This window comes from Sarcophilus harrisii, chromosome 5, assembly GCF_902635505.1.
Source record: "Sarcophilus harrisii chromosome 5, mSarHar1.11, whole genome shotgun sequence".
NCBI classification, from domain to species: domain Eukaryota; kingdom Metazoa; phylum Chordata; class Mammalia; order Dasyuromorphia; family Dasyuridae; genus Sarcophilus; species Sarcophilus harrisii.
Genome location: NC_045430.1, coordinates 122,339,671 through 122,475,424, shown reverse-complemented (window position 1 = coordinate 122,475,424; position 135,754 = coordinate 122,339,671). Strand labels below are relative to the sequence as shown.

Below are 135,754 nucleotides of genomic sequence, written 5' to 3'. Positions count from 1 at the left end.
GGTGCTTCCCACTGTTTTCTTTTGTTCCAAATTCAAATCATGTTTTCTCTTGGCACTTGAAAGCATAGCTGCAGACAGTGAGTTAGGGATGAATATCAATTACTTGAAACCAAGGACATGGGGTAGAGCCATTTACTTTTGTCACAGCTTGGAGCATCTGATTTTGCAAGTTCCTTCTTCCAAATACCTTTTTCGAAAACAAGTAAATAAGCTGGCAAACAAAGCGGGCATTCATTCAGGCCATCACCCATCCTTGGGTCGAGTCAGTGAAGCACATTTATGCAATAGGGCCCAGATTTGCAATGATCCTGTGATTATGAAATAGCTCGTGCTTATGCCCCCAGTTAGAGCTCAATGGTGGACTGGGGTTTTAGCTTTCAACCCTGTACTAAGTAAGGCCCCTCTCTCCATTGGCTTCCAATGCTTTCCACACCTCTGGTGGCAAAGGACCCCAAGGGAGCTTAAAGGCACAGTCAGAGATGTTTATAAAATAGATATTAAGAATCTAGCAAATTTAGTCTTCTAATTAAAAGAAAAACACAAATAAACAGCAGGAGCAGAGCAAGGAACCACCTTTTCTTCATGCCAGTTTTTCTTTCAGTGTCCCTACTACAATGATGAGCTCTCAACCAACCCCACCACAGGCGCACACTTCCCCTTTGTTCCTCCCTTTCCTCAGTTTCCTCTGTTCCCAAACTACAAATCCCACACCTTATCTTCTGGTAGTTACATCCATCCCTCAAATGCAATCCTTCCTTAACTTGACTCATTCAGAATCCTTGTCTTCCTGCAAGAATCACCTCAAGATTCTCTGCTTTTTGAAGTATTGCCTAATCTTCCCAGATGCTACTAGTCTCTCAGTCTCAAAGTACTTTACATGATAACTTACCTATATATACATCATAGCTCAGTTCCTTGAAAGGAAGGGCTATCTGATTTTGGCTTTGTAACTCCAGTAGGTACCCCAGTGCCTTCAAAATGATAGGCACTACATAGAGGTTTCAAAAGTTATCAAATTGTGCATACCCTTTGATCCAGCAGTGTTACTACTGGGATTATATCCCAAAGAGATCTTCAAGGAGGGAAAGGGACCTGTATGTGCCAAAATGTTTGTGTCAGGTCTCTTTGTAATGGCAGGAAACTGGAAACTGAGTGAATGCCCATCTATTGGAGAATGGCTGAATAAATTATGGTATATGTATGTTATGGAATATTATTGTTCTATAAGAAATGACCAGCGGGATGATTTCAGAGAGGCCTGGAGAGACTTACATGAACTGATGCTAAGTGAAATGAGCAGAACCAGGAGATCATTATATACTTCAACAACAATACTATATGATGATCAATTCTGATGGATGTGGCTCTCTTCAACAATGAGAAGATTCAAACCAGTTCCACTTGTGCAGTGATGAAGAGAGCCATCTATACCCGGAAAGAGAACCATGGGAACAGAATATGGAACACAACATAGCATTGGCACTCTCTCTGTTGTTATTTGCTTGCATATTTTTTCTTCTCAGTTTTTCTTTTCCTTCCTTCTTGATTTGATTTTTCTTGTGCAGCAAGATAACTATAAATATGTAAATGTATATTGAATTTAACATCTATTTCAATATATGTAGCATGTATTGGACTACCTGCCAGCTAAGGGAGGGGGTGGGGGGAAAGTAGGGAAAATTTGGAACAAAAGGTTTTGCAAGGGTCAATGTCGGAAAAATTACCCATGCATATACTTTGTAAATAAATAAATAATAATTTTTTAAAAAATGATAGGCATTTAATAAATATTTGCTGAATTGAATTGAAGTTAAAATAGGAAAAGGCTAAGAATGGTTGTTCTGGGATTCCAGATATACAGTATTCCTCTTTTGGGCTTTTGAAAGTCTTCCCCATCTCTAAGCCTCTTTTCAAGTCTTATTACATATTTCTCCTTTCCATGTACATATATAACTATGGTCCAACCAAACTGTCTGCTATTTATCTGTTGTTATAACAACATTGTTGTTTACTGTTGCTTGCTGAAACTTACTATTTTTTGCTTCTTTGCTTCAATGTCCTGGCTACCATGCTGGGAATCTATTTCCTCCTCACCTCTTCCTCTATTGAATCCATAGTTTCCCCTAAAACCCAGATCAATCATGATCTTCTATGTGAGATGTTTCCTAGTTTCCCTCACCAAAATGACAATGCCTTCTCCCCTCCCCCTACTTTTATATGGGTTTTATATATGTCTATGTGCATTCTGTCTTCCACATTAAAATGTAAGGTCCTTGAATGCAGGCCACATTTCATTTTTGTCTTTGTATAACTAGCATATAGCACACTATCTGGCACATAGAAAGCATTTAGTGAATATTTTTGATTGATGCTATTTTTGTCTTTTTCTTGTCCCTAATGCCATAGTCTAATGCCTTTAACATTTTAGAAAATGTTTCAATATTTTAAATTTTATATTGCTTTTAATATTTTTATTTGGAGGGGGGCAGCTAGATGGTAGAGTAGATAGATCACTCATCCTGAAATCAGGAGGACCTGAGTTTGAATGTGACCTCAGATACTTAACACCTTCCCAGCTATATGACCCTGGGCAAGTCACTAAACCCCAATTAGCTAAAGAAAGAAAGAAAGAAAGAAAGAAAGAAAGAAAGAAAGAAAGAAAGAAAGAAAGAAATATGCATACATATGCCAATGATAAGACAAATTCTTGCCCTGTCCATGTCTCATTGGGCATTCTAAATCCAACACCTTTCTGTCAAGAGGGAGGTAGCCTGTTCCATCATCAGTTCTCTGAAAACAAATGGCTCTGAAAACAAGTGTGCTGATCAGAGTTTCAATAAATCAAAGTTATTTGTTTTTACACTACTGTTATCTTTAAAAATGCTCTTTTTGTTCTACTACCTTTACCTTGCATCAGTTATACAAGTTTTCCCAGGTTTTAGTAAAACTATTCCTTTTATCACTTTTAAAGGAAAAATAATATTCTGTTACATTTATATATCATACTTTATTCAGCCATCATTTATAAAATATGGATAACAATATCACCTACCTCCCAAGATTATTGTGAGAGTCTTAGTACAGGGCCTAGCATTATATAAATGATAGCTATATTATTAATTTATTTGTCTTTTTGGTTCATATAATGGAAGAGGGAACTAAACCAAAGGAGTTTATCCACAAAATCAGGAACAGTTATCCATTTAATCATCTTTATTTTAAAAGTTTTGGATAGTTTATTTTTATTTATTAGAACTTCAAGTTTTTTTCAATTCCAGATTCTCTCCCTTTTTCCAGCTCCTCTCCCACTCATTGAAAAGGCAAGCATATGATACCTATTATATATGTGAAATCATGCAAAACATATTTAATATTGCCATGTTGGAAAAAAAAGCCAGAAAGATAAGGTAGAAAACAATTGGGGTTAAGTAACTTGCCTAGTATAACACAGCCAGTAGGTGTATAAGGCTGAATTTGAATTCAGGTCCTCCTAACTACAGGTCCCAGGTCCCATAATCTATCTGCCTCCAAATTATTGCATCATTATCCAAAAAAGCAAGTTCACAGGGATCATCAAAGACTTGTTGACAAAGAACAATGCATTCAATGTTAGAGAGAAAAGGGTATAGATCTCTCCAGAATTGGCTTAAGACACAGACCTTTCCCTATCTATTCTCCACTGGACAGAAAGTACAGGTTTGGGTCTGGCAGATGGGAAGGGCTTCCCCGATTACTCACATCTACATGTCAGTGTTGTGAGCATCAAAAGAGATAATAAAAGGATAAAGGAAAATCAAAAGGAAGAAAAATCCATGGACACCTACCCTCTCCTTCTGGACCATTCTTGTCTTCCTTTTCCTGCAGGTCCTCCAGGAGGAGAATCTCCCCAATTCATTGGGTGTCTTCTCTGGCAGCATCAGTTAGAAGCTTGGGATGTCTGTCTGATTCCCCTCCCTCCCACAACATATCCAAGTTACCTCCTTTTCTGATGATACATTCCTTGATCAATGTTCCTCATACTACGCCTGGTATATATGACATTGTTGCAAAAAAAAAAAAACTATTAAATTACAGTGTCTTTATATTCACAGTGCATCTCTCCACTGCCACTGAAGTAAGCTGAAATTTTACTTCAGATTTTTTTTTCCAAGATGTATAACTTGACAGAAGAACATTAGTGCTAAAAAGATGGATTTTTTGTGGCAGGTGGCAGACTGGGGTTGTTAATTTCCCACAGAATGCCTGCTCCCTTTCTCCTCATTCAATTTTTGAACAGAAAACAAAATAAACTCTAAAAGAGAATTACTTAGTGACTGAAAAAGGTCACTAGATTATGGGGAAATCCTGAGTACTTTTGCTACAAGCAGATACTGAGCTGATAGTAAATAGTATATTTCTTCTACACCAAAAGAAACACTTAAATCACAGAACTCATAAGCATGAATTGACAAATAACTTAAAACTGAAACAGTAACCCACAACTCTTAAACAGGGTGAGGAGTTGGTTAAAAAAAAAAAGCATTTATTATTTGTTAAGGCACTGTGATAAGTGCTGAGGATATAAAGGAAAGTAGAAGACAATCTGAAGCTTTAAGCTCACAGTCTCATGGATAGACCAGTGGGCACCAATGACACTATTTCACATGACCGGGACCAGTTCAAATTTTGCAGGTACCAAAAGACAAAAGTTGCTTCTCAGAAGATCTTTATACAATGCTCACTAGTGGATCAGAGGTGTATAGTGAAAAGGATATTCTCTGCATCCAGAGAAAGAGCTGGTAAATAGAAATATGTGTAGATTTTTTTAATGCCATAAAGACAATTCTTTTTCTTTATTCCCAGATTCTTTTTAAAAAAATAGCTTTTTATTTTCAAAATACATGCAAATAGTTTTTAACATCACCTTTGTGAAACCTTATGTTCCAAAATTTTCTCCCTTCCTTCTCCCCACCCACTCCCCTAGACAGCAAGTAATATAGTATATGTTAAACAAGTGCAATTCTTCTGTATGAAATAATTTTAAAAACACACACACACATTTGTGTCTGACAGTAGCCATATCTAAGATGCAGCAGGGAGGAGGGAAGAAATAAAAAGAAAAAAAGCAACTTATATAACTTTATTATATATTTAAAAGAAATAGCAAGTTGTGTATAATACATTTGAAATTTCATGTGCAATCATCTTTTTTACTACACTGTGTTATGAAAATGCTTGTTCTATTCCATAAAATAAAAATTTTAAATGAAAAATTTTAAAGCACCCTCGAATAGAATAGATTGGATTCTAATTCTTATTCCTGATGCATTAGCTATGAAATTGCCCCGAGCTTCAGTGTTCTTATAGATGAGCTATAATATTACCTGCTTTATAGGTTACTATAAAAATTTTTAAATGTAAGTGTGAATTATTTGTCTAATACTATAAAACAATTTATAACAATAATTCATTTGTTAATTTATAGCAATATAACAATTTACTACATAACAAATATTTATAAAAATCCATCAATTGGGGAATGGTTGAACAAATTGTTGTATATGAATATCATGAAATACTATTGTTCCATAAGAAATGATTGCTAAAGTATGACCTTGAACAAGTCACTTAACACCAATTGCCTCATAAAAGAAAAAAAAAGATAAAAGAAATGAATGCTAAAAATTCTTTACATGTAAGAAAATTATGTGTAAAATATTAAACATTAGAAATAAAGATGTATGCCAAGAAAAAAAAAAACAATTATTATCTCTTTTGATCCTCATAACACTCTAACATGTAGATATTATTATCATCCCCATATTCAGGTGGGGCAACTGAGAAAACAGAAATTAGTGACTTGCCCTGGATATTACAATTAGTAAATTATCTGAGTATGGATTTGAGCTCAGGTCTTCCTGATTTCAGACACAGGGTTCTATCCACCTGCATCACCAAAACAGTTTTTCTTCCAAAAGGATATTCTGATCTCTTAGAAAATAGCTATCTCTTCCCACTTTTTGAGGACAATTCAAATTATAGATCTTGAAGTTGGGAAAACTTTTAATGTTTTCACAGTAAGTTTTTGGGCAACATACCAATATTCTCCCTCCCATCTATCTCACTCTGTACCTCTTAAGTCCAAAATAATCAAACTGAGCAGAGCCAAACTACCAACACATTTCAATAATGACTCAGATATAGGCTAAATAAAATCCTTTAACTCATTTCTTAAGAAAGCACCAGTCAAATGGTAAAAATGTGAAGTAGTCTCCCATTCTTTTCTTAGATATAAACCAATAATGTTGTTCAGTCATGTCCAATTTTCATGATTCCATTTGGGGTTTTCTTGGCAGAGATACTGGAGTGATTTGCCATTTCTTTCTCCAATTTATTTTACAGATGATTTACAGGCAATCAGATTTAGATGATTTGCCCAAGATCACAGTGGAGATGAGTATTCTTGACTCCAGGCCCTGCTCTCTATCCACTGTGCTAACTAACTGTCCCAATGGCCAAAAGGTACTTGGACCCTATCACCATTCCTGAAGAACATCATAAAAAGGTTACAGCTGAAGCTGACACCTTCACAATAAAAGAAAAATCCGTCATCAACTTTGGGTGGCCCAACTTCAATTTAAGATTTTCCACAATGAGTGTTATCATTAAGTAAAATTGAAGGTGTGGAAGAAGCATTTCTCAAATTAAGTAGAGTCTTGGTTCAAAGCCAGAATCTGGGAAGGCACTGCAGACAATTTGTTGTTGCCCAATAAAAACACTTATAAGCTCCTGTACTAGATGAGAAGTAGGAATAAGTATCTATATATATATACACATAAGTATCTGGCTTAGATTGAAGCAGACCTGAGTTTAAATCCACCCTCAGGTACTTACCAGGCATGATCCTGAAGAAGTCATTTAACTTCTGTCCACCTCAATTTCCTCACCAATAAAATGGAAAGAATAGTAGCATTTTCCTCCCAGGAGTGTGGTGAGACACAAAGGAGATAACATTTATAAATAACTATACAAACCTAAAAGTCCTATATAAAAACTATTGTTATTATTACCTGTATATACCCATAGTCATTTACTCCATCCTCTTCCATGACTTTAGAAGTTCCTTCCAAGAATTACATATGTTTAACATATATTGGATTACTTAACTGTCTACAGGACAGGGTGGGGGAAGGGAGTGAGAAAAAATCTGGAACAAAAGACTTTGCAAGAATTAATGCCGAAAACTATCTTAGCATGTACTTTGAAAACAAAAGGCTATTATTTTTTTAAATTCTTCTAATTATAGACTTCTACAGAATCCTAAGAATGAAAGAACTCACATAAAATCATTTTTCCTATAAGTAGGAAAGGCATCATTGTTCCAAAGCTGAAAAGGATTCAGAAACCATCTACTTCAATTTCTTTATTTTACAAATGAGGACAATGAAGGCCAGGGAGGTTTACAGGCTCATGGTCAAAGAGGTAGAAATCATTGGAGGTAGGATTTGAACCCAAGTCCTCTGATCCTAGAACACAGCTCTTTCCCATTGAACCATGCTTTTTCTGCAACATCACCGTGAAACTCTGCAGAGACCCTGCAGAGCATGAAAGAACCTAAATACATGTAAAATTCTGTTTTCTTATTTTGCTAGTACTTTTTTTAAATGACAGTTATTACTTTTTTCCCCTTACATTTGATGAAATAAAGAACCTCAAAGGGAAGTACAAGTTGTGTTTTTCCACTTTCGCTTCACATCCATAGGATCTGAAAGTTGGATCATTATTAGTCACTCAGATATGATGCAAAAAAAAAAGTCCTCAGGATACCTACACCAAAATATATACCATTTGCTGACTTTGATCCTCAAGCTTCATTACTGAATTTTTTTCACTTAATGGTATTTTTTCCAATCACATGTAAAAATAGTTTTCAACATTCATTTTAGTAAGATTTTGAGTTCCACTTTTTTTCGCCCTTCCTTCCTTTTCTACTCTCCCAATACAACAAGCCCTCTGATGTTTGTTATACATATACAATCATTTTGAGAGAATTATACATATACATTTTTTTACATATTTCCATGTGATAGAAAAATTTGAACAAAAAGGGGAAGACCATGAGAAAAAAAAAACAAGGAAAAAAAGTGAAAATTTTATGTTTTGATCTATATTCAGTCTTCTATAGTTTTTTTCTCTGTATGTGAATGACATCTTCCATCCAAAATTTATTGGGATTACTTTGGATCACTAAACCACTAAGAATAACCAAGTCTATCATAGTAGATCATTGCCATGTACAATCATTTTAAACATATTTCCATTTTAATTATGTTATAAAAGAAAAATCAGAACAAAAGGGGAAAACCATGAGGTAGAAAAAACAAAAATGAGAAAATACTATGTTTTGATCTGCATTCAGTCTCCACAGTTCTTTCTCTGGATGTGGATAGCATTTTACATCCCACGTCTATTGGAATTATCTTGGATTACTGCATTGCAGTCATGGCTGATAATCAAATAATGTTGCTTTCTGCTCACTTCACTCAGCATCAGTTCATATTACTGCATTTTCAAAATAAATTTTATGATGTTCTTTAAAATATTATCAAAATGACTCCCTGTATCCCCACTCCAACTATAAGATAGCTGTTCCATATAATGGATAATATTTTAAAGAACAAGAAACAGAGAAAAAGAGGCAGAGAGAAATAGAGAGAAGAGAAAAACAATCAGCAAAAAACAAAAAAAAATTACAAAAGCCTGAAAATATATGCACCTAGAGCTTGTGTTCTTCCCATTATACCACTCTTTCTCCAAGATAATTACACACCAAAGCCTCTAAAAAGTATGGAGAAACCAAAATAAATGTCAAGTTCATTTCTCTTATCCTGGCAGCACTTTTTTGATGACAATTTATTATTATCACATTTTTTTTCTCACATTTTCTGAGAAAAAGAATGGGTTGTTTGTCTTTTCATATGTCTTCCTCAATGCTTATTCAGTATAATTTTACATTAACTTTTATAATTTTGTGGTTGTTCTTTCTATTTACATTATTGTAGTCATTGTATAAAAATTGTTCTTTTATTCTACTTGGTTCCATTGTACTTATTACTTACAAGATTTCTTATGGCACTTTTAATATTTTATTTTATTCATTCACCACAGTTTTGCTTAGCCATTTCCCAAATGATGGGCATCCACTTTGTTTCCAATTCTTGGCTACCACAAAAAGTGCTGCTATAAATATTTTGGTGTATATAGGCCTTTCTTTTTATCAATGATATCCTTGTGGTATAAACCTAGTAATGGAATCACTGGGTCAAAGGTGTGTACATTTTAGTCACTTTATTTGCATAATTCCAAATTCCTTTCCAAAATGGTTGTGCCATTTCACAGCTCCACTAACAATGTAATACTGTGCCTATCTTTCCACAATTCTTCCAACACCATTTCTATCTTTTATCATATTTATCAATTTGTCAGGTATAGGGTAAAAACTCAGGTTTGTTTTGATTTGCATTTTTCTTAATATCAGCGATTTGGAGCATTTTTTTTCATTGCTATTATGTTGTTTTGTTGTTTCAGTCATGTCTGATTCTTCATGATTCCATTTGAGGTTTTCTTGACAAAGATATTGGAATGGTTTACCATTTTCTTCTCCAGATCAATTTATATATGAAGAACTGAGACTAATTGGGTTAAGTGACTTGTTCAAGATGACAAAGCTACTAAGTGTCTAAAGCCAAACTTGAACTTAGGAAGATGAGTCTTCCTGATTCCAAGCTTGGCACTTTATCCACTACTGTCCTGTGTTTTTTAAACAACTGTTAATAATTTGCAATTCTTCTTTTGAGAATATTTTGTCCATATTCTTTGCCCACTTATCAACTGCCTTTGATCTTATATATGTGTTCCAAAAGTCTTTAGTACAGTTTTTTTTTAAATAGTTTTTTATTTACATGTTATATGCATGGGTAATTTTACAGCATTGACAATTGCCAAACCTTTTGTTCCAGTTTTCCCCTCCTTTCCCTCCCCCCCTCCCTTAGATAGCAGGTTGACCAATACATATTAAATACGTTAAATTATAAATTAAATACAATATAAACATACATGTCCTAACAGTTATTTTGCTAGTACAGGTTTTTTAAGCTTTAAAGATAAAACCACCCTAAGATTTTTGAGATACTATATATACTCTGTATAGATATTATATATGTATACAAAGACATACATACATGTATATGTATATGTACATGTGTGTGTATATACCAAATTCTTACCCGAGAAATTTTATAGAAAGTTCTTCCCCCATTTAATTGTTTCTCTTCTTATCCCAGGGGCCTTTTATTTTGTTAATACAGAAGTTTTTCAGCTTCATGTAATCACTTATCTATTGTAAAACAATGAAAACTGCTTTGCCTGGTATGACCCTAGGCCCCTAGGATGTGTTATGCCAAAGCTAATAAGCTCAAAAACTAGATAGTAGCACCACCCCCCAGATTCTCAATGAACTAGCATAGCTGGAGTTAATTCCCCTAAATCTCTGACCCTCATTCCTTATGTTAGGTAAGTCAGAAAACTTCATTTCACTAGCACTAATTATATATTATTATCTTCTATGAATGATAGGCTTGTCTCTTATTTATATTAGGTGACTCTTTTGTCTAAAGCTCTATATCAAATTGGAACATGATAAGTCCTGGGCCTCTGCCTAACGTGTGAAAGCCATTTCACAATTTCACATTCAAACCATACCACATTGGTCAGGGACAATGAAAGCTACAAGACAAGAAATTCCTGTTGGTATCTGTTCTCTTACTCCCCTTATGAGAAGTAATAACATTTTATTAACTGCTATCCCTGAGTGCCTCTAACATTTTTCGTTCAAATTCTTCTGTATGAATTGGCTCAAAAAGGAAATAACATATTTACTCAATAGGGGTATAGAAATCTATCTTACCCTGCAGGAAAATAGGAAGGGAATGGATTTGAAAAGGGGGGTGGGTAATAAAAAAAAAAAAAGAGGTTATATTGGGGGAGTGGTCAGTAGCAAAACATTTTTGGAGGAAAGGGTCAAAGAAGAAAGAATAAATGAGGGAAAATGCTAATTGCATTAGTGATTGTAAAAAAAAAATTGTAGCAAATTTCTCTGATGGAATATTATTGTTCTCTGGAAAATGATAGGTAGGATGCTCTCAGAGAAAAAAAAAAAAACTTGGAAAGTCCTCCATGAATAAATTGAAATATACTGTATACAAAGTAATCGCAATGTTCTGGGATGATCGGCTGTAAATTACTTTGTTATTCTCAGAAGTAAAATCATACACAATACTCTGAAGAACTTGTAATGAATAATCCTATCCATATCCAGAGAAGGAACTGATCGAATCTGAATATAGATCTAAGCATTCTCTATTACTCTCTCTCTATATATATTTTAACTTAATCTTTCTTGAGGGTTTTTATTTTCATTAGGGTGGGAGATCTATGTTTTCTTTCACAACTTGACTGTTATGGAAATGTTTTACATAATTGCACATGTGGTTTCTTAATTGTGTGTAGGGATAAGGGAGAGAACCTAAAACTCAAAAATCTTAAAAACAAATGTAAAAAAATTGTTTTGAATGTAACTGGGGGAAAATATTTTTAAAAGAAGTTAAAAAAGAAAAATAAACGACAAAAACAAATTCTCCTATACTACCATCTATTTTATCTTTTGTAATTGTTTCTATCTTTTGGATAAGAATATATCTCCTATTCAGAGAACATTGCATACAGTAACAGCAATATTGTATTAAGGATGATTTTGAAAGTAGTTTTGGCTATTAAAAAGATACAAATTAAAAATAAAGAACATATGAAGAGACTATCTGCATTTAAAGAAAGAAGTGATAAATAGAATTATGAACAGAATAATTTTACATATTACATATGTATACATACATACCTATTTATGTATATGTGTCTATTTTGCATATGTATATATACATACAATATATACATTTATCTATATGTGTCCATCTCTGGAGGTCAGGAAAAAAAGAAAGAAAAGACATTTACACAATTTTGTTGTATATTTGGAGAGAATAGCAAGTAGACTTGCAGTTTCATATGCAATCTTTTTTATTATACTGTTATAGAAATTCTGTGAATTGAAGATGAAGTAAATTTATTAAAAAAAGATATATATGAGGTCCTCTTCTAATCTTTAATAATATGACCTTTAATATTAAGATTACATATCCATTTTGAATATATTGTAGACTATACCATAAGACAGTGGTCTAAACTTAGTTCCTGTCAGAAACGTTTTCCAGTATTCCTAGTGTTTTTTTCCAAAATAGGGAGTTCTTTCCTTAAGTAATTAATCTTTAACAATTTATCAGATACTTAGTTGTCTCTGAGTTCCATTGTTTTTGATTCACCCTGATTTACTGATTTCCTTCTTAATTTCTTAACCAATACCAAAAGGTTTTATGACTATTAAATTATGATGTGGAATAAGGCCTAGAAGTGTTCTTCTTTGCTATTTTTTCCATTATTTTACATGAGTCTAGATTTTTGCTTCTCCAAATGAATTTTATTTTGATTTTGTAAGATCTTGTAAACTATCTCTTCAATAATTTGATAGGTACAGGATTAAAGCTGTAAACTTACTTGGTAGTGTTGTCATTTATATTATTGCCATTGTCCAACCATGAGCAGTGAATATTCCTCCAGCTATTTAAATTGTTTCATATTTCTATAAGGAGCCCTTTATAATTTTGTTTTTCAGTCAATTTCACTCAATTCCAATTCTTTGTGCCCTCATTTGAGGTTTTCTTGGCACAGATAGTTCATTTTGCAAATGAAAATACTGAGACAAATAGGGTTAAATGGCTTGCCTAGTCATATAACTACTAAGTGTCTAAGCCAAATTGGTATGTGAGTCTTTGTGACTCCAGTACACTCTATTTACCATTCCATCTACCTGCCCATATTTTGACAATGAATCTATAAAAATAGATTTTGCTTTGGTTGTAATTATTTAACTTTTTGTCATTTTTTGTAATTATTTTAAATGGTACCCCTTTATGTTACTGCCTCTTTTCTTTTATTATTATTATTACATAGAAATGATGTTGATTTTGTAGCCTGAAACTTAGCACAAGTTATTGCCTCAATGAGAATCATTGCTGATTCTCTAGGACTTTTTTTTTTTTGCTGAGGCAATTGGGGAAATGTTAGAAAATGTTGTGTCTGAGGCCACATTTAAACTCAGGTTCTCCTGACTTCAGGGCACTCTAGGACTTTCTAAGTAAACCATCATATCAACAAATAGTTTGGTTTTATATCTTCTTCTTTCAGTTTTTTTTCTCTCATCTTATTTCTATAACTAATATTTCCAGAATTATATCTGACAATAGTGGAGAGAGTGGGCATCTTTGCTTTACTCCTTTACTTAATAGAAAAACTCTAGTATATACCCATTGCATATGTTTGTTTTTTGTTTTAGATAGATACTTTTTATATAAAAAAGTCCTCTTATATCTATATGTTTTTAGGGTTTTTAGTATAAATAAATGTTTTCTGACTATTGAATTAGATAATCGTGAGGTTTGGGATGTCTGTTTTTAATATGATCATGATACTTGTTAAACCATCCTTGCATCCCTAATGTAAATCTAACTTAATTACAATGAATAATTCCTTGAATGAATTTGCTATAGTGTATTTGACAGATTTTATTTGAAAATTTTAAATGATAATTAATGATATGGGTATAGTTCTCCTCCTAAGTCTTATTCTTCCCAGTTTAGGTATTAGAATTGCATTCTACATAATATAAGTTTGGTAAAGTGTTTTCTTTCTCAAATTTTAATACAAATTTTTATAATATTGTTATTAACTGTTCTTTAAAAGTTAAATAGCATTCTCCATTAAATCCATCTAGACTAGTAAGTTTTTTTTCTTTTGATAGTTTTATTTCTTTTACTAGATTAAGATGTCAATTTGTTTGCTCTCTGAATTTGGCTATTTATATTATTGAAGGTACTCTCTAATTCTTTTGTGTTCCCAGTTTTGTTAGTATATAACTGTGCCTTTTATCATTTCTTCTAATTTTCTTATGATTTCACCTTGCTCATTAGCTATTTTGTTGTTCTGATTTCTGCTCTTCTTTTAGTCAGGTTAGCTAAAGATTTACCACTTTTGTTAAGTAGTAAAGAACCAATTTTTAGTTTTGTTTTACCATTTCTATAAAACTTTTTGGTTTCTTGTTTATTGATAATCTCCATTACCTTCACTGTTAGTAGTCTCACATTTAAAGTATAAAAAAGAAAACACAAAACTTTAAAAAAAAAAATTCTTGTTCTTTTTTCTTCCCAGTTTTTCAGCTAGCCATATAAAGAGTTACAAGGATACCACATACAGAACCCATACACAAATACCATTTACAGAATTAAATCACATAGATACTTACCAGATATAGAATCTATGCAACAATGACACAAAATCTGGAAATAACCTGCATCAAATGAATGAAATAAATACATCCTACAAGGCTCTAGGGATGAGGATGAAGAGTTAATTGGTATAGTTTTTCTTAGCCTATGGTTCATGCTTCATTGATTCTTTTATGGCACAGCCGTTTTTCCTGACCTATCTATGATTAAACCAGCTGCTATTCTTGGAAGTACAGTGTGCTCATCGCTACAATGCATGTCACGCAGTTCTATTCTATCTCCTGGGGACAAAAAAAAAAAAAAAACAGGTTTTATACTAACTCTTTTAGAAATTATAAAATACTTAAATGATAATGTTTTGTGTGCCTTTTTCACTTTATTTATTTTATAGATTTTTTTGTGTTTTATAGATAAATTTTGTCTTTACTTCATGATCATTTCTAGGGCTAGTGGAAAGACCTTTCTCCGTTCTTAATCAAACTCTCAATTAAGTGAAATATATCATGCATAAACCATCCTGCCCCAATAATTCAATATTTATTTCCTCATATTTACTTTGTTTTATGCAATAATAATAATAATAATAGCTATCACTTATATAGTGTTTTAAGCCTTAGAAAGCACTTTGCTTGCTATCTCATTTGATGCTCATTAACCTCAATAAAAACCTGAAAAGAAGGTACTATTATTATCCCCATTTAACAGATGAGAAAATTGAGGACGAGAGGTCAACTTGGAAAAGTCCAAGGAAGAATATTGTCTCATTTCCTGACTCTCAGTGCAAAACTCCATCCACAATGCTATCTAGTTCAAATATGAATATATAGTCTTTCCTAACTGAAAGTAAGTTCCTTATGACGAATGTGAAAATATGTTTAGAAGACTTGCACACATTTAACCTATGTTAGATTGCTTGATGTCTTGGAGAGCAAAGATGTGGGGAGGAAGGCAAAAAAAAAAAAAAAAAAAAAAAAAAAAAGGTTTTACAAAGGTGAATCTTGAAAACTATCTTTCCATGTATCTGGAAAAATAAAATGCCATTAAAAAAAAGTAAGCTCTTTAAGAAAAGTGCTATTTTTGGCTTTTGCCTTTCTGTCCTCAATATTGTGTCTATCACATAAGCTCAATATGTACTTGTTCACTTATCTGTCTCTTGGGTTTCTTTGAAGGTTTTCTCCCCCATCTTTGGTTTTGGGGGGATTACTCAGCATTTTATTTCTTTTTATTGATATTGTGTGACATTTGTAAATTACAAGATTTTCCAAAATTCTTTTAGGTACCCAAACTTAGTTTCCAGTTTTTTAGTATCACAAAGAGCTCTGCTATGATCACTGGTCTTGTCATACCAGAGGGGCTTGGATAACTCAATGAACCCATGAGCTATGCTGTGTAGGCTTACACAAAATAGGTTGACAGCCAGTGGAGAAAAAGTTGGCAAACTACTCTAGTATCTTTAATAACAACAACAAAAACAAAAATCCCATGAATAGTAAAAGAAAGGCCTGGGGTACTTTGGTCCATGGGATCATGAAGAGTAAAACACAACTGAACAGTTAAACAATGATAAATGAGTATTTAGGACCTTAGTTTATTTTTGATGTTCTGGGGGCATACGCCCAATAATAAATAGAATCTCTGGGTGAAGGAATATGAACAATTTAGGCATTTTTCTTGCATAATTTCACATTGATATTAAGAAAGATTGGATGAATTTATGCCTGGCAACAATACATTATCATGCTTATCTTCACATGGCTCCTTGAACATTGACTATTCACATGTTTTGTCAACTCTACCAATGTACATAACATGAGGCAAAAGAGAAGGAAATAAGCATTTATAAAACACCTACTATGTGCTAGGCACTTTATTGTAATGTTCTGGTTTTGCTTTCTAGGGGTCTCTGGACCAGCCTTCATTTCAGCTAATAACCACCATGAAAATAGCCAGGGATAAAGTCCAAATTCTATATTGTCTCCTTCACAGTCTGCCTCCTTGCCTGGGGCTTGACTAACTTTCTGGAGGCCCTTCAGATAAACGTAGGTCTCAGTGGGGGAAGCAGGAAGACAGGCCAGCCACTATAAGGCTGATGAAGATGGAATGTCTCTCTGAGTCTGTTCAAGTCCCCCTTAAATATTCATAATTAAATCCATTCATCATACTGAGTATAAGCCAGTCATTATATCACTAGGGAACCATTATTTGTTGTAAGATTAAATCAACCATACTTGAACTAGAGAATTATTAATCACCATGCTAAACTAAATAACCATTGTCTTATCAATTCCACTGAGTTAACACCTTATTGTAGGACTAAATCAATCATACAAAGTTTCAGCCTTCTACATCTCCCCCTTTCTTTTGTTTTAGAACATAGGTGGTCACCCTCCCTGACTTCACAGGAAGAGGGTGAAAACACCAAAAAAGGAGATGATCACACCCTCCCTGAGTTGTCAGGAAGGGAGATAAAAATACCCAAGGAAAATGGGAAATCAAGCCAGATTAGAGGGTTTCTGAAGGGTCTCACTTGAAACAGATATACATAATTCCATCAACATAGGAGGTGTTAGAAGCCTTACAAAGTGTTAAGTCACCTAGCTATTTTAACATGGTACTTAGCAAGTTCTCTAGCTCACTAATGTATTTAAGTACTCATTGGAGTTCAAACTTTGCGAGATTCACAAGTCAGGATTCAGTATGAGATTCACAAGTTCAGTGGAGGAGATTCACAAGTCAGGAACCCACAATCCCACTCTCTCAGAAGAGAGGTCAACCTTTGAGTTCACACCCCTAAAGAGCATATAAAAGGATGAACCTCAATCAGGAGTCAGTTTTGGGAGATTCAGAGAGAGCTGGAGGCTGAAGCTGACAGAGGCAAAGGACAAGCTGCAAAAGCTCTTGGAACCAAGGAGGGAGACAGACCTCTAAGAAAACTAACCGGGATATTTTGAAAGAGACAATAAAGGACTGAACTTTTAACAGCTGGTTGCATTTGAGGTGATTATTACACAGAACTAAAACTAAGGCTGCTTCCAGAAGTCTCCCAAGAAACCTACTCCCAGGGAATAATCATATTTTAGAGAAAAGAACACTACAGGAGGTATTACACAGGCACATAATAACACAGACTAGTAGTGATATAACAAACAACATGAATCAACATGAGAAATTATACATGTCCATAAGTCCTAGAAATAGTCCAAAAGGAATCTATCGTCCATTAGTTCATGTGCCAGGAATCCAATAATTCCTGCAAGTTTTGAAGTCCTGTATCAGTCTTATCATGTCTCGAGGAATCCAAAGATTCCTGCTGTTTTCGAAGTTCTGCAACAGTCTTATCAACAATTTTTTATCTCAAGGAATCCAAAGATTCCTGCTGGTTTTAAAGTCCTGTAACAATCTCATTATCAGCCATGTTCTTTCAGTGTCAGATGTTTTTTAGATCTTCTCCTTTGTTTTGAGGTTTTTCTCTTTTTCTGTCTCTCTCTGATGGACAAGCAAATATGACTTGTTGGGATCTTTCCTCATCACCTGGAGATTACATTGAAGCTGATCGCACTGGACACTGTCCTTCTGTCAGGTTAAAAAACCTGTATTCTCCCCAGTTGTAATCCCCGTCTCCCATCTGATTGCTTTTTGGCTGATTGATCATATCAGAGTCTTGAACTCTGAATTTCTAAAGACTCTCTGGGTGTAACCTTGGCTGCCATCATGCACCACCTGTTTTTTTTTTTCCTGAGATCTTGGAGATGGGCCCCACCTCTCATTTCCCTGGGTCAATCTACATTCTGAGGCCCAGTAGAAGCGCTTATTGCATGGGGTTTTGGATCTTCTTCTCCTACCCTGTTTTCTCACTCTGTCTCTATGCCAACCTTGAGCTTTCAGTTGCACTACTTTCCCACACTGAAAGCATTGTTGAGTCTCTCTGGAAGTCCCTTGCCACGAGGGATCTTGTCTTTCCATGTTCTGCATCATAGCCTGGGTATAAAAGGCATTTGTGCCTACTGTGGCACAGCATCTTATGATCTCCTCTAAAGGAGCATCCTGTGTAGTCCCAGAATAATTCTTCTACAAACCTCATTAGCATTTTCTCTAGCATTTTGTTTGATTATTATTCCTGTTGCTGTATTTTCACCAAGAGTTTATATGCAGCTGTTTGCAAACATCCCACAAAATCAGCAAAGGATTCATTTGGACCTTGCTCTATTTTCATGAAGGCTTCCCCTTCATCTTTTCCTGGGAGGGAGCCCCATACTTTGAGAGCAGCAGCAGAAACAATTTGCTCATATACTATCGAAGGGTAATTAATCTGTGCTAAATTGTCTGCATAAGGACTCATACCTACTAGTTGATCAAAGATGATTAGTATATTAACTCCAGTTTGCCTATTTCATTGGGCTTGTATTCTACAACAAGTTTTGTCCAGGTTCTAAACATGTCCTTGCTATAGATTTCCAATCATGAGGTGTTAAAATTTCACAAGCCTTATCTTAACATAAGACGATGGACCCCATAAAGAGTGCAACCCTTTTTTAGATCTTTGATAATTTTCAGATCATGAGGAGTATATCTTCTCCTTTGTTGACCTGAAGAGTCAAACTCTTGAATAACAAGGTATGCTTTATACTTTAATATATTTAACATGTATTGGTCTATCTGCCATCTAGGGGAGAAGATGGGGGGAAAGCAGGGAAAAATTGGAACAGAAGATTTTGCAAGGGTCAATGCTGAAAAATTACCTATGCATATATATTGTAAATAAAAAGCTATAATTTTTTTAAAAAACAGGGTATGCCTTTATTTTTAAATTAGATATATCTTATCCTTCTTTTTTAACTTTAACCAGTGCCTTTTGTAATCTTGTCATAGGGGTGGACAAAGCTGCTTCATGAGTGGTGCTGATTGTGTCACTGCCCCTTCCCCTCCTCCTTCTCTCTCCACCCATGAAGGGTTAATTGAGGGGGGTAGGTCAGGGGATGGGAAATGCCCTTGTGGCTCCTGTTGTGAAGCACCACATTCCTTAATTTCATCAGTATTGTACTTAACTCCTTTCTTGTCTAATTCTTCATGTTTTTCAACTGTTTTATCAGTACCCTCTTCATCCTGCACTTTCTTCTTTTTCCTTATTCTAATACTTATGTAATTCCTTAAAGCCAATTGTATCAAGTTATATGTATAGAAGGTTTCTTTAGGAATTGAATTAGTATCATTATCACTGTAATATTCAATTAATGTTCTCCTACTAGTTTCCACTTGTCTGGCTCTAATTCTTCCTTAGAGAACTAAGGAGATATGTATTTTAACATTTTGAAGAGTTCAATGATCTGCTTCCAAGTTACAATCAAAACTTGGCTTTTTATTTGTCTAACTATGCTTTCTACACACTTTCCTTGCAATGAAGAAGGCTGTTTTCTAAATATTTGTCCCATTTCAGCTGAAACACTAGTTTAATCCTTAACAAAATTTCCTTCTTGTCTATTTTTGTGCTCACCCTTATTTCTGGCTCACAGAGACTGTTCCACTGAACTCAGGATCAGTCTGGACTGCTGAGTATAAATTCTTACTCCCACATTCAGGAGGCAAAATATAATGTTCTGGTTTAGCTTCCTAGAGGACTTTAGACCAGCCTTTGTTTCAGCAGAGAATCACCATGAGAATAGCCAGGAATAAAGCCCAAATTCTTTATTGTGTCCTTCACAGTCTGCCTCCTTGCTTGGGGCTTGGCAGCTATCTAGAGGCCCTTCAGATGGGTGTTGGTCTCAGTGGGGGGAGCCTGGCAGAGGACAGGCCAGCCACCATGAGGCTGATGAAAATGGAATGTCTCTCTGACTCTGACCTTTTAAATACTCTATTACAATTGAATCCATTCATCATACTGAGCATAAGCCAATCGTTATATCACTAGGGAACCATTATTTGTCATACTGAAGTATTGTTAATCACCAGTAATTATTAATCACCATGCTAAACTAGATAACCACCATCTTATCAATTCCACTAAGTTAACATCTTGTTGTAGGACTAAATCAATCATACAGAGTTTCAGCTCTCTACACTTTACAATTATCTCATTTGATCCTTAAAACAACCTGCAAGACAGGTATTGTTAATTCCACTTTATAGTTGAGTAAACAGAAGTAAACAGATTAAGTGACTTGTTTAAGGTCACGTAGCTAAATTCTGAATTAGCTTAGCTGAAAGTTCAGCTAAGCAGCTGAATTTGAACAATTCTTTTTGACTCTAAACCTACTAACCTCTACTAATATTCTACTATACCACTTAGCTATCTCAAAGTAATTTAGATTTGCCTATGCTTTCAAATGGTGATATGTAATTTACAATTGTTCTTTAGTAAAGTGTTTGTTCATATTCTTTGACCATTTACTTAAAGAATGTTATATAAATTTAAATCAATTCATTGTCAGTCTTGCAGAGTGAACTTTTATCACAAATATTAGATGCAAATATGTTTCCCTATGAGTATCATATTTATCTTCATTAATTTCCTCAGGTCAAAAAAGAGTTTAATTTTATGCAATCAAAATAGTCTTAGTGATTTTTATGGTCTCCTCTATCCTTTATTTGGCTAAGAACTTTCCCTTTCAGCATTGTTGCAAAAGGTATTTCTATCTGTTCTATTTCTTTAAAAGATATGACCTTTTATATCCAAGCCATGTACCTACTATTTTTTTGTAGGATATGATTTAAGATATTGATCTAAACCTTACTTCTTCCAAACTGTTTTCTAACTTTCCACAAAATTCTTGTCTAAAAGACTAACTCTTTTCTTCCTCATAATTTTTTTTTATTCTTAGTGCCCCATATTCATGGGCTAGGACTTGAAAGATGAAAAGATAGATATGAGTCTGAAGAAGAACTTAAAAGTGGAAAACAACACAGCTATAATATCCCCTAAGAAAACTCAGAATTGTGGCCACCCTCCGTAATGTTCTTTCTCTGAAATATATTCTCTGAGAGCAGGTTTCCTGGGGGGCTTCTGGGAGCAGCCTTTTTGTTTCAGATTCAGCCAGGAGTTAAAATCCAAATCCTTTATTGTCACCTTCAAAGTCTTGTCTCCTTCCTGGGGCCCAGTTAGCTTTCTTAGAGGCCTCTCTGGTCTTGTAGTGTTCTCCACAGAACAGCCTGCCACCACTTCTGTCTTCCTTAGTTCTCCTGGCTCCAAGAGCTTCTCCCTAATATGCCCCACACTGAGTATACACCAATCATTATATCACTAGGAAACCTTTATTTATTGTAGGATTAAATCAATGCTAAACTAGGTTTAACCACTGTCTCCTCAATTCCCACTTACTTAGCACCTTGTAAGGATCCTAACAACCCTCAAATGACATAATTATGCAAAGTTTGTAAAGTAATTGTTATATAAACAGATCTATGGGATGACAGCTCATTTTCATAAAATGTTAAGTCTCAATGGTGTGTATAGCCTCAAAGTGCCTCTACTTACTCCTCTGTGGTAGGAGGGATTGTCTTCCTGAGACTTTCAAATGGTTATATTTCACCTCCTTGTGATGAGATTAGGAAAAGGAAGGGGTGCCATCATTAAGTTTTTCTAGGGTTAACAGGATGTCCCATGAAAGGCAACATCATATAGCAAGCAGATAGAGCTTTAGTTTCAGCAAACAAGAACTGGGTTCAGATTCTTCCTGTGATACTAGCTGCACATTTAGGCTCACCACCTGTTTCTCCATATGTGAAATGGGAATAATAACAATACTTTATAACCTCACAGGTAATATCTATAATATGTTCTTCACAGATTGTTGCTATAACCAAATGACATAATGTATATAAAGCTGTTGGCAAAGCTTAAAGTATAATTTATATAAAATGTAAGCTGAAAAAGTCATCAAGTCACCAAGTATTTAATAAATACCAGGCACTGTGTTAAAATGCTTGAGACAAAAAGAGGGGAAGGGGAGGGAAGGATAGTCCCTCCTCCAAGAAGCTCATAATTTCATGTGGGTAAGAGGGAGACAATATGAAACATCTATGTATAAGCAAGCTATACGCCAGGTAAATTGGAAATAATCTCAGAAGGCAGGCATTTACAAGAAGTGGGAACCAAGTATCTTGCAGAAAATGGGATTTTAGGCAGGAAGAAAGCCAGAATCCAAGAGATTCTGGATAAAGGGGATAAGGAGATAAGGAGGGATAGCATTGTCAGCATGGGGAATAGACAGTGAAAAAACTCAAAAGAGTTGTTAAGGGGATAAACTAGAAGCCCTCCCAATAAGATCAGAGGTGAAACAAGGATGCCCATTATCACTGCCATTACCCAATATGGTACTAGAAATGCTAGCGATAGCAAAAAGAAAAAGAAATTGAAGGAATTAGAGTAGACAATGAGGAAACAAAACTATCATTCTACAGATGATATGATGGTATAGAGAATCCTAGAGAATCAACTGAAAAACAAGCTGAAATAATTAAGAAGTTGCAGGATAAAAAATAAACATGAGTATTTCTATATATTATTGACAAAGTCCAGGAACAAGAGATAAGAAGACAAATTTCACTTAAAATAACTGTATACAATATAAAATTCTTGGGAATCTACCTGCCAAGACAGGTCCATAAATTATATGAACATAATTACAAAACACTTTTAACACAAATATCTCTAAACAATTCAGAAATTATTTGTTCCTGGGTAGGCTAAGCCAACATAGTAAAAATGCAAATTCTACCAAAATTATTTTTTCAGCACTGTATCAATCACTTATGAGCTATACATCTCCTGAAGTCTGAAAGCAGACAAAAGCACTTTTTTTTTCAACTTTATTTTGAACTGGGGAGGTGGAAGGTTGTTCCATAATGTTTAAAAATTGTCTTTTCAAAGATTCAGGAGAGAAAGGAAAAGAGAATTTAGAACTCAAAATTTTTTTAAAAGTTAAAAAAAATTTTTTACATATAATTGGGGGGAAATTAAATATATATTTTTTTAATTTAAGAAACTTAAAACATTATAGGGAAAACTATGAATGGGCAGATTTAGAATTGAAATACTGCCTAAAGAGGTAGTGCTAAAGAACTTATTACATATTCTTCCTCAGGAAGGATAGTGGATAGAAAATGTATATAAGCAGATAATAGGCTTTTTATAAGGAGAAATTTCCAAACTATTAGAGCTCCCTCAGGAAGGAGTGGGTTCTTACTTGTCAAACGTCTTCAATGTGATTTGGGGGAATAGTGTAAAATACATCTTTGTTCAAGTATGGATTAGACTAATTGGCCTCTGGGCTCCCTGCTAACTCAAAGATCTAAATTTAAAAAAAAAAAAAACGTTATTCAGTCATATCCAATTCATGACCTCATTTGGGGTTTTCTTGGCAACAATACCGGAATTCCCTTCTCCAGTTTATTTTACAAATGGGAAAACTGAGGCAAATAGAGCTAATGACTTGTCCAGGGTCACATAGTTAGTGTTTGAAACCAAATTTGAAATCCTGTTTTTTCCCCGACTCCAGGCCCAGACCTCTATCCACTGTACCACCTAGCTTCCCAGTGCTCCATTTATACCAGTAAGTTGTCTCTGGTATGAATATTATTTTATAGATTAGATTATAATAATATAGATTATTAAATTAATTATAGATATGATTATTAATTATAGATTTTATAGATTCCTTTGCAAACCCAGGAAGTCAACAATATGATTTGGGGCCAAAATTTGCAGTTTGAATTAAACAGTCTGAGGTTCTGTGATATAAGTAACTCTTAGCATTCAGAGGGGATGCTAGTCTACTCAATTACTGGTCCGTAAGATTGTCAGCAAGCATTTATTAAGCCCTTACAATATGTCAGGCATTGGGCTAAGGGAATACAAATACAAGTTAGTCCATTGCTTTAGGGAGCTTACATTCTAACAGATAATACATAAAAGAGTGAGGCATGAAACTGGTATTGGCTGAGTGACCACTTCTAGCACAAGACTTAAATTTTTAAATGTTTTTTTCTAAATGTTTTTTTTTCCATTTTAGAGGAGAAAAGGATATGAAACTTATTTTGGTTCTGTAAAATAGACAAATTCGGCTACTTGAATCTCTTCCAACTTGTGCCCCCATTCCCTAGCTGCAGCCCCCTCAAATTACCTTGTATTTTTAACTGATTTATCAGTAACCTCTTCATCCTGCACTTTCTTCTTTTTCCTTATTCTAATACTTATGTAATTTCTTAAAGCCAATTGTATCAAGTTATATGTATAGAATGTTTCTTTAGGAATTGAATTAGGACCATTATCATTGTAATATTCAATTACCTTTTCTCCTACTAGTTTCCATTTGTCTGGCTCTCAATTCTTCTTCCTTAGAGAACTAAGGAGATGTGTATTTTAACATTTTGAAGAGTTCAATGATCTGCTTCCAAGTTACAATCAAACCTTGGTTTTTTATTTGTCTAATGTGCGTAATTCTACACACTTTCCTTGCAGTGAAGAAGGCTGTTTTCTAAACATTTGTCCCATTTCAAAACAAAATTTCCTTCTTGTCTATTTTTGTGCTCACCCTAATTTCTGGCTCAGACTTTTCCACTGAACTCAGGATCAGTCTGAACTGCTGAGCATAAATCCTTAGTCCCACATTCAGGAGCCAAAATATAATGTTCTTTATAACAAGGATCTGGATCTGAAGAACTTCCTGTACTAAAAAATTGCCACCTTCTTTGGAATTAAAATTTTTAATTTGTTTAAAATCTAAAAGACTTGCCCATAGGTTAAGTGATATCCAGGGAGCTACACCCAGAGAGAGGACTGTGGGAATTGAGTACGGATTCACAACATTTTCATCTCTTGTGGTTTGAATTTTCTTTTTTCCTTTTTGATATGATTCTTCTTATTAAGCAAGATAATTACATAAATACTAGCCTATATTGGCTGTATACATATTTTTACCATATATATGTATATATTGTATATATTATATGTATATATATTTGTTACCATGTTTACCATCTGGGAGAGGGGGTAGGAGTAAGGTGGGGAAAACACAAAATTTTGCAAGGGTCAATGGTGAAAAATTGTTCTTGAATCTATTTTGATTTAAAAAATGTGATACCAGAGTCACACAGCTAATAAACATGAAAAGTGATGTTTGAATATGGATCTTCCTGTGTCCAGGTGTAGATTGAGTTCTTTGAAAGCATTCCTTGAATGCTTAGCAGTGTCACACAAGTGTTCACAGACTAACCCTGTATTCACTATTTCACCCAGAGTACTATGAATGAAAATATAATGCTGACTCTACGGGTAGCAAAAAATCTGCATGTATAATATGTGAAATGTGACAGAATGCATTACTATATCATATGCAATTGAGGAAATCAGAAATGTGGAGGCACACAATAGTGATAATAGCTAAGTTTACATCCCAGGTTAACTGCAAATTTGAGCCTCACAACACTGAGAGATAATGCATTATCTACATTTTACCCTCACACGCCCTTGTGACCTAACCTGTGCCCCGGGAACAAGGCCAGCCATTCCAGAGCATCTTCAGTGAGAAGCTGGTCTCACCTGCCCAGTCTCAGCACTCAGGGGGCCAGAAGCCCCCTGGCAAACAAACTGACCGTCTGGATTTTACTGTGTACAAGATGGGGATAGAAGAGCCATATTGGAAAATGACTTGTGTGCAAAACCATTGTTTTTCCTCTCTAGATTTACACTTGTATTAAGATTCTAACCAATGAGACATTGTCCTAGAGATACTTTTCATTCTAGAACAGGAAATAATCTAACATTATCTCTAATTGGGAATCATTTATGGATGTTTCATGAGGATGATTCATGAAGAGGTTATAATGTTCGGGTGGTCCTACTAACTTGAGATGATTGTATTGAGGAAAGGATGATAAAGTCTTCTGTTATCAAGCACTGATCAGCTTAGTTCCAGTTCATAGATTATAGCTTTTTCTTCCTTCCAAGAGTTCTCATTCTAGACATTTAATTGTTCTAAATTAGCACAATAGCCTAGGGACTAGCTCCCACACCAAGTCCACACTTAAACCTTGCTTCAAGAAATTAACTTTCATTACCTCCATTTTCCAGCAACTGATTTCCAGATTTCTAGTCTCTGTTTAAAGGTAAGGAGGCAAGAAAAATAATTTTGATCACAAAATGAAAATGAAGTGGTGGCGGAAAATTCATTTGACCTCAGGGCAGTGGAATCGCCCTATATATAGTTTGTCTACTCGGCCCAGAACTACGTCACAATTGTGACCATCTGTAGGAAATCTGTAGGAACTTTGAAATCATGTTGAATAAATGGCATATTCTTCCCCAAATTTGGGCATTTAGCTATTTCTGTAGCATTACTGATGTTTCTAATTAGTGACTAAGCCCCAGAGGGGTTTAAAGTCAAATCTGGTATTCCGGTGCAGCATTAAGTAGCACTAGTGCTAGTTTGATTAAAATAAATCAATATTCCACAATATACTTTAACAAGATATTTTATTTGTCTAGCAACTGCAAAATATACAAATTTCTGAAAGGCATACCCTGTTTACAAGCTAGCAGAGTTTTATCCCAGGTGATTAAAGACAAACATAAAGCACACCTACTAAATCACAAGTTTAGGAAAAACGCTCCCAACCCACTCACTCTCACACACCTGGCACCATCATACACATTAAATAAATAAATAGCATTTGCTATCAAAATAATATTAAAAAAATAAATTTCAAGTATTACAAATAAAAACAGTATCATGGATGTGGTTCAGTTTCTCCCCTTTCTCAATTCTTAGAGTTCTGCTACCCTCAGGATATTGGGGGGGGGGGGGGAGAGAAAGAGTTGTCCCCCCCAAACATACAAAGTTCAGAAAACTGGTTCCAGAGGAACATGGTAAATAAAAATCAGTAGTCCCAAGCAAAGACTCCCACTGTGCATGAAGCCTCCTCAATGAAATGCTTCAGTGTAGTTCAGGCTACTACTAATACTACTATTACTTGCTTCATCTCTAGGATCTCTGGATCCTCCTCACTCTTCCCAAATTAAAATCCTCATTAGGTAATGCTGGCTTGTAATTTTAAAAAAAAGAGCAAACATCCTAGAGATCCTCACCATGATTCTTGGCCACCTTCTGTTGATTAGAAACAGAAATGAGTACAAGAAAGCAGATTACAGCAAATCTATCAAAGAACAAAGGGAGTTCAAAACTGTACAGTTCACACATAAACATGCACTTGTGCCTGAGTGTGCACAAAATGGGTGACAAGATGGTTTAAAAAAAGAGGATCTTAGGCTTATGTTTATGACAATCTGACTTGTCACTGGCCTGCCAATAAATGTCAATAAATGTTCTAGAATGAGGCACTGTGGTCTGTCTCTTCCTCCCTGAACCAAAACACTTGCCCGAAGGGCTTCTCTGTGGAGCCGTGATATGGCACCTGAAGGCCATCTGGGTGCTATGGAAATCTCCCCTACCCCTGCATTACCCTACAGGGATGAGCACCTGGACCAATGCTAGAGACAGCAGATGCTCAATATTGAACTGAAAGCAGGCAGTCTTGGTACTGGCTATTCTGTACAGTCTGAGAAGAGAATCCTGGAGGATTTCCTCTTGCCTCAGCCCTCCGGGGATAGTCGCTAACTACGCGGCTTGGTCTTTACTTTCTAAAGTAAAGTGGAGGCTTTGTACAAGCCAGTTTCAACTGGGAAACAAACTTTGCTCTGCAGATGTTTCCTACCCTGCCAATATTTCCAGCTCATAACCTGACCCATCTATCCATGTCCCAACATTCAAGTTCTGTGGATGGTATGGATTTTTCATCCTATTTCTTCCACAGAAGGTGCAAAAACAAGCAGTTCAAAGAGAATGGTGTCTTCCCATTGGTACCCATTCTCACATTCTGCTTAGAAAGAACAGACTCTGAATAAAAACATAAAGGAGAGTAATTCTTTGCTTTAGTCAAATAGCAAGATTTCTGACTCATGAATTCCTGAAGAGGTCTACTATTGTTTGCACATCATATGCTGGTTCTACTCCTAATGAAGTATCTTCAGAGGACAAAACAAAAAGTTGGCCAGCCATCTTGAATTTTCCTGTAAGAAATTATGACCTGCCATCCTGAGACATCTAAGGTGGAAGGGTAGAAAAGAAGCAGAGACATTCTCTTCTCAGCCAATTCTCCCCTTCTCACACTTTCAAAGCCTTTCCAGAGAGGGTGCCAGACATCCATTGAGAATAGAATGGGATGAGAAAAAGTAAAATGAAAAATGAAAAAATTCTTTACAGGAGGGCTATAATATAAGAGGGAATAATCCCACCCTCTCACCAAGAGTTCGGTCAGTTTTATGGAAGCAGCAGCTATGATTATCAGGGCCCCAGATTAAATGGAGGGGCATAAGCCAAGCTTCAGAAATGGCAATGGAATGCAGTTTCAGAGTTCCAGGAAGAGTCAAAATTGATTTGATGAATTATTCAGGTTCTGTTTTGAAGGAAGAAAAAAAAAAAGAGTTTATTTCTATTCAAGCCCCCACAACAATAGACTAATTATCATGCAGGTGAGACCCTCCTCCTCCTAGTCCCCAATCTAAGGAGCACCGCCTTTTGAAGCATCCGTTGGCAACACTGGCCCCAAGAGAACCACTGTCAATTTACTATCAAAACCATAACCTCAAAAGAAATAGTTATTCATGGATACATACAATTTAAAAAGCAACCTCCTAAAACACATAATGAGAAAGTTATGCAAGTTTTAAGGGGGAGAAAAAAATTTAAAAACAGGCTGATTGCTCCAAAGGAAAACTTCCCCTAGTGTCATTTAGCAGTGGGTGCACATGGTTTTCCCTTTCCAAAGCTATCCTGACAATTTGGTTAGGAGTACTAAAACATGCATAAGAATCTGTTACTCCTGTGAGTACAGGACAAAATTCTACAAATTTTGATGGAAGCCATCTCTCCTGGGTGGGGGAAGAGGGAGGAAATGTCCTGAAAGTTGGCACCAAGAAATAGATGGACTTGACCAGAGGCATTCCAGGTAGGATCCAGGTGTATGTGAGGGCAGAAGGTGATTTCACATATAGATCATCTTCCAATCTAGTAGTCCAACTTTGTACTTTACTGTCCTCGGATTTCACTATCTTCAACCCTAAGGCACAAACCTGCACTGGATGGACCCCAGAGCTCCTTTCAGCAAGGTGAACCAGAGAAGCCTTGCATAAATTCTGGGGCCAACTCTGGGGCCAAATCTCTCGTGTCTCCATCCAAGAGCCTAAATTAGGATTTAGACAACTCAAAACTCCCAATTTCAGGTTGCAACCTTAGTCTGTCCCTGTCTTCTATCGTGGGGGATGAGTGCCATCATCTTGGGGGTTGGGTCAAAGCACTTTTCCAGGATCATGTAGATGTCTCCCAAAGTGACAAGGGCAATGGTCTGGATATGGATCTCACACACACACACACACACACACACACACACACACACACACACACATACACACACACACACATACACACCCACCCTCATCATTTACCACCACAGAACACGTTGAGACAGGGACAGAAGGACAGGAAAGAAACTCTGTTGGACTTCCTGTCCTTCTGTCCCTAAGTCCAACAGATGCATTCCTTGGGACAGCTAGCCCTTACACAAGCCACTTTTAAGGGGAAGGAGGGAGGATTATGCACCGAGTCTTTTTCCCTATTCAAAATTCTCATTTTTTGTCATATGTAATAGCGGATGTATAGGGGGGGTATTTGAAAAATTTTATTTTTATATTATTTTACATAAATACCAGTAGAAATCAGATCTGAAATACCATCTGAAATCAGAAATATCATCTGAAATATTAATATAAAATATTATATTATAAAAACACTATATTATAAAAACACTATATTATACACTATATTATAAAAAACACTAAAACACTATATTATAAAAACACTATACAAAAAAACAATACAAGCACCAAAAAAAAGTACAAATAAAAATAACTATATGCTAAAGTATAAACTAAAGTATCAAGTTTATAACTATGGTAGCCATGTTCCTTTTAAAAGGAAAAGGAAATGAACAGTAATTCAGGCAGAAATCTTAATCCCTTTCTAATTTTGTATACTGAACAAGATGACCATTAAAGAAACAGGGAAGAGTGATTAGGCTACCAATATTCAAATAAAGGACCTGCTACTAGAACTTCCCTGACAGAAAGTCAAGAAAGAGGCTAATCCAAAAGATGTCCATGGACTTCCTTGTCCACGGAAGTGGTTACCTTCAGAACTTGTGCTTGATAAACACTTATGGGAAAAAATGACTTGACTACTAACACCTGAGACCCAAGGTAGCATTCAATTGTATCACCAATTGAAAAAACCCTCAGAGACTTAAGTAGGAAAGGAAAGATCAAGCAACAGAAAAGCAATGGCAGTAATGGAGGCATCTTTGATAAAATAAAATCATAAATAAAAACAAAGATTTTTCCAAAAATGCTCCCCCCCATATCCCACAATAAAAGGAGGCAAAGGGGAATTGGGTAAGGGGTTATAAATAGCTCAGAGAATACTTACAAACAGGCTTTCCCTAGTAAAGGCTGCAGAGAGAAGAAAAAGTGCAAAGAGGGGGGGTCAGTAGGAAAAGTGAAAAGTGAAAAGTGAAAGACAAAAATGGCATTAAGGAATTAAGTCTTTATCATGGCAAACCCTATTGAACCCATGTTAGCCTCAAGTCTACCCTGCCAAGACCAGATGCGGCAGCTGAGGTGAGCCCCCTCACCCAGGGCTATCAAGTTTCTTCATTTCAAAGCCCACAAAACAAGTTTTACACAGCAACAGTGAACTGGCCCCTTATTTGAGGTCCCCTGGCTTACACAATAATTGATAGCCAGGCTACTACTACATCAATGTAGTCGACAATGTAGTTTGACAATTTTGACAATACTAATATTACTATTACTAACTGGTACTGGAATGTGACAAAATGGGCAAACTTCACCTATACTTTATAACATACTAACACACTATATATAGCTGCCCACTATAGGGCATTTTCTTAATCCCAAATTAAGGCTTTTTTTTAAGTACAAACAACAGGCAACAGAACAGCTTGCTGAGACCGATCATCACAAAATTCAATTCAAAATCCAAAATGAATATAAACCTTGTTCTCAATCAGATTTAGAAAACCTTTAGAAATTTTTAAATACTGTCAATTTACATGTCAAAACATTACAATGTCAAAACATTTACTTGGTATTAAGACTTCAGAACAGAAATGCTTAGAAGGGAAAAAAATGGCGAGATTAAGAAGTGAAGAAAGTCTTTTCAGCACCATGCATTAAAAAAACCCTTAATTCCAAACATTCAACCACCAGTAACCAACCATCAGAAGCCCGATTCACCAGCAACAGGGGCTTCTGTTACCATAAATGCAGTCCATCACTCACTAGTGCCCTGCAGAGGTGGCCTGGGTCAGTGATTCCAAATGCTTTCCTCCAACAGATGGAGGCACCCAGGCCAGGAGAGCACAAGTTACCTTTTGGCCTAAGGCCCTACTGGAAGTGTTCCACGTTTCAGCCAAGATTCCACTCACTGGCCACCATGTGAGCCTAAGCCTCCAGTGTAGAGAGTACACTCTTGATTTTTTTCTTGCTCTGCCCAATTCTGCCAAGTAGGGAGCCTCCAGGGAGGTTCTATCTATACAGTTGATAGGCTTCAGGTGAGATGATTCCAGAGGATCACACGAAGACTTAAAAGGGATTGTAGAAAGGCAGAACCACTGAACCTTAAAAGGATTATCTTCTCTACTTAGAAGTGACAGGAGAAAATAGTCAACTAACTTGTGTGGGCACCTCCCGGGGCAGGCAGCTGGGCAGGGCAGCAGAAGTGGAAGCCATATGCTCCTCAAAGCTGTTGATTCGAGGCTTTTTGGTGGGCTCAGGGCTGGCTAGTGGGGTAACACTATTGCGTCTCATGAGCGGGTTAGGTCCCCTCTTTGCTTCCTAATTGAGACAAAGAAAGATAAGGTGATAGTTATAAAGGGGGAAAAAAATCAAAGGGAGAAAAGGGTAGGGGTGAGGAAGGAAACAATAGCAAAAGGTTTCTTCTGATGACAAGCTAATATTTATATAGTGCTTACTACCTGCCAGGCACTGGGCCAAGTAAGTGTTCTAAGTAATCGCAGGTCTATATTCTATCCCCCTATTATCCAGCAAGTAACCAAGAAATGAGCTCAGATAAGGGTCAACAAAAAAGACATGGACTTCTCCCTTACCTTCCCATGTATTTTCTCAGATTATACCGAAACACACACAAACATGCAAAAGTAGGGATAAGGGCAGCCAGTAAAAGGAGGAATCAATTTTCCCTTTTCAGAGGGAAGCCGTTTCAAATCTATCATCCTCATCTTCCCTCTAGTTTCCAAAAACTGAGGGAAGGAGATAGAAATGGAAATGGAGAGCAGAGGGGAAGCCAAATACACATTGGCTTAAAAAAAAAAAAAGCTAACTTTCATAGCGGGGGATTGGGGAAGGAGAATAACTTAACAATGGTTAACTCAATTCTATTGAGTGAATAGTTATTGAATAACTTATAGAATAACTAGAATCCGGGTCAATAAGCATCAAGAAACCTTAATGAAAATGACCCATCTTTGATTTGTCAATCATTTGGTCAACTGGCCAAGACTAACAGGGAAAGTTCTAATTGTTCTAATTGGCCGAGTAATTCCCAAGAGAAAGTTAGATTCTATTTGGGATGATTTAGGTTCTAGCTAGGGAGAGTCAATCTCCCCAGAGCCCCAAACCCAACTGTATCTAGAAAAAGCCAATAGGAACCTGATTTAAATGCTTTTTTCTTTTTCCCTCCCCACTCAATTATGGTGCAGGCCAAGCATCAGACCCAGCTAGGTTTAATTCGCTACTGTAGGCCAGGAAGTGCAGGAAGAGCCGACACTCCCTCATCTCATCCCTCATCAACGTAATGCCAGACTTTTTGTTGCCCTTTTGGGAAAGGGGAACCTGAATCATACCCCTGGGAAAAGGTCTGGAGAACTCCAGGAAATGCAACAACTTCTACCAGTGAAGGGCATCATCTTTGCAGCTTAAGAGAGCTGCAGACCCCTATAGACAGTATTTGTTAACCCAAATACTGCACTCCCTTCTAAATGGATAAAGTTAACTTACTTTCAGGTCATTACCAATAAGTTTTGTCAGATCCATCTAATCCGTTTCAAATCTCAGTGCAAAGAGAAAAGGTAGGTCCACAGTACAAAATCTTGGGCACTAATAATTTTGGAAAAGTTTTCTGGTCATTCTACATCCTAATCCAAATTGTAATTACTAATGTTGATTCAACTAATAGCATTCGAGATATATCTGAACGAAGAGGAAAAAAAATGGCAAGAGTTATTTATAATATATAGTATGCTTATTTTCATCTTCCACTCAATTTTCAGGTCAGGTGAAAATCTGGGAGGTGAAAATACAATTGTGCAAAGACTTGAGATCACAATGCAGATTGTGGTGGGATTGCCTCAGGTGCTATGTCAAACAAAAAGTGATCATAAGAACCAACATATTAGCATATTAGCATTGAATACACAAAACAATGAGAACTTTATTTGGAGGTATTTAATATTGACTAGCCCCTTTTCACTCCACAGATGCCTCCAGAGTCCATTGCAGAGGTATCAGGATGGATACTCACCTCAGACCTTTCCCGGTGTGTGTTTACTGCTTCCACATTCAAATAAATGGACTCCACTCGGCAACCTAAGTAGTAAATAAATGTTTTTAAAAATGTGTCCCCTGGGAATGCAACCCCCCACACCTGCCCCCAAATCTAAGATACTGGGCGCCATCTTTGACCATTGCAAAGCTACTTACCATAGGCCACAGGTGTCAGTTTCAACACTGTGTGGAGGGGACATTTCAAATAGGGCATTTCATCTAAGGAAGGGAAAGACATGATGTCCATCAGGAGTCATCCACAAGTGCTTCAGAACAAGACATTTTCAAGAAGTAATGTCCCCACAGCAGAAAAGTCAAGGACTATGGAAGATTTAGCCCAAGTGCAATAATACCTATTCAGATGTCTCAATAAGTAATAAGCTTATTTAAGAGTTGCTTGTTCCTGAAGTCAGCTTGATCAACCAAAGACAGAAAAAAAAAATACTAAATACTGCAAAAATACTAAATATACAGCTTCCAAGAGTTTCTAACAGGAGAGGAGCCAAGTCCAGAGTTGGAAGTTGGGACAGTGGGATTCTGGTTTCCATAAACATGTCAAGCTGAATGCCAATGTAACACACACAGACACACACACACACACACACACACACACACACATACACACACCACACACGCAAGTACCTGCACTCTTGTCTAGAAAATAGGCCAAAAGGCAGCGCATGACAGCTTGATGGCAGATGACTAATACATTTTCCTGTCTCTCCAATTCCATGATCACTGGCTCCAAGCGCTGAACTAGGTCTTGATAAGACTACAAGACAAGATGGGTATTTCCAGAAGCATTATCTAACTGCATCTATAAATTAGGGGACTAAATCATACCCATTGAGGTTAGGGGACTAAATCATACCCATTGAGGATAAAGTATGAATGAACACTTGACAGGCGGATGTGGAAGTATCAAGGACTAGTCTGTGCCTTCCACAAGGGAAAAAATACCTTTCCAAATTTTAAGTTTAAAAAATGGTTTTAGAGACAGCTAGGTGGCACAGTGGATAGAACACCGGTCAAGGGGACTCAAATTGAGTAGCTATCATGTTTGTTTAGCCCATTTGTTAAGAAGCTGTCACTTCCAGGACAAGACACTGGGCTGATGTCCAATCCAATATCTGTAGCACTAAGTGAGGCAGAAGTAGTCACTTCTTAGTCAGCAAGATAGGAAATTTGTAAGTTCTCTCCACAGAGAAAATAGGTGAAATGTGAAAATTACAGCAATGTGACCTTAGGGGTTCTAGTCATTTTTAAATCGGTCATTTTCTCCCAGATACTGTCATTTGTTTGGCTCTACTGTTGAGGGGAAAATGCCCAGAAATTTTTCCCAAAAGTCATCCGAGACTTTGGAAGAGGGAGGGGAGTGGAACTTAGATTTCATTAATAAACAGTGAAAGCTCCCTTCCAAGATACAGATCTATAATGTTTTAGAGATGCTACATGGAAAATTGTTCAATCAAAATACCCACTGAAGCTTTCTTCCTAGCCATTCAAAGGACACAAGGTTAGGAGAACTCATCTGCCTTCCCTTGTTCCCTTGTTTTAATACAGCTTCCTTGTATTAAAAGCACAGACCATATCAGAGCCTGAACCAAGCCCACTGAGCACTTACACAGAACTACTGCATACAATAGCATTGAATAAATGTTTGGTGTAGGAGGGGGGACATACAGATAGAGAAAAAAAAGGTAATACCTCTCCAGTAGGGTAGCGATAATAATATTTGTCCTGATCACGAAGAGCATATTCCTCAGGATAATTGTCCTTGATCTCATCATAGGTCATCTCTTCACAGACTCCCTGGAGAAGAACCACCAGATATCACATACATATACAAGGTACTACTATTAAACTATCGGGGCTAAGTCTATAGGCCATAGCCAAGAATACTTGTTAGGCCTTTGAGATGGCTTTCATTCCTTCCTTGCTCTTTCTAACCTACTCTTCACACAAAATATGTATACTTACAGCATCAATTTCATTGAGGGCCTTCCACTGTTCATAAGGTAGTTTGAGGGCTTCTGCTGTCTGGATGGTCCTTTTAAGCTGACTGGTCCATACTTTAAGGTCTTTCAAATTCTGCTCCTCAAGAAACTTGCACAAGGTGACGGAGAACTGTCAAGGACAATAGAGTTTGGATATTTTCCAGCTTCTTGGAAAGCATAGCATTTTCCTTTCATAGTCTACCATCCAGCTGCCCTCATCGTATGGCTACACATGACCAGAGCCCCAGCCATCAGGACATCCCCAGCACACATACTTTATGACCTTCAGCCCCAAAAATCCCCCATATCACATGGAACACCACTCTGATCTTTGCTCCTACCTTCTTCCCCCGGGTGGACAAGCCAGAGTCTCCACCGATTCTCCCTAGGATGTTGTACTCGCTCTCCCCATGGCGACATAAGTAGATGGTCCGGGGCTGGACATGGATGTTCATCAGGTAATAAACTATTCTGCTCTGGATATAATCTTGGACTCTGTTTACCAGGAATCGGCGGCCAACATCAAGCACCTTGATCAGTGACAGATTCCTGTACAGAAACCCCAAATACAGTGAAAATGAGCCACAACAGGATTACGCATCTCTATCTCCTGTAAATTTATTTGGTGTGACTGTTCTGTGAGAGGGTTTTTTTCCCCATGGCAGAGAAACTGGGAGCTATACCATTTTTTTTTTAAAGGGGTGGTAGATACACCCATACAATATACACTAATTTACATTTTAAATTTAAAATGTAAGGAAAACTATGAACAATGAATAGAGCATTTTGTTAAAGGTCATTAAGGGTAAGACAAGTTTCAATGATGTTTTGGCAAATAAGCCCCCCTCAATGCTGTAGTTGGCAGCAGGTTTGGAGGACACTGCTGTTCCAAGATTCTTGGGTTCAGTCATCGGCTGTATCTCGGGATAGCTAGTTCCCTGTTCTTTTCATGGCTATCTTGCTTTACTTTGGCTAGCTTGCCTGCCCAATGTAATTTATCCCAAATAGATTTTAGGGAAAATAAAAACTTCAGGAACAAGGGATCAGGAAAAAGGAACACCTGGGACTGTGTGTGTGTGTGTGTGTGTGTGTGTGTGTGTATAGAAGTAAATATCAAAATAAAGCCATTTCAGGGAGAAATGGGTTTGCTTGAGTTACCTATCATAGTTATCTGGGTCAAGAGGTTGGTAGGTGGCTTGATAGCAATTAATTCTTTTCATGAAGTCCTCCACGGCTTCTGTTGAGCCGCAATCTTTATAATCAGGGCTGGAGAGTTTAACTTCCTGCAACAACACAAAAAGGCAGCTGATGAGTCATACAGAAAGGCTTTCGGTTCAGATTAATCAGGATTTGGGGCTCTCAATAGGGGGAACATGCAGAAGGCCTCGGATAAAAAAGATTATCCTAATACCCAGTGTTGAAAAAAATTGGGTAGAGTGAGAAGCTGAATATAAAAAGGTTGAGGGTAGGATGGACAGATTGCTGGAAAGCACATCTTCCACAGTCCTTACTTAAGATAGGAAAAGGCATCCAGAGATTCAGTAATGATGTAATTACAGGTGCTAATTCTTCAAGTCAACAAGTTTTAAGTCAGCGGGCCCCCCCTTTTTAAGGGAGGGGGCTTTTCCTTCCGCAAGTAAAAAGGTCGACTTGTCCAGGGTCATACAGCTGTCTGGGGTCAGATCTGAACTTGGGAGACGCACTCCTGATCTTGTGAGCCAGAGAGGGGATTGTGAGAACCGAGTGGGGATCATAAAATATTTTCACTTTGTTATTTGCTTGCACTTGTTTTCTCATTTCTTTTTGATCTAATTTTTCTTGTGCAGCAAAATAATTGTATAAATATTGGGTTTAACCACAAATTTTTAACATGTTATTGGATAGTAATCCAATACTGATGCCATCTAGACAAGGAAGTGAGAGGGAAGAGGGGAAACAAGGTTTTTGGAACAAGGTTTTGCAATCAGGAATGTCTAGTCCCCATCTTTTGTAAAGATACAAACACATGCTAGATGACTGATTTAATGAACCAAGAAATTACTGAAGAATTACTGAATTTCTTCTGTTCCTACCTGAGAAACTCTGAATTATTATGCCATAATTTCCCTAGCTTTCTACTCTCCTTTTTAGGTTAGAACCTTCCTTGTTAGGTTAGATTACTTGCAGTCTTGGGGAGGAGATCTAGGAAGAGAGGGAGAACACTTGGAATATAAATAAAAATATAAAATACATATATATATATAATATATATAAAATATAAAATATATATTACAAAAGAAACCAAATGTATAGAAGAGTACAAACCAAATGTATAGAAGAGTACATCACCCATCAAAATAGATCATCCATCAAAAAGGAAGTTTTCACTAGTCTGCAGTAGTACTTTTCTCCAAGTATAAAGTGTTTTACTATGTATGTTCTCCTATTGTATTAATTTGTTGCTGTTCAGTCATGTCCTGTAGGGACATGTTTACAGAATCCTGCCCTAGAGATTTGAACTACTCTTCTCCGCCAGGGCTCTTTTAACACTGACTACTGCTTCTTAGATAAAAGTATGCTGGGCTGAAACCAAAGAATCCCACTTACCATAATGTTGGAGGCAACTACAGAAGGATCATCACATACAGACTCGATGAAAAATACCTAGAGATAAGGCAGAAAAACCTCAATGTAAAATCTAACATCACGGAATGTTATCAGCAATTATTAGTACCTGAAATGCCAGGTACTATGTGTTAGATGGTATAGATACAAGACAGCAACCTGTCCTGCTTTCATGGAAACATGAACATACATGCATACAGAAAATTGTGTTTTTTGTGTCTGTGTATAGTCATTTGTTGGAAGGAAGTCACTGGGGGAGTAGGGGAGAGGATTAAAGATATTCCATAGAAAGTGGTATTTCAGTTGGACCTTCCCTTTTCTCCATCCAACTCCCATACAGGATGGCGATTTCAAGAGGAAATAGTAGGTCTGGGTAGATAGTTAAACTTGGTTTAGACCCAACAATTGAGCCCCCTGGCTTTCACTCCATGCTCTGCACCAAAACCCATTTTCCAGATGAGATTTGGGGTTTTACCTTAAAGTCATTTTCTTTTGCAAATTCAAGGATCATATCTCTTCTCTCTTTTGTTGTATTGGTAGCATCAAAAACCTGTGTGTATATTTGAAGGAGAGAAATTTTTAATCATTTCACTAAATATATATATTATATATATATACCCTTTTATTTACTTTACTAGACAAAATCTAATGACGGGCAGCTTCATCCTCTGGATTTCATTCAAATATAAAAATAATAAAAAATAAAAGCCGATCTGAATCAGAGTCAAATAAGAATCCAACAAAGATTACCTATGCTCAAAGACAGTTCTGAAAGCAAATATGCTTGGGAAAAGGCTAATATGGAAGCAGGTGAAGCGATTATTTAGCTTCTCTTGGGATTCAACTTTTGCTCATATTTAAATCGCAGGTATAAATGCCAACATCAAGGGGAAGGGAATAAATTTTTCTTGTTTGCTGAGCAACGAGTACATAACTACTTGCCTGCTACTCCATCCTCAAACCCACCCAAGCATGGGATCAGAGATGCTACTATCTTAACTTACTGCAATCTGACCACCTTCCTCTTTTAGATACAACTGGACATCTCTCAAAGCAGCCAAGGCACATTGTCTGCAATAAAGAACACAAAAGAAAAATCAAGAAAAAGTCTTGCCCAGGTATTCCTAAACATCTCTCCTTACTCCTATTCCTAAAAGGATAGTCTCAGTTAATAGTCTTGATTTTCCCTTAAAAGAATATTGCTTTCACACTTGTAAAGCACTTCTCTTGTAAAGCATTTCTCATTTGATCTACATTAAGATATTACTCCATTTTACAGCAAAGAAAAGGTTAAGTAGCATTTATGCTTTTAAGTAGCTTTTCCCAGCTAGTAAATGTCTAGGCTAGGTTTCAACTGGGGTATTGACTCCAGTGTTCAGTCCAGTGTTCTACTCACCTAGCTGCCTAACTATGCCTATGGAATGGGAAAAAATACAGAATGCAGTGGAATATTGCTGAAGCATACAAATCTAGGAATATGATGACTACAGAGAAGCATACTGATGTAAAATGATACAGGAATGGATCAGTATTTCTAAAGCTCCTAAAAATTTTAAGGAGTATGACAAAATGTAGCATCTAAATCAACTGAAGGAGATCAGCTAATGTAATGGCCTTTCATATAAGGGAAGACCCCTGCAAATTTGACTATCGCCTCGTTTTATATTTGGCAAAATAAAGGAGGCAATACTCCTTCCTGCATTGGTTTTTTTTAATAAGAATTTTTTTAATAAGAATTTCTGCTCAATCATGCAAGGTGCATGAAGAGAAGGAAATCTAGGTATAGGTACTAGGAGTGACCCAAAGAAGGCTGCATGATTTAACGACCACCACATTGCCACAACTCAGATGCAAAGAGTAATCACTTTTTGTGATTAAAAAATGAGACCCAGTATAGCTGGAAGAACTGCCAAAAGAAACCCACATGAAGAAAAAACATTTTAACTTACTTCCGAACTCTCATGGCTTCTTCATTATCAGGATGGAAGAAATTATAAGAACTGAATTCCTTCACCGCTTCCCTGCGGTACTCACCAACATTGAAAACTATAAAAAAGCAGAGAAAGCTCCAATACGTACAGGAGACTGGGTCCCAGCTTTTTTTATCAAAAGCTCATCCTTGGATCATTTGAATTGAAAGGTTCCCTCCAAATCTACATCCATTCCTGTGAAAAGATCCTCCAAACCAGATGCCTACTACCATTTTATCTAGTCAACCCAGACTGTACATTAGGGTAGAAGGCTATGGGTATTAGGGTAGAAGATATGGAAGAGCCTAAGAAATAGGAGATGTACATTGGAGTCTCATCTGTGACATGCTGACAGTGTGATCCTAGGAGATCCAATGCATCTCTTCCAGGAAATTTTTTTGATGTTGCAGAACAGGAATCTCTAAGATAAACATGCCCCAGGCCCTTTGACTAAATAAACCTGCCACTTCCCATTCCCCTAGCTGGGAGCATACTCTCCTACTTTAGACAACTATGTTGGATCCCCCAAGAATTTAAGCTCACGAGGGCAGGGCCTCCCCGTATTATTTCCGTATCTTTAAAACATTTTAGTTTGGGGGGGGGGGAGCAACATGATGCTCCCTTTATGGAGGAAAGAAAGTGGTGGGATAATAAGGACCTAAGACTCTTATCCCATCTATTCCCCCAGTTGCCTGTAGCTTGGACCTCTCCACCCCAAGTTAAAACATACAAGCAGGAGCCTTACCTTTTGTGGGCACACCAATCCAATTGAGGTAGCGTGTCAACTTCTTGGACATATAAGTCTTTCCCCTGGCTGGGAGTCCAACCATGACAATCACCGTAGGTGAATTGGTCAGCTGAGGTCCACAGGCTGGAAAAGGAAGACCATAAATCCACACCTGCATCTCCACACCACAGTTGCAGTTCTACACCTGTGCCCATCTTGACTCATCCAACTAGCATTTATATTTACCCTGTGATAATCACTCTCCAAGAGAAAGACTAGACAGTGGGAAAGCTACTAGTGTAATGGACCATGAACTTGGGGACAAAAAGGAACTGTCTTTACTTTGTGTAGGTGTGCATGTGTGTGTCCTGAGCTTTCCAGTGTCTGGCATATAACAGGCAAATAACCCAAGCAATGAGATCTGTAACAATCTAGAGATAACACCCAAAGCTTCTTGTCAAATACATGACAGCCCCAAAAACCAGATCTAATCTCAGCTTCCATGCCTAATCTCAGCTGCATTCATTCAACATTCACAATATTCATTCATCCTCCAAAGAGGTACAAGCAATCTTCCCCTCTCATCACTCCATCCCAAGGCAATTGTGAATACACAGTATCAGATTTAAACTGATCCTTTGGATTTTAAGGAGTTTAGATAAGAAGGTAGGGCTAACTTATCAATTAAACTCACATTCAGTACACCAAATCAGGTCACCTCCCCTCATAGGTGCTTAATTAATGCTTGATTACTGATAACCTTCCCCATTTTCCCTCTACCTTACTACTTTCTAATTTTACACCAATGGAACATCAAGCACCTCAATGTGCCAGACACATTACTAAGCAATAAGGATACATGAGACAAGGGACCATTTCTGCCCTCAAGGAGCTTTAGAAAAATAATAAAACTAGAGAAACCAGAAACCCCACATTTACCAAGTTAGAGACCAGTAAATAATCCAACTAGATGGCTTAATTACCTTTTATAATTTTTATTATAAAATATCCATTATAAAATAATATGGCTGTCCATCCAACGTTTGGGTACCTGAAACCCACCATCTTTCAAGGCTTTCAATCAAAATGAGATCAATTATGCAGACTTTTCCTGGCAACTGATAGGTTGCAATAAAGGCTGTTTAGCTTCCTTCTTCCAAGATCTTACTACTCATCCAGATGGACATGTATTTACAATGACTTTAATACGCAGTTCCACAGCATCCAAGTGGCAGAATTGGGGGATTGGGGGAGCGGAATTCTACACAAAGACCTAACAGGCACCTTGCTCCCGGGTCAAGAAAAGGAGCATCCCAACATAAGCAGTGCTTGTCCTTTTACTAGTTTTACTTGTTTTACTAAACAAGTGTCAGATACACAAGTTTTGGTCACTAGTAACTACAACTTCATATAGTAAAATGAAGCAACTTGGTTGAGGTCTTGGCCAAATCCATTGTCCTCAACCCCAGGCCCTGGTTCCAAACACAACAATGCTTTAACTGGACATGCACAGAATTATCTCCTCCATTTAAGGGCAGTAGAAATAAAGAGACAGACTCTCTACTATTATTCACTAATCTCAAAAATAAATCTCCGATATTCAGACCTTCCAGAGGGAAAAACACTGATTTCAAACTCAGACACCTTGTCAGCGCTAATGCTCAAGGCAACTTTCCATGACCACAAATATGTTTTCCATCTAAGAATAGGCTTGTTACTTCTTTGAAGGAAAGTTTTTAAGCTATACAGATACGGTAATGCAAACTACTTACTATGGGCCAGGCACTGTGCCAAATGCTTTACTCATTTGAGTAAAACGGGGGAAACTGGGCTGTTATTTCCCCATCTTCTACATCCCTCTCCAGTGCCATCACTGTACATTTAAATTGGGTTCTCAAAAATTCTCCCCTTTTTCATTTTCCCTTTTTCATCATTCTTTAATGGACCACCTTCTTTACCCCCCCAATCTCTTTTCCCTCCTTAGGGAGCTCTGAGAAATTGAACTGAGGACAGGTTGTATCAAAAGAAAAATGCTATCATTCCATCTTTCTTCTTTCTACACCCTCACCGAATACCTCTTCCTTCTCCCACTAGGAATTTAGGTCTGGTGACCATTTATAGTCTCAATAGACTATAAACACCTTTCCTTCCAGATAAATGGCTGTGAGATAGATAACCAGGGCTCACACGGGGCCCCATGCCATAGTAAGCAGAAAAGGCAGATCATCCTCTTCTCTTATCAAGACCACAGTAAAGGAGGAGAAACAGTTCAACACTAGGGAGTGGCAAGAATGAAGGCCAAAAGAACCTACCCGTTTTTCACTTTTTGTAATCGCCTCCATCTCAATAATGGAAATGTTAAACAGATGCCTCCATTGCAATAATGGAAATGTTAAACAGATATGTCTCCTGGCTTGGCCCTCCTCAGAATGGAATGCAGCAAACACCAGGTAAGAACAGCCAAATAGCAATAAACAGGTGATGAATAGATGTTACTGTTGGGCAGCTGGATTTCATGGTATCAAATGCATAAGCAGCAAAATATCCTAGAGCAGATCAGGCATGGGATCAAGTCTAGCCTTGGAGAGAACCTCAGATTACCCAGACTAAAACCTGGAGTCACAATTTTCTCCTTTGTCAATATCTACTTTGCTTGCACAATACCAATGTGATATGGTACATCAAGGCATTCCTGGGTCCTCCAGAGCAGGTGCTCTAGCCCCAGTGCCCCAAGGTTTTCTAAAAACCTTTCTTTTAAGGGAATGATATGGCAGCTGTCCTTCACCCTGAAGGTGGTTTCAAACAGTCCTTTTCTTTATAATAGTTGTTGCTGGTCAGTCGTGTCCACTTATTTGGAGTTTCCTTGGCAGTTTATTCTACACATAAGGAAACTGGTATACTGCCAACATGTGAACTCAGCAAGACTACTGGATTCCAGTCCTGCTTGGAACACCAAATCTCAAAAAATCCTGTGTTTCCCTATTGGATGCATACTATCAGTATCCCTCACCAGAAACCAGAACCGAAGTGACTTATGGTCATAATAATGAAGGCAGCATTTGAATCTTGACCTCCTGACTCCAGAACCAACAGGTACCCACCCATCACTACCTCCTGTGATGTTGAATAAGCTTAAGAATAGGGCTGGAGCTAAAATTGAATATAATGAGGCATTTGCTACTCTGGGGGGAAAAAGACTTGCTTTACTATATATTCAACTGTAAATTACAGTTATACTACTCAGACTTGGGAGGAGACTAGACCATAGCCCCTTATTCAAAAGAAATAAGCAAAGTACAGCAATGATGAGATGGGGAGAAAGTAAAACTGTAAACCGACCACAAGCCTGACAGAGAGATCAAATTAGTCACAAGGGATTTGAATCACCTATATCTAACAAATTCTCCAATTTCCTTTCGATAGTTGCAGTAAAGCGGCCAATACTATTATTCTGAATCTGATTGAAACTGTAGTTACAAATAACTGGAAGCTTGAACACTCCCCATCATGGAATTTGTGACAGAGAAGAGAAGCTGAGAGTAGTTTAACATCCACCCTTGATTTTGGGAAAGTAAAGAGTTAAGAAGAAGGTTAAGTAGGATCACATTCCAAAGATATTGTCCCAAGAGGAATAAGAAAGCTGTCAACAATGAAATTCTGAAGAGGGAAAAAGTGTGATAAGTATGCATATCAAAAAACCAAAGTGGAAACCAACAAATATGTTTTTTAAAATGTGGAAGCAAGGTAATAGATAAAATGTGGAAGCAAGGTAATAACACAAAAAGATTTGATCCTTTTTATATAAAAAAGGCTGGTGAGGAAACTAGACCCAGTTCAATTCCCAAAAGGTACTGTTGTGAATTACTTGTAGTCATTGATCTTATTTCCCAATTTTCTTGGCAAAGACATTGGACAAGTTCTCCAGTTCACTTTACAGGTGAGGAAACTGAAGCAAAAAAAAAAATGACTCAAATCACAAAGCTAGCAAGTGTGAGGTCACATTTGAACGAGGAATTTGCGTCTTCTTGGCCTCCAGACCCAGTACACCTAGTTGTCTTGTAAAAGTTCTAAGCTCCAAGAAACTCCCAAGATTCTTAAATTATGCAAAGAAATTTATCAATTTCCAAATTAATTCAAAATTTGAATTTTGAATTTTGAAAAATCTTTGAGATTTAAGAGTAAGAGTAAAAGTTTAAGAGTAAATGAGATGATTCCTGATAAAAGATAAAAGCATTCAATTCCTACCAAGAGGAAAAAGTTCTATAACAGCATAAGAAATAGTTAATAATAGTTAGTAAAAAGTTGATATTCAAGATAAGGTCCAAGTTCTAGTCAACTAGAACCAATGAAATATTTTAAATGCTGAGAAGTCAGAAAAGACCCTCAACAGAAGAGGTAAACAAGAGTATCCAATTTTTAAAATATATTTTGTATATTCATTAAAATATTAAATTCAATATTAAAATATTAAAATTTTTTGTATATTCAAACAGTGAACCTCTAATTAAGTCCTGACCAAATAACTGGAATTCAGACAGTATAACACCTAAATAAGGTAGCAATCTGAAAACCAGCCAGAAGTCAAGCCTAACATAAGATTCTCTTATGACAAGCAAACCCCAAAAGCAATCAAGCCTGAAGTCACAAAATATTCACACTCATTAAACACCAGCCCCAAGTCTGACATTAATATGGTGAGCAAGTGAATACAGAATAGGATTGGCCCAAACAGCTCCTATACTTGCAGAGTCAGCAAGAAAGACTTTTCTAAAAATAAAAGCAAAGTTACACAAAGCGCCAGTATATTCCCCCTATCACTTAATGGGCAGGTTGATCTACCATTATGAAGATTTCTGCAAAAGTTTCTATTTAGGTTACAGGCTGGGGCAAGAAGCAACTCTGGTTGGCCAATTGTTCCAGAAGGGTTTCTTGCTCATCAATGGAATGCCCTGGATCAAACTCCCAATTTGGGAAGCAAAAAAAAAATCTATGTTCCAATTTGCCAAGTGTCCTCCCCCCTTTGTCCTGTCATTTCCAGATGGACCAGATATACTGATACAAATTGCTACTTGTGTAATCATCCCAAACTTGGCATGATTACAAACTTACAAACTTTCATGACCTTACTTGGCAATTTTCTTGGCAAAGATAGTGGAATGGTTTGCAATTTCCTTTTCCAGTTCATGAAGAAACTGAGGCAAACAGGAAGAAGTGATTTGTACCAACTTGAACTCTTCCTACCGGGCCACCTAGTTTTCTCAAACATTTCAAAGTTTTTTGGGGGAGCACTTTTTCAGGAAGCACTTGTTCCTGGCAGACTGTTTCTCTGTAATTGTGAGTTAATTACTACTGTCTAAATTTTCCCCTTGTATTTCTGCTATTTGTGCACATCTGACATTTCCAATCTCGGAACTTTTGAAATCAATTATGCCAAAATCTGGCAATAATGTTGGTTCCTTCAGACATTCAATAAATGTCTATGTCAATAAATGAGAATGGGAAACTAATCAGCATTTATTAAAGTCACTATGCTAAGTGTTGGGATGAAAAAAGATTGTAAACTCCTTAAGACAAGGACTATCTAAAATGGGAGACAAGAAGCAAACTATTGCAAAGCAAACTATAAACAAGGAAGACACTGGAAATTTGATTGGGAAAGGCTTCCTTTTAGGTGAAAATTTAGCCAGTGTATGGGAAGAGGAGAGTTCCAGGCTGGACAGTTAGGCGTGACAGCTATGAGAAAGAACCATTCAGCAGAATTGTAGGGTGGGAGAGCCAGGTTAGGTTGTAAAGCTTCTTAAAAGCCAAAATGGGGAAGGACATCATGGAACAGTAATTTCTCCTTCTGTGTCTAACAAAGACAAAGACAAGGTTCCAACAGATAATTCTCAATCTAAATCTGAAGCTGCACACTCCAGAGGTTTCAAAGGAAAGGGAAAAATCCCTGCTTTTCTGAATACCCCTCCCTTCCCTCAGTGCTCTGAATGGCTAAGAATGCAATTGAGCTTTAAGAGATATTTTCTCTTCGTGCGAGACGTGCAGGAGCACGGAAGTGTAATGGTGACCCACATTAAAAGATCCCTTATACTCTCCCAATAGTCAAATTCGTTATTTGGTCAAAGCTGAAGGGAGCCCTTAGAATTCCGTCATGACCCCAAAATTAACCGATCCGTCTTTCCAGAGAAAGAATTTCAAATGCCCCATTGTCAATGAGAATTAAAAACGGCAATTTTATTCTTGAAATAATCATTTCCCAGCTCAGAGCTTTATTTGGAATAGAGAAAATGCATTCCAAATTACACTGGAAAGTTTCCACAGACACCCAATTACATCAAGCACTAAGACCAGGTTCTTTCCAGCCCAAACAGAGCAGAGTCTAAATTTACAATTCTAATTTACAACCTAAATCCTATCATCTAACTACAGAATGTAAATGCCACCTCAAGGCAGAAGAGAAGTCTCAAGGCGGGTAGCACCTGCTGCAGCTTCACCAGCTAGGAAAGCTGGAGGGAAAGTGATTGTAGAACTGTATCTAGCACCTTCCCCCACTACGTTAGAATACATTGCCAAGAATTAAATCCCTTAGGGCGAGTATAAAGGCAAGGCCAAGTTTCCGTCTCCACGTCGGTCAGTTACTAAGCGCAAGGCATAAATACACGAGAACCCGGCCAGTTTCACAATGACTAATCTCAGCAAAAAAAGGATTACTGGCAAGTGCATCATCTTATCACCTACAACTTTATTGCCATCTTTCCTCAAGACCCTGCCTGGATATACCTGGACATCTAATCTGACAGGAATCGAGCTCCCAAATTCAAATGCCTGGTACCCCATTAAAGGCCAGAAGCCACTGGAAAGCTTTTACAATTACAGGGCAGATGAGGAAGGTGTTCCGAGACTAAATCAGCTTTCGTTGGGGATGCAAGGCTAGCTAATACTGTAACTCACAAGGCTAATACCCTAGCAGTTCCTGACCCGTGAGAGGAAATTAGGTGTCTTTCAACTAACCTGGGAAAGGTGAAGGATATTATATATTATATTATAAATATAATACTGTAAACAAGGCTTTTGAAAGAGACAGACTCTGTGGGTGGCCCGTCCCCACGCAGCTGAGCGCGCTCCCCAGCGCCTCGGCTCGGGATTTCGGTTTCCTCTCCCAGTCCGCAGGCCCGCCCCCCAGCAGTCAGCACGGCTGCCCCGCTCCTCCAGTGGCCCGCAGCGCTCGCGTGATGCTCCTTGCATCAGCTACCAGCTGAGCCACCGAGGAGTGGGGAGGCGGGCGGGAGCCGGAGCCCTACAAGTCACGAGACGCTCCCTGGGCCCCAGCTGTACAATCAAATTCAAAGCCGGGCCAGCCTAAATCAGGCCCAGGGGAGGGGAAAAGTGCGAGCAAGCGGCGGCAGCGGCGGCGGCACTGGCTGGGCACACCGCGCTCCGGCTACCCCGCACCCGCCCACCAGCCCCGGCAGAGGCAGGGCCCGCTTCTGCAACTTGCGAGAGATCCAGCTCTCCGGGTTTTCCTCTGCCCTCGCTTTCCTGAATGAGCCGGCGGACTGGGCACGCCCGTGAAGCCCCCTTCCCAGATCGCAAAGCACGTGGAGAGAGCTAGCTTTAACCCCCACCCCCTCTGTCCCCCGGCTACCTCCCCTCCTCCCACAGGAATTTCCTCCGCCCTCTCGCAACCTACACACGCTCGGACAGTGGAGAGGCCCGGCTCTCACCGAGGAATGAGGGCCCGGGCGGTGTCAGGTTGCACCAATCCTCTCCGCCCCCTCCATAACCCCCTATGGAAAAGGGGAGGAGCAGCTCTGCCCCGATGCTGCTACGAACCAAACTCCAGCCGCTTCCCCGCGAGCGAGGCCCCCCGACTCCCCACTTCCTCAGTCCAGCTAGCCAAGCACGCCTCCTCTCCATCCTTGCCAAGTACCCAGGACCAAAGCTATCCGATGGCTCGGGGAGTCAGAAAGGAACGTGACCACCTGCCTCTCCGAAACCAGGGGAACCCCTCCCCCCAAACCCTCCGGCAACGCCTTCCACGATCCAACTCCCCACCCGCAACAGATCCCGGGACCACCCGAGCGGCCCGCCTTCACAAAAGCGCTTCTCCCTTCGCAGCTACACAATAGCTCTTTCGGAAGGATTCACGTTCAAACGAACCAAGACACAAAGGCTCGAGCAAAGGCGAGAGTTCCTCCCATCCCCCTGGGGGCTAGAATTCCCGCACCTCGGTACCTACATCTTGGCAACGAAGGACGGTGATCGATAGGAATCCATATCTTTTGCATCCGACTCTGAGTCAACTCCAAGGGCATCTTCACTGCGAGGTTTCGGGGCTGTATCGCCCTTTCCTTGCCCAAACTCACTAAATTTGCAAATGAAATTTGGAATCAAAAGACCTCCCGAGACAAAGCGAGAGGTGAGGAAGGAAGGGAAACGATGCGTACGGTAGGTATAATAGTACGACCTTTAAAAAGCAACCAAAAAAAAAAAGCCTAGCAAAAAAAAAAACAAATGAAACCAAGCCTTGCAACGTGAAGCAAAGGCTCTGAAGCCGAGCTTTCTTCCCAGTTCTCGGCTTAAAATGGCAACGATGAGTTACGGGACTACCCTGTGGCTCCGGTGACGGATGCTACAAGGCTTCTCGAGGCTCCCAGACGACTGCGAGCAAACCAGCTGTCCCCACCCGACCTTTCTGCCCGAAGAAGCCCGCTTGCAAGCGAGCTCTCAATGCCAAAGGCTGTCGGCTTTCAGGTCCCTCCTTTTCGATTCTCTCTCTGCTAATGTACAGAAGCCTCGCCGACTGAGGCTATTTCTAAGACTTGACGACGCCGGCCGGCATCCACGCCCACCGACCGCCCCTGGGCGGAGAGAACATTCTTTCAGTACTGGCTAGGGAGGAGAGAAAAAAAGGATAATGAAGGAGGGAGGAGTGTGTTCAGCTGCTGCCCCCTCCCGGCTGCCCAGTTACTCTCCAGGCCTGTTTCACATCCATTCACAGTTTTATTAAATAGAAAATAAAATAAAGTGTCCCATAAGAGCATTCCTACCGCAACTGCTATCGGAAAGGTACACAATCTACCCATCTCTTTTTGTCAGTTCTCATTTACTCCCCAAATAGCAACTGACATCTCTCATTTTCCTAGCCTATCAGTAACTAAGATTAGTAGGGAGAGGCTTTAGCAGTTTAAATAGATTGATTTCAATAATGTGAGTCATGGATGGGAGAATATAGGATGAAATAGATCATCTCCTTGCGGAGGGTTGGAGGTGTTTTTTATATTACGCCAAAATGTGATGATTTAAGGGGAACACGAAAAGAAATCACTCCTCTTCCCCACATACTCCGTCCCCCAAGAAACCATTTAATTACTTTCCTGCCAAACTCTGGGGCTCTATTTTGAGTTTTTTATTCCGCACGTTACCTACGCCCCGCACCAGAAATCCTCTTGGGAAGGTACCAGACTAAAGCAAATCACTAAGATCCTCAATCCTATCTTCCTATTCCTTATCCCTTTCGCTTCCTGGATTCTAGCCTCTGGGAAAGTACCCTCCCGGACCTGTCACAATGACACTGGAATCTTGGCAAAGAATTCACAAAATAGATTAGGGGGGCGGTTACTGAGCAGATAGGAAAGTGACAAGATTACTCTAAATGTATTAATGAAACAAGAATTAGGAACACAGCATTGGCATTTCGTGTCACATGAAATTAATTCGTTACCATTATACTGATAAACTTAATTTCAAATGTTATCAATACTTTTCATAATTTTATATAAAATTTCAAAAAAAATGGATATATCGACGTGGATGTAAAGTGAAACAACCCGATATCCAACAAAACTGCTTAGATCAATCAAATAGGGAGGGTAAAGAATCATAGAAACTGCTTTACGAAACTGAAATTTCAGACAGAGGTATCCTCTGCTGCTTCCACACGTCTGACACGTCCCGCATGCCTCCCTAGGCTTGCCAGTTTCTCTCCAGCGCCCCATCTGCCGCTGGAGGCATCACCCGGTCCAGATGCTTTTCTAGCGCCTGCTCCGCCAGGCTTTACTTCCTTATATCCCTCCTCCCCGAGCTCCCCACTTTCCTCTCTGAAAGTAGAAGCCACCTGGGTGGCTAGCCACTGAACCTCTTCTCCAATCGCTGTACCCCGTTCTGCCAACTACACACCTATCTGACATTCGCAAGTCTCCCAAGGTTTCTCCTCTATATTGCTTTGCTGACCGCAGACTAGGTTGTTTTTTTTTGTGGTGGTTTGCTTTTTTTTTTTTAATAGCCGCAGCTGTACAGAAATCTGTATCCAAAATTACACTTGTTTTTAATGCATTTCAAATAATACTGCTGAATTTACCCCGGGACCTTAGTGGAAAGTCCCACTTCAAAGGAGACTGATTGGGGAAGGGTGCAGAGGAAAACACAAAGGAAGCTTTTATATTTTATTGAATTAGATAATTTGCAGGGAGTGGGATGGGGTGGGGATTATTGATTGAGAGGATGAGGGATTTAATTGCCTCTGAATAGCTCAAAGTAGATGTAAAGTAGCTACAGAAGTACTTTATCTGAGTAGCCTCAGAACAGCTAAAACTAGATGACTTGGAGTAAACAAGATCTGAGTTCAAATCGTATTTACTGGCTGTGGGTTGCTGGCCAAGTCATTTAAGCTCTCTGCCTCAGTTTCCTTATCTGTAACTCCATTATGCTATGATCTCCATAATTACAGAAGAGGAAACAGACCAACAAAAGTAAAATGACTTTCCTAACATCACCTCATTAGATTCATGGCAGAATCAGGTCCAGAGCAAGTTCATAGCACTAACGTTAAAAGGGACCTCCAAAGGTCATCTAAGTACAATCTCATTTTTTATCTAAGAAAACTGAGTAGAAAGTGATTTCCCCGAAAAAGCCGCTAGGTGGTGTACTGGTTAGTTGGCCTGAAGTCAGAAGAATTGAAATCTAAACCTACCTTGGTTATGTGACCCTAAACAAGTTACATAACCTGTCCGCCTCACTTTCCTAACTGTAAAATTGAGGATACAGCATTGTTTTATCAAGTCAAATGATGTTTGTAAGTCTCATGGCACATAGTAGGCACTACATTTGTGTTTCTTCCCTTCTAGATTATGCAGGGAAAAAGAGATAGAATATGAACCCAGAGCTTTTGACTCAGAAAAACAATGCTCTTTCCACTATATGATCTAGCCCCTGCTGTTACTACAACTGTGTTAAAAATTAATTTTGTGTGAAATCTAGCCATACTGAAATTATTCTTTATGTAATTTGCTAGTGTCTCAGGGAAAATTAACCAATGATATTCCTCTTCCATATGAACTTTTTAAACATAAAGATGAAAGATAAAATTAAAGTGTATGATGTCTTTTTTTCCTACAAATTTGAACAGCACTACAACAGAAGATACATCAACACAACTAGCTATAATAATCAGTAAGTGCACAGAAATTGGTAAAATAAAATGCACATGTATGTCTAGGGTGGAGGCAAAGGGATCTTTATGTAAAAAAAGGTTAAGTGGAGGGAGAATGGGGAAAATCAAGGTCTCTCCCGGCTCTTAATCTATGACCTTATGTCTATCCTGAAGACATACAGAGGCAATGTGAATGACATTACAAGGCAGGGCGGATAAAAAGGAGTAGCTTCTGGGAATTATTGAGGATTGAAACCAAGTCTATGAATAAATATTTTGACCATTATCTAAAATATGAAAATAGAGAAAGGTGAGAATACAGTTCGAAAAATGTATAAGGAGACTTTTTGCAACAGTCCAAAAAGATGGTAATGAAGGTCTGAACTAGTACTGGCAATGGCAATAGAATATAAGGGGATGTAAGCAACGGTACTAGGCTGAGAAACAATTCATCTAGATTCTCCAATGTGCTCCCTACCTATAAAACTCCCTGTCTAGAATTATTATTGTTATTATTACTAGTTATTATTAGCATGTATTTTTCATAAATTTAATAATTAGCAAAAACAACATTCTAATAATATAATTTTTATACCTTAAGAGAATCTCTGAGATCATTTAATTCATTTCTCATCTTATGATGGGGAAGAGGAGTCATATTTATAGAATTGGAAGCAAACTTAGAGGAACCTCCTAAAATTGTAGATGAAGAAACTGAAATCCAAATTGATTAAATGCCTTAGAGGCCAAGGTCAAGTAAGTGCTAAGCCTAAAATCCAGGTGCCCTGGGTTTCCAGAGCTAGGATTTTTCTCACTAAACCTCATTGGTTTGCCCAAAATCATATAGTAAATTAGTAAAAGTTCAGGCTTTCTAAATCCCAACCTAGTTCTCTTTTCAGAATATTATGCCTGGGCAAATCTAGGGAAATGGGAGTGAATTGAACTCCTACCCCATTACAAATATCTTCCCTCTTTCAACATCTAAATGATTTTTACCCAATTCTCATTTGGAAAGAAAGAAAGGAAGGAAGGAAGAGAGGGAGGGAGGGAGGGAGAGAGGGAGGGAGGAAGGAAAGAGGAAGAAAAGAAACAAAAAAGAAAAGAAAAGAAAAGAAACAGAAATATACAGAATCTAAATGCCACACAGTTAGGAAGTAACAAATCAACGGTCCTCATCAGTACAACCCATAGGACCATAGGGTTTACAACTGAAGGAATCTTAGAAGTCATATGGTTCAACAGGTCTCATATGTATTGAAGTCACAGAACTGGGAAATATAAAGAGGTTCATTGACTCCAATGGATTACTGGAACATCATCCTACTATCGAAAGATTTTCCTACCTCAAATCCATTCTTCACAAAGCCACTGGGGTAATTTTCCTTATGCACAGGCCTGACCATATTGCAGCATTATTTAAAATCCACTGTTAGCTCCATATTGTCCACTAGAGTGGCTTGGTAGAAAGATTATTAGACTCTACTATTTACAATTATATTATCTTGGGCAAGTCATTTTTCTCTCTAGGCCTCAGTTTCTTTATCCATAAAATAAATGTATTATTCTAGACAGCCCATTAGTTCTCAAAGTATGGTCTGAGGAACTTTGAGGTTCCTGAAAATCTTTGCACATTATCCTTTCAGTAAAAAATATTTTCATAATAATACTAAGATAACAAAACTATTTTCATCATAATATTAAGACACTATTTGCTAATTAAAATACTTTTTCTTTTCCAACAATATATCTGTATGAGGCTGAAACTTCTCCATAAATTCCGATCAAAACACTATATTGAAACAAACTGAATGTAAAAGATAAGAGGATCCAATTGTCTTCTATTGTTAGACAATAAAAGTATTTACAAAAATATATAAAACAATGACATTCCACACTCCTGGGAATTTGGGAAAAGTTATTTTTTCTTAAATATGTTATTTATTATTAGCATGTAATGGGTTTGGTTTTTTTATTATTTTGATGATGCCAAAAATCTTATCAGTTATAATTTCAATACTATTATCTATTTTAATAGATAATTAAATCTATTTTAATTTAATTTTGTTAAAAATTCTTTGAGATCCTCTATAATTTTTAAGAGTAAAAAGAGAGTTCTAGGACCAAAAATCACTGACCCAAACAATCTCTAAGATCCCTTTACAGCTTTTTACCATAAAGTCCACACTCACGTTAGGCATACACATCATTCCATAGTATAGCTCTTAACTTCTCTTTCTAGTCAGCTTTATTTCATATTATTCACTTTCATAGAGTCTATGTTTTAGTTAGAAGGATTCTCTAAATGCCTTTTTCTATCTCTCTGAATTTGCCTACAATGTCTGTATTCTAGATTCTTGGAGTGCCCTTCCTCTTTCTGTCTCTCCCTGTTGAAACCTGTCCATTATTTAAAGTCCAGCTCAATTTCCAATTCCTCTGGGAAGAATTCTGCAGCCAACTAACAATAATCAATATCTTTGTACCTGTCTTTTATCATGTTCTAGATCGGATGACAGTTATTGGTGGATTTTATCCACCTTATGAGGTTGTTGGCTTTTAGACAGTGATCAGCTAAGCACAGTAGCTAGAGTATTATACCAGGAGTCAGATAGACAAGTTCAAATTCTTAGCTCGAATACCTTTCTTATACCAGGCAAATCAACCTTCTGTGCCTCAGTTTTCCCTGTAAAACAGAATTAAGAAGAGTACTGATCTCAGAGAGTATTTGTGAGGGACAAAAGAAACAGCATATTTAAGACACCCTGCAGACCATAAAGTGCTGTCATACTGGATATTATTCTTTTTCATATTAGTATTTCTCTCAGCATCCTGCACAGTCCCTTGCTTGTTTAAGAAAATTGACAAAAGATTGCAGAATGTTAGTTTTTAAATGTCTTATTACTCATGATATGATAGCTTCATATTATTAGAAATTCATATTAAAAGAAATTAGAATCCAATTAACAGAAACCTGTTCTATGTTTATTAAGAAATAAAAGGGAGGGAATAGGATATGGATGGAGATATGTATAAATTAATGGCAATATCATTAGCTGACAGTTTGTCATATTTAGTATAAGTATACACTTAGAGTGAGGCTTCTTATTAAAGATGGTAGGTAAATAGTAAAGTAAATAGAGCACTGGGCTTGGAATCAGGACCTTGGGCAAGCTACTTAACCATGTTTGATCAGTTTCCTCATCTGTCAAATGAGTTGAAGAAGTTAATAGCAAATCACTCCAGTATCTTTGCCAAGAAAATCTCAAATAAGTCAGACATGATTAAAACAAATTTTAAAACCCTCATATTTCAAGTAATCTTAATAGTTTCACAGATCTAGTTAGGTCATCATGGCTTTTTATCTCCTAAAAGAGATGACAAAGGGCTTATTTCAGAAATGCTAACTCTGCCATTTTCTTCTTGGATTATATTCATGTTATAATCCTTCAATCTCTGGTTAATTTGCAGGGTATGTTTAAGACATTAGTCCATTTTGTGAAGGTTAGTTTGGTTAAAACTTGTAATCCCTACTTAAACAGACACGTGCAAAGTAAATAATGAGTGGTGAGACATTATCAAGATTTTTGCATTTTTTCCTTCAGATGTGACCAGCCATTTGACACAGAGATTACAGGAGGTATCAGAATTGATTTATATATTAAACGAGTAATTTATTTATTATTTTGATTTTTTAAAATAGATACATGTAGAAATTCTACTATTTTCTTCCTTCACTCCAATGGATCATCTTGTGGTACTCTCCCCCGATTCCTCTTCAAACATATCCTTTGGAGACCACTCTTCTAGAGGAACAAAGTGATTATTTAAGATATAAATATTCCTTGGTAGGTACATCTGATGGATCATCTTTCCAATTAGAATGGAAATTTAATTTTATGTAAAATTTATGTAAAAACAGAAACACTGGAAGAAACATTGGATTTGGGATCCAATCAACAGGGTTTGAAATTCTAGTTCTGCTATTTATTATCTATGTGACTTTGGACAGTGAACTTAATTTCTCAATTGTCCATCTATAAAATAAGTGGTTGGATTAAATAGCTGTAATTTTTTCTTTTGGCAGCATGGCATAGGAGATATAGTCTTGGACTTGCAATCAGGAAGACCAGGATACAAAGCCCACTTCTGATGCCTATTATCAGCATGGACTTCCACAATCTTTCACTTCTCAGTATCCTCCTCATCTGTAAAATTAGAGGGTTATACTAAATGGTCTCTAAAATCCCTTATACTTTTAAATTTATGGCCATATCAACAGTCTGTGGATGTGATTTCAAAGTTGCCTGGGCAGTGAGTCTGAAAAACAAATCAATTTAGGAAATGCCCTGTGCTTTTAAGTCAATATTTAACCCACGCAGGATGTCTTAAAAGTTTCAGACAGACCAGAGGAAAGAATTTTTTAATAGTAATATTGAGAAACTTTTAAACTCATATACCACTTTTTCCACAAATAAGGTAAAGGTAGTAGTTGCACAATTAATCCCTAACTTAAAAACAAGGACAAGGTATCATTTATAGCTCACAACATATGTTCTATATATGTACTTAAAGATCATTTAAGTATTTACAGTTCTTCCTAGTACAGACAAACCATAAGCAACCTATAAATGCCATTCCTGCAAATAGTTTAGAGGTTTGGAAAACTGTCAACATTAAGTCCCAAAAGAAAAATCAACAGGCTTCACAGAGTGCACAAAAAAAGGACCACACAAAGTGGCTAAGATAAAAGGGAAATTTGGAAAAGGCAGGGAGCAGATGTCAGATGTTTATGGAGACAGAAATGATGACAAGGGGTCAGCAAACAGTCTGTTGATAAACTGAAAAACTATATTTTGGGGGAAGAAAATGTAGGCACTTTGTTTACATGAATTATGAAAGAAATTAGAATCCAATGAACAGAAGCCTGTTCTATATTTATTAAGAAATAAAAGGGAGGGAATAGGATATGGGTGGAGATATGTATAAATTAATGGCAATATAATTTATATATATATATTTCTTCATATATGTTCTCTCTTGAAGTGGAAATTTATTGTTTCATATCTTGAATCTTACATTCTTTTGTATACATGACAATTTTTTCCTTTTCTATTTTGTATTTAAGTTTTAAATAAATAAAAACATTTAAAAAAGAAAAAGAAATACTCAGAACACTGTTTTTAATCTTTTTCTGTAACTGATTCCTTGGGCAATCTGGACATCCTCTCAGAATGTTTTAAAATGACTAAAGGAAATGCCAAATTTTTAGTTAGAATTCCGTGAAAATAAAAACAATTATTTTTTCCATTCAATTCCACAGATCCTATAGAAAAAATGAGGGTTTTATGAACCAGGAACAGCTGACAGTAGGCAACAAAAAAGTAGAGGCTCTGGGCAAATCTGCACAGTGACCTGGGTTTTTTGTGGTGGTGGTGGTGGTGGTACTTGTTGCTTTAAAGCTACTAGTAAATGTTGTATCTATAAAAACCAAGCTGATAAGGATCCATACATCTTCTGCCCAATGGCCACTAGACAGCCTAAGTTTTCATGATAACAGCACCAAGTGAGTATCTATCCATCAAGGTTCTGCTTATCTACAGTACCAGGTGCCCATGCCCTGTATAAAGATCATGGGTTCAGTGTCTCTAGAGAAAAAGGTACCTGTGACCAGAAGAACTTTGTCCTTCTGAAGCAGCTGCTTTGGGTGGGAATTATGCTTCAGCTGCAAATGTGATGATGGTCAGTTAATTTTATTTCTCTGTTTTGTGGCTGGTGAATATGTTCCCGCTCATTAAATCCCTTCAACTTAATACAAAGCTTCACTTTCTCCTCTGGAACCATCTGGGTCCAGTGCCCTGCTATAGATCAGGCCTGAAGATGGCTTGAATATAGTGGGAGACCCTGGCCTTTAAGTCAAGGTCTTTAACAGTTTTCAGTTTGAGGCAACCACCCAATTCATGATTAACTCAAGGTAAAAAGAAAAGAGGCAAAGAACAAGCTTTTTGACCTAGTCAAAAAAAAAAAAAAAAAAAAAAAAAGCAATATGGGAGGGGAAGGTCCTCAGGGATTTTGGCCAAAACTACAGTGAGGCAATCTGGGGCAAGACAAAGACCAAGTGGGCTTGGCCTGGCGCCTTTTATTTGCTAATCAATGAGAGTAAAAATGATTTAGGTTTAAGGCATGGCTCTTAAAAAGGAAATCTAGCTTGAAATCCCAAGAGAAGGAAAAATGGAGGGAGAAAGAGGAGAAAGAGAGGGAGGAAGGGAGGGAGGAAGAAAGGGAAAGAGGGAGGAAGGGAGGGAGGAAGGGAGGGAGGGAGGAAGGGAGGCAGGAAGGGAGGAAGGAAGTCAAGAGTTTAATAATCTATTGTTTCCTTTGTATGTTTCAATTCAAACTATCCATGTTATAAACATATAACCTGAAGATGTTAGCCAATGTGACAGGTAATTGTAAGGTTTGTAAATAAAGCAGTGTATGCTAAAGTCCTGATGACCCTCAAGCCAGCTATCTTAACTCTCCTTACACCTGAATCTTTTTATCAAGATTTTCATTAGTATCAACTATCAACTGAAAATGAATTTGTGTATCTAAATTAAAGTTCTTATCTAAGCCTCTTCCTTCATTTTTGAATATTAACCTCAACAAAAAAAATGTGAAAATAATCATTAGTATTTGTTGATGCTTAACTTCACAATAGGACAAAGACAAAAATGGGAACTGTGATTTCTTTGGTATAGAGTAGAGGTGACAAACCCTTGGCTTCCCAGTAGAGCCAGAACCAAATTTAAATGTAATTGGAAAATATTTAATAAAATAAATAAAAACACAATAGAACATAACTAATGTTAACATATGCTTTTAAAAGTCAATATGCAGCCTGGAGAGATCTTTATGAATATTTTATACCCTCAATTTCTGAGTTTGATAAGAGTACCATAGAGAATCCCACTTACTTCTAGATGCTTAAAGAAAGGGTGTCCAACTCAAATAGAAATGACTCCCTGCAGTACACATAACTGACTTAGAAACCTACAAATCAACATTATTGTATTGTATTGTATTTTTTTTTTATTTTGAGCAGCGTTTCTCAATTACATTTTAATTTAGTTTTGTGGGACCCTTTATGATTCAGTCCCAAATCAACAAAGCCTAAATCTTGTGTGAAAAAAAAAAAAAAGCAAAAAACAAAAACAAAGAAAATCTTCATAATTTGAGCCAAACTTTTCTCTCAAGTTTTTTTTCAAACTGTCATATCCTGGGCTGTGGGTCAGGACCTTCCTTTTCAGGGATGGTAGGAAAGTCCCTTGGTAGTAGAGATTCTTCTTACTAGAAGTCACTCTGAGGGAAAAAATTTCAGATGACTCAGTCATGAGCTGGGAAGGGTAAACATTCTACTGGGCTCCACAGGGAGATGTGGGGAGGTAGTTGGACAAAGGAGAAAAGGAGAGGGAGGGGAAAAGGAAGATACAGAAAGAGTTAGATGCAGAGGGGAGAATGGAGGAGGGGAAAGGGAAAAGGGAATGGCAGAGAGAATTTGTTAAGTCTTTACTATATAGTCAACTGCATGTTGAATGGTGTTAGGGATGCAACTACAAGCCCAGTACACACACACAAATACCAGACATTTCCTACCCTCAAGAGTTTATATTCTAAATTTTTTTTTTAAAGTAAAATCTATTCAAAAAAGGATTTTAGAAAATAAGGACTAACCAATTAGCAAGATGTAGAAAAAACCAAAAAGTGTCCTAGGAGGCTGCTTCTGATCCAGGTAAGGTGAAAGTTTCCCTTTTAGAACTGGGGACCCAGGTGTGGAGGCCAAGGATGCAGGTAGTATATAGTTTTTTAACTACTTGTAATGTATAGGTCTAGGTTCAGGGCAAATAAACTAGAAAGGTAGATGAGAGAGACTTTAATTTTTTTTCCTATTCCAGCTAAATCAGATGCTTCTATTGTTCATCCTTAAATACTGTCACAACAAAACAGCCCCAAGTTAGAACCCTATGATAGCTGATTTAATATAAGCTCTGTTAATACTTCATCTGCTCCCAGCTCATCAGGATGTAAACAAACCTTCAATCAGTGGATTAGAGAACAATCAGGAGATATCTTTTCATTAGGGCCAAATAATTATTTGATCTACCAAACTTACCCAGATAAGGTGATTTAGCCCTTCCTCCAGACAGAAATGAATTCCTCTATTCCTCTACCAGTTCCCAAACAAAATAATGATTTACATACATATATATATATTTAAAGAAATAATGATCTCAGAGGAGAATGACTACTATTCTCTTGGATCCAACTATTTAGAGGGGAAAAAAAAGGAAAGTTGGTTGAATCGTTCTTGTATAAATCTTTTTTAATGACAAAAGCTGAAATATACAGTTGTTAATAGAAAGTAAAAATCACAGACAATCCATGGATAAAAGGACCCCAAAAAGTGACCCAAAGTCTATCAAATTCTCTCAGAAGACACATCATCTGATGCCCTATGCCCCAGTTCTGTTCTTTCATCTGAGTCAGCAGCTGTCCTGTTGAGCTTCTTGTTTTAAAAGGACATCTTTATGTTCTCATAAAGTGCTCAGTTTCACATTCCTGATCTAACCTCAAAAGAGGCTAATCATCTGAATTGATTGTTACCATCCCCACCCTGCTCTCTATCTTATTAGCCACCAGAAATACGACTTTTTTTTTTACTTCTGTGGCACATTTTTGCTGCTTTTCTGATAAAGTAGTCAGTATTCTGCTCTCCCAAACTTGTTAATAGATTGATTTAGGACCAAAGAGAAGAGAATGAGGAACAAGAAAGTCTGCCTACAACTAGGGGATAACTTTTATGTGTTCCCAATACCTTTGCTGCCTGCAAACTCATACAACCCAAATCTGTACCGGATTCAAACCTATGGGAACAATGAAGCTCACATTGAGTCTTTCTTGGAAGCTGGCTATGAAACAGTGTGCTCAGGACAAAATGAAAAAAGAAACTCTAGGCTCCAGTTTCAGTATCCTGCTATGGCAAGCTTTTGCCATTGTCTTTTTCTGCCCTAGTGAGAAGGGGAAAGGGCAAGAAAAGGACCTACTTGTCAGTTTTCTGAGAGTTGTTCTCAGATGGGCAAGAGCAGAAGTACCCATGCTCTCCTGAGAAGTATCATAGGTTTTCGAGAACTCCCAGAGAAGCTAATGGTCCTCTGATTTTTGTGTTCATGTAGTCTAAAGGGAAAATCAACTATCAATAAGCAAGATGGTGTGACCTGGGATCAAGGACTGACTCCTAGCTAATTAGGTGACCTTAAATGGATTATTTCACTTCTCTGATCAACCATTTCTTTGATACTGGTATAAGATACAGGGGCTGGATATTTTCCTTGGAAAAATGATCCAAGGAAAACAGCAAGCAATTTGCAAAAGAAACACAAAAATAACCATTGCAGGGCAGGAAAGGATTTGTACCCTAATCATCAGAGAAAATAGGAAAATTAAAACAAATTCTGAGCATAACACAAATTGGGGGAAATGGATTCATGGACTTCAGGTTAAGAATCTCATTCCTAAAGGATGATATTTAAAAAGAGAAAAAAAACACAATTTAAAGGAATATAATCCACTTATTGAGCACACAGGGAGAATAGGATTTTGTAATTTCTACTGTATTTTCCTCTGGAACATACGGACACACCTACTGACATCTAGTTGAAAAAATTTAGTTGTCTTATTTGGTATCATAGAATAAAGAAGATTCATTGGCTAGTCACCGAGTAGATGAGGCTTAAGAAGATGGTGTCAATCTTCTGAGGTGCCAGGGCACTTGTCCACACCCTCCAAAGGAAAATATAACAAAGGCTGACTCATTAAAGGCTCCTCTGAACAACATGTACAAAAATATTCATAGCTGTTTTATTTGTAACAGCAATCAACTCTCTATCAGTAAAAATCAGGGAATGGCTGGATATACAATGGTGTCTCAATATTATAATAGAATACTGTTGTGTAAGAAAAAAAGGCAAATGTGGAAAATGCAGACATACTAAATGATGCAAAGGGAGGATAACAGAATTAGAATAACATCCACCTTAACAATGACTCTATAAAGATAGTATCAAGAAACAGGTGATGTCAGACTAACTTTATTTCCTTTTTCACATGACTACTTAGCTAATAAATCAGAAGAATGTCACTGACATAATTTGTCTAGGCTTTAGCCAACTTTATTGTTTGTTTGTTTGTTTTTTAATGAGGCATTTCATAGCATTCTTGTGGAAGATATGTAAAAATATAAATGAAAAAGTGATACATTTGAGTGGATTCAGAAATGACATCCAGGTTCAAAACAGCAGTCACTAACAGTGCATGTATGGCAGAAAATTTCCAGTGCTGTACTCCAGAGATCTACAGCTGGCCCTATGCATTATTCACTTTTTTTAAAAATTAAATGATTCAACTCAGATATGCCATGCTAATCAAATTTTCAGACACAAAGCTGAGAAGAATGTCTAACACAAAGAATCATAGAATCAGGATCCAAAAAGATCTTGAAAGATGAGAACATTGGGCTAAATCCAATATGATAAAATTCAGTAGGGAGAAAAATGTAAATTTTTATACTTGGCTACAAAAAAATCAACTTCAGTACTACAAGATGAAGAATGTATTGGGAGATAGTAGTTCTGAAAAAGAGCTGGAGGTTTTAGTAGAATGCAAGCTTAATGTGAGTCAGTAGTATATTATATGGCAGCCAAAAAAAAAAAAGATAATCTGTTTCTATTATTTGTCCATTTAACAAAGCTTTTCCTCAAACAAGATCCTACATGAACATATTCGTTATAAACTAGACAAGAGGCAATAGTGTTAATTCTTCAACAATAAGCTAAGAAGTATAATCAAGGAAAGCATTGAGATATGCTTACTATATTAGATTTAACATATATTGGACTACTTGCCATCTGGGGGAGGGAACAGCCCTGAAGTCAGGAGAACCTGAGTTCAAACCTGGCCTCAGATACTTAACATTTCCCAGCTTTGTGACCCTGGGCAAGTCACTTAATTCTAATTGCCTCAGGGGAAAAAAAATGAACTGGAGAAGAAAATGACAAAACACTCCAGTAACCTTGCCCAAAAAAATCCAAATGGGATTACATAGAGACATGACTGAAAAAAAATTAGACTAAACAACAACAAATAAGTGCATATTTCTAAAATAAGATACTTATATGTAAAATATATAATACATAGATATCTACAATATATAAAATATAAGACATGCTATATTTGTAATCCATATATGTATTAATATATATACCTATGTGTGTGTATATATATATATATATATATATATATATATATATATATATATATATATATAATTTGTGTGTGTGTGTATGTGTGTATATAATCAGAAGAAGGCTTCCAGTGGGTTAGGTGTGTAAATATTCTACCTAACAGTAGTAATCTGAAGCAGTGGAATAAATATACATATTGAAGTGATTAGAGGTCTTGTGGTATAGTATTTGCTTATATAAAAATAAAGGTAATAAAAATAGGACAGAATGGAAACTAGATTCCTTGATAGCAAACTGTAAGCTTTAGTGTCAAAAATCCTAATGTTTAGAAAAGTTAATAAAGAGGAGCAGTTTGGGGAAGTCAGGTTGAGATGCCATTGCTATCCCCTGACAGAAAAAGTGTATCTGCTGTAATTTTTCATAGACACAGATACAAAATAAGTAGAAAGAACTACCAACAGAAAAGAGACCAAGTACCAAGAAATCAAGCATCAGCTGGTATAAACCAAGCAGAGGCTCATTCAGGCTTTGGGAGCTCCCAATCCCCTCTCAATATGAGGTGCAAAGGTGCCCACACTCACTGGCACAGGAGATCAGAAGCAGAAAAGGGATTTTTCCAGGGACATCAGCACTGGGTCAGAGAGCAGCTAAGCTCTACGATGGTCGTGCAATACTGAGAAGTCAGGCATTTGCTGGCTGGAATCCCTGGGGCAGCTTAGGCTGCTGGATAGAACACTACCAACTTGGCCAACAGTCACCATGAGCAAAGGACTGGAGAAGCAGAAGCAGGCCAGTAACCCACTTGGACATGTGTCCTCTCTCCAAAGTCATGAGTGACCTAGACTATGTATGGGGAAGCCAATTGTAGGAAGGAGATGGATGACCTAGGCTTAGAGTCTAATCTAAAGTATAAACTGTAAAGCTTTATAGATTAACTATACCTAAATCTGCCTGACTTCATGCAGTTCAAAAAGGGAAAAAAGTGGAATTGTTCTAATCCCAGCCTGGCACTTAACTATGACCCTACCCGAATAACCTCTCTGAACTAAACTTATCTATAAAAAAAAAAGAGACAGATGATCTCTGAAGCAGTAGAGTCTACTGGAGAACCTCCTGGATTTAGTCAGATTCAAACAATAACCTGATATAATAAATTCCTAGAGCCTCAGTTTCCTCATCTGTAATACAATGTAAATAATATTTCTACCACATAGCTCATAGAATTGTTGTGAGGTAATTTATTTCATTGTATATAGGCTCAAATGGATGTACCTAGTAAGTGCTTCATCTTTGTATCTGTCTCTAAGGATTAACAGTAAGCCTTGCTTACACTTAGTAAGGGCTTAATAAATGCTTGTGATTTGATTAATCAATCATTAAAACTCTTAAAAACTTTAGTTGTTGGGGCAACTGGGTGGGGCAGTGGGTAGAGCACCAGCCCTTAAGTCAGGAGGATCTGAATTCAAATCTAGTCTCAGACACTTAACACTGCCTAGCTGTGTGACCCTGGGCAAGTCACTTAACCCCAATTGCCTCAGGGAAAAAAAAAGAAAAGAAAACCCAAAACACTTTGTCATTTAGTAGCATTGCTAGGAATAGTAGTCACATTGATATTATTTCATTATACTCTGAAATTTGTTTTATTTAAATTTATATATTATATATATATTAAATTTAAATTAAATCAATTATACTTGATTTTGAATGACCCCACATGAATATGAAAAGGACTTAGATAAATTGCATTCAGTTATACAGCCTCCCAAAGGGTACTACATAACACTGACAAGAACCTGTATCTGTCAAGAATAGTGTTGTTTGTTTTTTAAATAGTTTTACTGACATATTGTATTTTTACAATCACCTGCATTTCACAATCTTTTTCCCCTTCTCCTTCAGGGAGTTAACTCATATAACAAAAAATTTGAAAGAGGGGGGGCAGGGAAAAGGCAAGGGGGAAAGATGAGGAAAGTGCAATAAAACTAGTCAAAATGTTGAAAAAGTTTGACATGTTACATAATGTTCCAAATTCATAGTCTTCTACTGCTGCAGTGAAACAAAAGGAGGCATCTTCTCGGTCATTACAATTTTTCAGCATTCATTTCAATGATGTTGTTCTTTCCATTTCTATCACTGTAATAATTTTATATATTTTCCTAGTTCTGCATATTTACATTATAACAGTTCATATATGTCTTCCTCATGCTTCTTTCTCTTAATCCTGTTTATTATTTACTATGGAATAGTAACATTTCATTATCATTACCCCAAAAATGCTACTAAAAACATTTTGCTTTATATGAAAATCTCTGTCATTGATCTTGTTGGGATATACTTCATAGTCAAATTTGAATCAAAGGGAATGAATATGTTGTCACTTCAGTTTTTTCATTTTTTGTTGTGTCTTTTTTAGTCGTGTCCAACTCTTTGTGGCTCCATTTAGGATTTTCTTGGCAAAAGATATTGGAATGGTTTTCCATTTCCTTCTTTAGCTCATTTTATAGATGAGGGAACTGAGGCAAACAAGGCTAAGTGAGTTGCAGAGGGTCACAGAGTGAGTTAGTATTTGAAACCAGATTAGAACTCAGGAAGACAAATCTTGTTGACCCCAAGTCTGGCAACTTTATCCACTCTGCCAGATAGCTGCACAAGTCATTTTTTTATTCAACTTCAAAATGCCTCCTTGAGTAGTTACATCAGTTCACTATTCCACTAATAATGCATTAGTTGTGTTTCTCTTTCTACAACCCCAGTAGCATTGAGTATTACCATTTTTTGTCATTTTTGTCAGTTTGAGGGATGTGATGCAACCTTAAGGTTGTCTTAATTTGCATTTCTCTTACTACTGGCAATTTAAAAGATTCTTTTTTTATAAATAATTGGCAATTTTACGAGAACTCTCCTTTGACCTCTTAACTGCTGAGGAATGGCTTTTGCTCTTATAAGTTCTGTTAGTTGTCTATATATCTTGTAATTAGACTATTAATAGAGATATATAATTTAATGGTCACTTCCTAGTCCACCACTTTTTTCATATCCTATTCTCATTGTGTTTATGTAGAAGCTTCTTAAGTTCATTTCATCAAAATGATCTTTTTTATTTTTTGCAATTACCTCTACCCCTTATTTCATTCAGTAAAGTGTTAATCTTAGAGTCAAGACAATCTAAGTTCAAGTCCTGCCTCAGAAACTTACTAAGTTACTTAGAAGTTATTCAATCTCTTTCAGTCTCAGTTTTCTCATTTAAAGAAGGAGATTTGACTCATTAGTATCCAGGGTCCCATCCTCCTATCATCCAAATACATGAACACCACAGTTGCCCATCTCTAAATTGATGATTATATGATCTTTTATGGTTAAAAATTCACCCCATATATGTAGGAAAACGGAGACACTAAATTGTTGGTGGAGTTGTGAAATGATCCACCCATTCTGGGGAACAATCTGGAACTAGAACCAAAGAGTTATCAAACTGTGCCCCTCTTCGATGCAGCAGTGTTACTACTGGGCCTGTATCCCAAAAAGATCTTAAAGAAGGGAAAGGGACCCACATGTGCAAAAATGTTTGTGGCAGCCCTTTTTGTAGTGGCAAGAAACTGGAAACTGAGTGGATGCCCATCAGTTGGAGAATGGCTGAATAAGTTATGGTATATGAATGATATGGAAAATTATTGTTTTTTAAAAAATGATGAGCAGGATGATTTCAGAAATCATGGAAAGAATTACATGAATTGACGCTGAGTGAAAAAAGCAGAACCAAGAAAACATTGCAAACAGCAACAGCCAGAGTGTGCGTTTATCAACTATGACAAACTTCAGTTCAGTGACCCAAGGCAATCCTAATAAATTTTGGATGGAAAATGCCAACCACATTAAGAGAGAGAATTATGGAGACAATGTAAATCAACAAATGCTATGTTCACTTTTTTCTCTTAGGGTTTTTTTTTTTTCCCCTGATGGCTTTTCTATTTTGTTCTGATTTTTCTCTTCCAACATGATTCACAGGGAAATATGTAAGCAATTAATGTACATGTATAACTTCCCAAAAAAAAAAAAAAAAAAAAAAGTTGTTTTACATGTAATTGGGAAAAAGAAAAAAAGAAAAGAATTCATTCCCTAGCCATAATTGTTAAAGGTTCAAGACCAGCTTCTCAATTTTTCATTGTTATTGTTACTGTTATTATTTGTTTTTAGCAAGGCAATCAGGGCTAAATAACTTGTCCGGGTCACAAAGATACTATACAGTATCAAGTGTTTGAGGTCAAATTTGAACTCTGGTCTTCCTGACTCCAGAGCTACTGCACCACCTAGCTGCTCCGGCTTCTTTATTTTTTTATTAATTTCATTAAATATTTTCTAGTTCCAATTATCCAATGTATAAAAATTTTAAAATTTGTTTTTTTTAAATTTTGAGTTCCAAATTCTCTCCCTACCTCCTGCTCCTCTATTCCATAAAAAGGCAAAGCAATATGACAGTGATTATACATGAAGTCCTACAAAACACATTCTTCATACTAGCCATGCTGCAAAAGAAAGCACACACATAATACAAAAAAAAAAAAAAAGAAAAAGAAAGAAGGTTTAAAAAGCACACTTTAATCCGTACTCAGAGTTTATAGTATTGGACTAGTTTCTTAAGAGTTCCTTTAGAACCAGTGACAGAAAGGTCTGGTACAGAAATTTCTAATTGAGAAATACTTTTTTTATTGTTGATTTCCTATAATCCAGGCCATTCTACATCTCAGTTTTCTTACCCAATAAGACTACAACTTGCCATTTCCCGAGAGTCAGGGACAAAGACGACCTACTGGAAATTAATGGGTCAAGGTTATGGTGAGGACAGGGAAGTGTTAATTAATTCTGGTTTTTTTGAGTTCAAAATGTTACTGTCTGCTAAATATAGGAAAAGGCCTATCAATTGAGAAAGTGGGGAAGAGGCCCTATGTTGCAAGACTTGATTATGAGATAAATGTGACTGACATTCTGTGGTGTAATTTTCTGATGAACCACAAGAATTGACAAATGTCCTCTCTCTCTCTCTCTCTCTCTCTCTCTCTCTCTCTCTCTCTCTCTGTGTGTGTGAAAGTAGGGCAAAAATAACAAAAAAAAAAATCTAGTACTATTCACATATATTCCTAAAGAGAGGACTCTTTTTAAAGGAAAGCTCTAACAGAAAACAGTGTTATCCTTTCATTAAAAGAAAAAGTCTTTGAAAGGTCTAATGTGGCTACTTTAAAAAAAAAAAAAAAAAAAAAAAAAAAAAAAAAAAGCTGATGCAGTCTCAGGTTCTGCATTAACGGAAGTATTAGTGTCCAAATGATGGGAAATGAAATAGCTCTCATTCTCTTTGCTGATTCAGATCCTATTTAGAACATATTTTAATCTTTAAAATTAAAGTTAAAATTCTAAAAAATTAGAGTTCTTTCTTCTAGTAGAGGGGATGAACCATCAGGATGGTAGGCACTATGAAAAATATGTCATAAGAGGAATTTTACAAAGCTGGATATTGGGTAGAAAAGAGTAGAAGTTTTCTGTCTCCTGAAAATGTACATTCTCTCGATGCCTTTCTTCATGCTGTTCCCTAAATTTAGTTAAGATGCCTTGGCGGATTTTCCTCCCAATAGTGCTCTCAGTACTGCCTGAGACTTCAAAATTCATCTTAACTCCTACTTCCTCACTAAAGACTATGCTGATCCCTCCAACCAGCTTCTGTTCCTCTGACCCTCCTAACTGCTGCGTCAGTCTTTGTTATGGCATGAACATACTATATAACACAACATAATAAATGTATTCTAATTATTTGTATACTTGTCTTATTCCTCTTACTAGAATGTCATCACCCTGAAGAGAGAGGCTATAACTATTCTTCTTTGTGCCCCTAGAAGTGCCTAGGCAGCAACAAAATAAATATTTGTTTAATTATTTCAGAGAACAGATATGGGACAAATGGGAGGATGTTGCAGGGCAGCAAACCGAGGATGTGATCTTGGGGCTATTCAATAATTGACCGGAAAGCTAGTACTGCTGGGGACCTTAAAGATTTGGCCAACCCCCTCATTTTATAGATGAGAACTTTGAGGATGAAAGAAGCAAAGTGGATTAGTGGGAAAGAGTATTAAAATGGAAATCAAATTGCTTCATTTTAAATCTTAGTTTGGGGGCAAGTTATTTTATCTCTTAAGGTCCAAGATAATTTTTTCTGGTTTGGCTCTATTGCCACTATTTGTTTGAGGCAGCATTATATTACCAGCTAAAGCATGCTTAATTAGCTGAGCCATCAAATTTTAGTACTAGTGATTAATTGATTAGTGATAAAAGAATTTCTCGTTCATCTTTATTACCTCTCTTTATTTAAAATGAGCCCATCAAGTAACTAGTTATAACTCTGGTGTTAAAGATTAGTCTGTAAATTCCAGTTATATCCATAGTATTTGCTGGTCAGTTTATTATTTCACTTGATGAAGATCTTCCCTTTTTTCTTTTTTGATGGGTAAATCTTTGCCTTCCCCTTCCACACTGTCAAATTCCACTGTGCCCATCAGATTTCTGAAACGACTTGCTGCTGTGAGCCTACTGTTTTTTTGTATATCATGGGTGTTTACTTTTAGCATATAACAAACCAATTATTAATTTCAATAAGTATGATTGATATTAGTATCTATCAATAAATCCTTATAAAAAATTTTATGATACCAGTTTCTTCACCTATAACAAAGGGATTAAAATAAATTGCTTTTAAGTTCGCTTTCAAGCCTGTAATCTTATGATGATATCAATGGTCCAAGAAGCTAATTAAGGACAGTTCAGAAATTAAAACTCCTTAGACTACTAAGACTCTATCCATTACAGTAGTAGTAAGTTACATCACTGAATTATTCAGGCAGAAACTAAAAGTCTACCGGTGTAGAAGTTCTTTCAAGAAGAGAATTTCCAGAGGTCCCCTCCCCCCTCACCAAACACAGACTTTTACAAGGAGTTAATCAGATTTACCTTTAGGATTTCATCTCCTGTCACCTGCCTGCTGCACCCTAACATTCCTTTAACAAAAATAAAACCTTTAATTCCACAATAAAAAACAAAAAGACTTAGAAAACAAAAGCTAGAAGAAAATAAACTCTAAGTAATCTCCACTAAAATATAATCACTTAGTCATCAAATGCAAAGATAGTTATCACTCCCTTTCCTGTTTTTGGTGGGGGGAGGATGCTGTTGGGAAGGAAGACTTAAGAACAAAGGATCAACAATCCCTAAAAAAGGGGAGGAGGTGGGAGGAAGGAGGAGGAGGCATTGATGCTAAGGAAAAAATGAAAAGGGGAAAACAGAGTTTGGAAATGTTAAGCTCACTGTCATAGTGAAGCTTATGGTAGATGAATGATTTTCTTTGTGCTATTGCACTGATATCTACAAAATATTCACTAAAGAAAAGATCTACAATTCCCCTTTAAAGGAAATCCTAGATCAGGGAAATTAATATATTTCCAACAGACAGAAGTCAATTGATTTGTCTAGAGTCAAACAGTAAGGATAACCACAATGCCTCAATAGCTGCAAAACATTGAAAATATGAGTCATGAAGACCTGTGTTCAAATCCCGTCTCAGACACTGGCTGGGTGACCCTGAATATGTCACTTACTCACCATCTACCCCAGTTTCCTCATCTGTAAAATAGGATCATAATAGCACTTTCTCCTCCTCATCTCCCTCCTTGTGAGGATCAAATGAGATAATATCTGGAAGGTGTTTTGCAAACCTTAAATTGACAACAGACCATATGTACAATGTTATAATTTACAAAAACATTTTACACCATCATCATCATCACCACAGTTCACATTGGCTCAGAAAATTTTTCCACCATATTGGTGGATTCTTTGTGGAGAACTTCCAGAAAGATAAACAAGAATTACCCAAGAATGAGAAGGAATAAACACTCTGACAAAAGTGATGGAAGGAAGGAATAAATATTTATTAAATATTGTGCTAAGTGTTTTTACAAATATTATTTCATTTGATAAGCAATGTGGTCCAGTGAAAAATGTACCAAAACTGGAGTCAGGAGAGGCGTACTATAATTTTTTTCACTTAATAATATTTTATTTTTTCCAATTACATGTAAAGATAATTTTCAATATTCATTTTTGTATAAGATTTTGTGTTCTAAATATTTTCTCCCTCTCTCACTTACTTCTTTCTTCCCCAAGATAGCAAAAAAATCTCATATAGGTTTTACATGTACAATCACTTTAAACAAATTTCCATATTATTCATGTTTTTTGACTTAATAGTTCTTTGTTTTTTCCAATTACATATAAAGACAGTTTTCAACATTCATTTTTGTAAGATTTTGAGAGAGATGATTTTTGAATTCCACTTCTGATACAATCTGTAAAAACATGAACAATTCCCAACCTATCTGAAGCCTCAATGTCCTCACATTATTTAGGAATAATGGTTCCTTATTATTGTTCTATAAGAAGCCATCAGCAGGATGATTTCAGAGAGGCCTGGAGAAACTTAGATGAACTGATGTTAAGTGAAGTAAATAGAACCAGGAGATCATTGTACATGGCAACAGCAAGACCATACAAAGATCAAATTTGATGGACGTGGCTCTCTTCAACAATGAGATGATTCAAATCAATTCTAATGGTCTTGTGTTGGAGAGAGCCATATACACCCAGAGAGAAAATTGTGAGAACTGATTGTGCATCACAACATAAGATTTTTTCTCCTTTTGTTGTTTGCTTGCATTTTGTTTTCTTTCTCATTTTTCCATTTTCAATCTGATTTTTCTTGTGCAACATAATTGTGTGTGTGTGTGTGTATATATATATATATATATATTGGATTTAACATATTTTTTAATACATTTAACATATATTGGATTACTTGCCATCTAAGGGATGGAGTAAGGAGAAGAAAGGAAATTTTGTAACACAAGGTTTTGCAAGAAGTAATGTTGAAAATTATCCATGCATATGTTTTGAAAATAAAAAGGTTTAATAAAAAAAGGAATAATAATTCCTGAGATTTGTCATGAGGATCAAGAGAGATCATACATATAAAGTGATGTGTAAGGGAATTATATTTTATTACTTAGAATAAAATGATCTGGGATAATACCTCCAGCTGGCCACTTACTATCTGTGAGATTTTGTGCAACTTACTCCTTTGTAATTCTTAGTTGTCCTCATTTGTAAAAGAAAAAGAATTAGATTAGATAGATATTGAGTTTGAAAATCCTATAAACTCTTCTTTAGGGAGTATTTATTAATCTAGGTATTGCTCTATATCAGGTCACAAGCTATGGCATTTCAGCCAAGTATGAATGGAGTAGTATGGTATGCTGGATAAAAAGCTGGCATCCAAACTAGAACAAGACCAAGTTCCTCCTCAGACCTTCCTCAGAAGGGCTGGGGAACATGAGGTAAATCATTTTTAATTTTTCCACTCCCTAGGCAAAGTTACAAACGAGCCGCCAATCTTCATTGGTGGAAGTGTTTTCCGCTGGAAGTGCTTCCTATGTGGTGAGTAGTCCATGAGGAGAAAAGCAGCACACTTTGGAGGCCCACATCTACCCCAGTCTCCCCTTCTTACTTCCTTGCTGTTCCCTGATATTTAACATGAACCCTGGGCCAGTATCTGCCTGTCGCTCCCTCTCCGTTCCTAGCCAGTCAGTAACCTAACCTGAATCTGTCTCTTTTCACTATCTATCCAAAGACCACCCTAGTGCAGGTCTTCAGCTACCTTCCCTGGATTAGCAATCACTTTCCCTGCTTCTTATCCCATCCTCTCTCTAACGCATCCTCGCCACACCTGCCACACATTGGTTGGCTCATCTCTCTCCTAAGAAGCTTCCTCTTACTCTAGGATAAAATACAACTTATTAGCATCTTACTCTCTTCACCACCTTCCTAGGTTTGCTGCCTACAAACTCTCCTTTATGCAGCCAGACTATCGTTTGTGCTGTTCTCTTACTTGACATTCAGTCTCCCATAGCCTCCCCACCAACTCCATACCTTGGACGGACTCCTTCCTCACCTTTGTCTCATCCTTCTAGATTCAAAGTTCAAGTCAAGGAGCATCTTCCGCAGAAAGCTTATCTTGCATTCTCAAGTTACTTGTGCCCCTCTCTAAACTCTTTTATAGAACAATCATATTCCACAATATTCATATACTATAATTTATTCAGCCATTCTCCAACTGACGGGCATCCATTCAATTTCCAGTTTCTAGCCACTACTAAAAGGGCTGCCACAAACATTTTTGTACATGTGGGTCCTTTTCACTTTTTTATTATGTTTAGGATACAGACCCAGGAGTGAGACTGGTAGAGCAGAAGCTAGACACATTTTTATAGCTTTTGAGGATAATTTCTGCTGCTGCCTTTTTAAATAATATATTTCAGTGGAACATTTTTCTTCGGAGAGATTTGGGGACAGAGAAAGTGTCAGGGAATACATGATCATCCACTCTACCTCCTGGAAGGAAATGTGAAGATGTCAAGATGCCAGTTTATTTGGAAAGGGCTAGTAAAAACACTTCTAACCCCTTTAGTCTAATCCAATTAAAAACAAATGTATCAAAACAACAACAGCAACAGTAACAATCACAAAAACAACTTAAAATATCTACTGTTGATGCCCCAAGTTTTCTGCAATTACAGATAAATATAAATACCATCAAAGCAGTTCCTGCTTTGTAATGAAATAAAACGCCCCTTTCCATTAGCCTTATAAATTATCATATAAATCACATCATAATATATTACATGTGATTTATTATAAGTTATTTTACAGAAATCAAAAGATAAGGTCTTTTTATAAAATTTGTTCTGAAGGATTCCAGAATATAAACATAAAGCCCAATGTTCAGACTACTTTTCTTCCCACCAAGTTAAAGCTCAGATTTCAGATAAAGTAGGAACATGAGTAAAAGAAAAATCCCCTTAACTTGTGAGCCTTTCCCAACCCAAGTTACCTATACTCAACAACCAGTTTCCTGTAATAATGCCATGTCCCCAGTCCCATATCATAAGCACTTGTCCAAAGAAAGCAAGCTAAGAGAAACATCCAGGACACAGTTTCCTATTTCCAAACACTCATGCTTTTTTGGCTACATGACTTGGGGTGGCCCTAAGCCAGCAGCTCCAGTAAATCACTTAGGAATGGTAATCCTAACCCCTACAACTTGATCTAGGGCTGAATGTTCTCTGCTTTTATGATCTGTTGTTGGGAGGGTCATGGACCAGAGAACTTAGAATTGGGTTTATTATTAGAATTTTTTTTTTTCTAAGAACCAATAAACAACATAAAAAACCTAGATGCTAGATGACTTATTTGGCTGTTTGGGAGAGAGAGAAGGAACTGATCCAAGTTTTTCTAGTAAACATGATTACCACATACTAGGCCCTCTGCTAAATGCTTTACAATTATCTTATTTGATCCTCACAATAATCCACAAGGTAGGTGCTACAATTAGCTCCATTTTACAGTTCAGGAAACAAGGTAAATGTTTAAAGTACTTTGGTATTATTTTGTTGTCCATAAATCCAAGTGTTGCCAATACTACAATAAGATATCAATATGACACAGACTCAAGAGAATCTTCACTCTGGGAACACATCCTTATTTAGATGGTTTACATTTTTGCTACCCATTTTATAAGGCCAAGTTTTCCTCTGAGTCTCATTAAAGTTGTAGTAGTCTAGTTCAAACTTCTTAAACTGTGAGTTGAGATCCCATATCAGATTATGTAACTGAATGTGGAGCTTGCAAAATTATGGTTTATTATCAGTAAATGTTTGACTTGTATGTATCTATTTTATATATCTATATGCTTAGGGTCACGTAAAAATTTCTTGGGCAAAAAGGAATCTTGAGTGGAAAATGTATAAGAATAATAAGAAATCCTAGTCTGGCTGAGGAAATGAAAGATCTGCCATATGATGGGGCACACCAACAAAACTAAATTCTACCAGAGAGTAAACACATATTCAACTACCTGGAGACACCTTTTTTTTTTTCTGGAGTGTCGAGTAGGAAGCAAGAACACTGCTCTAGCTTTTCCTCACATTTAATCTCACCCTTCTTCCCTATGGAACAGCACACTACAAATTTAGTAGACTCAACAACTGGCTACCATGCTACCAGAGACTACTTTGAACCTTGTTGAGGGTTCTCTGGGAGACTGGGGTCTCCACGTGCTATACATGTTCTGTGCCCAACAGATGGACTAAGCAACAATCCCTAGACATATCAATGCCACAAAGTTCAGTCTGCCACGGGAGTTTCCATGGTCTTCTGGGTGAAATTCAGCACTCAGCACTAATCCATCTAGAAAGCAGTCTAGAAATAGAACCTTTTATTTTTTTCTTCAGGGAAGAAGAAGGTGTGAATCTGAACTGAGAAAGGATGCTCAGGTCCTTGTGTATCTGAGGATTATTAACAATCAAGGAACCCAAAACAAACTGTAATTTAAAATAATTTTAAAATATATATATATATTTTTTGCATCACTTTAAAAACCATTTTCTTCAAAACATAATGATGTAAGGTGATAATATTATAATTCTTAGCCTTTTCTTATCATTGCCACTTAGGCAGTCTACTAAAGTCACTACACCCCTTCTTAGATTAATGTTTTTAAATGTATAAAATAAATAGAACTACAAATGAAACCAATTATATTAAAAGTTATTAATATTATATATATATATATATTTTTTTTTTAATTCACCAACCCCAGCTTACTGAGAACACAATGCAATATGTAAATAAAAAAAGAAACTATGATTTCATTCTTGTGGAAATTCCCAGATCCCACACTGATTTCAGATCACAATCAGCAACTTTTCTGTAGTCCACCATCCTAGAGACCTCTGAGCAGTTGTGATTTATTTGTTCATTGTCCCTAATATGTGAGAAGTGAAATTTGAACTCAGGTCTTCCAGGCTTTAAGTTCATACACCCTAGCCCACTAAATGTTAAGAAAAAGTCACTAGGAACCAGAGGCATTAGGGAAGGCCTCAAGTAACAACAGGTGATACTTCGGCCGTTTTGAAGAAAGCTAAGGATTTTCAGATGATCTATTTTGCACATAAGTGGTAGAAGTAACGTGTCCAGGTCACCATGGCCATAGTAGTAGGAACTAGACCCAGATCTTCTGTCTTTCTCCAAACTACTTCCTTCTGGCACTAAACTACCTCCTGGTCTAGGATGTCAATAAACAGTAAGTAACAAGGGAAACGCTTTTTCTTTAAGCTTCTCTGACGACATCCAAGCATTTTGCTTCTCCTTGTTGGCTCTACCAAGCTCTAACAACCTCTCAGAAGAAAGCTGTGGGAGCATTTGGACTAAAAAACATGTATAAGATGCATATAACTTGACTGAGTAAGAAAAAACCCTGGCATCTTTCTCTAATGAGCCCATAACAAGAACTTCCCTGCTAGCTCCAGGATAATGCTGGGGTATTCCTAGAGAGAATCCCACATCTTTTCTTATCACCCTGCTGGTCTTCTATTTTTCTCTCTTATGACTAAGCCTCTGAATGTAATCCAGAGACAAAAAAAGGAGGAAAATCATAACCACTTGCCTTATCTTACCATCAGCCATGGTACGGAAGGAAAAAATGACTGATCTGGAGTCAGAGAATTACTTTTCTGTCCATTATCTTTCTTTTCTGGTTAAAATTTCCAGACTCACTCAGTAATGATGTACTAAAAACCCAGATAGGGAGAAGGCAGTGTACCCAGGAGATCAAAGAATCTTTATTTAAAATACATTTTACTGATCTGTTTTATTTTTATATCATCTAAATTTCCTAATATATCCCTCACTCCTCCCATTCCTATAGGATTGTTCTTTTGGGGGAAAGAATTTAAAAACAGAGAGAAAAAGTTTAGCAAAAATTTATATATATATAAATTATAATTTATATATAATTTATATAATTTATAATTTATATATAATTATAATTATATGTAGTGTTCCTCACCCAAGGTCCTCCATTTCTACACAGAAGTAAAGGAGATTACCTAATTCAAGGGCATTCACTGCTAGTAATTAAATCTCAAGTATCCTAGATCTGCTATTTACAATATGTGATATCTGTAAAATCTATATATTAAATGATTAAGATAATTTTTAATAAAAGGTACCTTCTCTGGATGAGCCTAGGGCTTCGGCTTCTCTGAAACAGGATAGGCCAAGACCTGTTATTTTGACTTTCCAGGTAGATGGAAAATTCAGAGAAGAAAGTCTTAGAATCAGAGAATTAAGAATCTAAAGGATTCTTAGAAGCCATCCAGTCAACAGAAATAGAATGGTCTTAGACCTAAGTTATGTGTTGGTTGGTTGGTTGGTTGGTTGAAATTTTTTTGTTATAAAGGATGGTTCACTGAGGTCATATAAAGGATATATTCAGAAATAAAAGTGATATAAAAACAGAAACTTTAAATAAAAAAAACTTAATTTTAAAATAAGTTATTAAAGGAATCCCATCCAAAAGGCTATTGGATAGAGCTCTAGATGTGGAGTCAGGAAGGTACAAATTCAAATCCTATTTCAGACTTCTTAGTTTTCTGATTTTAGGCAAGGCACATAAACTCTATTTGCCTCAGTTTCCTCAACTGTAAAAAAGGAATAATAACAGCTCCAAACTCCCAAGATTGTTAGGATGAAGTGAGATAATATTTGTAAAGCACTTGGCATTGTAGCTGGAACATAGTGCTATAAAAATGTTGTTATTATTATTGGGTTAAATGACTTGAACACACTGCTGATGAGTAGTAGAATCAGAATTCAAATATAAGGACTTTGAATGTTCTGCTCTTTCTCTAGGCTGTCTTTAACCTAAGAACATAGTTTCTTTTGTAGAAATAACGCAGTCTTATCATAAAGAAAATTTCCTTTCCAATTTGCAACTTGAGAACTCCCCCAAATGAAAAGCTTCAAATCTCTCAAAATTTCCTGAATATATAATGAATTCTGCCATTGAATCACTAGCATAAGATCCTCATTAATTCAGAACAACAATGTTGAGAGGTTACTCACTCTTAAAGAAATGTTTAAATTAAAAGAATTTAGTTTTGTTAGTTTCAAGAAGTGTATTTTCTACTAAGATTTTTTTTTTTAATTTTTAGCCAAGATCAGTCAATTATAAACCATTATAATTGGATTTAATGAGAAGAATCTAGGCTCAACAGTTGCTACTATGTTCCTGAATTTCTCTGCTGGTCTCACTTTTTCCATATGGAAAATGGAGATACATTTGCCAATGTGTAGAGCATAAAAATCATCCTTGCATATTCCACACCAAATTTCAATCAAGATCATTTTACTTTTCTGCTAAGCAATTCTAAGAACACAAAAACACACAGTGTGATTAAGGTTAGACACTTGTAATATTCCTCTCATTTCCTCCAGAAGAATATAATGGACTTCCTAAATTCCTAACATGAAGTGCAATAGGGGAGAGAGAAAAGAAGAATATTTATTTTCTATGAGTTTCCTCACATTTGCACACTCTGTTGACTCTTAGGTCAATCACTTCTGTCTCTAAAATAGAGATTACATTTTCTGGAGACCCTGGTTGCTCCTCTGTCTCCATTTCCCCATTTGCAACATTAATTGCATAATATTGCTCAAGATTTTTATTTTACTGACCTAAGCCTTTTAGATTAAATAAAAAGTGTTATTAAAATAAAAAGAAACAGATAAGATACTGTCATGGGTATCTATTAGATAGCTCTAGTACTAACAATTGTATAGCCCTACTATCCCATAGCTATATCTCCTAATAAGCAGGATTTATACATTTAAACAAATCTCTTAAGTCTATAAGAACAGACAGATTACAGAATTCTATCAGAAGCCCATTTAGGCTTTTTTTTTTTTTTTTTTTTAGGATTTCCTCCTTTTACTCACTGCCAGTTTTGCCCACCTCAGCAACTTTTCTGACTGAAACAGACTGACATCCCTCAACAGTCATCTGCCAAAAGTATGGCTAGAGAGAAAATAGGGAACCAGGGAAGAAATTAAAATTTTTCATGTAGTCCAAACCCAATCTAATAATGTCATGAAAGGATTTGGAGTTGAAAGGGAAGTCATGTGCAATAACATAGACTAAGTTAAAACTTCTCCCTCTAGACAGCTTGATGATTTGCCACAGGTGATGTAGTTATAATTATAACTCAGGTTTCCTCCCCTCCCCCATCTCTTAAAAAGTCTCCACATGAAGACTTCCAGTATAGCTTCTCCTCAAATAAGAGTGGTAAAGAGAAAAGAATGAGAGAAGAAATGAGAATTTTACAAGAAAATTATGAAAAGGATTAACAGTTTGATATAAGTACAAAACCTCACTGAATAAAATAACTCCTTAAAAATCAGAATGGCCAAGAAACCAATGACAAAAAATAATAAAACAAAGTCAAAAGATTGAAAAATAGAAGTTCTGAACTATCTCATAAGAAACAACTGACCTAGAAAATATATATCAAGGTGAGATTATTAAGAATTGCTGGATTAACTGCAAATTATGAACAAAAAAGGAGCTTACATAATATTGGTCATTGTTTAGGTTCTGATTGACTCAGCTTGGATGTAAATAGTCTTTTCTGCTTTGACCAGAAACTGAGGGTCTTCCCCTCCCAGATTCATTCATTCAATCATTTCTTTAGATTTTTTTTTTTTTTTGATTAGGTAAAAGAGGCTATTATTTGCCTCAGTTGTTACCTAGTCTTAATCACTGAATGGCTACAACCTCAGTCAAAGTGATACCCGTTGAAGACCTTAACTAAAGGCCTCCCTTTTTATCCAGGGCAATCTCCAGTTGTCCTGACTGGACCCAGGTGGCTCTGGAGGGGGAAAGTGAAGGAGGTAACTTTGGACAGCCCTTCCTCACTTAAATTCACTTTACTTGCATGGCAGGGCATCACCTCCCTCATGGTTATGGTCATGGTCATGGTCGTGGTTCTCTTCAAGAATGATGGACAAAGTATAACAACTGGAACCAAAGGCATACTGTCTCTTACAGGAAAAGCAACCTGAAGCTGTCTTCAAGTAAAGAAGTGCTGGAGATGAGGCTGTATCAATTCAAACAAATCTCAAGTTTCTCTGAATAATTCAGTCATTATTTTTTATAGGACAAAAAAAAATTCATAGGAATTTGAAATTCCTCTTATTTTAATATTTATCAGAGTAAAAATTTTAAGAGCAGGAGATACACAAACATATGCATATATACACATATGTGTGTTATGTACATACAGATTTTTTTATACTGATATACTCACCACAAATAATATAATTGGATTCAGGCCTACAATAATCCTGAGTGGATAAGGGGAAAGACAGATTGGTTTTGTGATCAGTTCTATCAACACAATTTCTTCCCTTCAAAGCTTTAGTTCTAAACAAATAAAAACACCCCTGAGCATTTTATCTCTAAACAATCATCTATTCCCCATGGTGAATGAAACTACTTAGAGACAAGTATGGGCAGTCCCAGGTGCTTGGCTCTATTTGATGACAGAAATAGATCAAGGTGAGTCCATTAACATCATTTCAATGAATGGTCCAGGTCAATCACCTTCACTGTCCCTCTCAGTTGTGCTTCTGACTGCCCTAGCTGCAGCCTCTACCTGGAACTTCCTTCAGGACCTTAGTTCTCCAGCCCTTGGAACATCCTTCACCTGTGCCAGGCCCAAGTCCCCTAAGTGGGTTCCCTGCTGGTTCCTCCATTTGGGGTTAGAGTCCAGGATAACCAAACTTCATTCACCTCCTGGCTGTGCTTTTTTGACCTAGTCTTTAGTAAGCACCACCTTGGCCAGGGTCACAAAGATGGAATTAGATCTGTGATTTAATCAATATAGGGAAGTCCTTATGAGCTACTAATGCAGTTCACAGTACCTTCCCTGCAACCCATTACTCTGGAATGGGTGTCAGGAAGCCATAATTGGTCTGGCCTGGATGGACCAAGCATAAAGTCTCTATTACCCTAGAAATCAGGGTATTTCTGAGCCTGTAGAATCTTGGAAATAAAGATGTTTATTCATTTCAAAGTTCCCTCCACTGTAGGAAGAATTGTTTCTATTACACTAAGAGAGGAAGTGGAATATTCTAGCTCTAAGTCTTGTGCTAAGGGAGAGAGAGGGAGAGGAGGAAAGCATTTATTAAGTAACTATTATATTCTAATCCCTTCACTAGGTGCTTTACAATTATTGCCTGGTTTGATGGTCACAACCTTGGGGTAGTAGCTTTTATCAGTATCCGCATCTTATTGTTGAGGAAACAAGCCTATAAAGGGTCAGTGTTCATACAACTTACAGTATCTGAGATCTTCCTGACTCTGTACCCATCACTATCCACTGTGCTACCCAGGTGCCTAAGATATGTAGTTAAGTGTCCCAGGGGTCCTCAAACTTTTTAAATAGGGGGCCAGTTCACTGTCTCCCAGACTGTTGGAGGGTCGGACTATAGTAAAAACAAAAACTTTGTTTTGTGGGCCTTTAAATAAAGAAACTTTATGAGGGGGATAAACATCCTCAGCTTTGGCATCTGAGGACCCAATCACTGACAGGACTGTATGACTCCCCTAAAATTTCCAGGCTAAATACTAATCCCTCCTCAAATGAACCATAAGCTTTAAGTGCATCCTCAGTGGTGAAAATTTTAAGGGCCTCTCCTATGGTGATATTTAAGAGGATTTACATAAACATACCTAAATATCGTGTATGGTGCATTATGTCTGCACCAAACTTTTTTTTTTTTTTTTTTTTTTTTTTTTTAACAATTAAATTCCTTGAATGAAAAGGGTAAGAGGAGAGAAGAATTTGAAGAGGGAAAAAAAAGAATTATGCCATTTACTTTCTAATAGATATGGTATTCTCTTATAGCAAAAGCTACTAGAGGTTGTCTTCAAGTAAAGTGGCCCAGTGGATACACAGAGTGCTGTATCAGTTCAAACAAGCCTTCTCAAGTTTCTTTGAATAATTCAGCCATTTCTTATAGGACAAAATAGTCCGTTACATTCATTTGCTAAAATTTGTTCAGTCTTTCTTCAGCCCACTGGATGGGCACCCGTTTTTTATTTTTTGTAGTTCTTTGCAATATATGGGTTTTTTTCTTGTCTTTGACCTCCTGGAGGTCAGGGCATGTACAGTTTAATGACTCTTTTAGAAGACCTACAACCAGTTAGAAGGTTCTCACAGTGGACTTGGGAGTCAGGAAAATCCGAATTCAAACCTTGTCTTAGACTCTTCTGAAATGTATCACAAGTCACCTAAAATCTGATTCCATTTCCTCATCTGTGAAACGAAAAAAATAGTATCTCCTTCACGGGGCTGTTGTGAGGATCCAGCGAGGCAATACACGCAAAGCGCTATATGCAAGTCAGCAACCCCCGATTGTTTCTCATGGGACATGACCGATTGGGCTTCACCAACACAGCTTTATTAATTAGTGCACCAACCTTCCTGTAGCCTTTCCCCTAATGCATTATCCTCCCTATCCTTCCTTATCTCTGCCAATCAGAGTGGGAGCTTGTTTTAATTTACATTTCCTTTACTAGCGACTCTGTGCACTCTTTTTTTCATTTCTTCTTTTGTCACATTTTTCTTGGGTCGCACAACGACTGGGAAATGACTTTTCCTTGTATCTGCAGGGATCAGACTTTTCTCAGAGGTAATGCTGCAATTCTTTGAAGATTTCACAATTTCACAAGCTTCCAAAAACAATGTGATGACCCTTGCGTGTCTGTCTGTCTGTCTCTTTCCCTGCTCCCTCCCTCCCCCTCCCTTTCCTCTCTCCCTCTCTTTCCTCCTCCAGCCTCCCCTCACCCAGCTAAGTAGCTCCACCCCGTCGCCAGCTAAACCACCTGCGTCTGGCCCGTTTCCCCGGCTCCGTGTAAGCTACTACGGGGACTTCTCGGAAGATAAAAACAAAACCACCGCCTCCGCGCGCCCTCCCTCCCCGCTCTGCAAAGCCGGCCAGAAGCTGCCGAGCCACGCCCCGCTCTCCTGCAGGAGCCCGCTCGGCCCCCACGGTCCCAAAAGGAGGGCGGGGACTGCGGAGGGCGGGGCTGCTGGGGGGAGGGGCTGGGAACTCGCACGCCGGCGGCCGCGGCGGCTCCTCCCACTTAGCTCCGCCCAGCCCGCGTGAACGCGGCGTGGCCCGGCTGCGGGCCGCGGCCCGGCGAGCTCGTGCTGCGCAGCCAGCGACCAATCCGCAAGCGGCGCGGCCGGCCTCCCGGCCTCGAAGCTCCCGCGTGCTTCTCCCGCTACCCCTCCGTGCCCCCTCAAGGAAAACACTCGGTTGTTCCTTCTTCCACATAAACACGGTCACGAGAACGCGGGTGGGGGCGGGGTAGCGCCCCGGGCTAAATAAAGAAAACTCGGCGTTATCTTCTAGCCCAGGGAGTGAAAAACCCCCAGCATCCCACAGAGAACATCAACAAGGCTTCAAGGTCGGCTAAGCTTATGTATGTCATCGGAACGCCGGCTTCTGGAAGACTTGTGGCCCCTCTAGTGAATGAGAAGCGTTTTTGCACAGAGTAAGCGCTTAAATAGAAGGCTTAACTCATTCATGTGTCGTGTTATTTCTCACATTATAATATTATATATACATATATACATATTCATACATATATACATGTTTAAGGCTTAACTCATTCATGTGTCGTGTTATTTCTCACATTATAATATTATATATACATATATACATATTCATACATATATACATGTTTAAGGCTTAACTCATTCATGTGTCGTGTTATTTCTCACATTATAATATTATATATACATATATACATATTCATACATATATACATGTTTAAGGCTTAACTCATTCATGTGTCGTGTTATTTCTCACATTATAATATTATATATACATATATACATATTCATACATATATACCATGTTTAAGGCTTAACTCATTCATGTGTCGTGTTATTTCTCACATTATAATATTATATATACATATATACATATTCATACATATATACATGTTTAAGGCTTAACTCATTCATGTGTCGTGTTATTTCTCACATTATAATATATATACATACATATTCATACATATATACATGTTTAAGGCTTAACTCATTCATTTGTCGTGTTATTTCTCACATTATAATATATATACATATATACATATTCATATATATTACATTTAATATGCATAATACAAACTGCAATGTATATAATATATACATTTAGATTGTATAATTATACAACTGCAATGTATACATTTATATAATTTACATGCATTTATAATGTATATAAATACATTATAATATGTATTAATATATGTATTATAAATATGATAATTACAGAATTCCCATTTCATAAATAAGGAAATTGAGGCTTGGAAAAGTTAAGTCAATGTGATGTTATGTGATTTTATAACCCTGGAGGAGGGTAGCGCCACGAGCTAAATAAAGAAAACTCATCGTTATCTTCATCTAGCCCAGGGAGTGGAAAAAAAAAAAAAAAAAAACCCAGAATCCCACAGAACATCAACAACGCTTCAAGGTCGGCTAACCATATTTCATTAGAACGCCAGCTTCTTGAAGACTTCTTGCCCCTCTAGTGAATGAGAAGTGTTTTTGCACAGAGTAAGCGTTTAATAGAAGGCTTAACTCATTCACAGGTCATGTTATTTCTCACATTATAATATTATATACAATATACTATGCAATATGTATAATATACATATTATATATACTCATATATATATTACATGTAATATATTATGCATGATATATACTATGTAATATATGTAATATATATACTTAGATTGTATAATTATATAAATGTAATGTATACATTTATATGCATTTATAAAGTATGTAAATACATTATAATATGCATTTATATATATTATAAACATAATAATTCCCATTTCATAAATAAGGAAATTGAGGCTGGGAAAAGTTAAGTCAATGAGATGTAATGTGATTTTGTGATCCCTTGGCTGGGCCCGGCTTCTGTTCTAATGGGTCTTCTGGCTTTGGAATCTAAAATCCAATCTGTCTGATTCTAAGTCTAACTTAAGTCAGATAGCTTCTGGCCTCAGGAAACTCCCACAGATCAAACTCCTGAGTGAATGAGACCACTCCAATTCCTTGCTGATGGGTAATCTTGTCAGTAATAATCTGGTCCAGCAAGAACCACTCCTTCCAGAGACCCTTCCAGTCTACTAGGAGCCATAGAATTAGCATATCTATGATTGAAAGCTGGATAAAAGGATCTTCTTGCTTTTGTTTTACTGAATTCCTTAGAATTCAGTCCCCTTTGTAATAGCATCACCTTTATTTTCAGTAAACTTTTACCCCTTCACCAGGATTTGGGTGCGAGCCTGCAAATTCTTTTGAGACAACTCTTGACACCAGTCTGGGACTTTTGGGGTCTCCCCTTCTCAATCTCAACAAGTGGACCAGAATCCCACAACTACTAACTATATATAGGTGGGTAAATTTGATCCCAATATCAGTTCTGTACCCACAGTACCAACTTTTTACATCACCCCAATATCAGTTCTGTATCCACAGTACCAACTTTTTACATCAGGTGAAATAAAAGGCAATAATCATGTTATACATTGAATATCTTTGAGGTAAAGGACCCTGCTACCTACCCATATTGAAGGGACCCACCTGGATTCAGGAAAACTCATCTTTAACAGTTCAAATCTGGACTCTGACACTAATTAGCTGTGTCACTTGGGCAAGTCACTTAACCCTGTTTACCTCAGTTTCCTCATCTGTAAAATAAGCAGGAGAAGAAAATGGCAGTATCTTTGCCAGGAAAAGCCCAAAGGGTGGAAAAATGTCAAATGCTCTTGGATAGGTCAAGTGAATATAATAAAGATGACAATGCTCCCTAAACTAACCTATTTATTTAGTGCTATACCAATCAAACTCCCAAGAAACTATTTTACTGACCTAGAAAAAATAACAAAATTCATCCAGAAGGACAAAAGGTCAAGAATTTCAAAGGAATTAATGAAGAGAAAAGCAAATGAAGGTGGCCTAGCTGTACCAGATCTAAAACTATATTATAAAGCAACGGTCATTAAAACCATTTGGTACTGGCTAAGAAATAGAGAAGTTGATCAGTGGAATAGGTTGGGTTCACAGAACAAAATACCCAATGATTATAACAGTCTAGTATTTGACAAACCCAAAGGCCCCAGTTTTGGGGATAAGAATTCACTATTTAACAAAAACTACTGGGAAAATTGGAAACCATTATGGCACAAACTAGGCATTGATCCACACTTAACACCATACACCAAGAAAAGGATGAATTGAGTTCATGATCTAGACATAAAGAATGATATTATAATCAAATTAGAAGAGCATAGGATAGTTTGTCTCTCAGATCTGTGGAGGAGGAAGGGATTTGTGACTAAAGAACTAGAGATCATTATTGATCACAAAGTAAATAATTTTGATTATATTAAGTTTTTGTACAAACAAAACTAATGCAGACAAGATTAGAAGGGAAGCAATAAACAGAGAATACATTTTTACATTCAAAGGATCTGATAAAGACCTCATTTCTAAAATATATAAAAATTGACTCAAATTTATAATAGTTCAAGCCATTCTCCAATTGATAAATGGTCAAAGGAAATGAACAGACAATTTTCAGAGGATGAAATTGAAACTATTTCTACTCATATGAAAGGGTGTTCCAAATCACTATTGATCAGAGAAATGCAAATTAAGACAACTCTGAGATACCACTTCACACCTGTCAGATTGGCTAAGATGACAGGAAAAGATAATGCTGAATGTTGGAGAGGATGTGGGAAAACTTGGGACACTGATACATTGTTGGTGGAGTTGTGAATGAATCCAACCATTCTGGAGAGCAGTTTGGAGCTATGATCCAGCAATTTTTCTACTGGGTTTATATCCCAAAGAAATCTTAAAGAAGAGAAAGGGACCCGTATATGCAAAAATGTTTATGGCAGCCCCTCTTTGTGGTGGCAAGAAACTGGAAACTGAGTGGATGCCCATCAGGTGAGGAATGGCTGAATAAATTGTAGTATATGAATGTTATGGAATATTATTGTTCTGTAAGAAACGACCAGCAGGATGAATACAGAAAGGCCTGAAGAGACTACATGAACTGATGCTGAGTGAAATGAGCAGGACCAGGAGATTATAATACATGGCAACAATAAGATTATACAATGACCAATTCTGATGGATGTGACTTTTTTCAACAGTGAGATGATTCAAATCAGTTCTAATGATCTTGTGATGAAGAGAACATCTACACCCAGAGAGAGAACCATGGAAACCGAATGTGGTTCACAACATAGCATTCTCATTCTCTCTGTTATTTGTTTGCATTTTGTTTCTTTCTCAGTTTTTCTTTTTCTTCTTTCTTGATCTGATTTTTCTTGTGCAGCAAGATAACTGCATAAATATTTTTACATATATTAGATTTAACATGTATTTCAACATATTTAACATGTATTGGACTACCTGCCATCTAGGGGAAGGGATGGAGGAAAGGAGGGGAAAATTTGAAACAAAAGGTTATGCAAGGATCAATGTTGGAAAAATTACCCATGCATATGCTTTGTAAATTAAAAAAAAAAAACAATTGCATGTTTACCATATTGGATTACTTGCCATCTGGGGGAAGAAGAAGGGAAAAAAAATTTTGGAACACAAGGTTTGGCAAAGGTGAATTTTGAAAATTATCTATTCATATGATTTGAAAATAAGCAGCTTTAATTAAAAAAAAAAAAAAAAAAAAAGGCCAAATGGGGTCATGGAGGCAGACATGACTAAAAATAACTGAACAACTATCCATACAGAGAGCCAACTTCCCCTTCCTCCTGCTCTTAGCATCCTGTAGTAGGGTGCAGCTCTGTTTCCTGCCTTGTGGGTAGTGTTGTGGCCCCAACTTCGAGGCAAATTGATAATGCAATAATCCCAGGCTCTTATTCTCCTTCAGGGAGCACCCTTATTGTCCTAAGGGAATGGAGGTTATTTGAATTATTACCAGGATCATAAACTGCCCATTTTCTTTAAAGTCAAGAGCTTTGAGGTTACCCCTTCATGTTTGCATTTAGTCTCTGTTGCCTTACCTTATCCAACTTCCTTAAGATAGAAATCTCTTGTTGATGGTATGAATACCTGCAAGCAACTAATGCCTTCTGTATTGTTGCTCAATTATAGGATTTCCATGATGAGGTTAAATGTCCCAGTAAGAAAAAAACCAAAACAAACAAAAAATTCCAAACCCTCCAGAATGCTAAGTACTTTACAAATATTTTCTCATTTAACCCTGTGAAGTAGATGCTACTATTACCATGCCCATTTTACATCTGAGGAAATTAAGGCACAGAGGATAGATAAGTTATTTGACCCAAGTCAGGAAAGCATTTTTGAACTTGACCATAGCCAAAGGTACCACCTAACTGCCTCCAACATAATGTTTTATTTACCTCTCCCTGTATGCTAATTTCCTTGGCAGAACTGAATAGTTGTTTTTATTTTTTTTTTTATGAACTTTGTGCAATTTCTGAGGTCAAATGAATTGGTCATTTGTACTATTGCATGGTTAGTTTTGTCCACTCTTAAATAACTAATCTTTCCTCTGGGTTTTTAAGACACTGCTCTTTTAAGTTTGCCTCTTTGTTCCAATCTCCTTTGCTGCTTCATCATCTATAGAATACCTAATAATTGTGGATCTTCCCCAAAGCTCTGTCCTGGATCCTTTTCTCTTCTTTCTCATTCAGCAGTCTCAACCATTCTCATGGGTTTAATATTATCTTACTTCATATGAGGAACAGCCAGGAGGCACAGTGGATTGAGAACCTGGAGTCAGAAGAACCTGACTTCAAATCTGGACCCAGACATTTCCTAGCTTTGAGACTCTAGGCCAGTCACTTAACCTTGTTTGCCTCAGTTTCCTCATCTGTAAAATGAGCTAAAGAAGAAAATGACAAACTGTTCCAATATCTCTGCCAAGAAAACCCCAAATGTGGGTCACAAAGAGACAGAACTGAACAAAAGTTTCAAACATATATGTGATTGAAAATTTCTGAACCTCTCTATGAGATACATAGTCAAGAATATGGACCCTGCGAGCATCATGGAAATAACACAGTTGCTGGAAGATAAGAGAATACCAAAAAATGAGAATATTTATACTTAAGCAGAATTCACCTTCTGCTTTATCCAGTGGGGCCTTAAATAGCACTTAAGAAATCTGCTTGGTTTCTCTTGTGCTAAATCAACATTTCCAAACTTTTCCCAAAGAATAACCAATTTCCTAGTCACCAGCTGCCCTCAGAGGCCTGGCCACCTCTGGGTTTCCAGGAGGCCTTACAGATTCTGGTGTTTAAGATTACTCATTGTTTTATCAGTGGCCTGGATATAGGATGAATTATAGGTATCTGTCTTTATGAATTACAGTTATTCAGTAATTACTGTGGCTGCTGAGTCTGAATCAGGGTGATGTGCTTTCATGTATGGGAAGGAATTTGCAGGGAATTTCCCAAACAGAAGTCTCATTAAATTTCCTTATCTATAAAATCAGGGGAGGGGAGTATTGGATTGGATAAAGTGTAGAGATCTGTTTCCAGCTCTTAACTCACTGTGATTCCTTGAGTCTATCATTTACATCTAAGCATAACTGATAATGCATAATCTTGGGAATATGGTCATTCCTATTAATTCACAATTGTCAAAATGCCAGCTAACATCTTTAAGTTATAGTCTGTTGTTTGCAGTCACAGTATAATAGCAAATGACATTTTTATATAGAACTTTTAAAGTGTACAAATTGCTTTACATGTATCTTACTTCAACTCTGTGGAGTATTACAGTTATTATAATTCTCATATTATAAATAAGGTCCAGAAAAAATAAATAATGAATCTGAACATAGAGCTATTGGAAAAGGTGGGATTTGAATTTAGCTTCAAAGATCGTAGATTTAAAGCTGAAATAAAGACTTCAGAATCCACCTAGTCCCAACCCTAGTTTTATAGGTTAAAAAGTGAGACTAGTCTCCTCAAAATGATACAAATTAATAAAGGTCTGAAGTTGGATTTGAACTCAGGTTTTTCTTATCTCCAACTTCAACACTTTATATGTGCCTTTTGTTATTCAATTTCCTCAATGCTGGGCTGTAATACTATTAACAATGCATCACAGAAAAGCCACAGGAATTCAAAAGATTGAGGTCAGGGCCAAAGCAAGATTCTATCTCTGGGCCCATTAAAGATCTTACTATTCCTCCTACCTCAAATAATCTCAAATAGTCTTTAAGGATCATGGGTGGATGGAAGAGATAAGAACTTTTTTAAGGAAAAACTAAAAAGCAACTGGATGTGATTCTACCCTGCAAATTTGTTTCATGAATCTAGGCCTTATCTCCAAACTTACTTTTAGGTATCTAAAGTTTTTTTTTTTCTTTTTTAAATTAATCCATGATTTAAAATAGGCAGACAGCTGCATCCAAGACATGAATGGGACTTGAATCAAGAACTTTTATTCTTTCTACTATAGCTATGAAAGCAGAATAGTCGTTCGCATTTCTTTTCAGGACAAAAATAGAGAAATGGGAGGAAGGCACCAAGAGCTAAAAAGAGAGGCTGTCATAAAGACTGGACCATGGGCATGGATAGTGCCATAGAAATAGATAAAGCCATCATGGAATCATCAGAGATAGCCAGGCCCATTGGCACACCATGAAAGGAGCTGGCGATGGCTTTTAGTAGCAGGTGGGATTTTAGTTGGGACATAAAAAGAAGCTAGGGAAGGTCAGTAGGCAACCCAGAAGAAAGAGAGTACTTGAGATTATAGGATAATAGATTTAAAGTTGGAAAGAATATTAAAAGTCATCTAATCCTCTCCTCTACTGACTGAAAAGATCACTAGGTTTAAAATTATAGGGCCTGAGTTTTAATTTACACCTCCCACCCCACCCCCACCCCCGCCACCTATCAAATGAGGCCATATTTCTTTTTTTTTTTTTTAAGATTTTTTTCCTAAAGCTTTTTATTTTCAAAACATATGCATAGATAATTTTTCAACATTAACCCCTGGAAAACCTTGTGTTCCAAAATTTTCACACCCTTTTCCCCATTCCCTCCCCTAGATGGCCAGTAATCCAATATATGTTAAATATGTTAAAATTATATTTAAATCCAATATATACATAGATATTTATATAATTATTGTGTTGCACAAGAAAAATCAACTCAAAAAAGAAAAAAATGAGAAAGAAAACAAAATGTAAGCAAACAACAACAAAAAGTGAAAATGCTATGTTATCACACTCACTTCCCACAGTCCTCTGAAATCATATTTCTAAAGCCCTTTGCACAGTCCGTGGAACATAGAAGGCAGATGCTTAATTACATTTTCTCTTCTCAATTACAAAATGAAGAGGGTTGGAATCAACTTATAAGTCCTTTCTAGCTATAATCCTATAAGCTTTGGAAGGAAACTGAACCCCAGAGCAACTTGTTTAAAGTCACACAGTAAAACAGTAGACTTCTTACCTTAGATAAAAGTCCTGGTCAAGCATTCTTTCCATTACACACAGAATTATGTACTAACTCCTTAACCAGGATTGATTATCAGTATCTTCTAGACTACCTTTGTATAGATATTCAGGCAGGATGAAGAAGTCTGGCTGTGCAATGGAGTGATATTGGGTTTTTTTTGTTTTTTTTTTGTTTTTTGCCTAAGTGATTGGTCTCAAAAAGCTATAGGTTCTTGTTTTTTCCAAAATCGGTGGGGAGATGACATCAATTATAGGCTGAAATTTGAACATGATTTTGATTAAAAAGGAGAGTAAACAATCAATGAACCACAAACTTTATGAAGTACCTACTATGTTCCAGACAGTACTAAGAGTTAAAGAGAAATAAAAATTGAATCTTGTGAATTCTATATACCACTAATGGTAAAATGGGCCAAATGTAATAAAAAGGAATTTAATAAGGGTAAATGTAAAATCCTACACTTAGGGTTAAAAAAATCAACTTTACAAAGATGCTTCAGAAGATGCAGCAAGACTGCAGTTTTAGGTGAGGAAGATTCTTAGTGGTCTACGATGTCACTATAAGTCAAATTATCAATAACCACCCAGAAATACTTTTCTAACGATTCCAAAGGGGAATCAGATGAGTTCCTTAGAGATTCGTAAGCTAAGGCAGGAGGACCACCTCTTGGTTGCTTTTGAAGAGTTTATATGTTTTGAAGTTCAGCCTAGAGGACTCCAAGATGCCTTCCAGCTCTTGTGTTTTGTGTCTTCCCCCTGAGTGGGGGGTCAAGGTTTTATATTCCACCTGCCTAGTGGGGAACAACTATAAGAAGAGAAATAATCCTTAGGAATGGCTCTGAAGGACATAAAACAATTATTCTCACCCACCAAAAGAATTTCTTATCAGCCTAAAGTTCATTCTCTGTCTTCAGAAAGGGCCTTGAGGACTCTTGGTAAAGAATGCCTCTTAATCAGATAGAGCAAGGCTAGATTTGACCTGAAGGTCAAAGACTAAAAGAGATAAATAACTAGCCTTGGGTAATTTTATTAAAGATCATTTTCTACCAAGGGTCCTCAAGGCCAACCTGAAGATTTAAACAAAAACATTCATAAACAAACCAGAAAGGGAGTTTCCTATCTTCAAAGGAAGAAATAAGCATGAGCAGCCTTTTCTATTATGATAAATTCAATATGAATAATACTTTTTAAAATATCATATGAAATACAAATTCAAGTCTTCATGTGGTTCTCTTTTTGCTCTTCCCTGAATAATAAAATGCTCAAGTCTCTTGATTATTTTCATATTAAATTTTTTTACTATGTTTTTAATAGTATTTTATTTTTTCTAATTATATGTAAAAACTAAAATATTTTTTAAATAAGCATGTACTGTAGAACTGTACTGTACTATAGATCCTGACAGTGTTTACTGACATATAGCCAATGGAAGATATGTGTTTAGAAGTGGTTTTAGGGTATCAGCATCTCACTTAGAGTCTCTCACTTAGTCCCCCAGGTGACCAGGGCAGGCATTTGTAAGTGAGCTGGCCATAGTTTCCATCTGTTCTGTGGTTCAGAAACAGTTTTTTGCTTGACCCAAACCCAACTTGTTCATAGAAATGAGAGGTCTGACTGTGTCCTGACCAACTCACAAGAAGGCAACTGGGAGGTCTAAGTGATCTCTTAGGCCATTCCCACTGCATCTTTGCCTTTATCATTCCTTCAGGATCTACAACAGCTCCACAGGAGCTGTCAAAGAGAGTAATTAATCCTTTTCAGAGCTTCACTAGTCCTTGAAAGCAAAGTAAACCTTAGTGGTTTTTAGAAGCAGTAGGGGACCAAAGAATTCCATGTCTGCTCACCCTTGTAAATGGATTTTTTCCCCCTTTTGTTTGTCTGTGTCTTAAAATATGGATCAACCACAAAGGTAGATGAGGTGTAGGAAACAGGAGTTTTGAAAAAAAAATAAATAAATAAAAAGGAAGAAAAGAGGGAGGAGAAAAAAAAAAGACAAACAGAGAAGGAAATAAAAGAGAAAGAAGAATATGGTAGCTGTGAGACTGACCTATAGGCCAGAGGGCTGATGTTAAAGCATACTACCTAACAGAAAGGTTAGTGGCTCTGGGTACAAAGTGAGACATTTTCTCAACATAGCTAATGCAAGAATTTGTTTTGCTTGCAAGAGAAGATACAAAGGGTCTTTTCTTCCTTATCTCTTTTCCAATTGGGGGGGGGGGACAGTGGAAAATAAACTTTTGTTCATTAAAAATAATTTTTAAAAAAGAACAGCTATAAGGGAAGGATGCTGACATTCACAATCAAGAACAGGAAAGAAAATAATGAAATTAGAAGAGGATGAGGAGCATAAAGTAGTCTGGAAACAGAAGGTAAAGTCTTGGGGAAAATGAGGGGCAGAAAGAGGAAAACAACAAAGGTGGGGAGAAGAGATTTTAGAGACTCAGAAATAGACTAGAAACTCAGAGATGGAGAGTTTTAACAGCCAATCACTCAGCTGCAAGTTGTCTATGTGACCCTGGAAGAATCCCTCACCCCAACTTCTGCTGAAGGTCCCAGGCACAGCCCACGTGTCCCCCAACTTCTCTACTACCCATTCTGCTGCCTAGGATACGGGGAGACTCCTAGACTCTGTGTGTGTCTGGGTGTGTGTGTCCCAGAAGCAAAGACCCCCTGAGACCACATTGTGCTGGGTATACAAATAACAAGAAAGGAAAGGAAAAGGCTGGGGCAGACCAGCCACTGGGAATCTGGGGCCAGACATTTCCATCGAGACTTGTGTCAGGTCCTTGAATCCTAGTTCTAGATGTCTCCTTAGCATCCTGGCCAGGAGATCCTTACTCAGGAGAAAGGGAGGGATTCAGGGACAGAATCAGAATATAGTCTGGAAGCCTCCATGGGATGGGGGTCTCTTTTAAAAGGTTATGGGAGGGCACAGTTAAGCATCATTCCCTCCATGGGCAGCGGATAGAGTGTCTTGACTAATGTCGAAAAGACTCCTCTCCTGAGTTCAAATATCAGACAACTACAGCTGTGTGATTCTGAGCAAGTCACTTAACCTTGTTTACCTTAGTTTCCTCATCTGTAAAATGAGCTGGAGAGGGAAATGGTAAACTACTCCAATATTTTGCCAAGAAAACAACAAAAGAGGTCACAAAGAATCATGTATGACTGAAACAAACAACTACAATAAAATAGGTTAGCTATGATTAATATGGAAATGTTTAAAGTGATTGTACGTGTATAACCTATATCAAACTGCTTGCTGTCTTGGGGAGAAAAATAGCGAAAACTATTTTCACATGTAACTGGAAAAAAAAACTATTAAGTGAAAAAAATATATTTTGGATCAGACAGTTGCCAATCTCAAATTGTTATTCTTAGATTATGTACTAGGACTCACAAAGGAGAGAGAGAAGCTAAAGACAGGCAAGGTTTAGAGATTCAAACTATAAAGGTCTGTTAATGAATAAAGCAGACAACCTCTTGGAATAGATATCCATCCTCTCCTCATTCATTTAATGCATTCAGGTGACTAAGCTCCATGAAAAGTCACCTTGGAACACTCATTCTGCCCGTGGGCATTTATGTGCTTATCCGCCCAGTCAGCTGGATCTTCCACCTTTCCATGATGTCTGTTCACTTGGAGAGCTCACAACCCCACAGACCTCATTGTTCTCCATGGTAACAGCAGATCGATGGATCAGCCAGAGGGTAAAAAGACTAGAAAGAAGGATACCAGTTAGAGGAATATTGCAGCAGATCAAGGTGGGAGAAAATGATGGAACTAAGTAGGATAAGGACATGAGGAATGGAGAGGAGGGATTTAAGATACAGAAGAGGGATCAAGACTTGTGGGCGGGTGGAGAAGAAAAGAGAGGACTCAAAGAGATCCAGCAGTACAGACTACTTATGATACTAATCCTCTGGTTTAACAACAATAATAAGCTTTAGTAGTTTATTTAATATCTCAAAACTACACTAAGATTTTTGGAACACCTTGAATAAAAAGCAGCAATGTATGGAAGAGGAAAAAGAATACACTGACTCAGGCCGGTATCTGGAGAAGGACAGGAGACCATGGTTCTAACTTTTAAAAATTATTTATTCCATGACTTTTACCAAGTCACAGATTCATGTATTTAGGGCTAGAACCAATCTGTCTCTGTCTCTGTTTCTGTATCTCTCTGTGTGTCTTTCAATTTCTTTTCTTATTGATTCTTATTTCTCCTCCCTCTTCCTAACCTTAGCCATAGTACTTATGTACTATGTACTTAAGTACAAACTTAGCCAAGTATAATATGGAATAGGAGTGTCCTTTCCAAAATATGTATTTTTAAATTTATTACACATCAGCAATCATGCCGCCCTAGGGCCACAGAATATTCAAAGGAAGGGGCAGCTAGGTGGCTCAGTGAATAGAGCACCAGCCCTGAAGTCAGGAGTACCCGAGTTCAAATCTGACCTCAGACAGACACAACACTTCTTGGCTGTGTGACCTTGGGCAAGTCACTTAAGCCCAATTGCCTCAGGGAAAAAATATTCGAAGGAAACCTTCCAGTATATCAGGTACATCAGCTATGGCAGAATCCATGGGAGAATGGGGCTAAGACTTGAGTAAGATGAGAAGTTAGGGACAGGGACATAGTATTTTGATGGGGTCTATTCACCCCATCCATACCTTAGTGGTTTGCCATTTTATTCTCTAGCTCGTTTGGCAGATGAAGAAACTGAGACAAATAGGATTAAATGATTTGCTGGGTCGCCCAGATAGTTTCTGAGATCATATTTGAACTCAAGTTCTTCTTTTTCCATGATGGTGTGCCATCTGGCTCCTACTTCCTTTCATGTAGCTCTTAATTATTCTCCCCCACCCCGGTTCTGTGACTTAAATGGAAAAAGAAGTCCAACACTGACTTATCAGAACAGCTTCGTCCTTTGTGCCCTAGAGCTGTTAGATAAATTTCAATTATATCAGATCATTCTAGGGTAACAGTAGGTAGTTTGAGTGATAAGTATTTCACTCTTTCTTCCATCTCAGTGTATTACTTTTCCCAAAAGACTACTTTTTGACTCACCTTGGAAAATGTTATCCACATCTAGAGAATAAACTATGGAGTCTGAATGCAGACTGAAGCATACTATTTTCACTTTTTTTTCATTCTCCTGGTTTGTCCTTTTCATTCTGATTCTTCTTTCATAATATGACTGTAAATATATTTAATGTTATTGTAATATTATATATATATTTATAATATATCAAATTGCTTGCCTTCTAACAGAGGGAGGAGAGGAGGGAGGAAGAAAACAGGAAATCAAAATCTTTCATTGAAAACCAAATAAAAAAAAAAAAGAGAGAATATCTTTGGCCTGTCTTATATTTGATGCAATTTAGGTTTCGTAAGAGTAGATCAATAACTTTTTTCCCAAAAAATTCATTGTCATTTATTTATTTATTTTATTTCAACTTTTTATTTTCAAAACATATGCATGAATAATTTTTCAACACTGATTCTTGCAAAACCTGTTCCAAAGTTTTTCCTCCTTTCCCCACCATTCCCACCCCTAGATGGCAAGTAATTCAATATGTGTTAAACATGTTAAAATATATGTTAAATCCAATATATGAATTTATACATATTGATATACATAATATATTGTATACATATTGATACAATTAAAATGCTGCATAAGAAAAATCGAATCAAAAAGGGAAAAATTAGAAAGAAAACAAAATGAAAGCAAACAACAAAAAGAATGAAAATGTTACGTTGAGATCCTCACTCAGTTCCTACAGTCCTCTCTCCGAGTACAGATGGCTCTCTTCATGCCAAGATCATTGGAACTGGCCTGAATCATCTCACTGTTGAAAAGAACCACTTCCATCATAATTGATCACCGTATAATCTTGTTGTTATGTACATTTAGATCAATAATTCTTTTAAAATAATTTTAAAATAACTTGCATTTACATAGCATTTCAAAGTTTACAAAGTGTTTTACATCTCATTTGACCAACAATTTATTGGTCTAAATTATCTATGATAAATAACAATTTAATGTCTGAGAAAATATGGTCAGCTAGTTGTTATTTTCAATTATGTCCAACCCCGTTTGGGGTTTTCTTGGCAAAGATACTGGGATGGTTTATGATTTTCTTTTTTGTGGATCAGGAAAATGAGGCAAACAAGGTTAAGGGACTTGCCCAGGATCACACAGCTTAGTGTCTGGGGTCATATTTAAACTCAGGAAGATGAGTCTTCCTATTCCAGGCTGGGTACCCTATCTACTATCCACAGCATCACCTCAGCGCTTCTTAAAGTTTTTCCACTAGTGACTTTTCACTTGAGAAATTTTTACGTGATCACAGGTATATAAGGTATATAAAATAGGTATACAAATCAAACATTAACTCTAATAAATCATAATTTCACAATTTTCACATTCATTGGGAGCCCCACAGTTTAAGAAGCTGGGAACTAAATAACCTTTTCTCTTCTTTTTTATTTTTCTTATCACAAACCACTTGGGCATTTCAGTGAAACCTATAATAGAGGCCTTTTCAAAGTGTTTCCAAGCCCAGTGCTCTATCTACTTAGGTCCCTGAAATAGAGGAGAGGGGATGTTGGGAGGAGATATAAACAGAAACATCCTGGATGACTGAGGAGTCCATTATAGAATTCTATAGTTTACATAATTTCAGAATTAGAACTTCAAAGCCCATCTAATCTAACCAATAGCTGGAGGGGGGGGAGCGTAAAATCCCCTCTCCTACAGGGCAAGTGATCAATCATTCAATCTGAGGCAGTCCATTCACATTCATACCACACCAACTGCTAGTTAGCTCTGCCTAACTAAAGTCTAAATTTGATATTTGACAACTTCCACTTGTGAGTCTTAATTTTGCCCTCTGGGGCTAAATCCCTCTTCACAATCCATCCTCCACAAAGTTCCCAAACTGATCGGACAAGAACTATCCTTCAGATTAGCCACTCTTTTTATCAGAAATCTTTAGCAGCTTTCTATTGCCTCCAGCCAGTGGCTAAAAGTCCTCCCTAAAAAGGCTTTATCACCCTCTCTAGTCTCATTCATAAGACTCCCTTAATGGACTCTCATTTGACTGACAAAGGGATCTATGATGTTAAGTTAAGAACCCCTCTCTTAGAAGCTGCTCCCCAGGCTTCCTTTTCTGCAAGTTCGTATAAGGGAAGGAAGAAAGGAGGAAGACTATAGAAAAGGCTTTAACTATCTAACCTTAATGCACTACATTTCCATTTCCATTACCTTCTAAACAAGAAAAACATTCCCTATCTAATCCTTCCTGGAGGTTTAGTTTATCCCCAGTGTATCTTGGAATGTCTTCAGTCCTTTCTCCAGACCTCTCAAAGAAGTTCCACTCTAGACCTGAACCTACATCTCTTTGACCTTTTTACAGTAGTTCACGTTTATAAAGAATTTTGAAGCTTACTGAGAAATTTCTTGACAACTTCCTGTTAGATATGTGAATACAATTATCCCCATTTTAAAGATAAAATAACTGAGGTTCAAAGAGGGCCCTTGATTGGCTGATATCCACACAGCTGGTAAATGGAAGAACTATAATGAAGGCTCTGTCGGATACTTCACAACTGGCTGTTGCATGCTCAATAGTGGGTTAAGACTGATTTTATAAGTTGGTGCTATTAAATGAACCCTAGCATCTGGGTCTATTCCCACTAGCAACTATATAACAGTTATTACTCCCCCCCCCCTCCCCGGAATCTGCCTGCAGCCCACCAGCTCTTTCCAAAGGTCAAAAACAGATATCCTGTCACCTCATTCATTCCTTTCAGGCCATCCATTCACCATCTGCTTCCTGCCTGAGAGATGGTTCTCTTTTTTCACCTCACTTTCAAGATCAGAGAAGGGGGGGAGGGAAAGGGAAAGGAGAGTCGTTAGATGGCCCAGATAGAGCACTGGCTCTGAAGTCAGGAGGAACTGATTTGAAATGTGGCCTCAGATTCTCATCACTTACTAGCTGTATGGCCCTGAGCAAGTCACTTAATCCCAATTACCAAAAAAGAAAAGAAGAAAAGTAAAGTAAAGCAAAGAAAAGAAAAGAAGAGGAAAGGAGAGGAAAAGGAGAGAAGAGGAAAGAAGGACGGAAGGAAGGAAGGAAGGAAGGAAGGAAGGAAGGAAGGAAGGAAGGAAGGAAGGAAGGAAGGAAGGAAGGAAGGGAAAAAAGGAGGGAGGGAAGGAGGGAGGAAGGAAGGGACGGAAGGAACGAAGGAGGGAAAGAAGGAAGGATAAGAAGAGAAAGAATTGCAAAAGAACAATGAAAAGGGATATACAATGACCTAAAAGTAATCCACATGTCTGGGATTCCCTCCTTAGATGGCCCAAATTCCCTTTGATGGCTTAGCACTCAGAAGCTCAATAGTCTTCCAGAATTCTATCTATACAATAACAAAATACCTTAATCATAGGATAAAAATAAAAGGTGTGATTTCCCCTGAAGGTTAAGGATTTATCAATATAAATATAACCAAATTTGCTCCACCTTGGTAAAGAAAGGAGCTAAATGGAAAGGGACATTAAGGTAAAAAAAAAAATCTATTTATGTAATCTGGGCAAGTCTCTAGGTTTGTTTCTAGCTTTAACAATTTGTGATTCATTCTTATCAGGAAATGTAAATTTTGAAGTGAACCAATGACTAGTGGTACTTTCTGATATTTCTAGGTCATGGAAGGAAGATATTTTGGTTGATTTTTCTTCCTGTCAGGCTAAGAGATTAGTCATTCCCCCCAAATAACTGAATTCTAAATGCATTCCGGAAGATTTTTAAGAGGTAACAATAGGGGGAAAAAAAACTAAACTAAACATTTATTTAATTTTTAGGACATATTTAAGATGCAAAAAAGAAAACATCTAACATCCTTTCCCATAGAGTCTTAAGGATATGGTGAAAATACTATCAATTTTATGACCACAGAAAAATCTTTACAAATTCCTATATAGAGGAAATTAGCCGTGTATTCCTTTGCAATTGTTTCATTCATAAAGATAGCGATTGATAGTAGTATTCATGCCAATTAATATTCAGTATTTTGGGGCATTACAATTTCATATTATGTAACAAGGACTTATAAAAGGAGAAAAACGTCTGTTAGGAAATCAGTATATGAGTAAGACAAAAGTGAAGTGTTAAAAAAAATCAATAAATTAAACTTAAGAGAAAAAAAAAAGAAGTGACATCGAAGATAGCATGATGCTAATGTCCCTTAGCTGTCCCCCTTAAGAGAGTTTAAGAAGTCACAATGACCAGATGTCTTTTTTTTCCCCTAAAGTTAACAGATCTCTAGTTAAGAACCCTAGTACTATGCTAGCTGGCATGCTAACAGTTAGGAATACAAAGAAAGGTAAAAAATTTGGTCCTTGCCCTCAAGGAGCTTACAGATGGAGAGAACACACAACTATAGAGAAACAAAATATGAATAAGTTGATGGGAAGTTATCTCAAAGGGAATGGAGAAGAATAGAAGAGGAAGGACCTAAAAGATAGAAAGATTTGAATCGAGTCTTGAAGGAAGCCAGGGAAATCTGAAGATAGGAGAGGAAGATCATGTTGGCATAAGAGACAGATCTGGGAAATGCAAGGAACAACAAAAAGGACAGAGTTGCTGGATTAGGTGGAGGGGAGTAAATGAAGGAAGAAGGTGATTAAACGTTTCAAATATCAGGGGATTTAGTTGGTAGAGTTTATTGAGGAGGGCAGTGACATGATTAAACCTGAGATTTAGGAAAATCACTTTGGCAGCTGAGGGGAGGATGAATCAGTGATTTTTAAGGATAATATTTCAGTTTCAATGTCCACCAAAGCCTCCTATGGCATGGCTGAATAAATTGGGAGTACAGAGAGACAACAGAAACTGTGAAAAACCAAAAAATGCATTTTAGGGATAGTGAAGTCAACGAATCAATATATTTAGAAATAGTAGTTTAAGATCAGGAAAGGCAAATTCAGAGTTCAAGGTCATGGAAATAGCAACTGATATAGGTGTGTCCTTCCATATTTATCTTGTATACATTTATTTAGATTCATATTCTCTCCCTTTCCCACCTCATAGAATATAAGCTCTCTGTGGGTTGGAGCTTTTTAAAATTGATTAATGGATGATTTATGTTACTAAAATATAGGTCATGAGAGTTGATGAAAGGAAAGACCAGAGTTTAAAAAGGAATATCATTATGTCTGGGAGCAAGAATAAGGATAGAGAAGAGGTCAGCACCAGGAAAAATTTATATTAGTATTAAAGTATATTATAATATAATACTTTAATAACAAAGTTCTTAAGGCGGTTTTTATGGATGAAGTGAATCTCAGAGTTTGAGAGATTTCATAACGATGGTGGCTGAGAAGATCTGAAAATGTTTAAAAAAAAAAAAAAAAAAGAGTAAGGTTAAGGCATAGATCCCTCTTCTTGGCCCAGGGCATTATGGGCACAAGAAAAGGAGATCCAAGTATTTGAAGGTATTGTATCAAAGTTCCCTATTAATGTGTGACCCAGTTTCTCCAATTGTCCTATTTAGTTATTCTGCCTCAGGTTATAACATTTCCCTCTTAATGTTTGGTGAGATAAAGGTCTACCTCAGTTGCTCTGCCCCAAAACCCCAGGCTATAATCATTCCCTCTCAAATGGTTGATGAGATGAAGGTTTTACATCTTATAGGTTATAGACATTCCTTCTTAAATGTTTGACAGGATAAAGATTTATCCATTTTAGATGTCAGAATATCAGTAACCTCCCTCCATTGTGTCATCCTAGGGGCCTCCCACCCAGGCACCTCCCCCATTGTGTTGTTGTTCTTGTTATCCCATAAAAGCCTTGCCCTCTGAGTACTTCAGAGGATCCAACCATGGATCCACTTGGTCCCAGTATTTCCCTTCATTTAACAAAGTATTGAATTGGTCTCTAATCTCTGTCTTGCTCAGTTTCTTCGGCATTACAAAGGGTGTCCAGAAGATAAGAGTATGCTCTGAAAAAGTTTCTATAAGCACCATCAGATGGAAAAAGTAGGAGAGGAAGAGAGATCTAAGACTTTAAGCACTTAACAAGTAAAAAAATGTTGAAGTGAATTGTAGATAATACAATATTTGAAGACCTTTTTCTTATTTCTTTTTTTTTTCTTTGAAGGAATTGAAGTCAAGTGACTTTGCCCAGGGTCACACAGCTAGTAAGTGTTAAGTGTCTAAGGATAGATTTGAACTCGGGTCCTCCTGACTTCAGGACTGGTGCTCTATCACTACATCAACTAGCTGCCTCCCTTTTTCATTTTTTTTTAAATTTGGTACCATTTTTTTTGGGGGGGGAGGTACCTTTTTTTTTTTTTAATCTCCCTTTCCAAAAGTTAAGCATTTTTCCAAAATTTCCCTTTCCAAAATTCAAGCGTTCTTTTACAGAGCTAGAAAAATATCAAAGTTCATCTGGAAGAACAAAAGGTTAAGAATTTCAAGGGAACTGATGAAAAAAATGCAAATGAAGGTGGCCTAGCTGTACCAGACCTAAAATTATATTATAAAATAGCAGTCATCAGAACCATTTGGTACTGGCTAAGAAAAAGAGTAATTGATTAGGTTACTACTGTTCGATAAATTCAAAGACCAGCTTCTGGAATAAGAACTCGCTATTTGACAAAAATTGCTGGGAAAGTTGGAAACTAGTATGGCAAAAACTATGCATTGACTCACAGCTAACACTGTATACCAAGATAAGGTTGAAATGGGTTCATGATTTAGACATAAAGAGTGATACTATAAGTAAATTAGAAGAACATAGAACAGTTTACCTCTCAGATCTGTGGATGAGGGAATTTGTCATCAAAGAAGAACTAAAATACATAATGCAATGCAAAATGGGTAACTCCTATTATATAAAGTTAAAAAGTTTTTGTACGGAAAAGATGATGAATGTTGGAGAGAATATGGGAAAACTGTAACACTTGATGCATTGTTGGTAGAGTTGTGAACAGATCCAACCATTCTGGAGAACAATTTGGAATTATGCCCAAAGGGCTATAGAACTGTGCATACCCTTTGACCCAGCAGTGTTTCTACTGGGCTTATACCCCAAAGAAATCCTAAAGGAGAGAAAGGACCCACATGTGCAAAAATGTTTATGGCAGCCCTTTTTGAAGTGGCAAGAAACTGGAAACTGGAAATTGAGTGGATGCCTATCAGTTGGAGAATGGCTGAATAAATTGTGGTATATGAATATTATGGAATATTATTATTCTATAAGAGACGATCATCAGGATGATTTCAGAAAGGCCTGGAGAGACTTACATGAGCTGATGCTAAATGAAATGATCAGGACCAGGAGATCATTATACATGATAACAACAAGACTATAAGATGGACTCTTTCCAACAATGAGATGATTCAGGCAGTTCCAATAGTCTTGTGATAGAGAGAGCCATCTGCACCTAGAGAGAAGCCTGTGAGAACTGAGTGTGCATCACAATAGAGTATTTCACTTTTGTTGTTGTTTGTTTGCATTTTGTTTTCTTTCTTATTCTTTTCCTTTTTGAGCTGATTTTTCTTGTGCAGCATGATATTTGTGGAAATATGTATAGAAGAATTGTACTTGCTATATAAGGGAGGGGGGAAAATTGGAACACAAAATTTTGTAAGGATAAATGTTGAAAACTATACATATATTTTGAAAATAAAGTTGTTGTTTTTTTTTAATTCAAGCAAACTAGCTGATAGCATATACAACATTCAGCAAACATAGATCCTCCCTCCCTCCAGAAAAGAGGAAGGTATGTTTTCTCTTCTGTCCTCTGGAATCAATAGTAATCACTTTGATAGACTTAGTCTGAGCTTGACTTTGATTTTCTATTGTTTTATTTACATTATCATAGTCGTAGTGAATATTTCTCTGGTTCTATTTCCTTTGCTCTCTTCAGGACATACAACTCTTTCATGTTTCTCTAAATTTCTACCCCATAATTCTACAGCTCCTCCTCTGAGGTTATTTATCTGTATCACCACCAACTTGTTCTTCCATTGCTTTTTCATTTAAAAAGTTTTTTGATGCCTTTTGTTTTCATATTTACATTATTGTAATAAATAGGAATTCATAACCTGGGGTCTATAATTTTTTTCAAGATATATTCTGACAACTATATTTCAAAATAATTGATTTCTTGTGTATTTTTGTGCATTTGACAAAATTATTTTTTACATTTTAAGAAATTTTATATATAACAGTTATATATGACACAGAGTTGGAAACAAGTGAAAAATGACTCAACAACAACATATTTAAGACAGGGGAAGGAAATAGCCATTTACACAGTGCCTATTTTGTGCTAAACACTTTACAAATAATAATAATAACTAACATTTATATAGTGTTTACTAAATGCCAGGTAATGTGCTAAGTGCTTTCCAATTTATGTCTCATTTGATCCTCACTACAACACTGGGAGATAGGTGCCATTATTATCCTAAATTCACAGTTGAGAAAACTGAGGTAGAAAGTCCCTTGATTCTGGGTCACACTGCCAGAGTGACTTTTGTATATAGTCACTGTGTTTCCACCTTCTTTTTTGGGAATCAGTTCAAATAAGTCTTCCCATGTTTCTCTGAATTCCTCTATCATTTTTTACGATGCAATATATGTCAGGGTTTTTGTTTTTGCTTTTTTTTTTTTTGCTATCACAAAAAGTGCTTTTATGAACATACTTTTTCTGGTTTTGATTTTCTTGGGGTACATGCTTAATAGTAGAATCACTGGGCTAGAAAGGTATGAAGTTCCATGAATTTTTTTGAACATAATTCTATATTGTTTTCAATCACAGCTTCTCCAAGCAATGTGTTATTGTGTCTGGTTTCCTGAAGCCCCTCTTTCTATCCAAGCATCACTCTTTAAGTCAGTCATCGGTGATCCAATTAAATCAACTTTGGCAACAAAAATTGCTTCAGTTATGTTATATATTCCTGCAGCTATCTGGGTCACATTATATGCATCTGGCCAAATCCCAGTCAAAATCTGTTGTTGTTGTTTTTCCCAAAGATTTTTCTTCTTATGAACAGCTTCTCACCGACCCAGTTTGGCTTCTCAGATCACACTACCAATAACCACAGAATTTCAGAGGGGAACAAGACCCCTAGAAGTCATCTCATCCAACTGCTTGATACCTAAAGAAATGAATTCTCTCACCAACATTCCTGATAAGGGATCAGGAATCTATCTGAAGACCCTCAGGGCCAGCAGAACTTTTTTCTACCAATCTGGTTCTAATGGGCCACCAATAGGTCCTAGGCCCTATTTATTCATTTATTCATTATTCATTGTTTGGGTCCTGATGGACTCAGATTGAATGTAAGTAATAATCATTTCTGCTTTGGCCAGAAACTCAGAGGATCTTCCCCTCCCAGATTCATTCATTAATTTAATTTTTTTTGGACCAGGTCAAAGAGGAGATTCTTTGCTTCAACAGCTACTCAGCCTTAATCACTGAACGGGTGTGACCGCATTCAAACTGAGACTGTTGAAGACCTTAGCTTAAAAGGGCCTATTTTATCCAAGGTCATCTTTGGTCATCTTGATCTCTATCTGGCCACTGGACCCACATGGCTCAGGAGGGGAAAGTGAGACAGATGACCTTGCACAGTCCTCTCTCACTGAAATCCAATTTATTTACATATCATGGCACTACCTCCCTGATGTTAGTTATGATTTATCAGTAAACATTTGATTTGTATGCCTGTATACTGGAGTCGCATAAAAATTTCTCAGGCAAAAAGCAACTACGTTTAGAAAAAGAAGTCCTGCAAGGCCATCTTCAACAATGAGATGAACCAAATCAGTTCCAATAGAGCAGTAATGAACTGAACCAGCTACACCCAGCGAAAGAATTCTGGGAGATGACTAAGAACCATTATATAGAATTCCCAATCCCTCTATTTTTGTCTGCCTGCATTTTTGATTTCCTTCGCAGGCTAATGGTACACTATTTCAGTGTCCAATTCTTTTTGTACAGCAAAATAACTGTTAGGACATGTATACATATATTGTATGTATACATGTATACTTTAACACATTTAATATGTATTGGTCAACCTGCCATCTGGGGGAAGGGGTGGGGGGAAGAAGGGGAAAAGTTGGAACAAAAGCATTTGCAATTGTCAATGCTGAAAAATTACCCATGCGTATATCTTGTAATTAAAAAAAAAAGTCCTGGCCTAGTTTACTGAGAAATTAAGTGATTTACATGCAGTCCCATCAATAATATATGGCAAAAGCAGGACTTGCTATCAAGTTCTTCAGGTTCTGAGTCCAATTCTATCTACCATGGTATGCTTGTTGTGCCACAATTACCTTTTAATGTCCTGACCCAGTTTTCTTAATTGTCCTATTCAGTTACTCTGCCTCGGGTTATAACCATTCCCTCTTAATGTTTGATGGGATAAAGGTCTTATATCTTAGACTTTAGACTATAATCATTCCCTCTAAATGTTTGACAGGATAAAGGTCTTTATCCATTTTAGATGTCATTAGAATATCAGGAGCCTCTCCAGTACCGCCCTCCATTGTGTCATTCTAGGTATCTCCCCCATTAGGTCAGCCCCATCCAGATATTACCCCATTATGTTATCGATCTTATTACCGTATAAAAGAGTCTCGTATCCTACATTCACTGCTGAATTCTTGGCAATGATAGTCTCATTGAGCCCTGAGCCTGAACCATGGATCCATTTGGTCCCAGTAAATATCTTCCTTTCAAATAAATTATTAAATTGTTCCATAATCTCTATCCTGCCTCAGTTTCTCCAGCATTACATACTACCCTCTTTAAAAAAAAGGCAGTGCTTTTATTATTAAATAATTGTTTATTAACAAATTAAATTTAATAACTTATAAAATGCATTGCAACCAATAAATATATTTACTATATTACATTTTGTTTCTAAATCATTTTATCAATAAGTAAAATACATATATTATTTATCAACTGAAATAATTTAGAAATAAGATTTGTTATTCATAAAAAGGCCAATGATTGCAACTAATTTCTTCATAAGTGGCTAAACTAGTTCATTAAGTCATTGTAAAGAAAAGATTATTAAATGTATTTATATTGGACAATATGATCACTGTCATCAATGTAAATTCATTAGCAAACAACTAGTTGCTAATGGACTAATTAATTCCTAGAATTAATGCCCAGCCCTAGAATTTCATAAAGGTGGGACAGCACCTAGTGCTAATTTCTTTATGAAGGACAGACATAGAAATCCATAAGGTGAAATTAAAAGCCTATAGAAAAACTAATGCATTGATAATTTTGTTTTGATTTAGAATTCATTTTGGGGGGTAGAGTTTTAGAGAACAGAGGAATTTGAAGGGAAAACGCTAAGGGAAACACATAGGAAGTCGCCTAACTACATTTGGTAGCAGTCTTCCTTATATCTAGTCTAAATCTTTTCTATTTGAAGTTAAGTTTTATCTCTACGTAGCATTCATCAAGCTAAGACCCTACATGATAACTAAAGATTGGATTCAGTGAAGACCTTTTTTTCTTTGCCCAATTCTCATATCCTAAAAAATAGGATAGCACTTAGGATTCCATTTCTTGTTACTTATAATAGCTTTTATTTACAACAGGGGTTCCTAACTTGGGATTTATGAATTGTGGGGTAAAAAGGTAGATACATTATTTAAATACAATTATAATTTCAAATGCATACAAATGTATAATTCGTTTTGTATTTTTATGTATTTAAAAATCTTATTCTAAGAAGAGGCCTACAAGTTTCACCAGAGGTCCATGACATGAAAAAGCTTAAGAACCCTCAATTTATATAGGGCTTTACAATTTCCCAGGTACTTTTTTCAGGACATCCTTGTAAGGTAGTTCAATTATAATCATCCCCACTTGACATGTTAAAACTGAGGCACAGAGAAGTGAATGAATTTGTTCATGTAAGGCTAAGTGGTAAGGGTGGAATGGAAGACCACCTCTCCAGAATCTAAGAGGGGCACTTGATCCACCAGACCCCATTATCTTCTGCCTAAAGGGTCTGTTTCTTTTGATAAAACTTTCCCCCAAACTCATGACCTGTTGGACAGTACCATATTAAATCCATCCCATATTATTTCATCTTCACCTGCAGTCACAGCCTAACCAACAATGCTTCATCTTAGGGGATAAAAAACCTGGGAAGACTTTATGAACTGACGTGGAGTGAAATAAGCAGAACCTGCTGAATGTCTTTTATTTCTAGTATTCACAAAGAAGTGTAGTCAGAGATAGAATCAGTCAATAAACATTTGCTAAATGTCCACTATGTGCCAGTCATTGTGCTAAGAACTGGGTTATACAAAAAGGCAAAAGATGCTCCCTGTTGTCAATTCAGTGGATGGTGGAAAGAGCATTAACTTCATTGAACTTGAAATCAAAAGAATTGTGTTTCAGTCCCAGATCCATTACTTTTTAGATGTGTGACTTTTCCCAGTATCCTTAAGCCTTGATTCTTCTGTGAAATGGGGATAAATAATACCTATTCTACCTCTCATAAGGGAGTGAGGATTCAATGATATAAGGTATCCAGAAGCACTTTATAAACTATAAAGCTCTTTAAAAAATTGGGCATATATTTTAATACATAATACTTTAATCCCAGGCCGTTGACAATTGTCCTGAATTTTGTCCTGCTTCTGAGCTTTGATGACTCTGGAAGAGAGTGAGACTGATGATTTTGTGCAACTCCCCACCCTTTACCAGGGATGTTATCTTTAAGAAAATGAAGGATGAAAAACTATACTTCAATACTTAGAGGATCTTTGGTTTGGGCAGTTCTCATAAAATAAATAACTCTAATGATACCTTAAGATCCAATGATCCTTGCTAAAGCAGGAATAGTGGCTGAGGCTGAAAAATTCATATCCATGAGGCTAATCTGTTGACGAACCTCTCTGAAAATGGCTCAGCTGGACCAAAAATGCATACATCTCATCATCAGAATAGCATGCAAGTGACCCTGAATTACTGGATGCAGGTGTATGTGTATGTGTGTGTGTGTACACACACATATATATTTATATTTATCACAACTTTGCTATTTCATTGGATACTCTAGAATATCAGAAATCACACCAAGAGATCACATCTCTAGGGGTACAAAGTGAAATCCATGTCTGCTCATCCTGAGCATCTCTTGCTTAGATCTCTTGAAGTCACGGACTATCTTATTTTTTGGTCTTATGTATCCCCAATCCTTGGACTAATATCTGACACACAGTAGGCCTTTATTTCATTGATTCACTGACCCATGTTCATTAATTAATGTCTTCCTATAATTCCTCTACAGGAAGTGTCTATTCAATGTTAGGAGACTTGCTCTGCCAAGGGTTGTTTAATTTTGGTTTCATGAGCTTGTTTCGTTAGTGTTATAATACTGTTGTTGAGCAGTGACTAGTTCTTTGTGGTTTGGGGTTTTCTTGGCAAAGATACTATAATGGTTTGCCATTTCTTTCTCCAGTTCATTTTACAGATGAGGAAACTGAGGCAAACAAGTGTTTAAATGACTTTCCCAGGGTCAGACAGCTAGTATCTAAGGGCAGATTTTAATTCAGATCTTCCTGATCCTAGGCTCTGTGCTCTATCCATTATGTAACCTTGCTGCCTTTTAATAACTATATTTCAGTATTACAATCATTCTCCTTTGTAATACCATATCTTTTATTTTATGCATTCAAAAACATTTTTCAAGAAAGGGTCTAGAGGCTTGGTCTTCCAAAAGATTCATAAAACAAACAAACAAAAAAAGGTTTAAAACCTCTGCTCTAGACCTCCTGACAATAGTTAATCTTTCATATAACATGATGGCCTCGTTCTTTTTTCTCGTCTAAAAAGTTACATCTCTGATTTCTTTCATGATACTTTTCCTTTTGGTGATTCTTTGTTGGTAATATGTTGAAACTCTGCATAACCCTTTCAAACATAATTACTATTATTAGTGATGATGATGTAAGATACTAAAGAGACACTATCCTGTAGCTTAAGGAATGTAGATGAGAATGGTTGTCAAAAAGAACCTTTGACGCTGCCCTGATGATGTACTAAGCTGAAAACTGTAATAGAGAAAGTTGAACAGATATGGTCCCTGCCCTTTTTGGAATCTGCAACTTCAGGCAGACTGCAATGATCCTGCCAGATGTCAAAAGCATTCACATGTCCATTCAGACGTGTGAAGCAACTCAGAATGAGACTATGTGCTGGAAGGGATAATTGAACCCAAGTTGTCAATAGTATTACTTGTGGGATAACTGAGGCACCCCAAAGGGCAATGATTAGATGACTTAGACCTGGATGTTAAGAGAAGAACTTAACCTATGAACTCTGGGCTGGTAGGAATCAGGCAACGTCCAGAAAGACATCATCAAACCCATGCAAAAAACCTCTTTTGGTTTCCACTCCTACTCACTAATGAACCCTCTCATCTTCTCTTTCACTCTGAAACATGAGATAGTAAATAACTGTCTCATCTTCTTCCAGAGGAGGCTTGATTTCAGAGAAAAAGAAGCAGGAAGCATTCTTGTCTGATGGGTTGTGCAGCTCATAAAGGCCCCATGGAAATGAAAGCCAATAGATTTCATAATGCAACTTGCAAAGCTTAGCAATGAACGTGGAATACAGATAAGATTAGAACCTGTGAACCTCTTCATTCCTTCCAATTTCATGACTGAGGCTCAGCAAATAGCCAGGATGGGAGTGCACGGGAGAATTTTAGTCAGAGAAGCTAGATTAATTCTTGAATAATGATCATTCACTAGAGCCCAAGTGATTCCTGTCCCTGGACAGGTAGAGCACAAGCTTTCTATTTCAGCTGCAAACAAACTCCCCAAACCAAAACCAAAACCAAATCAAGTATCCCCCACAGCTTTTGGGGCTTGCTGATGGCCACCCTCCCTCCCCCCAGTTTCTGCAGCAGCATGCATTTCAGGTCCACCCTAAGCTGGCTGAGGCAGAAGAGACTTTCTGTGTGCCAGTCCCGGTTTTGTTTCTGCTAATGATTTCGTCCCCTCCTACTTGTCTTCCCCACCTGCAAAACGGGGCTCCACGTGGAAGTGGCCTACCTTTATCCTAAGGAGTGAGGGATGGTTTGGGGGGGGGGGGGGAGGAGACCCTGGCGGGTACAACATAAGGAAGAAAAAAGGGGACTGGACCAAATTGGGTCAGAAAGGTCTCTTCTACCGCAGATAGCCTGGCCAGACTGCAAACAGGATTTGCTGCACGCTTCTTCGCTAAGCCAGGGTCAGTCACCCAGACCTGGCTAGCTCCATGATCTCCCAATCACCCAGCTCTTCCAGAAGAAGAGCCCCTTAGTGAAGCACTCTGTTCTCAATGAATGCACAGCCCTCAATCCCATCCCACTCTTTACAAGGTGACAGCGATAGCTCAGTGAAAAGCCCTGAAACACGCCTTATGCCCTCTTTCATCTGCACCTTCGTAGCTTCGATGCAATAAGCCTCCCAAATTTACTCGGAGACGCGCCGTCCGAGTCCCAAGACATATATTTGTCCCAGGTGGGAGGCAGGAGCGGGCAGCGGGGACTCTGGACCTCTTCCGTCTCCAGGAGTTGGAGGAGACGGAAGGAGGCAAACAGTGCCAGCGAGAGCAGGTGAAAGTCCCTATATTTAGGGTCTTAGCTATGATTTCGGCTGCTGGGAACCGGGCAGCCGCCCAGGCAAAGCCCCTGCGGCATGGTCGCTTCCTCCCTTCATCACCTCCCAGAGGTGGGAAGGGGTCGCGGGGAGAATCGCTGGGTCCGGCCGGCCCCCTCCCGCGCTGGTTCCGCCTTCTCCCGGCGCTCAGGGGTGGTCTGAGAGCGGGGAGGCGAGCCGAGCCCCGCAACAAGTTTGAAAGAGACGCTCTGCCTACCTTGGCTGAAGGGCATCGCGCCAGAGGGAGGGAGCCAAGCGCCCGGGGATGCAGAATGGCAGAGGCTCCCAAGGGATGACGAAGGCTCCTGCAGTGCAGAGACGGAGCCCTCTCCCGGGAGCTGGAGCGGCCGGAGCCCGAGTCCGCAGCAGCCAGCCTCGGACGCCCGGGCCAGTGCGGGAGCTTGCGGAGGCAGCTGCGGGAGGGAGGGAAATGGACATATTTGGTCATCGCCGGCTCGCGTCACCGGCGAGAGAGGCAGGAACTGCTGGGAACCAGGAAACCCTGGTAATGCGGGCGGTTGCTACTTTCGGAAACTGTAACCCTTCCTCTCCCGGGACTGAAGGCAGACGTGGGGAGGGAAGGAGCGGAGGGGCAGGAGGGAAAGGGCTGGAGCGGCCCAAGTTCGGCCCCGAGGAGCTGGGCGCCCCGTTTCCCTTCATTAACCTTCTCTGCCACCTCTAGACGTGTGTGAAAAATTGTTGCCTCATCGATCCCTTCCAATCACCTGGGCTAAGGGAAGGGATGCTCCTAAAGCGCGGGGTGAGGAGGAGAAATAGCCAGAATCAGGAAGGTGCTCGTCCCGAGCTCGGTTTGTGGGTTCCTGCTCAGGGGGCTCCTTCTGATTGATTTTATTGGTCTGGTGTAAAAAGAAACAGACATAGAGGCAATAGAAACTGAGCAAAGACCTAGATGGAGGAGGGCAAAGAAAAAAAAAAAAAACGAAGACTAGGAGAATGCCAGATATATATATTTTTTAATTTGCAAACTAGAGACAATTTAGAGGCTGCAGGAGGCCTCTTTTGCCATCTCTCCCTACCTCCCCAGGCCAATACCTTTCCTCAAATTTATTCTGCATACATTTTTTTTCCACATTCATTTTTGTAAGATTTTAAGGTACACTTTTTTTCTCCCTCTCATTCTCCACAAGATACTAGTGCCTTCTCCTTTAAGGCTATCATGTATCCCTTTAAGGCTATCATGTATCCACTTTACATGTATTTTTATTTTTATTTATTTTATTTATTTTTTTATTTTTGCTAAGGCATTGGGGTTAAGTGACTTGCCCAGGGTCACACAGCTAGGAAGTGTTAAGTGTCTGAGGTCAAATTTGAACTCGGGGCTGTTGCTCTATTCACTACACCAACTAGCTGTCCCTCAATATTCACTTTTAAAGATTTTCTTAAAACTTTTTTTATTATAGCTTTTTATTTACAAGATATACGCATGAGTAATTTTTTTAGCATTGACAATTGCAAAACCTTTTGTTCCAAATTTTCCCCTCCCCCAGATGGCAGGTAGACCAATAGATGTTTAAATATGTTAACTTTTAAAGATTTTTAAGGTTCAAAATTTTCTCCTTCCCTCACTTTCCTCTTATCCCAAGATGGCAAGCAATCTGATATAGGTTTTACATGTACAATCATGAAAATATTTCCACATTAGTCATGCCTAACCTTTCTTTTTGTCATCTTATGTTAATTATCACCTATTAATTTATTTTTCCTTGCCATTCAATGCAAAGCAATTTCATAATCAGACTAATTACTATGAATCAAAGCACTATGACACAAAAGAGAATATAAAATAATCTCAATTAAGTAACAGTTTCCAAAATACAACAAAAAAGAACCTCTCCTCTTTTCACACCCACAGTAGATTATGGCATTTAATAGGGATGTTCTGATTGGATACTAAAGATGGCAAACATGTTTTGTTTTGTTAAGAAGTTGATTTCCCAATAGATACATATCATCAAAGGAAATGAACAGGCAGTTCCAAAGGAACTAAACTAGCAGCAGAGAGAAAATACCTCAAATGACAGAGAAACAAATTAAAGCAATTCAGTTTCTGCCTCAATCCTATTAGTTTGACAACGATAACATAAAAAGAAAATAACAAATGTTGGAGTGTTTAAGAAAAAAGAAGCATAGAGATCCACTATTAGTGGATGAACTATGAATTGGTGCAGCCATTCTGGAAAGCAATTTGAAATTATGTTCCTCAATGTCACAAAACTGTGCATACCTTTTGACCCAATAATATCACTACTAGATCTAGACCCCAAAGAAAGAGGAAAAGGGCCAACGTTCACAAAACATTAAAGCAAGTCTTTTTTCAGTAGCAAAGAACAGAAAACAAAAGGGGTCAAATGAGGGATGGCTGAACAGATTTCAGTGAATTAATATAATGACATTACATTGAGACATAAGACATAAAAAGAATGTTTTTGGAGAAGTCTGGGAAGATTTATATGAAGTGATTTCAAACTATTCATGTTGCACAGTAGAGGGAGCACAGAGGATCTTGGGTTCAAATTCTGCTTCAGTCCTTACAGTCTCTGGACTTTAATTTCTTCATTGGTAAAATGAGTGTTTGATTGATGGATTCTGTGATGACATTCAGCTCTAAATCAATGATCCCACCTAGACTTTTAGGTTGATTGAAAGTATTTTTGCAATGATATATGATGCTAATATGAAAATGCTTGAAGAGATGATCTGATTTGGTTTTGATAATACTATCAATGTAAGTGAATTTATAATTTGAACTAAGTAATTTTGGACATTTTCTCTCTTTAGTCTTGTATTTAACATTTTAACCGATTTAAACACTGGCATTCAAAAGCACTTATCCCTATTCAATGCTCCAGATCCTTTTCAAATCAAATTTGGGGAAAACAGTCTGCAATATTCCCTGGATCAGATTTATGGCAATAAGAGAATAGAACAGAATTGAACAAATCTGATTAAGATGTTTTGAATTTTTAGATTTTTATTTTATTTCTTGATATAAGAATGATTATTGAAAAGGTCCAGGATGGGAGGAGCTATAAGCAGAAAACCTACATCAAGTCCATTTAATCAGTCATTCAAAGAAATTAAGCCAGGGGTTCAGAAATTTGAATTTGGCTTTGTGTGATTTTATAATAGGCACATATTTGGCAAAGGCCCTTTGGGAATCATGTGGAATGGATATTCATCTTTAAAACAACCCACTCTAGGCTCCTACTCCAGTCAACAAGCATTTATTAACCAACTATGGATTTTTTGCTAAGAAAGTGCTAGGGATACAAAGAAAGACAAAAATAATCCCTGTCCTCAAAGGGTTTACATTCCAATGAGGGGATATAAAATGTAAACAACTACATACAAGCAAGATATATGCATATAAATTAGATATTCTTTCCCTCAGTTTTATTTATACATAAAGAAAAAAAAAAGGTGTCATTCAATTCAAGGTGCCTTCTTGAATTTTCAGTAGGTATCTCTGTAGAAATGTTGTTTGCTTTTCATTTTATTGCTTGCTCTAAGTGACAAATTGAATTCAAATGTACAAAAATTTTTGTTAGCAACTCTCTTTGTGGTGACAAAAATTGGAAATTGAGGAGAAGCCCACCAATTGGGGAATGGCTAAACAAGCTGTAATATATGAATGTAATAGAATACTACTCTGTAATAAGAAATGATGAGCAAGTGGATTTCAGAAAAACCTGGAAAGACATGAACTGATGCAGAATGAAGTGAGCAGAACCAGGACATTATATATAGCAACAGCAACATTGTTCAATGATCAATCATGATAATCTTAGCTTTTCTCATCAAAACAAGGATCCAAGACAATTTCAAAAAGATTCATGTTGGAAAATGCTATCTACGTTTGGAGAATGAATACAATTGAATCATACTATTTTCACTTTTTTTTTTCTTTCTCATTGTTTTTCCCTTTTGGATTCTTCTTTCACAAAATGACTAATCTGTAAATATGTTTAATATGATTGTGCATTTATAACCTATATCTGATTGCTTACCACCTTGGGAAAGGTGGAGAAGGAGGAAAAGGAGAGAAAAATTGGAATTCAAAAGTAAATGTTGAAAACTAAAAATAAAATTATTTTTAAAAAATCACACATACACACAAAAAAGAAATTGAATTCAAATCTAAGTATCTTTTATTTTCCAAGACACTATCTAGGTCTAAGTAGTTCTAACCGGGGGTGTGTGAATTTGGTTTGTTTAAAAGAAATTTTGATAACTATTTTAATATAATTGCTTGTCTTGTGCATTTGAGGAAAAAGGTCATAAGACCTGAGGAGGGTCTGAGAAAGGGTAAATAGGCTTCATCAGGCTACCAAAGAGGACAATTATTTAAAAAAAAGAATTAATAATGTATTAAAAGATTAATAATAATTAATAACTTAAAAAGATTAAGAATGATTAAGAACTGTAGTTCTAGGTGCTAAGAAGACAAAAATGGATTATTTCTGATGCCCACCCAGCCAAGTGCCTGTCTCAGTGATCACAACTTCCCCCTATAACTGTCCACAACAAGGCCCTCCCTTTTCCTACAGTAATACCAATAGTGGGCTGAGAATTTGTGTGAAATCTAAGCTACATGGTCTTTGGCCACTATTTATCTTTCTCCCTTCTAGGACTGTTTCACCTTGATATCCAAGGAAGTAAGAATATTCCTAGATATAAGTCCTAATATGAGGGCATTGGCTTGTTTTTTTTTATTGTATCCCCAGCACTTAGCCCAGGGCCTGACACTTTATACAGTTGCCTTACCCTGGTATGGCGGGCACAGGCCCCTGATATCCTGTGGGAGATTCCTCTTGACTTCATTTTTCTGGCAGATTGAGAGGAACACTTGCTATGGCTGCAATGACAGTCCTAGCTTCAGGCCTCTTGGAGTGTCCCAAACTGTCTCCTTAATCAGTGATCTTATCTATTCTTCTCTGCTGGGCTGACAGGTTAGGACTGGATCATGATAGCTTCAGGCCTGATTTATGGAACTGGAAATGAATTCTACCTTCTTTGCCATGTCACTACTCTGAATGTCTTAAGGTGCTGGCAATCTTGTTCAGTTCTGGACTCAATAGAGGAAATGACTATTGTTTATATTGGTCTTTTTGATCATTATTCTATTGGGTGATGTTTTAGGTATTTATTGTATTATTTGAGGAATTATTACTACCTTTCATGTCATCATCTTAACCAAAATCTCAATAAATCCTTTCTTTTATTTTTTATAGCATGATCATATACATACATAATATACATATTTCCAGCAAAACAAGAGAAAGTAGCGAAATTGCAAATAGCTGTATGTTATATACGTACATGTATGTTTGTACACACATGTGCATATATATTTATATACACATACTTTTATTGTTACTCCAGTTAACAAAGGGAGTCTTTTTATTTTAATCCACTTGGGTTATCTTGGTTTTATGGTCCATTTTTATCTTCTTTTCCATGTCTTTAATATAGATGTGTCACTTCTATTATTTATTATCATACATATGGCTATTAATGGAGTCAGGGGGGGTTGTTGGAACCAAGTAAAGAAGTTTCTGTAGGGATTGAGACCATTCACTCATCCCAATTTCAGTTGGTCTTCAATTTGTAATCAGCTTGCGTATTTTTCATTTTATTCTGTTTTCTTCATACTATATAACTCCATAATATTTCTCTGGATTTTTCATATTTAAAGCTTTTAATATGTAAAAATATTCCATTATTTTAATATGCCACAGAAATTCCTTCTGCTGTTCATCAATTCCTGAAAACTCGTGAATTTCTTTTCAGGATTTCTCCCTTTTTCTCTTTTACTATGTTCACTGACACACTCACCAAAAACTCACTTGAGAGGCCGAGGAGTTTAACATCAAGAACTTTCTTTTCTAAGTCTTCAGCAGTTGTAATTGCTGAGGAAATGAGGAAGGGGAAGGAGAATGAGTAAAGTATCTCTGTAGGTAGTGACCAAGTCAAATCTCCATAATGGTGCCCTTCTGGATGATGGCTCCTTGGGCTGGACTGGAAGTAAAGCTGATGGGGCAGAAGGCATTGATATTTCTGGGACTCTGGGGCAAATGATCCTGCTCTGTCTCCACTGGAGTTTGGAGAGGTAAACAGACCGACACATATTCTCCCTCAGGACACCTTGATACTTCAGTGAGGTCAGGTTGGCTGATATTGAGTGTTAGTGGGAGGTGGCAAGGAGGGCGGACATAGGAACTCCCCTCTTAATTATTGCTCTAATTTCCTCTTCATTAATGGTGAGTTCTCCCTTTTCATTTTTAAGACTAACAATTTGATTTTCCTCTCTCCTTTTTTAAATCAGATTTACTAAGAGTTTATTTTGTTGGTTTTTTTATAGAACCAACTCTTAGTTTTATTAATTAATTCAATAGCTTTTTTACTTTCAATTTTATTAATCTCTCCTTTTATTTTTAGAATTTCAAGTTTAGTGTTTGATTGGGGTTTTTTTTAATTTGTTCATTTTCTAGCATTTTTTAGTTGTAAGCCCAGTTCATTGACCTTCTCTTTCGGAGCTCTCCTCTTAAAGGTGAGTATGGGAAAGCAGGTTTGAAGTATAATTGCAGAATGAGGAGTTGAAATTACTCATCTCACGTGCAGGTTGTGGATCCAGTTACACAATACCTGAAAGGGGAACCTTCAACAGAAGCGGCCCTTCATATTAGGAAAAAAATTAACTTCTTTTCAGAAAGCCACAGTTATGATGATACATTTTAAAGCATATTAATACTTCTGAAAAGAGAGGAATGATCTACTATAATAGTCTGCTATAGGCTACCTGTGAGTTGCAGAGATGCCCCACCTAGTTCCACCAAGAGATAAATTTAGAGAGGTCAGAGAGGCTAATTTGTGATATGTTGGAAGGGAATAGGGGGACAAAGGTCACCCTGTCTCTCAGAATGCTTGAGCTAGCACAATGCTGGCTATTTTTCATAGAACAGAAAGACTGCTGTGGTGAGGTGAAAATCGTTTATTTAGCAGTGTTTGTTCCTCAGTCTCTTTTCTGTAGGAGGAAGAGATTGGATGGGATCTACCTCAACCAGGTATGTGATAACACCTCCAAACTAAAATGTATTTCTAACTGTAAGTTAGCAAATAGTGGAACCAAGAGACAGAGAATAAGGGAGGAAATTAACAGAACAGTTCATGGCACTGGGCAAATCATTAAATCCTGTTTGCCTCAGTTTTTTCCATCTGTAAAATGAGCTGGAAAAGGCGATAATAAGTCACTCCAGTATCTTTGCCAAAAACAAACAAACAAATGCCAAACAAAATCAATCAAACAAAAAACCCAAATGTAGACACAAAGAGTCAGACATGATTGACAACCAAACAACAAAAATCATGAGATGTGATATTATCCTGGCCTTCTAGGCCTTTTGATGAAATCTAGATGAGAGGAAGAACTTTTGAGACACTGGGGAAAGGTGACTAAGAAAATTGAAGAAAGGTTCATGGCTATTAGGTGAGAATGCCAATTAAAGATGGCCATAAACCTTCTGTAACCCCAGAGACCAACATGTTACAGACTCACAGACTGTTTATTGAAAAGAATTCTAAGTGTCATTTCCTAGCAACCAGGTTTAACTGGTTCCTCTCTGTATAGCAAAACTTCATTCATCTCTGATAGACTTTCAATTAATAATTCATATGGCAGCTGTCCTCTATTTCTGTATTTTAGGAATATTATAATCTAGAAAATGAAAAGTAAAGCTTTTTCATGTTTCATATACAGACCATACAGAATTTGAGAGCTGCAAGGCACTTCAGTAGCTATTCTAGTCCAACCTATTTATTCAGTCTAGAGAATGATATGGTCTACCTTGCTAAGGGCAGCTCCTCTCTCCCTGTACTTTGAGGCTTATTTGTTCTTGTTGTTCAGTCACTTCCAACTCCTCGGAATCCCACTGGGAATTTTCTTGCCAAAGATAATGAAATAGTTTGCCATTTCTTTCTCCAGCTCATTTGGCAGATGAGGAAACTGAGGCTAACAAGGTTAAATGACTTGCCTTACTTGCTTAAGTTTCCTATTAAACAGAATCTTAGACTTATCCATTTAGAACTGGAAGGGACCTTAAAGGTCATCAAACCCAATCTCATTTTACAGATATGGAAAAAGAGCCCTAAGGGAAGTTGAATGACTGGAAATTTATGGTTATATTATAAACTTCCACACAAGGTTCAGTCCAGAAGAAATTGCTATTACACAAAGCAGTACATTGCAGTAATTCATGTAGATTACCAGATAAACTGTACAAGTGAGAAGAAAAAAAAAAAAAAGAGAAAGCCAGAAATGAGGGATCATAAATCTGTCTAGGATAATTTTACCTTGAATTCTCTCTTAGCAAGAGCAATGGGTCAGCAAAATTATATTACTTTCAGAAATCCATCTCTTTTATCAGATTGAATGGCCTTGCATACTAAAGAAATCTGTGATGTTGCTTATTTTACTGCCTTGTTCTTTTCAGACATATGAGGGGAATCTTCCCCCCTCCATAGCACTCTTTTTTTTTTTATATTTTTTTATTAAAGCTTTTTAATTTTCAAAAGACATACATGGATTATTTTTCACCATTAATCCTTGTAAAACCTTGTGTTCCAGTTTCCCCCATTTCCCTCCCCCTTCCCCAAGATAGCAAGTAAATCAATATGTGTTAAAAATGGTAAAAACAAAGAAACAAACAAATATTACATACACTCTCAATACATTGAAATAAAACCTCACTTTTTCTAGGAGGTAGATTGTTTGTTTTTTTTCCCCCCATCATTCCATCTTAAATTACATTTGATCAAATCCTAGGAAATCTGTACAAGCCCACTCTCTCAGCACCAGCCCAGTTCACTACCACTCACACAGACTATAGCAATAGCTAGGTTTCCAATCTTTTTATAGAAGAGTATTTTGTTTAAGAGTATTTTTCAAGAGTATTCTAGAGCTAGCTTGAACTGGCTCATGAGAGTTGATAGTTAAATATTCAGTGTGAACATTAACTTGAATAGAGGAGATGCTACCAATTGGGGTTTGATTTATTATTTTGTTGATTGTATATATTTAAGAAAATGATGGAGAAAATATTAATGCAATTTGGCTTCCCAGTCTCAAGTGATTTTCCTAAAACACAGTTCTGACCACTTTGTGAGCACTTTCCTGTTCACAAATGTCCAGGGACTCTCTACTTGTCTGGTATAATAGGCAATTTCCTCCATTTAGTATTTAAATACTCACATCTGGCTCCACCCTACTTTTTTGACTTGATTACATGCTACTCATCTTCATAAAACTCACAGTACAGCTAAGCTGTTCTGTTTTGTCTGCAAGACATTCCATCCCCCTTCTTTGTGCCTCCCTATATTTCCTGGGGCTAGAATACACTTCATCCCTCTGCCTGTGAAAGTCCCTTGTTTAGTCATTTAGTTGTGTCCTGACTCTTCTGTGGGCCACATAGCACATCAATACTGTCCATGGGGTTTTCTCTGCAAAGATAATGGTTGGCTAGTTCTTCCTCCAATGCAAAGGAACCTGCCCAGAGTCGCACAGTAAGGGTCTGAATCTGCATTTGCACTTCGATCTTCCTGACTCCAGTCCACCCAGCCACATCATGCCCTCAAAGCCCAGCTCAAGGATTACCTCCTCTATGGGACCTTTCCTGTTTTCTCCAACTGGTAGGTCCATCCTGCCCCAGTTATTTTTATACACTTTGTACGCAGCTTTGTCTTTGCAGCAGTTTCTACTGATAGAATGTAGCCTCTTTGAGTTAAGAACTCTGATTTTTGTCCTTGTGTGCTCAGCATTAACCCAGGTAAGAGTAAGTCACTGAAGTTTACTGAAAGGCATCAGGGAAACATGACTAAGTTTGTATTTTTTGGAAGATCACTTTGAAAGCTGAATGGAGAATGGACTAGAGTGGGGGGAGACTTTGAGATATTGTGACCATCAACCAGGATATTGAAATAATTCAGGCATAAGGAAATGAAAGGCTCTACCAAGGTTGCAGCTATATAAATAAAAAGGAGAGCTATAAAAGGGATGTTGTTTTTAATCTATTAATTTTCAGAAATCTACATAATTCCTTAAATAGACTTTTCCTTATGAGCAGGACCAGGAGATCATTACATACTTCAACAACAATACTATATGATGATTAATTATGATGGACGTGGCCATCTTCAGCAATGAGATGAACCAAATCAGTTCCAATAGAAGTAGTAATAAACTGAACCAGCTACACCCAGCAAAAGAACTCTGGGAGATGACTATGAACCACTACATAGAATTCCCAATCCCTCTATTTTTGTCCGCCTACATTTTTGATTTCCTTCATAGGCTAATTGTACAATATTTCAAAGTCCGATTCTTTTTGTACAGCAAAATAGCTGTTTGGACATGTATACTTATATTATATTTAACTTATACTTTAACATATTTAACATGTATTGGTCAACCTGCCATGAGGGGGAGGAGATGGGGGGAAAGAGAAAAACTGGAACAAAAGGTTTGGTAATTGTCAATGCTGTAAAATTACCCATTCTTGTAAACTTGTAAATAAAAAGCTATAATAATAAAAAAAAAAAAAAGGAAAAAAAGATGTAATGCATGTTTTTCTTTCATGTAATATGAGTTACCAACCTTAAAATTAATTAAAAGCATTATTCCAGGAAAAAAAATGAAATGTACATAATTCCTTACCAATTTTTTAAATCATTCATTTAAAGTTTTTGAGTTCCAAATTCTCTCCCACTTTCCAGCTTCTCTTCTATCTACTGAGAAGACAAATGATACCTATTATATATGTGAAGTTATGCAAAACATTTTCATATTAACCATATTGCAAAAACAACTTCACAATCTTCTTAATGGTGCTTGAAAAGTTCAGTAAAGATCTAATTTAAAATTTTATAAATGTTTAATAGAATTAAATTCAGTCAGGCAAGAACATCTGATTCAAATTTTAATCAAAATGGTTTGTATCTTAAATCTTATGAGAGAGATGTTAAATATTACAAACTATTACCCACGAGCATATATTTAAGCAGACATATACCTATAAACAAAACATTTCATATATGGATTATGACATATATATATAGATTTAGAATTGGACATACCAGCTTTTGACTCTCCTTTCAATCCATTTGGGAGATAGGCAATAGGAAAAGGATGATCATCCCTAAATTCTTTTACCTCCTCTATGCCTTAAGCATTGTTGTTATATTTTTAAGTTCAACCAACCTTGCTAGAGTTGGCACAAACTCTAATTTTCTCAGATCCAGATTGGACTCTACATCTAATTCTTCTGCAGCCACGTTGAGATCTTTACCACCAGCTATTAGAACCATTCAACTCCATCCATTTAAATTCTATTCCCTGTTTAGTTAACCAAGCTTCCATCATTTTGGTTTGTTCCCTTCTTCACAGAAAACATTTCTTGCCCCACACAAGGAAAACAGGTGTTGAACTATTTTGCAAAATAAAATGAAACCAGGTGTAAGGGTTTCTCCAGTCTGGAATTCATCCAACGTACACTCAATATGTTCCTCGGCCTCCCATTTTCCCTGAGACTAATGTCTTAACTAAGGCAGTCTGTTCCTAATTACCTGGCCCTCTCCCACCTCTATAATACCAATTATGTTAGGATGGAATTTCAAAGGAACAGAAACATTTTCCTACCTACCATATGTTAACTATTGGATTTAGTGAGTAAAGTATAAACTATGTGTACAAAACCAATCAAGAAATACAAATTATGGTTAATAAAAAGGATAAACTAGAGATTCAAATGACCTGTAAAGTATCACTGTGACTAGATGGGATGAGACATATGGCTGGATTATAGCAATGGATAAGGTATGATCTATTTAAAATAATCAACACAGATAAAGGGGAGTATAGAATATTTACTCATGTGAGGAAATCCAAGAAGCAGGGTGGGAGAGCACGATGGAGAACATTTGAATAATGATCAATGGAGGCAGAAAAAGAAACAACATGTTTATCAGTAATATATTAAAGATTACCAGATAGAAAAAGGAAATTGATGGAGTTCAAGAAATATTACAAACCTGACACAGAAGTGTGATAGCATAGTGATAAAGTACTTCAATTATCTAAGTTTCAGCTAGAGTTTTCTCTCTACCAAATGCAGGGTACCAGTTTCTTGACTTGACTTATTGATTTTATATTTAGAAAGGTTGTGAAATTCTGATTTTCAGACAGAAACTATAGAGGGTTAATATTGCTATAAAGGTTGTGATCATTAAGAAGTGTGACATGCATCATGAATTTTGAAAGCTTGAATTTTAAAAAGTTAAAATAATAGGATAGCTAGGATTCCATGGATTAAAATTCTAGAGAAGTCAAATTTCTCTAACAAGGATTTGGTATCTGAGATACATAAACAACTGATAAGGGGAAAGAAGGAGGCTACAGGCATAAAATCAAAAATCTTTCCTCAATATGTAAATAGTTAAAAGATAGTAAAAATAGTACTTAAAAGAAGAATTAACACCCATATGAAAGCATGCTCCAAATCACTAATAATAAGAGAAATGAAAATCAAAACAACTCTGAGATTTCACTTTATACTATGTAAATTAGCAAAAATGAGAAGTCACTGTTGGAAGGGTTGTAGAATTATGGGAAATAAACTTAGTTAGAGGGGTGAAAGGGAATGAGTGTTTGTTGGGGGAAGGTAGGATAGAGAACTGGCTCTGGAGTTAGGAACACCAGAACAAATCTGGTCTCAGGCACTTAAGAGCTGTGTGAACTTAGGAAAGCCAATTAACCTTGTTTGCCTCAGTTTCCTCAGATGTAAAATAAGTTGAAAAAGGAAATGGCAACCCACTCCAGATTTTGCCAAATGGGATTACAATGAGTCAGACATAATTGGAAAGACTAAACAACAACAAAGAGTTTATTATATGCCAGACATTATACTTATTGAGAACAGATCCCGTCTTCACAACTGTGAAAGGTTTTTTGTTTTTTTTTTTAATTGAGGGAATTGTTATTTTAAATTAGGCAGTCTAGTTCTTGAATATGGCCCCATTTTCCATTTTCCAGAGTTTCAAAGCAGAATGACACCTTCAGATTTTATGGAAAAGAATAAAAAAGGGGGAAAAGAGGAGAAAGAAGAGATAAAGGAGCAGAAGAAGCAAAAGAAAGAAAAAGAAGAGAAAAAGAAAAATTTTAATAACTTGATTAAAAACCTGATTAAAAGATCTATAGGGAAATGTCACAATTGTAATAAATTTTCTCTGGTAGAAAAGACTTCAAAGGACATAAAGGTAACTGTTAAAAGAGGAAACGAACTATCAGCAACAATTTGAAAATATGCTCAAAACCATTAATATTACACCACAATAAATTAAATTATTACATTTAATTTGTATTACATTTAATACTCTAGAATATTACCTTTCATCCATCAGAGTGGCAACAAAAGTAAAAGGTGACAAAATTCAGGCACTCTAATGTAGTGCAAGTGAAGCTGTGGGTGGCTTTGACTGTTTTGAAAAACAATACAACATTGTCCAACAAATATATAAAATGTCTATACTTTTTGACACAGTCATTCCACTTGTAATTATACTCTAAGGAAGTTAGTGACAGGAAAATTAGATATATTTTCACAAACATTCAAAGCAGCACTATTTGTAAAAGCAAAAGACTAGAAGTAAAGTAGCCAGCAACTGGAGAGTGGCTAACTAAATAGTGAGACATTAATGAAATAGATGCTTATTCAATGAGGGATGACAAATGTGAAGAATTCAAAGAAATATGAAAAGACTAGAAATTTATTCTGAATGAAAAAGGTAGAACCAAAAGGATAATATACACACTGACTACCACTACAAAAAGGACAATATCAAACTGACAAAGTTAATGATAAAGAAAATGAACAAGATTCATGTTACCTTTTAAAGTTAGTGTTTGGAGTTTTTTGTTTTGTTTTGTTTTGTTTTCTTATCAATTAATAAAGAGATAACTGTGCAGTTTGCATGTGCTAACACTGGGCAAATACATTTTAAATACTTAATTTTTAAAGGGTGCTTTATGCATGTTTGGGAGTTGGTTATTTTATATGGGTTTTTGTTTTTTTCTTACAATTTTGCTTGTATTTTTTTCTTATTTTATTTGAATATATAGTATATTATATCTATTGCTGGAAATTTAAATAAAAATTTAAAAAATCATCTTGTACAAAGCCTTTGTTTTACAGATAAGAAACATCTATAGGGTGTATTTGTGCCATCTAAAGGAATATAGAAGGGGAATTTTGGAACTGGAAGAGACCTTAGAGACTCAATACCCTCATTTTAGTACTTATCTATTATTTATTTATCATTTTATATTTGTTTGTATATGTTATTAAAACTTAGAATAGCATTAAGATTTTTTGAGACCCTTTGTGGATGGGAAGGAGAAGAGAAGGAGGTTATGCTAAAGAGGGATGGAGGGAAGGTATGGGTGTAGAACCAACAGCTATTTCCCAATAGATAAGTAGTTAAAATAGATGAACAAATAGTACTTTAAAAAATTGAAAACTATTAACTATATGAAAGAATGCACTAATAATAAAAGAAATGAAAATCAAAATAACCCTAAGCTTTCCTCATGCTATGCAAATTAATAAAAATGAGAAGTCACTGTTGGAAGGGTTATGGAATTATGGGGAATAAGTATAGTTAGAGGAGTGGAAAAGAATAAGCATTTGTTATAGATGTGAGGTGGTACTTCAAAGTTATTTTAATTTTCATTTCTCTCATCAATCGTGATTGAGAGCACTTTTTCATATCATTCATCTGCATTAAAGAGGATGCCTAATAGAACATCAAATACATGTATGGCTGGAAGAACAGGTAGGCTTGTCATGAAGCAAGAGTGGAGGAGAGCAAATGGACAGTCTAAGGATTACATTAGTATTCACAAGGTTTGCAGTGGGTAAGGGCAATGGCTAGCCCAGAAATACACAGGAATGGGTGGTGATCAAGGTGGTTAGACTGAGATTAGTCCCTCAAGTCCCAAAGAAGTGGACCAATACCACTGAGCTGCAGTCTTTTCAACATTCTTTTGACTCTCACAGCAATCCTGTAAGGTGAATACTACAGGTACTATTATACTTATTTTAAGGCGAAGAAAACAAGACTGAGAAGTGAAGTGATTTGTCTGTGTTCAAATAGCTCTTAACTGTGGTTTCCTAGTTCCAAATCCATCCCTCCAACCACTACCAGCCCCTCTCACTTTAAACCACATTGATCTATTCATCTTTCTTCACAGTCTGAGACTTAGAAAAATATGGCAATTTGGTTCATTGAGTGATGAACTAATGAAATGAGTTGAAGAGAAACGAATGATAAAGCAGTTGTAAGAAAGGGACAATCCTGTCTAAGATGTGAAGGAGAGAGGAGGTGAAGAGGATACATAATAGCCATTAAAATCTTTTAATCACCATGATTTTATTCCTAGAAACGAAGAATAATTTTCTTTCCCTGAGGTTGTAACATTTTTGCCAGAACTTATAAAAGTAGAATTTTTTTTTTTAAATCCTCAGATTTCAAGTCCTTGGACTCTGCTATGTCTTCCTTGCCCTATGATAATAACAACAACTTAGATTTATACAACACTTTAGGATTTGCAAATGACTTTCACTTTATCTCATTTATTGCTCACAATGATCCTGTGAAGTAACTCAAAGTAGCTAAATCACTTGGCCAAGGTCACATAGCTTGTAAACAGTAGAGCTAAGCCTTAAATATAAGCCCTCTGACCATTTGCTAGTCCTTTCTTCCCACACCTACAAAAAAAAAAAAAAAAAAAAAAAAAAAAATGGATACCAGAACTGCTTTTTTCAATTCTGGCTTTAGTCCATGGAGAGGAATGCCTACACTTTCCTTTCAATGCCTTTTCAGTGTTGCCCACACCACTGTCACTGCAAGTTAATCCCACTCACTGAAGAGAAATCGTGAATAGCTCAAAGAATGAATCATTTGAAGAACATCTTAGCTGCTGCAGTTGCCCAGAATAGAGCTTTATTTCCAATATGAAGTTTGCAAGGTTAAATGGGAAGAACCAAAGGTGATAAGAAGAAGAAGGAGAAAAAAAGAAATATACTTTAAAAACAAGAGGACAGAACAAATGGGAAGTGATAAATAAATGATAGCAACTATAAAACAAAGGAGCCAGAAACAGAAGAATTTCCTGAAAGTGGCTTAGGCACATATGAAAGTTGAAATAATTGTGAAGCAGTGGACATAAGTGATTTTCATTTATTTATTCTCTCTTCAACTTTAAAACTATGTATTTTATTGATGCTCTTCTAAAAATGTTACAATCATTTCCAGTTATACCCCATCCCCAAATGAACCTGCCTAAGAAAAAGTCAAGCAAAATTGGTTTGAGAAGTAATCCCATCTGATACCATATGCAACATTTTACAACCATACTCCCATTCCCACTTTATTTTGAGGAGAAATGTCCACCCTCCATTTTCATAAATTCGGTTAGCAATTCAGCAAATATTTATTAAACACTTACAATAATAATAACTAGCATTTATATGGTGCTTGAAGGTATACAAAGAATTTTATATCTTAACTCATTTGTTCTCGGCAATAGCCTTGTGAGATAAGTGCTATTTTTATTCCTATTTTTACAGATGAGAAAATTGAGACAGAGAAGTTAAGTGATTTGCTTTGTGCTATAGACGCAGCAGCAAGGGTCACACAAGAAGTGTGTGAAAGTCATTTTCTGAGAATCTTTGAAAACTCAGGTGTTACTGACTTGGTCTTAGGCTCCATCCAAGGTGCCAATTAGTTGCCCTACTAAGTGCTGGAAATACAAAGGCAAAAAACACATGCTGCCTTCAAGAAGTGGAGGAGATAATAGGTAAATAGTTAGGCACCTGCAAATTATATATAGTAGATGGAGGGAAATCGAGACTGGGGAGGCAGGGTAAGACTCCTTTGCTATTCAATTCAATAACTTGAGAAAGATTATAGGATGTCACCTTTGAGGAACTACAAGGAGGTCAGTATAGCTGAATCCATAGAGTGACTACATGGAGAAGAGGAAAGCCTAAGAATATTGAATAAGTAGGGAAAAGCTAGGTTATGATATACTTTATACCAATTGGAGAAGTTTATACTGGTCCTGGAGGTAAAAAGGAGCCATTGGGGCTCAATGAATGGGAGAGGTAAGACAGGACAGGGAAGGGTTAATGTGGGCAGACCTACACTTTAGAAAAATGGCAGCTGACTGGACTGGTTAGAGTATGGAGAGATTTGAGACATTAGACAGATAGAAAGCTATTGCCATAATTCAGAGGTCATGGACTAAAATTATGATGATGTGAATATAGAGAAAAGATATAGTCAAGAGATGTTATGAAAGTAAATGATTAAGACTTGCAAAAGACTAAATATATAAACTGAATGGAAGTGAAAGGTCAAGGTCCAGAGGGAATGAACTAGAATTATGACCGGGTGAGTATAGAAAAGGGACATATAAAAGAGATGGAATGAAGATAAAAATGAAAAGAGTAGATATGAAATGTGAATGTAAGGGAGGGGTCCAGAGTGATGCTGAAGTTGTGAACTTAGATCACAAGGCCTACTGATAGTACCAGGAAAGGCACTGACTCTGGAGCCAGGGTCACCTGAGTGCAAATTTGACCTCAGACACTTATCAGCTATGTGAGCCTGGGAAAGGCTCCCAACTGCCTCCCTCAAAAATTGTAATAGGGAAATTGGAAAGAGGAGAGGCTTTGGGGAAATGACTTGTTTTGGACTTGTTACTTATGGAGCATCCAATCTGAAAAAATCAAGCAGATAGTGATGAGCAACTAGCGCTAGAGATATGGAATTATGTAAAAAGAAACAATTAAACCCATAGGAACAGATCACCAAATAAGATAGATGGTTTATAGAGTGAAAAAGAGAAGAGGGTGCAGGGTAGAACCTTAGGGGATACCCAGGGTTAGTGGGTATGATGTGAAGAACCAGCAAAGGAGACTGAAAAAAAGCAGTAAGACAAATAGAACCAGGAGAGAAGAATGTCACAAACACTTGTGAGAAGATGATATCTAAGAGATAATCAACAACAGGGTCATGCTGCAGAGAGGACAAGAGAATGAAGATTGAGGAAAAGCCTTATTAATGTTGGTAATTTTGGAGAGGATGATTTAGTTAATATTAAAGTGAGAAACCAAATTACAGTGGTTTAGAAATGAGAGAAGGAGACATCGAGGGTAATAGCCTCCAGTTTTACTGAGAAGGGGAGGAAACAGAAAGGAGATAGCCAGAAGGATAATAGGATCTCTTTATGATCTTACCCTCTGGTTGCTTAGAAGCTCTCACCTCTGCTGGCCTGTTCTAAGCCCAGTGACCTAGGATTTGAATCTCTCTTTATCTCCTTTCTCCTCATCCCTTGTTTTACCAGAACTTTCCTAACACAAATCAAACTAAAAAGGATCTGATGACCTCATTTTACACTTAGGGGTTAATAAACGGCTTAAAAAGTTTACCATCCTGAAAGTATTTACATTTTACCAGGAGACCATACATTAGCCTAAAGGAATGAAGATGCTAGGGAGAAAGGGAATTCATTGACCAATTTAGATATTTAAAGGATATCTGCAGAAAATAAAAACAAGAACTGCTGACTAAGGATAAATACAGAAGTATAAAAGACAAAAATTACTTTCTAAAGGTTGTGATGAGACAAGAAGAAAATAAGAGTTTGGCTGGGTTGGATGAGATAATGAAAGTCAAGAGAAAGCAGAAATTCTCACTCAATCTTTATTTTGCTTCCATTTTTTCCCCCTGTCAATTATTTTTAGACCAAGAAGAAAGAAAGAACAAATAGGGTGAAAACACCAAGATAAGGGGATGGTAAAACCATCCAGCTGCTCTTCATGAATTCAAAGGAATAACTATCCCTAAGGATACTGAAAATAAAAACAAAAGGCAGAACAGGTGGATGTAATTTCTAAGCCTTAGTTGTCTGAAAAATCAGGTTGTGGATGATGGTGTCACAGGACTACAAAGAAGTACACACAATTCCAATTTCCAAAAAACAAAGGGGAAGTTTTCACATTACATGCTGGAGAACATAAATTTGATTGCTGGAAAAATTCTAGATTATTAAAGGGATGGTTTATTATCATTTGGAAAGGCATGGATGATTCCTAAAAGCCAGCATAGTTTCATCAGGAATAAGTCATGCCATATTACTCATTTCCTTTTTTGAAAAATTTACTAGATTGGTAGATCAAAGGGATTCTGTAGACAAATAGTATGGCTAGATTTCAGGAAAGAATCTGACAAGTCTTTTATATTGTCTTTGTGGATAAGATGGAGAGATATTGGTTAATTAATTGTTATCTAATAGTAGTTAAGTTGATTCAGGACAGACTAAATGGCCTGACCTCAAATCAATGTCTATTTGGAGAGGCTTTTTAGTAGAAAACCATAATGTTTTATTTAATCTTTAACCCCATTCTGTTAACATTTTTATCAGTGACTTGGATAAAGGCATATCTGACTTGCTTATCAAATTTGTGAGATGATACAAGATTGGGAGAGATAGTTAACAAATCAGATGATAGAGCCAGTATCCAAAAGTTTTTTTTTAATAAGTTAGATTTTTAAAAATCAGCTTACACAAGCATAGGGTGCAAGAATCATGGCTGGCCAATATTTCATGGGGAAAAAATATCTCGTATTTATAGTGAACTGCAAGTTCATTATGATGCAGCAGCCATAAAAAGCTGGTGTGATCTTATAGGAGATTAAAAAAAAAAAAAAACAAAAAGGCAGTGTGTCCATAACAGGAGAGTCCTGCTCTTTTGTCCTGATCAGAACATATTTAGATAATCTGTTCAGTTCTGGGTGCCATATTTTAGGAAGGATGTTGATAAACTGATCTGCATCCAGATAGCTAGATGACTAGGATAGACCAAAGACCAAGCTATATAAAAGTCAGAAGTACCAAGACTTAGGGGAAATATGGTGATTTTCTTTAAGAATAACCAAATAGAAAAGAAAATATATTTGTTTTGGTTGGTCCCAGAGACCACGAGGCATAATGAATGAAAGTTTCAGAAAGGCAGACAGGCTTGATGAAACAAATCCTAATAAGCTCCTACAAGAGTTTAATTATTCTCTCTCCAAATATACTGAATGGTTGTCTGGGATACTTTAGAGAGGATGGATTCCTATTCAGGATCAAGTTGAACTAGATGATTTGGGGGTTACTCCAACACTTAGTTCCTGTGATTCTGAGTCTCTCATGGTGGAAATACAGGCATCTGCAGCAGGTTTATGGATGAGATATTTTTTCCAGTAGGGAATGAGGCCTTCGCCATGCCCTTAGAGCAGTGGCAAACACCTATTTTGATAGGCCAGCTTTACTGAGGTTGTCATACATGATAGATTCTTGCCTCTTCAGGATGGTGTTGGGGTTATTTAGTCTGAAGATTGGTTGGCTTTTCAAAGTTCCTTGTAGAATTGTCTAGGGATGGTTGGAAGTTTTCTTTTATTATGTGGTAGCCTTAAGATCACAAAGTTTTAAGTTATCACTTATATGACTCTGGGCAAGTTACAGTTTGGGTCTGACTTGCTTCATCTGCAAAATGATTTTTAGATTATAAATTTCTCAATACCCATCAGAGCTGACATTTCCAATTTCCAGATGGTCACACCAAGTCTTAAGAAGGCAGCATTATTTGTTTAAAATTTTTTAGTGAATTAGTAACAATACCAAAAATGGAACAACTCAGGACCACCTCTGCCTTTGGTGAGACGTAGGTGGCTTACTTGTTGCAGATTTGACTAGATATTGCCTAAGATGAAGGCAACGTCTTGTTCAAGTTTGAAGACCTAAAAATAAGTTCCTGTGTAAAAAATGCCTTGCCATTTCTCAGAGGTTCCAGGAGAAAGTACACATTTTGTTAATAAAAAAAAAAAAAGTCTTCAAAAAGGCCTGAAAGGAAAAATAAAAATATTTCCTCCCCAAGTGTAGTGTGTGGGAACAGGAACTTCAAGTGATCTTTCTTGTCTGTATCACTCATTTGGACACATAGCATATTCTGACTCATTATTATCTCAAATTTTTCTTGTGTACCCAACTAGATGGCAAGTTCCTACATGGAGGAGAGTACTTAAGAGCTTCTTTCCCCTCCTCACTCACTATTCAGCCAATCATCTCATTCTTATACTGACTAGTAACTTACCATTTACAAAGCATTTTCAAATTCTCTACATTCTCAGAATAGCCTTATGAGGCAGGTAGGACAGATATATTTATGAGATGTAAGGTTTGTGACTCATCTGAGCCACACAGTGAATGGTAGCTCAAAGTTCTCAAAAAGCAGATGTTGAAAAAATATATGGAATATACAATTCATAAAATATATGGAATATTTTTATAGATGGAATAAAAGATGTTCTGTATTTGGAGGGAGGAGGTTCTCTTCTAGGTCCACATAAAAGCCTGCTCCGACATTGTTGGGTTGGAGGAATAGGGGGGAGGGTGAAGGGAGAAGGTATATGAAGGCAAAGTAATGTTATTGTTCTGTAAAAATAATGAACGAGCTGGTTTTGGAAAGTCCTGGAGTTACGTGACCTGATGCTGAGCCAAACAAGCAGAACCAGGAGTTCATTGTACAAGTGACAGTCAGAATGGGCAATGATCAACTATAAAAGCCTCGGTCCTCCTCAGGTTCAAGGATGCAAAGCAATCCCAACAGACTTTGCACAGAAAATGCCATCTGCATCCACACAAAGAACTAAGGAGACTGAATGTAAATCAACACATGCTATGTTCTCTACTTTTTTTTTTTTAATCTCTTCAATGGTTTTGCACTTTTGTTCTACATTTTCTCTCCCAAGAACATTCATAAAGCTATGTATATTAAGAATAAATAAATTTACTAGGAAAAAAAAGAGAAAAATCATTCCATTATGTAGGGTTCTTTAAAAAAATACATAGTAATAGATGTGCCCATTTTACAAGAGCTCCATTACCTAAGGTAATTTCACCCTGGTCAATTAATCAATGCCAACATTGTGCCTTTCACCCCCAGTCATCAAGGATGGGGGAAAAAGTTAATGGGATACTTGAAACCTCCCTTATTAAATTCATGGAAGAGCTAGGAAGGAAGAAGCTAGGTCTTTATGAGATAATATCAGGACTCCTGATACCACTGTACCCATGGGAGAGAAACATAGCAACTTAATGCTCCCTCCTATAGAACTCTACTGTGTTGGCTCTGACAATATCAGAGATTTACCAACTTGTCTCTCAGTCCCATTCTTTAGGAATCTCAACTGAGGCTCAGCT

General features: G+C 36.9%; 1 protein-coding gene across 3 annotated transcripts; it reads right to left on the bottom strand.

Annotated features, from left to right (window-relative positions):
• Nucleotides 1–26,878: 26,878 nt before the first annotated feature.
• On the bottom strand, nt 26,879–113,840 carry PFKFB3 (6-phosphofructo-2-kinase/fructose-2,6-biphosphatase 3). Of its 3 annotated transcripts, XM_012550865.3 has the most exons (16): nt 49,651–50,283; nt 41,433–41,558; nt 40,667–40,763; nt 39,722–39,788; nt 39,193–39,267; nt 38,700–38,756; nt 37,272–37,396; nt 36,455–36,662; nt 36,097–36,243; nt 35,824–35,928; nt 34,759–34,888; nt 34,273–34,335; nt 34,094–34,158; nt 32,227–32,388; nt 30,959–30,981; nt 26,879–28,874 (listed from the first exon to the last, which is right to left on the bottom strand). In XM_012550865.3, exons 1-16 carry the CDS (start codon nt 49,724–49,726, stop codon nt 28,868–28,870), a joined length of 1,533 nt encoding a protein of 510 aa, XP_012406319.1. In that variant the 5' UTR covers nt 49,727–50,283; the 3' UTR covers nt 26,879–28,867. The 3 variants fall into 3 exon arrangements, with proteins under 3 accessions (XP_012406319.1, XP_012406320.1, XP_003771458.2); XM_012550866.3 differs by lacking the exons at nt 30,959–30,981; nt 49,651–50,283 and adding an exon at nt 113,591–113,840; XM_003771410.4 differs by lacking the exon at nt 30,959–30,981 and having other exon boundaries at nt 49,651–50,280.
• Nucleotides 113,841–135,754: the final 21,914 nt, after the last annotated feature.

Bases quoted from the DNA above. Each gene is read 5' to 3' on its own strand.
- PFKFB3 (XM_012550865.3), bottom strand. From the start codon at position 49,726: ATGCCCTTGGAGTTGACTCAGAGTCGGATGCAAAAGATATGGATTCCT. The intron at 40,764-41,432 runs GTAAGGCTCCTG...GCTTTTTTATAG, and splicing joins GATTGGTGTGCCCACAAAAG to TTTTCAATGTTGGTGAGTAC. The intron at 36,244-36,454 runs GTAGGAGCAAAG...TGTCCTTGACAG, and splicing joins TGTCCACCCGGGGGAAGAAG to TTCTCCGTCACCTTGTGCAA.